Source organism: Pagrus major, chromosome 10 (genome assembly GCF_040436345.1).
Source record: "Pagrus major chromosome 10, Pma_NU_1.0".
Lineage (NCBI taxonomy): Eukaryota > Metazoa > Chordata > Actinopteri > Spariformes > Sparidae > Pagrus > Pagrus major.
Window position 1 is genome coordinate 14,745,244 of NC_133224.1, and position 125,773 is coordinate 14,871,016.

Here is a 125,773-nt window from a genome sequence, read left to right on the forward strand (position 1 = left end):
ATTATCAGTAAATCGTAATCATTTTGTCGATAAAATGTCAAGAAAAATGACCATCATTATTCCAAAGGCTGGTTCTGTCCAGTCAACAGTCCAAAACCCTGACATTTACAAAGCTTTGCACTATCTACTGTGGCATTGTCGCTTGAAATGTGACTTGAACGATTAACCAACTTGCGGTTTAATTTTCTCAATCAAGAATCTATTGATTGACTGATTGATTAATCAACTAATCGTTTCAGCCCTTCATTAATCAATAGCCTAATGGAAATAATCATTGTTAGTTGCAGCTCTAATTCGACAAACAACCTGCCAGCACCCAAACCATGACATCTTCTGAAGTGTTTGGAAATAGCACAGATAGCTGCAGACTCTGTCCTCATCACCTGCCACTGAGCTGTTTCTATTATTGTTCACACTTACAGACACACACTACACACCCTGTGACATATCCCACATACACAACAAACAAAGCCTGAACATTACACACTTTTAAAAGTAGCATGTTAAATGATTTAAGCATATATCCTATGTATTTTGACTTTTTTTATATAAATTTGAAGTGTAATCGTTTTTTTTCATGCTCTCATCCTTCATCATGTTGTACTACAGGCACTGCTGAGCACACAGGATGGAGGATTGGACGAAACTTTGACCACAATGACCTTAACGCCATGTTAATGTTGAGCAGTGTGTTCAGGCTCTGTCTCATGGACAGTGTGTTCAGGCGCTGTCTCGTGGACAGTGTGGACAGGCTGTGATGCTCTCAGATCTGCTGGAGGTTCAGCAGCGTCGTCATTAGTGACACACCGCGGTGAGCGAGCAGGAAGATGAAAAAGAGCCCAAATAATCCCACAAGGTCAGTATCCTGTCATTACTGAGAAGCCTACAACACATTTTAAGCATATTACATAATACCAATGGAGATTAAAGTCAAGCAATATCATAAAATCCGATACGTCACAATGAACCCAGCGGGCCTGCTAAGCACCACTGAGCACCGACAGTATAGAGGATGTTATAGCTGGTAATTTTCCCTCAGACAACCTGACAGCACTGAGCCATCCATTATCTCCATCCGGCGGTCTGCCGGTCTTACCGCGGATGATGGCCGGCGGTGGTATCCTTGGTGTCGCTGGTCGGAGGAGACAGGATGGGAGACGGTATCACGGCTGATGCGCGAGCTGCACAGTTCCGGTGATGAATGAAAGACAGACGGACCGGCTCTGACGATAACCCACTGGAGACTCCACACGGTCCACAAGCACAAGCCCCTCCCCTCCCAGTCCTCTACGTCAGGCCTCCGTACTGGACTCACTGGAGCGGCTCAGCATCACTGCAGCCCTCCCCCTCGGCTATCTCTCTCTCTGTGTGTGTGTGTGTGTGTGTGTGTGTGTGTGTGTGTGTGTGTGTGTGTGTGTGTGTGTGTGTGTGTCAGTATCAAAGGAACGTGCTGAGACTTCCAAGAAGCACGAGCAGTCGGGTAGTACACTTCATTTCTGCCTTTTTCTGTAATTTTGCATGATTGGCATGCAATCATGCAATCAATTTTGCATGATTTTTGTGAAAATGCCATTACATCTTCTAAAATAAAGTAAAGGATAACACATTAATGACCATGTATGAATAAGATTAGTATGACTTAAAACACAAATGGCCCCTTTCTGAACTAAATAACAAAAAATGCTGACTTAGTGTATTTATAGACTTCAAAGAGGGATACAGTCACTTCAAAGATAGTGAATAAAGGATGTTATTCTCAGATATTTTGTAAGCTATATTTGACGGTAGCATTTTGTAGCAGTTACAGGTCATGTCACATAGATCCAAGCTTCTTCAAAAAGTGCCGCAGGGATCATGATCCTTTGCTTTTTATATATACAGTGGGGTCCAATAGTCTGAGCCACATTGAAAAACCTCACGTAAACCTGGAAATAATCAAAAAGTTTGAGGTGTAAATGAAGAGTCTGAAGTCAAATTGATATTCGGAGCAAAGTGGGGCTTTCTTAGCTTCACATCATGGCTAGACTCAAGGTTTCAGTGCATGGAACTCTACAGAAACTGGATCAGTTGTATTCAAAGCATGATCAGGCAGACCCAAGTGACCACACCATCAGAAGATCAGTACATCAAGCAGAGTTCCCTGACAGATAGAGAAGCAAAGGTCCTATTTACTGATGAAACTAGTACCCCTTTTCCATTGGTCAAAAGTGCAACGGGAAAAACTGTGACCCGGGTGTAAACTTGCATTTACACCCGGGTCAATTAACTCTGCAGCAGACACAGGTTTGTATCAACTTGGCTCTGCTCGGCTTTGAAACGTAAGACCCGAGTGAACACGCTAAATTCCACCGCGCGAAGTAATGGCGTGTTATCAACATCCGGTGGTTTCGAGTAAATGAGGAAGGAATTTGGGATGTGGTCTGTTAAGGAGGTTTTATTACTGGACTCAGTGTTGGAGACAGAGACCCGTTCAGTCCTATGAAAGCTGCTCAGTGGAGTTTTGAAGCCAAAAAGCTCGACGTCCTGGCTATGAAATACCTGGATCACAGACCAAGCCGGCTAACTTCCTGTTTAGCGCCCAGCTAACTTGAATGGGGATAAAATAATTTAATCGTGCGGCTCTTCTTGACTTTGCAAATGTTATTGGACCAAATAAAATGAGAAAAAAAATAATAATAATTTATCCACCGTTTTACAGACACCGTAAACACTGTTTTTCACAATGGGTCTATTGTTGTTTTCTCTTCTGTTCCAACTGTTTCTTTGGTTTGTGATGTCAAAAGTGATGTCAGTGACATACACAAAACGCTTCCGATAAAATTCACAAATGGGCTGCCTTGCCTGCAGGAAGTGGGAATGAGGTCAATAGGCACTTTTTAGCGGGTGTACCCTTGTTTAAAAAACCTGTGTAGATCCACTAATTTTGGTGGAAAAGTGGTACAAGTTAGAGATTTATGGCAGTAACAGAAGTGTGTCTGTGAGAAGACAAGCACGAGAAAGAATGATACCAAACCCACAGTGAAACATGGTGGTGGGAAGATTCAAGTATTGGGCAGGTTTCCTCCTCTGGACTTGGACACCTGCACAGAATTGACTCCCCCCTCACCAAGAGGAAGTATCACTCCATTGTTCAGAGACATGCTCCAGCCTCTGGTTTGATCTTTGTGGAGAAGGATTCACACTGCAGCAGGATAATGAGCCCAAACACCTCAAAGCTTTATAAGAACTGCCTGAAGACCAAAGAGTCCTGACTGTCATGGACTTTCCTCCACAGTCACCTGACCTCAACCCATTCAACATTTATGGGGGCACTTGAAGAGTGAGAAAGTCAAACATTCAGTGACATCACAAGAAGCTTTGTGGAACATTGTCAAATCATGCTGGAATAACATGAGCCATCAGGTTAGCACAAACTTGTGGAGTCCATGCCAGCTCAGTTCATGCTGTCATTATCGGAAAAGTGGGAGATACCAAATACTAAAATGTTGTGAAATTCACGGAGATGTTTTTTTTTTTGTTTAACTGATATTATCATTGTTTCTGGTTGACTATACTATGTCATCAATCCTAGTGAAGAGCATCAACTTTGAAGTTGCTGCACTCAAAAGTGTATATAATTGTGTATGTGTAATGTAGTAGGTTCAGTTCAGACTGACTTTTTATAATGAACTGGGGATGTGTAGAAAGCATAAACTTAAAAACAAGTAACCAGTATGAAGTTTGTCACTGGATATACTGTAGTTATGTCGGGTGATCATGACTAGTTAATAAATTGTTTGTTTTTTTGAAATTATAGTTTGATTATTTAAATTGAATTTAAAGTGAGTGATTTGTTATTTGTTATTGCTAAATGATAATAATGAAAAAAGAGGCAAACCCAATTTGCCAACAGGTAATCATATTTTCTTATTCTGTTTTTAAATAGCTAAAAAATAACAGACCAGCTGTTGACCTCTGACCCTGCCTGCCTGCCACCTGTTCCTGCTCACAAAAGGAAGCGACAGCAGGCCAATCAGAGGTCCTGTTTCTGCTTTGTGGGTCAGACCTCATTTAATTGTTGGTAGAACACTTCAAACATGTCTTGAAATAAAACACAGAAGAAATTGAAACTGAAAATGTTAAAACCTGATGAACGGCATGCTTCTACACAATATACCTTCATTTGGTGTAATGGTGATGAAGGTCAAGAATACTGTCCAAAACTCACTCCAAATCTTCCAAGGTTCGAGGTTCATTTAACTGTCATTCTACAACACCAGGCTGTACAACAAAATATAAGTTGTGGTCCCTTTATGCTACACATGAACATTTTTATGCTGGAGTGTGGAGGATGAGTTCAGGAGGGAAGGAAGGAAGCTGCTTTCATAGTGTGGTGGTATGGCGGCAGATACTACTGCATCTTTTGCCAGACAGCAGCAGGGTGATTTCACTTTAGTTGGGTTGAGGTAACATTCACATAATTTTCATACTCACAAAACAATTTCTGTTCCCATGACATGTATGGAAGCATTTGACTATGTTTTTTCTACTCCATTGAGCAGAATTTTCTCTTGTTATCACGTATTATTATGTGTTTTATTCATTTGCACTGTCCCCTCTTAACTAAACTAAACTAAACTAATTTGACCCCTGCAATTTAATCCTTCAGAAAACAATTGAAATAAAAAAATAGAAAAACTATTTCAAGGATAGTTACATGTATTATGTTCAGAGTCAATTGACATTTTCTAATATTTAGAAGGATTACATTTGTATAACAGATCATCGACATCACTTAAGTAAGAAACTCACAACTCTTCTTTATTTACTAAAAACATCAATAAAAAGTACATTTTAGCTTCATGTCGGGGACTCCTCTATGCTACTGTTAAGTGCTCTGTATGCAAATATGCTTAGCATGTGTGAGACATTAAAAGTTACATCATATAATCTATCCTGTCGTTAATGTTTGGAGAGGGAGCACATTAACTTCCTGTGTTCTCACTGAGAGAGCCAAATCTGCAGGTGGTTAAGAGACAACCCCAAGGGCTTCATTCTCGTCATTGGAGGATGCCTCCTGATCAGGGTCCTTCTCATTATTACCCTAAATAACATGCACATTCTCCTCTATTTCATTTTCAGTGTCAAAGATCTAGGACAAAACCTCATTACTGCAAACCTTTGTTTAGGTCATTTTCAATTGAGAGAGAGGGAGCATAAAGAGAGAGCACAAAGAGTACCAAGAGTAATTGTCTAGAGCCTGGGTCTTCAATAGGGGCTCCGCAGCCAGTATGGGGTCCTGAGAGTTACTGCAGGGGGGCCAGCAAAATATTTCTAAGTGTTTTTTTGTTTTTTTAATTGAGATGTGTGAAAATACACATTAACATGAATCCACTTAAAAATAACCACTTAATTTACAAAACATTGAAGATAGTCTACCCATGATTCCTCGTGCAATCATTGCTGATAACAGCGAACTAGTAAGCTAACTACATATTATTGAAACAAATTGTTCAGCCCTCTGTAATATTATCCCAGGTGTACGAGCATTCTTCTGAGCCACAGTGGATCATCTTGTAACTTAACCTGATGGGAACTTCACACACAAAGGCCCTGCCCTGGATTTGGAACTTTCTCAGTGTAAAGTGATGGTGCTAACCACTGAGTCACTGTGCTGTTGCCACTGGGCCACATGCTAAAGCACAATCCCATGATGACCTGTTTCCCTGTAGACAAACTGCTGTTCGTCCAGCAGGGGGCCTGTGACGTCCTTCAGGTGGGCCACACCAGTCTTCCAAAAGAGGCAGATTCAGGTGTGGGATGACAGTGTTGAGACTTTGAAAGGGTGCTTTGAATGCACATTATGACATGCTTTTGAGGATTCTTCTGATGATATGACATGTTTTTGTGGACTATTCTGATGATTTCTGCTATATAGAGATCTGTGTGGGTGCAGTTTTTCCATCAAAGACAAGCGGAGTGTATCCTGACAAGGCCATGGGTGACTAAAGGGTTAAAGACAGTACTAAATGAAAGAAGAGGATCTGTGCTTCTGGATATCTGCAAGACAAAAAGGACTTACAGCGGAAGGTAAACAAGGAGATCTATAAGGCCATATGCCTGTAATGGGACAAAGTTGAGGGCAATGCTAGGGCTACATGGGCTGGCATAAAGACCAGGCCAAATGTCCCCTTTAAGGGAGGGAAAAAATTGGACCCCTGTCCAGATGAGAGGGTGTGCCTCTCTTCATCCAACAAACTGAATGAGTTATTCACCCGCTTCAAGACAGGGGGAGGTGACAACATTCTTGCTTGGAGAGAGACAGACAATGCTGAGATGGAGAACACACACAACACACTCACCATCAGGGAGGAGGTGGAGCTCTAACACTAGGAAGAGCTCAGGGCCTGACAACCTCAGTGGCAGGCTGCTGTTCAGCCCAACTTGATTTTGATGATAAGCTGAGTTGGTCAATTCTGAGTACCACTGGTCTTGAGTATTTAAACTTGATGGCTGCTTTAGAGAACAGCAGCAATGGTCCTGTGTGTGAGTGGTGCTGAAATTGCACGAGTTTACATATGGTAAATTTCGTGAAATACTATTGTCCAAGGGAATAACCAAAGATTTGGTGTCGCCGATATTAGGGCCTTTCCATCTCAAAGTATCGGGCTGAATTTCTGCCCCAGTACATCCCTGAATCAGCAGATTATGTTTGGGGCATGCTGGGTGGGGGTGCCAATAAGGTCGGTTAGGAACCGAAAGGCTCAAATGAACTTCAATACAATAGACCTATATTAGATATAGTAAAAAAACAAATTATCTGTATGATATAGCCTACAATAATTTTTACACTCTAGCTTGTTAGACTCCTTCGCATGTAATTCTCTCTGGAGCCCACCTGATGGTGCAATAGGGATACCAGTGTGCATTTAGACCTGTAGTGAAACAGTTCCAATCTGGTTAAGAATTGAATGTTTTTAAAATGTAAGATGATCTTTCATTTTAAAATCTTCATAGGTTAATATGGGTTGATCTCTGGCCTCCTTTGTCAGGACATCACCATTTTTTCACAGATTTAGGCTAGGATTTATTGCTAATGTTTGCAATATTTTTCAATTAGTGTAAATTAATGTAATGGGACTGAGTTTGTCACAACCTTGTTTGAATGAGGGTACCAAAAGCTTCTTTTTTGGTTTGTTTGATGAAATACAATCTGCTTAAACTGTTGACAAACATGCTGAAAATACCAGTAATATAAATAAAAGTAACATTGCCATATTCTGTGTTAAGTGTTGCAAGATGACAATAACCTAGTTTTTAATCTTTACTATTTGAATGGCCTATATGCTCATAATGAGCTTTTTTAAAAAAAATAAAAAATAAAAAATAAAAAATATTTGGGATATTCAGCAGAGAGCTGTAAAGGACTGCAGACAGACACTTCTTTTTCCAGAAAAGATGAAAGTGCCTATAGTGCTGATAAGACACACTGTTTCCATTTATTAATTAAGGGTTAATTATGGTGCAGTAGGAGGTTTGCAGGTTTGTCAGCAATCGGCAAGAGAATTTAAAATTGCCATATTGTTGAATGGAGTCTGGTGCAGATGTCCCTTTCTAAAGGTATCTTTAGGAGTCTAAGATTTAGCTTTCAGACTCTTAGCAGGACAAACTGGGATTAGATATCAGTGGTTGAAAGTAGCTAAGTTAATTTACTCAAGTACAGAACTGAAGTACGGTTTCAAGCTACTTGAATATTTGTAGGCTATTTACTGCTGCTTTATACTTCTTCTCCACTACAATTCAGAGGCAGATATTTTACTTTTTACCACATTTATTTGACAGTTTTAGTTACTAGTTAGGCTACCTTGCAGGTTTTGCAAAATAATACAAAATGTATCAAATTTACAAATAATTATGATGTAATATTGTAGGTTTGTCAATCAGCAAGAGAGTTTAAAATTGGCGTATTGTTGAATGAAGTCTGGTGGAAATTTCATTCTCTAAAAGTGATCTGTAGGCCTGTAAACTGTAGCTTCCAGACTCTTAGCAGGACAAATTCAGATTACTGTAGATATCAGTGGTGAGTACATTTACTCAAGTACAGTACTTAAGGGCAGTTTTGAGGTACTTGGATATTTTATTTACTGCTACTTATACTTCTTATCCACTACAATTCAGAGTCAGATATTTTAATTTTTACTCAATGTCATTTATTTGACAGCTTTGGTGACTAGTTAGGCTATTTTGCATGTTTAGTATAATTATAAAAAATTATAATCAACAAATAAATTGTGATGTGATATTGAAGATTAAGATAAAAATGTAGTGATCCCTGGGAAGAAATTCACAGGCTACTCAGCAGGTTAATTATATAAAGTGGTTAAATTAAAGTCATGAGCACATTAATGCATCAATAGTTATAATCCAATAATAAAATCTATGTATATATTTTCTGAAATATGCCATTCTGCATAATTAGTACTATCTAAAATATGTTTTGATGCTAATACTTTTTTACTTTTACTCAAGTAGAAATTGACTGCATTACCTTTTGTACATTGCTAGTATTTCTACACTGTAGAAATGCTATTTTTCTTTTTCCAATTCTGTCAGAAATAACATAGGCTAATGTACTTAATAATGTCATGTTGTGTTTTTATGAATTCAGCTATTTTGAGGCATAAGTTGGTATTCACAGCCACTCGTGCCAATATATACATTATATTACGACTGGACATATGTCCATCTTACACCTTATACACTCTTATCCTTCACAGGCTCATTTCCTATTAATAAAAAAATTTATTATGGTTAATTCTGATTACTTATTTTATAAGGGATAAGTCAGGTCATTGATAAAACTAGGCTGATTGCAATTATTTATTTCAGATGTAATCATAATTATTTTCATCATATAAGTTGACAGTATTCTGTACAGCTTTATATGTGCTGATTCATGGGTGTGTCATTGGCTTGATGTTGTGTTGGTCTTCGTTGGTCAGATGAATCAGCGTTACGTGTGGACAGCTGTCCTCATCCAGGACCCCATCCAGCCCAGCAGCCCACAGCTCGTATGCTGCAGCTCTGCTTCTAGCTCTTCCTCTCGCTCTTCCTCTTGCTCTTCCTCTCGCTCTTCCTCTAGCTCTTCCTCTCGCTCTTCCTCTAGCTCTTCCTTTCGCTCTTCCTCTCACTCTTCCTCTCGCTCTTCCTCTAGCTCTTCCTCTAGCTCTTCCTCTCACTCCTCCCCCGCTCTTCCTCTCACTCCTCCTCTCACTCTTCCTCTGGCTCTTCCTCTCACTCCTCCTCTTGCTCTTCCTCTCACTCTTCCTCTCACTCCTCCTCTCACTCTTCCTCTCACTCCTCCTCTTGCTCTTCCTCTCGCTCTTCCTCTAGCTCTTCCTCTCACTCCTCCTCTCACTCTTCCTCTCACTCCTCCTCCTCTCACTCCTCCTCTTGCTCTTCCTCTCGCTCTTCCTCTCACTCTTCCTCTCACTCCTCCTCCTCTCACTCCTCCTCTTGCTCTTCCTCTCGCTCTTCCTCTCACTCCTCCTCTCGCTCTTCCTCTAGCTCTTCCTCTCATTCCTCCCCCGCTCTTCCTCTCACTCTTCCTCTCACTCCTCCTCCTCTCACTCCTCCTCTTGCTCTTCCTCTCACTCCTCCTCTCACTCTTCCTCTAGCTCTTCCTCTCACTCCTCCTCTTGCTCTTCCTCTCGCTCTTCCTCTCACTCCTCCTCTCACTCTTCCTCTCACTCCTCCTCTTGCTCTTGCTCTTCCTCTCGCTCTTCCTCTCACTCCTCCTCTCACTCTTCCTCTCACTCCTCCTCTCACTCTTCCTCTCACTCCTCCTCTTGCTCTTCCTCTCGCTCTTCCTCTAGCTCTTCCTCTCACTCCTCCTCTCACTCTTCCTCTCACTCCTCCTCCTCTCACTCCTCCTCTTGCTCTTCCTCTCGCTCTTCCTCTCACTCTTCCTCTCACTCCTCCTCCTCTCACTCCTCCTCTTGCTCTTCCTCTCGCTCTTCCTCTCACTCCTCCTCTCACTCTTCCTCTCACTCCTCCTCTTGCTCTTGCTCTTCCTCTCGCTCTTCCTCTCACTCCTCCTCTCACTCTTCCTCTCACTCCTCCTCTCACTCTTCCTCTCACTCCTCCTCTTGCTCTTCCTCTCGCTCTTCCTCTAGCTCTTCCTCTCACTCCTCCTCTCACTCTTCCTCTCACTCCTCCTCCTCTCACTCCTCCTCTTGCTCTTCCTCTCGCTCTTCCTCTCACTCTTCCTCTCACTCCTCCTCCTCTCACTCCTCCTCTTGCTCTTCCTCTCGCTCTTCCTCTCACTCCTCCTCTCGCTCTTCCTCTAGCTCTTCCTCTCACTCCTCCCCCGCTCTTCCTCTCACTCCTCCTCTCACTCTTCCTCTAGCTCTTCCTCTCACTCCTCCTCTTGCTCTTCCTCTCGCTCTTCCTCTCACTCCTCCTCTCACTCTTCCTCTCACTCTTCCTCTTGCTCTTGCTCTTCCTCTCGCTCTTCCTCTCACTCCTCCTCTCACTCTTCCTCTCACTCTTCCTCTTGCTCTTGCTCTTCCTCTCGCTCTTCCTCTCACTCCTCCTCTCACTCTTCCTCTCACTCTTCCTCTCGCTCTTCCTCTCACTCCTCCCCCGCTCTTCCTCTCACTCCTCCTCTCGCTCTTCCTCTCACTCTTCCTCTCACTCTTCCTCTTGCTCTTCTTCTAGCTCCTCCTCTTGCTCTTCTTCCTCCCTGCCTGGCACTTCCTCAGCCTCTTTACTGTGGACCTGTGTGGTGTCAATAGGCCGACCACAATCACCTTAAGAAAGCTGCAGACGGCGATCTCCTCTTTTTTTTACCCCAGGCACTGTGTAAGTCTCGGCAGCCATGCAGCGGCCCTGAGCCAAAGTGGGTGAAGAACCTGAGGCTTCTGATGACCCTCAAAGAAAGCATCAGAGCCTGAAGTTAAGCCTCCAGGCACTTCCTCAGGCTCTTTCCCCCAGAGCTCTCCCCCTAGTTTTCCCACCCCAAATAATTCTACAAGGAATTCACCTCAAGGAAGCTGTGGATAGCAAGCTCCTCTGTCCAACCTCAGGCACCAGATGGAATATCAAGGATTAGAAGAAATGGTAAAATGAGAGGAGTGATCTAATTTAAGAGGTAAATATCCATTTCTTTAATGTTAGGGTTAGAAATCAGAATAATACACATTGATAATTTATCAGTTCTAATCATCTGTTTTGACCATAACTCTGCTTGTCTTTTGTTTTCCAGATAGAGGAGAGGAAAGGAGGTGTATGAGGCAAGTGTGAAATCTTCAATTTCACAGGTAGGGAGAGTGGGGTAATTTGTGCCAAGGGGCAAGTAGTGCCACCCCAGTTATCTAGAAAACCATAGAAGAAGTTGGTCATGTGACCACATATTTTTGAAGAGGCATCCATTTCACTGCAAAAAAGGGAGACACGTGGCTTGAGAGGTAAGCACATTTAAGTTCAAAAAACAATTGTTTGCCCTCCAAAGTAAAATTTCTATGATCAAGGTTTTTTGATTGCTGTGTTTGAACAATTATAGACAACTTTTAAAACAGCTCACACATGTTTTAGTGCTTTAGTAAGCTACACCATGAGTCTATACAGTTAACATGATGCTAGCTCAAAACATGTTGTGCCAGTGCACAACTTACCCCAACTTATGATTATTTACTATATATAACTTTATTGTATTTTATTGTTATTGTACATTGTATTCTTACATTTGATCACTAAAACTATGTGACATTAATTAATTAATTAATTTTAGACCAAAATCCATCAAGACAAAACTGTCATGATGGTGGTACAGCCAGAAGGGAGCATAAGTTCACATTCCCCTGCAGCATTGACAAGTGGGATGTTCAGTAGTAGGCCGAATCTGTGAAGAGATTCAGATGCAGATGATTTGCAGATGATTAGGTGCTCATTTTGGAATTTTTATTTTGTTCTGAGTATGTGTTCATGTGACACTAGGCCTTCATTAAGCAAATTGGCCTTTGATGTCGTAAACTATCTTTAAGTAAACCACCCACACCACAAAACTTGGTGGTACAGCCAGAAGGGAGCAGAAGTTCATATTTCCCTGCAGCATTGACAAGTAGGATGTTAAGTTGTAGGCCTGGATCTGTGAAGAGTAAGAGTCAATTAGGTGTTCATGTGATGGTATAGGCCTTGTTATAGAAAAGTGGCCTTTGATGTTGTGAAAACTTTAAATAAACGTTAAATAAGTAATTTTGCATTGAATTTGTCTTGCTTTTATATAGAATTATCGTTTGTGAGATTAAAATGATCTGTTTTACTTCAACTATCAATGGCACAATTTACCCCAGTGTATTCTCTCTAATGGCACAACTTACCCCGCACCGGGGGCAAGTTGTGCCACAAAACCACTTTTTTTTCTAAAGCTATATTTCTCAAACAGTTTATTTAAGATCCAAAGTGATTGTTCCCAGGGATGCACAACATCCTAAACTATATGTACATATTTTAGTTGGAGGCATTACTGTAATCCCCTTGCTTTAAAGGCACTTTAAGTAAAAATCTCCCCTACTAATCTCCCCACTCTCCCCTAAATATCAATACAAAACATATGCAATTTATCAGTTCCAAGTATTACTTTTGACCATAACTCCCCTTGACTGCCATTTGTCTTTCAGAGAGAGGAGAGGAGAGGAGAGGAGAGGAGAGGAGAGACGAGGAGAGGAGAGACGAGGAGAGGAGAGGAGAGGAGAGGAGAGGAGAGGAGAGGAGAGGAGAGGAGAGGAGAGGAGAGGAGAGGAGAGGAGAGGAGAGACGAGGAGAGGAGAGGAGAGGAGAGGAGAGGAGAGGAGAGACCAAATCGACACCAACAACACAGAGAGAGTTTCATATATGTATATCTAACTCCCCATCCTCCCCCACAGAGCACAAAACCTCCCCAACAGCCCATATATGTTTGAAAGCCTGCAAAGTGTCCATCATTTTATAATAGGCATGTTCCACCCTGCCCACAGTTTGAGCTAGATTTCTGCGGGTCAGCCAGATGGCCAACTTTGCAGAACCAGATATAAAGTTCAACAGTGTGTGGACACACTTCTTCTTGACACAGTATTTTGGGCCAGAAATAAACAAATCAAAAGAAAAAACCTCCCCAAGACCCAGAAACCAGGTTTTTAACAACTCAAACAAAATGTCCAGGCGGGGACACTGAACAAATAAATGTGCCAAAGTCCCAGCCTGTGAACAAAAAATACATCCCTCCCCCAGCTCAGGATCAAGGTGCTATATGTATATATATATATATATATATATATATATATACATATATATATATATATAATATTTTTCTTTCTTTCTTTTTCCTGATTTTGTCAGCCTACAGTCTTCTACGCACCTGTCGACCCTAAGGTGTGCAAAAGCTGCACTTTATATATATATTTATAAAAATTCTGGTAAATTTGTCCATTCTTCATGAACAATGTGCCCTATTTAGCATCATCAGAGCTCAACATCAACCAGTGGACCCTTGTGTGAGGTAATGTATTGACATGGATATGTTCCCATCTGTGTCATGTCTCGCTGCTGATTGGACTAAAGTCACATTGATTAAAAAAGTAATTTACTTAATTAGTGCTCTCCCAGTTCCCATCACAGGATGACTCTGACCCCCTGGGTCAGTTATACTGTTCCACATCATACTGACATCATGGCTTGCTGAACAGTGTACTTCTTTTAGGCATGAACATTGAACACAGCTGAACATTCCTCGTTGCAGTTATATAGTATACGAATGTCTTAACCAGTAGGCAGCTCTTTCCAATTCACGTTTATCTGAGACCACTGGAAAAAACTTCTCTTTTGCATTTGTTTTTAATTGAACTACTTTTCATTACACATGATAATGCTCTGCTCTGCTCTGAGCGTCCACAGGCAACACGACAAATATGGTGGACATCTCCACAGGCATCATGAAGAGGTAGACTGAATGGAGAAAACCACAGCGTTAACACAGCCAACTCTTCAGTCCTCAGAGCTAAACTTCCACAAAATTCAACTCAGCTAAAGCAATAACTAGTGCTCTAGAGGATCTATTCAGTGGTGGAAACCCCGGTTTTAATAATTTCATCAGCGTACTGGAACCACACTACGAAATGCCAGGTAGGTCCCATCTTACCACAAAGGTGTTGCCCTCCATGTGTGATAATATAAAGGAAAAAGTTACTGGAGTGCAGATTTTGTGGCTTTAACAACAGATTGCTGAACCTCCAGAGTGACACAGAACTACATGACCATCACAGCGCACTACATTAATGATAATTGGGAAATCCGTCAAACTCGCTCCATCTATGAAGCTCACAGAAGAGAAGAGCAGAGGGAACTAGTAGTAGAGTGCACACTGCAGTTACAACAAAGAGTCACTAGAGGGGCAGGTACCCTCTGTGACTTCTCTTCTTTTTGATTACAGTTAGTTTCCAATTGACTGGTGAAACAAGTTATTATTACATATATAATGTTAATAAATTATTTAAATTTGACAATAAGGCCTTAGTGTGGTACATTGCAAACGATTAATGGGTTTTGCATCACTCACAACACCATGTAGACCATCTTTTGAAATAAGAATTACAAAATTAAATGAGTTATCATGGCATAAAACCAATGATCCTAGACTAGACTAGTCTAAAAATGGCATAGCCATTTGTACTAAAAGAAAAAAACAATAAAAAGAATGAGAATCGAATCGTGACCTTAAAATCAAATCGAGGATTTTGAGAACACAAACTCATGACACCCCAAAATATATATGTATATATGTATATCATGGCTTTCTGCAGTTCCAATGATTTCTACAACTCTCATTTTTCTGTGATGGAACAACATAAATATTCATGAAGTTTGGTTCAATAATTAATTTACTATAGGTCTTCTGAAAATGTAACCAAATCTGCTGGGTGGAGAGAAGGAATACCAGTAATGATCATTGATGTCTAGATAAGTGAGATGTAACTTAATAAAGGGTTTTCTTTAAATCTAAATAAAAAGTTGACCTTTAATGGAGCCAACAATTCTTATTAATAAAATCATCTTTGTTTCGCATTAGGCTATTTGAGACCTTAATGGGTCATATTATGGTCAAAATGTCCAAAATATATAAAGTCACTGAATTGATGACTTCAGTTCAGTTAACTTTCCTTTCACTCATACTGTTACGGTGGGGGTTTTTGTTAGGACCCAAATGCAGAGAACGGAGACAGGACGTTAGTGAGTAAGATTGGTACAACCTAGTTCTCCTTGAGGGAAACGTAGAGGAGAAGACCGGGCTTGCAGACAGACTGGCAGGAAGGCAGGCAGGAAGGCAGACAGACAGACAGACGGGCAGGCAGGCAGGCAGGAAGGCAGACAGACAGGCAGGCAAGGTTGGCTGGAGCCGGCATGGAGGAACACAGGAGAGCAAAGCAGAACAGCACTGGAGGCTTATGCAGGAGGCAGCAAAGATAAGGGCATTAACGCAAAGGTAAAAACACTGAAAACACAAAATACTCTGAGCTTATAGAAAACACTAAATAGCGACACTCTGAAGTCACCATATGGGATGTAATAATCTAGCGCCCAAGTGGTGGAGAGACTAGGGTAATGAAGCCAGAGGGTGAAGGGTTGATCTGAGACAGGTGTGCCACTCTGTTGCTGCTGCTGCCACGCCCACAGACACGCCCACACAGGGAAAGGAGCAGGTGAGGGAGAAAAGGAGGGGGGAAAGCAGACAGTGAGAACAGAACACAGAAAAACAACCAGATTACCACAGTAGCACTGTGACACATACGTTTACATTTTATATGTCATAAAGATAGCATATTGACAAACAAAAAACACAAAACAGGTGATTGGTTTGCAGACACGACATTCAACTCTTCATACAAAAAACTATCATGTTAATGAAAAAATATTTGAGCACATAGAATACCACAAATATAAAATAGATGATACAAATGTTGATATATTTTAAAGTACTAAAGGTTTACAATTGAGTCAATAAACATTAAGATATGCAAAATACCAAATGGTAGAGGAAACCAGAAACTACAAACAAATGTACCTCAGAGTGCCAGACGTTAACAACTCAGGGAATGTGCTTCTTTTAACCTGCTCACATTTAAACATCCTCACTGAGAGGGAAGATTTGTTCAAAGAGCGAAGCTGCTGGCCGAGAGGAGAGAGGGGCCAGTAAAGTATTACGGTAAATACTTAATACTTATGTTACGACCAGGGCCTCGGGGAAACCCTGGTGCAACATGAAAATGAGACTCCCCTCTTCCCATCCCTCAAGCACCAACAGCAGCAAAGCATTTTTAAAGGTTTTATTTAAAAAAAAACACATTTAGCACACAAACAAACATGCTGCTAGTCTGGCTGAGAGAGGCGAGCCCACTGGAACTGGGAAGAGCCAGCCTTTAAACTCCTGGCTTCGAGGCAGGAACCAATCAGCTCCCTGGACAACCTACAATCACTCAAACACACCTGCAACCAATCACACACACACACACACACACACACACACACACACACACACACACACACACACACACACACACACTCACTCAGGTAACAGAGGGTTATTTAAGCAGAGACAATAGAAACATTTATATGACCTCTGGGGTCGTAACAACTTAATAAAGAGTTTATGACATGGTATGCACAAGTGTTTGAGGTATCCCTTTATTCTTTGATTTAGAGTTACATAACTGTATTAAGGCTGCACCACAATTCAAAAGCCATGTGTGCTCTAATGTCCTCTACTGTTCCAAGTGAGAACTGCAGTTGGAGTGTGAAGGCATCATGGCTCCTCTGATCCTTCTGAAGCTGCCATGCTATAATGTTATTGAAAAGCATACAAACATTTCCCCCAAAAAATGCTAAGGTTGGGGGGAGATTGCCCCTAAAATTTGAATTCACCTTACTTTATATGTGAGGAAAATTTTAATGACATTTTTTGTGTATAGTATTTTTTTAAATTTTTCCAAAGAAGATAACACAATTTTTGGAGGCATTTGTGGGAATGGTGTCTAAGCTTTAAACTTCTTCTGGGTCTTTGCCAGTGTTTGACTGATATCTGCAGTAGTGTAAGCAAGAGAAGCACACTAAACGTATGCTACTGACATGATACACTACAAACATTGATACAATACATTTCTCTTTCTCCTTTCAATAAGCCCACACAGCATCCACTGTCAACCATTGATTAAAGGTTTCACTCCATTTAAAACCTGGGGCACAACAGGGGGTCTGTGACCCTTAGGATATAATTAGCAAAGATAAGTTTGCAAAAAATAATAATTTACACAACATTGATGTTGATTTACCCATGATTCCTTGTGTAATCATGTGAGCAAGCTAACTGAACCATAAGCTAAATCACTGTGCGGCACCTATCCATAACGGGGATCTAACTATGTATTACTGAAACATATTGACCAGTCATCTGTAGGATTATCCCATGTGTACGGACATTCTTCTGAGTCAAAGTGGATTGTTTTGTAACTCATCGAGCAACAGATTTTTCTTTTTTCTTTTCTTTTTAGTAGCCTAGGAGGTCTCTGCTCCATCTCTATCAGTTAAGGTGTCCTTGGCCTGAAAATGGTGAAGACAGTGCTCATAGTATTTCAACAGCTGCAGAGTCATCAGAAGCTTTCACACACTCAGTGATGTATTCACTATAGAAACGATAATTTTAAATAATTTTAGTGTGTCAGCACAGTAGCTGTCCATATATGCAATTACAGTAGAGTTACTTGGTCAGTCAGAGCCAAAAATGCAAGCTCTCTGGAGAACGCTTATGTACAGGACGTTGTCAGTGCAAAGTATGAAATGATGAAATTAGATTTTTGGGGGGGGTGGGGTAATTGCAATTTTAGTCAAATAAGTGATTTCATGTAAAATGGCACAGTTTTTTTGCAAAATTGCCTGTATTAGTTTTTCACTTCAACTAAAGCCTGGTTTTCCTAAAATCTAATTGTAGACTGAAAATAATATATATCTGCGGAAACTCCATTTACTGTAATATAATTTGAGGGGGCCACTTACTTTAGCCTTAAAAAAAATAACCATACATGTGAGCAAACTATACACAATATTTGTTCTGATATTTCTGCTGCTAAGTACAAACTGAATCTATTTGGCTGATTCATAGAATTCAGTAGTCATAGTCTACTGAACTGCTACAATGAATCAGGAGTCAACATAGTGGGAAATAGATAGTAGACTGTATAAAGTGATTTAAAAAATAATTGACTTAACAGTTGGAATATATTGTTGCCAGCAGGCTTGAGATAAAATTGAATTCCTCTGAAGGTAATGAAGGAGCTTGGTGGATCTGGAGGTGAACTTGAGAGAGGACATAGCTTATGTTGGTCTGTAGATGCAAGAGCAGCAGCAGGTTGAGACAGAGAAGCAAGTTGAAATCTTGGAGGAGTGCCCAGCTCTGATTGAAGCTGTCCTGTCAGGGTTGCTGACAGTTTCATAGGTTCATCCAGGTCAGGGTGAAAGTCCAGCATGAAAGCTTTATACTGGAGTATTTTATATACAGTACATTATGATGTACTTAATGTAAAATGAAACCTTTCACCTTATTGTTCATACAATATTTGTCTCCTGCCCTTTTCAAGGTCTACAACAATGTAACTGACGATAAACTTCATGGAATAGAATAGATTAATACATAGATGTATTAAACAGAAGAGAATTTATTGTTATCCATCTGTATACAGTGCAATACAGTACATAGAGGAATACATATGGGTGCCTTGCCATTTTTTATAATGTCAGCCTTTACAAAGACTTTAATTAAGTATTAATTAGTGACTTTATTGGTTGAAAGACAAAAGAGATCAGTTGACAGACAAGAAAACATTTTCTTTTGGGTTGAGAAAAAAATCTCTGAATTATGGATTTCAGAGACTATTTGTATATCATTATATAGTCAAAGATATTGTAGTCTATCATCAATTTGTTTTATTAAAATAGAGAAACCGTGAATGGATAACACAAACCCAACATGAAAACCGTGACAGGTGGTTGAATGCTAGAGAGAAAGCTTGTAAGCTGACCCTGAGTTAATATTTTATTCCCATTATCTTTGTTTTCACTAAATGTTTCCCTGTAAGTGAGTAAGTAGGCTAAGTAATCCCTCCATATACAGTGCATGTCAACATACTGCTGTAAATAAAAGCTCAAGAAGCTGGGAACTCAACATCAAATACAATTCTCTATTTGCATGATGGCCATGGTTTACATGCCATTCTGTAAAACGATGGGATCACTAAAATATACTATAAACAATATTGTATTAAAAAATATACAGAACAAGAACAGAACAATGCTTTCTCCTGCAAAACATGGTCCGTATGCATGGAAACAAACAGACACAAATGTCACTCAAAACAAAAAGTGATTCATAAAGAGGCATACGTCAGCTCATGTGAAAACTACCTTTCCCTATATTCCTTGCAAGCTCCAATTTGACAACCAGCCAATCCGCGCCATGACAGCCCGGCACGTGACGTAGAGTAAGTTCCTGCTGTGGCTTGAGGGAAACAGATCGACATTCAGCCACGGGAGAATCGCGTTTTGCGGGTAAGTTAAGACATTTGGCCACAACTAGGCTACCTGAGTCCATATCAGGTGTGCTTCGGAGGTGTTTGCCTCAGGTTTCTATGTACTGTGGGTCAGAAATAGCCTGAATGTCGGGTGGAACAAGCTGTCGTACCGTCTAGGCCTCCGCTATTTCCTGGTGCAACTCCACAGCTGGAGCCTATTGGAATGGCCAAGTTGGAAAAGTTCAGTTTCGGGGTTTTTTAGGGGAGCTTTGTGCCTCTCGACACCTCTTGGCACTGCTCTGTACGCTCAACTTTTGCCATGAACATTACCCGAGTCTGATGCCGACTGCATTCTCGAAAGCAACCCCTTGGCTGTGTAACGTTATTCATACACTGGAGCTGAGTGTTCACACCGCCAACTGCTCCTTAGCTGTCAGGTTTTGTTGGTCTGTGGAAAACGCTAGCTAACCGTACCACCCTGAACCAAACGGTACCTCTGAACTGCTTCCACTAAAAACAAGTCTATTCTACTTTAATTTACCCGCAATGGTCATTTTTATGTCTTTGTGCTTCCTGATAAAATCAAGTATTTGAACATGTAGTCCGTGTTATTGGAGTGAGACGGTTTCTGCTTTGTTGTAATGTGTGTAATGTTTGTGTATCATCACTAATCTCCCTGATACTGATGTGTAGTTACAGGTCACTAAGTCAGCAGCATCTCCAGTGCTAAAGTTGATCAAACAAAACTAGTATGGGATTAACAGCCGTGTGCGCTTTTTTCATTGCAGTTATAGAGCAAATATGCCTGTGAACCCATCACTGCCACTGTGAGCCTGTGCAGACTGTACAGCCGGCTTGGCTTACTGCACCAGCGTCCCTATACCGGAGCCAGATCAATACATCAGCACGGCCAATATTATTGACCATTGTAGTTTCCCACATGTGTATCAGTACTGATCTATTATAGCTACTGTTGCACTGCAGAACCGTGTCAATTTTTGGCTCCTGGCAGTTTTAATGGGTGTTAGACACCCTAAGTTATTTTTCTAACTAATATTTTATTGTCATTTTTGTGATGTATTTTTTATTTTTATGTCATTCTGAAGTAGTGTTGTCATACTACTATATTTATACATTATCTTGACAAATATTGATATTCAATACCATGTTCGATACCACGCAGGAAAATTGAGCACATAAAAAGTTTAAAACATAAATATAACAATGCTATAACATGACAATGAGGTATGACTTTCCTTTACTTGGTTAGTAGCAGGGAACACAGTGATTCTAGTAAGCATTAAATATCCCACTTTTCAGAAACACAAACATTGATATTTAAAAAGTATTGCAGAAAATGTGTATTGAAATAGTTTAAAATATTCCGAATCGATATGTATTGGTAATTCAATGTTTTAGAGAGCACTACTCTGAGGCTACATCTGTCACCATCTTTGATGTGTAGTTACCATGGTTGCAGGTATTGTTCTTTTCTTTTGTAAGGCAATTTGAAAAGAGGCTGTTTACTGAAGTACCAGTCACCTTCCTGACTAAATCTAGCCCCTTACTCTCATTATTGCAGCTACCTGAGCTCTCCACTGCAGAGCAGCTGTTAATTCAGAAATTGGATACACTCACCTGCTCACTAAAATACTGCTCACTGTCTGGGTTTAGCTTGAGAGGAGCTGCTCAAAGATGCAACAACATAAATGCTAAAATATTTAGCAAACATGCCATCTCTGGAGAGAGATGGGTGACAGTCAGCATTAATCCTGCACTCATTCCCAGAGAGAAACATGAAATAAATGATAAAATAAACTGAAAGTAATGTTCACATTTCCATGATAATGCTATCAGGGAGACCCCACCTTGCACACAAAGGAGTGCTGCTGTCAACACCCTGGTACCAGACACCACAGGACACCCCCAGAGATCCACTTGGATCCCTCCATGGATCCAGCACCTCCCACGGATGCTCAATCTGATTGGGATCTGGGGAATTTGGTTGATGCCTTAAGCTCTTTGTCATGTAACTCGGGTCATTCCTGTGCGATTTTTGTGGCGTTGCAGGTTGCGTTGTCCTGCTGGCGTGTCACTGTCATTGGGGAGTGTCGTTGCCATGAGGGGGTGTACTTGGTTGGTTACGGTCTTTGGGTGGGTGGTGCATGTCAAGCGCCATATGAATGCCAGGAGAAATAAAAAAGTCCCTGTTCATGCCTTTCTTCAATGGCGTCCTGCTGCATCCTGAGGGTCATGTATGAGTCCTGCCTCACCTGTTATTGAGCTTTCTTGATCATGGGAGTTTGTGCATTTCTGCTGCTGAAGATAGCCAGAGCAAACAAGGATGACGTGGCATTTTAACGTGCACTCAGTTCAGTCTCTCCTGATAATTTCTACTGTGCATCAAAACCCAATGTCCACCCTATGTCTGTCAGTCAAAAACATCATACTGTTCCTAACCACCAAACAGCCTCTAGTTTAATAATCTGATATTAATTGTTCCCTGTTATTACTGATGAGTTTTTGGTTTTCTGTTGTAATTTCTATTTCTATTGACTGCAAAAGTTAAGTAAAATCTTAATTACATCACATGATTTCAAAATAAAGTTACAGTTTCACTTCTTTCACACTTTCTCACTTTCCATATAACTCTTGCCCTCATTCTGGCTCACCCACAAGTGCATTTTTTCAGTTTCTCTCCCTCTGTCTTTCTTTCCTTCCTCTCAGAAAGCACTTGTTTTCCGACAGTTTCATTATGAGAAGTGTGGCTTTAAGCGCTATCTCCAAGCAGACCAGAAGTGAGCTCACTTTTGAGCTTGAATTGAATGTGTGAACTTCAGTGGATGACCATGCTGAAAACCATCCGATTCCAGTCACTGGCTGATAAATCAGTGAAAAGATGTGTGTGTTTACCAGGCAGGGATGAAAAGATACCATTAACTTGCATTATGGGAAATGCAGGATTCCAGCCTGAAGACCTTTTCGTCTCATTATGGCTGTTACTGTTTTGTACTATTCCTTCCAAGTCCTTGAACTGATCTACTGACCAAATAGCACAAAATATGTGAAGTTTTGTGACTGTATCTTTCATGGTTGTGATGCTATCACCATGACAAAATCTGTCCACAGACAGACAGACAGACGTGTAAACACCTGTCAAAACTGTATACTCAAAACTGTGTCCGTGGTGGTTCTTGCTACAATAGGTGTCTTCGGGACCACCTATCGATGGCACATGATGACACACACAGACTCACAAGGTGAAAACAAAACCCCAGCCATGCTGTCACTGCTGTTAATGACTACTGAATACTCACGGGTTCGAACATCAACATGTTGACAGGTGTCATGGCTTGTGTGATCCCATCAGAAAATGGTCTCCAGTTACATTGAATTATAGCTCAGTGACAACTGAACTCCAGTGTAATGTGGACATGTGCCGTTACTGTCCCTAGTGCCCTAAACACCTAATACTCACCTTACTCTTACCTAATGATTGCGTGTACTGTTGAATGTGGTAATTCAATATGGGAAGAGGTCTGTTTAGTTAATTATTGATGATACAAACTAATGCATTAAGTGGGGTGAGTGGTGCTTAAGAGTTTAACTTGGTGACATTCGCCATGTTTCCATAAAGCATTTTTATTCACATTTTGAAGAATATTGCATTAGGAATATTATGGAAACGGCAAATTTCGGGAAAAAAAAGTTTGTACGCTCGCTTGAGGTGGTTTTTGTCTTTTGCATAGCAGAGTTAATGTGCAAAATGTTTGGAAACATATTTGCCGAATAAACTCTGACATAGCGAACTTTCAGCTCACATGATTCAGCTGTTTTGTTGTCTGCTGCGTGCATTATAATCATTGCATTTCTTTGTCGTCTCCGGGCAGCAATGCTAGCTGACATGCAAGAATAATTAAAACTTGCCCAATGGAAAGTAATTCCTGAAGACCTCTCTCCATTTTGTCTCCTTGTTTGTTTACCTCTAGCCTCTGTTTACTTCCACATCCATGCGTGACATAGTCACGTAGCCTACACCACATCATCCTCTGACGAAATTATGCTTTATGTAGCCCAGTTAATTCACTCAAAACTGTTTATGGAAACGCACCAGATTCATTTTATTTTTTTGGAAACTTTCAAAAGTTTGCTTAAAATTCGCTTGATATTTTATGGAAACACGGCTATTGAGAGCTAATCTAAATTATCTACCACTAGATGCACTTTGGTTTTGGTTTTAGAATGAGCCTACATGGAGATAAAGGCAACTTCAAATTGTGGCTGTTAAACAACATTGTTTTAATCCCTTAAACACATTAAAATGTTTATATAATTTTACATTAGGGCTGCACAGTTAATCAAAATATTTGAGAAAATTATAAGACAAAATGATCATTCCCACTCATCATGAATCATTGCAACGGTGTTATCTGAAAAAATAATCGCTATGATTTTATTTTTTATTTTTTTACAAAACTTTGCAGCCGTTGCGTGTCCTCATTACTAATTTGGAAGAAATCGTAAGTAATAGCCCTTTTCCACTGGTCAGAAATCCCACTTTAAACCGCTAAGATCGGGCTTTTATGTGCAACGGGAATGTGTAAACTTGCATTTTTGATCTAAACGTAAGACCCGAGTGAACACGCTAAATTCCACCGCGCGAAGTAATGACGTGTTATCAACATCCGGTGGTGGCGAGTAAATGGGGAAGGAATTTGGGATGTGGTCTGTTAAGGAGGTTTTATTACTGGACTCAGTGATGGAGACCCGTTCAGTCCTATGAAAGCGGCTCAGTGGAGTTTTGAAGCCAAAAAGCTCGACGTCCTGGCTATGAAATACCTGGATCACAGACCAAGCCGGCTAACTTCCTGTTTAGCGCCCAGCTAACTTGAATGGGGATAAAATAATTTAATCGTGCGGCTCTTCTTGACTTTGCAAATGTTATTGGACTGAATGGCTCAAATTATGATAGTGAAACGAGTCATTTCGCGGGAGTTGTGATGCTCAAAATAATGTATCCATCGTTATACAGACGCTTCTTTCACAATGGGTCTATTGTTGTTTTCTCTTCTGTTGTTCTGTCTCTTCAGACTGTTTCCGGCGCATTCGTGACGCCAAATGTGACGTCAGTGACGTACAACGTAACGCCTCAGATAAAAATCACTGCTTGCCTGCGGGAAGTGAGAATGGGGTCAATTGTCGATTTTTAGCGGGTCGACCCGCGTTTAATAAACCCATGTAGACCCACTAATTTGGGTGGAAAAGCGGTATAACTGATTTATTACTTTGTGTGCATAAATTGCTTTTTCCTTAATGACACCCCATAACCTCACTTGAGCTCCACTGAACATTGTATAATTCTACCTTATATTTGTACAGTGTGTCAATGTGTGTTCCAAAAGCTCAAAAGCTGAGGTTTGGGTCTGCTTTGAAAACATTCTGGTACATGATCTGTAGAAGCCTATGGATGAGAGGTGAAACATCTTCAAGAAACTGAAACAAGTCCAGTCGCCTACGATACAGCACTTAGAATTACCATGACCTGGATGACTGAGAACCTTCATTATCATTCTGGTATATGTAATAATTTCTTCTGATGAAGATGTACTTATAGTCTGGCATCAAACTGACAGAAAAATAAGAGCGGAGCTTGAGAATTGGACCCTGCTGCTTGGAGACTTTTGCGTGACACAGCTAACAGTCTGTTTCTCTCTTTCTCAGCCTGTGGAAGCCCACTCCCTGAGCAATGGCCTCACCAGTCTCAGTCTTCAACTCCAACGCCTTGGACACACACATCTCCAGTGTAAGTGGATTTATTTGTGTCTGTTGATATTGAAATGTTTAAATCTCAAATGAGATGCAGGTTGCACTGGAAGTTCATAAATTGTGGAAGCCAGTGAGAAATCAAATCATAGTCTCTGCACTAGCCACACCTACTGTATGGTTAGAAGGGTCAGGACGAGAAAAAAAAGTGGCTGAAAATAGTGCTAAAAGTGACTGGCAATTTATCTTCATCTACTTCAAAAATTTTCCTGGAGATTCTTCCTATCATTTTTAATTTAAGTATATTAAATCCACAATGTCTTAAATTATATGTATGTACAGTGTGTGACACTGTTTATCATCACATTGTAAAAAGACAATGATTATGACACTTTAAAAGTGAAAACCTGCTAATAATCGCCAGTTAACTCTGTTCACATTACTAGTGGACGAGTTTGCCTTTCCAATTTTTTTTCCCCTTGTGTGACCCATTCTTCATCACGAACGCGCCGAAAAGACCGGAAAGCAGCAGATCATATTCCTCATCAGACTACATCCAGAAGATTTTAAACTTAGACACAACGCTTTTTCTGGAGCTGATAGTCGTGAGTCACCTTGCTTCTTTCTGATCTCTGATGAGTTGCACGTGTGCAGTACCAATGAGGCAGCTGACTAGGCTCAGACTGCATGGAAGCCACAAACAGCGGGTACTTTTTTAATATCTTTAACTTCAGTCTCTATTTAAAACTCATCACTGACTGACAATGTTCAAGCCCTGCTTGACAGAGACAGATGGAAAGACATAAACAAGCCAACGGCCTTAACTTCAACACACATCACAGCATCGCACCTGAAAAGTAAAGTAAAATTTGCATGTTCACCGGGATGTTGTGTTCGCATCACAGCTGAACCGAGCCGAAGGTGTTAAAAACCTGTAACTACTGTAGGGTGATTTGACCCAGGAGTAAATCCCGATAATTTGTATTCACATTGCACACAAAAGTCTGTGGTGCCCCAAAAATTGACTCAATCTATAAGTTGATCTATTTTCATGAACAAAGTCAATAATTAGAGATTTGGATTTACTGAGCAAGTAAAGAAAGTTTAGCCATGGTTCAGACAGGCGCTTCCTAAAGTAATGCATATGTAGTCTTTTTCTCTCTAGCTATTTTTTTTTTCTTGCTAAACAACAGTTTTTATATTTTAAATCAGTATCATGTAGAGTAGTTGAAGGGTTTCCCCAGTTTTAATGAAGCAGCTGGATGGGTATATTTGTGAGGTGTTTGTAACAAGGTGGTTTTCTCAAGTCATTCATATTAAGTAAGACTGCAAACTCTAATTCCAGACGTACAATATAAACTGTCTGCTCTTTGTTATTTAAATTGAATTTATAGATATTTTTTGAAAGCCCAGTGTTTCACTGAATTGAACGATACAGAACAAAAACAATACTAATAGCAATGCTCTGAACTATAGTGAAATTAAAATTCCAAATAAGGATGAAGCGCAGCAGTGTCAAATTTACCTGGTAAGCTCCTTGAATCCTCCTGGTCACAGTTTAGCCTCTTCAAAAGGAAAAGTATCTTGTCGATGGTGTCTCACCTCACTGTGTCCACCACAATTCAACGGGTTAAAGGCAAAACCTGTTTGTTCTTTCCCCTTTTCCCTTTGTTTCCTCCCTTTTGGTAACAAGCAACTTCTACTACTGAAAATAAAAAGCACAAAATAATGCATAAAATTGTCCCTATTTTACACAGCCTCACCAATCGTTTAAATGAATACCTGTGTTGTTATTTTGTTTTTAAACCTTGCTGTGTTTTGTATGTGTATCTTTAGACCTCCAGAGAGTCTCTGAAGATGGAGTTGTTAGCTGATGTGACTCTGCTGCCAGGGGAAGAAAGAATTATTGGTGAGTTTATGGAGCTCAATCCATCACATTTTAATAATTTCTTCACTGTTGAAACAGATGTTCTTGCTCCTCCATTGGTAGTCCTGTAATCATTAGTTTTACTGAGGCACATCGCTGTCAAGTTCTTGTGTAGCTTTGAGAAAGGTTTTCCTGTATATCAGGATCTGAGATCTGAACCAGTCTGAGAGCAAACACTTGTGGCTCGGTGTAGAGGATCATGTGGGCTTTTTCATACAAATACGCTGGCTTGACTTGACTCGGTTCGACTCGGCACGTCAGCCCAGCGCTGCAGGGATTTGCATTTTTATTACAACAGGGCTGTTTGCTTGAAGGACTGATGATGCGCTTGATCTTGACTAGTGGTCAAGGGAGCAGCATGCTCTTTCTCCCAACAGTATTATCAAAGTATAGCTGCTAACAACGCTCTGCTAACTCAGTGTTAAACATGTTTTCATCTCCTATGACTTCTTCCCAAACATTGCAAGTTTATTATGAAGCAGCAAAATCAGGAAATGTTGGGTTTTCAGCAGTAACTTCAAACAAGTCCTGAAACAGCTGATAACAATACTGAAACACCACACTTAAACCGATATCTGAAAGTACAAACAAGAGAGAAACAAAATTTTAATCCACAGACAAAATTACTGAGAGCTGAACACACAGAGACTTTTAAAAAACATCTTTCTCTCAGGTTTCCTGCACAGACATGAGTTGAGTATCACAATATGCTTGTTTGAGATGGAGGAGAGGTGTCATCATAGGTGTCAGCCACTCCTTGGCCCCACCCTGGAGATCAAAGTGGTGTCATCTCAGGCGAGGCGCAGCACAACTTGGCGCACTTAAACTGGTTATGGAAATGCAAATCAGCACAGCACAGTTTGACCCAGTGTGGCAAAAAGTGCCCATGGAAAAGACCCACTGAAGTTCTTAGAAGTATTTGCTATGAGCCCCACATAGTTCCTTCTATTCTCACTATTTGAACTCAGACATACACCAGTTGTTTTCTGTCCAACCCAAGTGCTTGTATTCTCCACTAGAGGAGAGTCGTAGAGAGGTGATGAGTGAATGAAAACTGTGACCTCACAGTTAGACGACAGAAAGTTGCAGATGCTCATACTGTCTACCTAGCATAGGTTAACAAGTACTAAATTTGGCATCAAATGCTTGATCAGATATTAATAGATTAAAATAAAAAAGGTGTGTTTTTTCATCTTGTCAATGTTCTTGTATGATTTTTATTCATAGTGTAATCCATATTCATTACAACTTCTTATTTTCTATAGTTTTGGCCACCATTGCTATCACTTACACATCGTCTACACCAGCCACAGCACACAATTACAGTGGTTAGGCACTAACACAGCAGACAGTAGAACTTTAAGTGTAAAAATGTGCTCTATGTCACAGTAATATGCATCATATCATCATTTTCCTGGCGGTGTAGACATCTGAATTGAAGCATGCCTGTCCCGTCGAACATACTTGAAAAAGCCAGCTAAAAAACACAGCCAACAGGCAATTAGGTAGCGTAACTATGTCTTGACAAGCACAAGTTAATCCATCTGCTCAGCACCTCTTTCCATCATCTCTGCAGTGACCTCCCAGAGTCTTATCTTGCCAGCACATTTGTTTGCCAATAATAAGTGGAAATAATTCCAGCATCTAATTCCCTGTAAAACCAAAAATTATGATTTTTACATTTCTGTTCATGCACAGATTGCACAAACAATAAACCACGTTAATCAGTGAGCTTAGAGGTGTCAGGCTAGCCGTTTCTTCCTGCTTCCAGTCTTGTTGTACCAGAATTGTCATGAGACATGATTAAACACAGCTACATTTAAGACATTGGGCAGCAAAATGTGTACAGTGTGACCCATCTATGTTGACAGATATGTTGTCATTGGTTAGGTTTATTTATGAAAAAATAAAGTCAGTCAATATTCTCTGATTCTGAGAGCTGATTTAGATATCAGTTACTGTTGAGTCTGTCTGTCCTTATTAGACTCTTGTTAAACACTCAGAGTAGGTGGTATTTTTAGCCTACCTTTGTTGCACAGCTCTCTTCCCTTTTCTGCTTCCTATTCTCTGCATTTATGGTGATTTCTTCCCTTACAGTACCCCCTGCTTATCAGTAACAAAATGATGTCTGAATCAGAATACTAACATGAAAAAGGGAACCTATTCTGAGCCTATAAGGTCTGTGTAGGAACAGACATGAGACAAGTTAGCAATTCAAATCAATAAACAATGTTTTTTATTCATCTGTTTTCAGATAAAGACATCATCTACATCTGTCCATTCAGTGGAGCTGTGAAAGGCAAAGTGTTGATAACCAACTACAGACTCTGCTTTAAGAGCTCAGATGCTGTAAGTCATTACACTCATGTGGGGCCAGCCGGGAGCTCAAGTGTGTGTCTGTGTTTCTGTGTTTCTGTGTGTCTGTGTGTATACCAGGAACGAGATTAAATAATGAATCTAGCAACATTTGTGTAACACATCTTTAGGTGAACTTTTTGTGCTGTTAAAACATGGCGCACTATATTGGTATGTTGTTACAGATTCAAGCCCCAGTCAGATATTATTCATTTTACAGAAACATCTTGTGTAAATTAGCAATCAGATTTTAGATTTTCTTTTCTTTATTAGTTTAGTTCCTTGAAAGTAAATCTCTTCAATCGTTGATAGTTGTTCTGATCGCCATTCAGCATAAGCCTACTGCATTGTAATGAAATTAGAATTGTAACATCCAAAGACTTATAAGTTAGGAATGCAGTGCAAAGAAAACCTTTTTTATGAATACTCAAAGAGTAGAGAATGCTTTGAATGTGTGTCATTCTCTATAAGTAAATGTAACAACATGCTGGCTCTGTTTCCTGTAGGATGTGGCAGTAATGCTGGACGTTCCTCTGGGAGCAATTTGTCGGGTGGAGAAGATGGGTGGGGCGTCAAGCAGAGGAGAAAACTCCTATGGCCTGGATATCACCTGCAAGGTAGGTGTGTGTGTGTGTGTGTGTCTGTGTGTCTGTGTGTCTGTGTGTCTGTGTGCGCGTGTCTGTTGTACTAAAGTTGTTGATCTTCTCTGTCCTTCAGGACATGAGGAACTTGAGGTTTGCCTTGAAGCAGGAGGGTCACAGCAGAAGAGATATCTTTGAGCTCCTCTTCAGACATGCCTTCCCCCTCTCACATGGTCTGGTAAGACAGCTTCTAACTTCTCCTGCCATCTCCTGACTGACTGATGTTTTTTTTTTTTGTTTTAAAGGAGACCTAAACTGTTGCTTAGCCAGTGAGTGAATTAATTTAAAATATGATACAGATGTAGCCCCATTTTCTCACACAGTGGACTATATGTACATACAGAGATCACTTTATTAATGACATCACAAAATGCTACAATGCCTTTATTATGAATATTAGTCAAGCCTTGAACCCTGAGTGTATTTGTAGCAGCAAACAATTTAAATCCACCAGCACTGGCTAAGAAAGGACATCTTTCTGCTTAGAGTCATCCTCGATTTGCTTCAATGCCCAGTATTCATGCAAATGCTGAAATGCAGAGATGTAGCCCCCTCATATGCTGTGACACACAGCTACCCACCCACACTACAACTGCATCTGCTTGGCTAATACTTGTGCAAGCTAAAATTTGTGTCAGAGCAAGCCTTACCAGGGCTTCTTTCATTTGTCTGCTAATAGCCAGTGGAGACAATGTCTTACATGTGTTGCACATAGAATACTGGAGTGGTAGAGTTATTTCAGTTGTTCCCTCTACTAAAGGGGTTTGAAGGACCCTGGCTAAATAATCATTATAAAAGATGAATAACTGTTTAAGTAAATATCTGGTTATTTGATTTAAATTCAAAGCTACAAGCCTGTGGTAAAAAAATGTAACGACAGAGGCCAACCTAGACTCCCAAAGGAGCATTTCAGAAAGCAATCACAAAGCTTAAAATGTTGTTGCATGGTCTACTTACAGTAACCAGAAGCTAAATAATTTGTTTGTTTAAAAAGCCTGATAAAGCATTCAGTAGATTCAGGATCTGAACCTGAACCTGAACCTGAACCTGCGGAATGTTTACATGTTTATTTGTGCTTGAACAACTGGTTATTTAATAAATTAGTCAGTCAACAAAACACACAATATTAACAACAATAATTTTACTAATAAAATAATTGTTAGTCATTTCTCAACTTCCAGTTTGTATAATATGATGAATTGCTGCTTTTGTTAAATGGAATATCTTTGGGTTTTTCACTCTTGGTCAAACACAAGACATTTGACATCTTCAAATGTCTTGTGTTTTCAGACATAATAAAATATGTAATAATAACAAATGATTAAAACTAGAATGTCACTCAGTAGAGTGCATACCTCCGCTAAGGCCCAACAGTCCCCTTTAATTCAGTCAAGCCTAATGTAATATAAAACTGGATAGACCTGTGTCACTCTAAATTATAAACCACCATTTAAACCCACCTAAGTAGGCTAGATTTTTTCATCAAGATCCATGTATTATACCCTGAAAATGTCCATCTCCCAATGTTAAAGAAAGTAAGAAGAACATTTCTGGATCTGTCTCTTTATCAGAATCCACACCAAAAATGAATTGGGCTCTTCTGGTTCGAAACCCATCCTCCAGCCAAATTTCATGGAAATAGGTTCAGTAGTTTTTGTGCAATCCTGCCAACAAACCAAACCAAACGACAAACAAATGAACATGGGTAAAAGATAATCTCCTGAGCAGAAGTAAAACTTGTAGTCGCAGGCTAAGTATTCTGCACAATCCACCACACCAAAAATGTGAAATAAATAAATCTGATGGATTGAATTGTTTCCTTATTTAGGTGACTCTTTTGTTTCTATTTTAAGGAACATTGAGGGATTATTACATGAATACTCTAAAATGGGAAATTATAATGAAGTGCATACTTTTTCAACCAGCAGCTTCTTCCCTGATTGGACCAAAAATGACTTGTGGTTATGTTGATGAAGGTTCTCAGTCATCTAGGTCATGGTAATTCTAAGTGCTGTATTGTAGGCAACTGGACTTGTTTCAGTTTCTTGAAGATGTTTCACCTCTCATCCAAGAGGCTTCTTCACTTCTAACTAACTGGAGGAGCAGCAGACTTTTATACTCTGTGTGGGAGTGTCCTTACAGAGTAGTTAAGGATACGTGTGAGCTCTGAGTTTCAGAGTCGTTAGGGCCACTTGTGGGTCATTGACTCGACCAGCCTTCATGTGGGTTGCTAGGGCTAGGTGAGCCCAGGTGTGAATGGTTGTTAAGCTGTCTGGGGAGGAAACTCAGTACAGCATTGTAGGTGGGTGACTTGTGGTTAGTTACGTCACTGTTCTCCCCCAGCAGCGGTCCTGGAGCACTTATACTGACACACACACCCATTGTATCTGAGCAGTACTTTCAGGAGAAAGAACCTCTGCAGTTGAAGTATAGTCTGTAAATGAAAATACTTCTCTCCTCTCCACCCAGCCACTGTTTGCATATGTGACCCAGGAGAAGTACGAGGAGAGCGGTTGGAGCGTCTACAAACCCATTGAGGAGTTCAGACGGCAGGTAAGGATGAATAGTAGAGTGCAGCATTAGGACTTTACCATGACATTGCTGCTATTTCTTTTTGATACCAATACAGTATGAATCAATATTCTCACTGCTACTACTGTAAATAATTTCAGAGGTAAATAATCTCTCTCTTATATTTCCAGACTAAGATTTCAGATGCATGTTAAGCAATATAAAAGCAACTTAACATTTCTTAAAACTAGGGCTGCAACGGTTCACAGAAGTCATGGTACGTACCTTGGTACTGGGGTCACTGTTCAGTATGAGTTTGGTACAACGGGAACAAAGTAACAAAAAAATCCGAATTGCATAAGGCTAGGTTTCTTTCAAGTTACAGCAGTGCACTTGCAGTTGTTCCCACATAGTTCCATCTGAGAAAGTTTTGATACATTAAAACTAAGACAGAACTTTTTTTAAAATTGCATTTAAAAGACAGTTAAACAAAGCAACAGTAAGCAACTACATACTTTGATATCAATTAAATTACCCTTTAAAGAAGCAAAAGCAAGCAAATCAATAATTACAGATTATAAAGAGGCTGTGTGTCTCATTTATTGGATGCCACAGTAAACAGTAATGTTTTAAGCCCTGATTTAAATGTGCTGACAGTTTTAGCAGACCCCAGGTCTTCAGGAAGCTTGTTCCACAGGTGGAGAGAATAGAAACTAAAAGCTGCTCCACCTTGCATAGTTGTGCATTAAGCAGTTAACAGTATAAACTTTCACATAGGTCATATTTTAATGCAGGGCTGATTTAAAAAAACAAAAAACAAATGCTTGCAAAATGCCTTAGAAATATCTTTGCTCCTGTCTGCTTTCATATCTAGAGGCTGCTTAAAGGGGGACAATTAGTTGCACTCCTGTTGTATTTTGTTTGCAGTGAGGATCAGAAGGGTTATACCCGCGCCCACTGATAAATGGTCTCAGATGTATTTGGCCTATGACTGCATGAACCGGACCAAGACAGTTCTGGACAAATACATGTATTGCTGCATCCTTACTTGAAACGTATTTTTTTCTATCCATTTTGGTCTTTTGTACACACGTAAACAGTGTTTTTAGGTTGCTGAGAAAGGACCTTCCAGGGTGAAGATATTCAGAAACTCAGAAACAGACATTTTTGAAAATGAGAAAACAGACACACTCATCTATCAGTGTTTGTAGCATCATTGGCAGTAATGAACTCAGAGTATGTGTTATGATATTAGAATATTTGAGTTTATACAGTGATGGAATGGATGCTAGCCTAGCATTGCTAGGCTATTTTCTGTAACCTTTTATTTAGAAGCAGACATTGATAATACAATGATGGAAAAGAGACAAAAATGTCTGCTTACAATGTTTTGCTGACAAGTTATCCAAGAAAACTCTGTGAAGAGCAGTCATGTTTCTCTGCCTCATTCCTTATGTGGAATTCGTTACCTGCTGAACTCAAACTGGATCCTGACCGGGAACATTTTCTATTCAAACTGAAACAGTTTTTGAAGAGGGATCAGTCATGTAGTCATGAATGATCTGATGCTTCTTGTTTAACCGTGTTTAATTGTATAGTATCACAGTTTGTGTCTGATATTTTTCTGTCTGTAGTTTCTTGTGCATATTTTTTGCTGAGTTCCTGTTTGTACTATTTTTTATGTATTGTTGAGTTATATGTACATTATTTTAAATACCTATCCTGGGAGGGGCATAGCAAATGAAGATAATTTTGTAGTGTAGACATGTTGAATAGAACTAAAGAATAAAGTAGGTGGGAGATGGTGTGAACCTTCCCAGTGAAGTGTAAACAGGTGAGAAATGTACGGAGGAGTCAAAGCATTCAGTGTTTGAAATTATTTAGTAAAACTGAATATGAGTTCAAAGTATAATTTGAAAAATGCAAAAAAGAGCATTCCCATGTCTCTGTAAGTAACTGATGATGATCATTGTCTTTTGTAGGGCCTACCTAATAACAAGTGGCGTATTACATTCATCAATAAGAACTATGAGCTGTGTGACACCTACCCCACTGTGCTGGCTGTACCCTTTAAAAGTAAAGAGGAGGACCTCAGAAGAGTGTCTGCTTTCAGGTCCAGAGGACGCATACCGGTATGTGCCAAACTGATCTGTACAAAACTGAACCGTATTATTCTCGAGTAAAGTATTTTTGAGTCTGACAAAAAAAAAGACTCAATGTCAACTTGTTAGTAGGATCAATTCAAAATATAGTTTTATGCATAGGCCTTCTTTCTCCTTTCTTGTGAATTATATTAGATTATATTGCATAACTTATATTTATGTTTCATATATATTTTATAATGTATTTGATATTTTTGATATTATTTTTTACTATTTTATACTAATAATTATTAATCAAAAACATAAATTAACACCAGAATTATTCTTCAAGTTGGATGTATTCAATGGCAGACATCACAGAAGTAATAAAATATTAAAATTAATGTATATGAAAATAGCCAGTGCAGAGGAGTAAAGTAAAACTGAGAAAGAATATGTTTGATGCAGTTTGGTTTGCCTGCCTTGGAAACAGTTGTTGTAATTGTACAGTGTTTGAAATCAAGTTGTGTGACATTCCCTAATTTTTTGGCATTACTGGACCATCGTAGAACTGTAGTTACTATCTTTATGTAATCATTACATATGTGTGTGTTAGGTGAGTTAGACCGGTAAGCTGCCTTCCTTTAGTTTTGTGTTTTTGTTCAACTTTCTATGACTGTCAACCAAGTTTTTGTTGCAATTACAAGCTACCTGACAGCGATTCCATTTTCTACAGTACAGACTGTATCTGTACTGTATCTGTAAAGGTTTTAACTCTCTTTGTGTCTTAGGTTCTATCATGGATCCACAGGGAGAACCAGGCAGTGATTGTCCGCTGCAGTCAGCCTCTGGTTGGTATGTCTGGTAAGAGAAACAAGGACGATGAGCGATACCTGGACCTGATCAGGGAGGCAAATGACACCATCAAGCTCACCATCTATGATGCTCGGCCCAGCGTCAATGCTGTGGCCAACAAGGTCAGAAGGGGAAGGAAGTACTCTCAGGGGTTAAAGGGTTGGTGCATACATCAGGTTACTATCTCATCTGCAACACTTTTCATTCATCAGCTTTCTGAAATAGGAATCAACAGTAATGAGAGGAAAATGGAAAAGTAAGTGATGGAGAAAGTGATCCGAATGTTGAATGTTAACTTCTGAGAAAGCTTTCAGTCACTTGAAGTGCAGAAGACATTGTGATTAGTAGTTCTGATATGTTATAGACGTGGCATGATGGCTTCTCTTTTAAAAGTTTGAGAGTTTGTGCTACAAATAATTATAATTTTCATTGTTTAATTTATCTGTCCATTGTATTTATAGTTAATCAGTTAATCATTTAGTGTTGAAAAAAATGAAATGCATGTTCCAATAATAAAGACAAAAAGTAGCATTAAAAGAAGAAGCTAAATTTGGGGGGGCTATGTGCTACTACATCTGCATGCACTGCTTTTACCAACTGAAGTTAGCTGGCGGTCTTATGTGAAGAAGATCAGACAAGAGACCGTTACTTTAGTCCACCCTGCTGGAAATATAGGCATGATTGACTTTCTCTAAATCCTGTCTGGACATAAGACTTCTTATTTTTGCCATACATTTCTGATTTAGTTACTGCCTTAATGTGGCTGCTGATGCTGAGAACCCAGTCTATTAAATACCAAGATTCTAACTAAGCTCAGGAATCAAGCTGAGCATAGACTTTCATAATTTCCTCCTTGCTGCCAAATATAATGATTTCTGTCATACATTTTTTTAATTACAGGAAGTTTAATTGTATTCAGTCCGTACCTGCCAGAAGCATTGATAGTTGAAGGGACCATCGTCACTCAGTGAAAGAGCTAATTAAATCTGAGTGTCATCTGCATAGCTATGATTAGCATCGTTATTCTCCTGTATGATTTGACCTAGAGGGAGCATGTACCGGTGAAATATTAGCGGCCCAAGAATCGAACCCTGGGGGACTTCACATGTCATGGTGATCCACTCAGATTTATGACCATCGTTGGCAGCAACATAGCCTCTTTTGAGATATGATCTGAACCAACTGAGGACTCGATAATTCCATCCACTTTTTTAGTCACTGGAGAAGTATTATATGGTCCACAGTATCAAACACTGCACTTGGATCAAGCAGCACCAAAACTGATGTTTTACCACTCAGATGAATATCATTATCAGAGATGGGTCTGTAATTGTTGAATACTGAAGGATCCAGGGTGTCTTTCTTGAGAAGGGTTTAACAACTGCAGTTTTCAGTGATTTTGGAAAAATGCCTGGTACAAGTGAGTCATTGACAGTTTTCAGCACATCCATTTCCAAGCAACTAAAAACATTTTTAAAAAGCTGGTTGGCAGGGGAACAAAACAGCAGGTGGATGAATTAAGATGCTTCACTACATCCTACAGAGGTTTAGTATTCAGTCAATCAATCAATCAATCTTCAATTAATCTTTATTTGTATAGCACCAATTCACAACAAAAGTTATCTCATGACACTTTCTAATTGGAGCAGGTCTAGACCATATTCTATAATTAGTTTATTTTCAGAGACCCAACATTTCCCCCATGATCATGAGTATTGATACCATTCAATGTTGACAGTCTAGCCAAATTGTTTCTGTGCAGGTTGTAGCAGTGTTCTTATTCCATTGTTTGACATGGAGGAATTTATGGCCACTCTAAAGACAAGGAGAAACTTGACTACAAACACATTACGCTTAAATCTCGTCAGTCTCGCCTTGTTTATTTTGGACATTGTAAATAGGAAGTCTCTCTTTAAAGATGTTGTAGTGAATTTATTAGTTTGCGCTGACAGAAACTGATCTGGTTTGGTATTGGAGCAACCGACATAACAAAGAAAACATGGAGATGAATACTATTAGTCTTAATTCCACTTACTCTAAAAACATGTCTGCTGTCCATACAGCTCAAACAGTCACATTCCTTTACTGTACATTAGCCATCAGCTAATGTTAGTGAGCAACAGCACACACCAAGGGTTTGTGTGTCTGTGTCTGAATTCTTGCCTAATCCTTAGTGAATTCAGCAGAACTCACTGGAGACTCCTGTTCTCCCACTACTTTTCCCCTCTCCTCTCTGTAATGTCTTCACTACATGAACTGGGAAAAGTACTGAATTCTGGGTTCATTGACATGGAATGAGCTTTGCCTCATTTTTTATCTTAATGTCTTTGCTATCCCAAGGCCACAGGAGGAGGCTATGAGGGTGATGAGTACCAGAACGCAGAGCTCATCTTCCTGGACATTCAGAATATCCATGTCATGAGGGAATCACTGAAGAAACTCAAAGATATCGTCTACCCTAATGTGGAGGAATCGCATTGGCTGTCCAGCCTAGAGTCTACACACTGGCTCGAACATGTTAAGGTGAGAAAAAGAATTTCAGTGTCTATGCAGACATGAATATCATTATTGCATCTGGGCAGAGGCTTTCATTTTTATTTGGATGTATTGAGCCTTTTAAGGGTTGTCAGTCATTTTCTAAGTCCAAAACCTAGTCTAAATTGTGTCCTTTTGTGTGTAGCTGGTGTTATCCGGAGCCATCCAAGTGGCAGACAAGGTGTCCAGTGGGAATTCAGTGTTGGTTCACTGTAGTGACGGCTGGGACAGAACTGCTCAGCTCACCTCTCTGGCTATGCTGATGCTGGACAGTCACTACCGCACTCTCAGAGGGTTCCAGGTCAGTAAATGCTGTAATGAGATTATAACGGGAAGCTGCTCATATATACCAAAGAAAACGATTAGGAGTACTATGAAAAGCTTTCATTTCACTCATGCAGTGTTTTTACTGTACTCCTAAAGCAATAGAATGTCACTTTTTTAAACAATTTTTTAGAAAAAGCTTCTTCTTGCAATGAGTGGACAAAAAGTAAAACTTAAAGTATCTGATATTAAATGTACTTAAGTATCAAAAGTACAAGCAAAAGAAAACTTTATAAGTATGCCACTTTGGCTTTGATGCAGTATGCAGTTATTCTGATTGATTGTGGATTAATAATAAAAAATAAAAATTCAGGTCAAAAATTATTGTTTTGTTTCTGTCTATGTAAGAATTCTGATGGTTGGTTCCAGTATCTAATAGTATAACACTGTTGGCATCACATGGTAGCTGTGTTCATCAGTGATCAAGAGACTTGGTAACTGCCAGTTTGTGAAAAAATATGTAAAAATGGGTGAGTGTACGGTAAGCGCCCAGCTTCTCTCCGTTACGGATCCCAAGTGCTCTGCAACAAAAGGAGGAGCACATTGGTTCAGCTAATTCTCTTTGGAGTCAGCTGAAAGAGTTTTAAGGGCTGAAACATCATGGCGAGGTAGCCACTTTCATGCTGCAGAATATGGGAATTGTGTGACGTGAAGAAAAGTAACATAAAGATAAAGCTAATGTATAGTTATGAAATGAATTATTCTACCACTAGAGGTTCATCCCTTAACATGACTCAGTTTGAGTCTAACTCCACTCAACAATGAAATATGCAGTAGTGCAACAAACTTGAGGGGGAAGATGATTCAAACAACTGTTGAGACGTGAATGTAATGGAAGGGGGAGATGGGATGCCACATTTAGTAGCTGAATGTTATCAGTAACACCTTTTAAGGACGGAACTTGAGTAAATGTACTTACATTCCATCACTGCCATTATCCTGATGTAATGAATCCTTTTTGTGTTCTTTTAGGTGCTAATTGAGAAGGAATGGATCAGCTTTGGCCACAAGTTTGCCTCAGTAAGTAACATTTTTAGAACTCCTTACATTAGTTGTGTGTTTTGATATGAATTCATATTTAATGCTGTCAGATATTTTTACAGAAACAGATGTTTATACAAGAAATTGCTCAAGTGACTAATAAAAATAGTTTGCCTTCCTGATAATAATTTAATTTGTGTTTGTGTGTGTAGAGGATAGGTCAGGGTGACAAGAACCATGCAGACCAGGACAGATCACCAATCTTTGTTCAGTTCATCGACTGTGTATGGCAGATGACTAAACAGGTAAGTGTAACACATCTGAATCATCAAGCTCAATCATACAGGAAGGTAACCTCAAAGGCATTTACATCATTTGTCAGCTTTAAGAACTGTAGGCCAAGGTTAGGCCGGGATTTTTTTCCTAATGTATTGTTGGACCTAGCTAGCAGTTTGGGTTTAATATATTCAAAAACTGTCACAAATAAGCACTCTGAAAAGACTCTGTGGCCCTATTTTAATTGTGTAAGCATTAAAATGATACGAAGCAGTAGGTCTCAGGTGCACGGACTGTGCAGGCATCTTCAGCTGCTATTTTGGTTTATGTCTGTGTAGCAGCTTGAAGTGCAAAAGGGCTGGGTGAAGGAGATATACTGTAGATGAGATGGAATTGTATGCTTCAGCTTTAGACATGATTTTTCTGATATGCTCACTGAAGTTGTCACTGAACTGTAATTGTGGTTTTCTCCTCTCCTCTCCTCTCCTCTCCTCTCCTCTCCTCTCCTCTCCTCTCCTCTCCTCTCCTCTCCTCTCCTCTCCTCGTCTCTCCTCTCCTCTCCTCTCCTCTCCTCTCCTCTCCTCTCCTCTCCTCGTCTATCCTCTCCTCTCCTCTCCTCGTCTCTCCTCTCCTCTCCTCTCCTCTCCTCTCCTCTCCTCTCCTCTCCTCTCCTCTCCTCTCCTCTCTTTAGTTTCCAACAGCTTTTGAGTTTAATGAGCGCCTCCTGCTGACAATCATGGATCATCTCTACAGCTGTCGCTTCGGGACTTTCCTCTACAACTGTGAGAGTGCACGAGACCAGCACGTAAGACTGGACTTAAAACACTGCCTGCTCTGAGTTTCCCTACAATATGCATGCAAGCATGCTTTGACTTTACAGTTCATTCAAGCTTTAAATGCCTCACAATTACACTCTTTCTGTTGTGCAGGAGTTGAGATCGAAAACAGTGTCCCTGTGGTCTCTGGTCAATAGTAAGATGGACATTTATTTAAATCCCTTCTACACCCCGGAGTCCGGTAGGGTCCTCTACCCCGTCGCCAGCATGCGCCACCTAGAGCTGTGGGTAACATACTACATCCGCTGGAACCCACGCATTCGACAACAGGTAGGACTGTGACCTGGGCTGGATTACTATGGGGGGTGTTTGTTTTCCATGCACATGTGCTGTCTGGGCTTGACTTGGTTTGACTCGTAATGGATTTGCATTTACAATAGGGCTACCTGCTTCAAGGTGTGTCTTTAACTGATGACGTGCTTGCCTTGTGTATTGGTCAAAGTAGCTGATGTAAATACTATCTATATCTGAGAACCCTAACCCTCTAAACCACTGAGATTCAGTCTGAAGCTACAAAATTACTGAGAGCTTTAAGACACAGAGACTAGTTTGGTTTAGTTACTGGATGTGTCTGGACCTGTGTATTTGTTAGTAATGTCTTTGTGTGTGTGTTGTGTATTACAGCAGCAGAGTCCGGTGGAGCAGCGCTACAAGGAGCTGTTGGCCCTGAGAGACGAGTACTTGAAGAAGCTGGAGGAGCTCCAGCGGTCTGACTCCTCCCCTTCCTCCCACATGGCTAACAGCCCCTCCCCCAACACCTCCTCCACCTCCTCCACACCGTCACAGCAATACACACACCTACAAACTCCCCTCTGAGGGCTGGTGACACACACGCACACTCAGATATACCTGTTGACTTGCACTTACGTCGTCTTCACTCTGTTTTCTGTCAGTCTCTCACGCAGGGAATTAATTAGTGTTGTCCAGTCCTAACTGTGGATAACAGAGAATGCTAATACGATTTAGATTTGATGGTTAATTCTAACACCGTAGTGGTGATGATGGTGATTTATGCAATATGTCACAGTACAGCCTTGTCACAAAACTTTTTTACACAGACACTCATCATTCAGTGAAGCCTTAGACATTCAGTGGCTTTCAGTCCAAGGGCTTGAACACACAGGACAAGCAGTGGATGTGTAAAAGTGTACAGGCAGCAGAGCAGAGCCAGAATTATTTGTCTTCTCTGTTTGTTTTACTCTGATTTAACAGAAAACCCACAAGGATAACTTGCTGTTGGTTATTATTTAATCAGATAACTACAGAACCATACATATACTATAGAATCAATGATGAACTCAGTACCAATGATTAAACTGTTGTTTAGTGCAAATACTCTTTATCTTGGGAGTAGTGGTTTGACAAAATAATCTCAACTCAAGGTCTGTTTACTCCGAATATGCAGTTGAAAGCTCCACATAAAGCTGGTACATCAGCCTGAAGTTACAGTCATTTTGTCAAATGTAGTGTTGTTGTCCATTTAAGGAACACCGGTTGATCTCGTGCTTCCAGTACAAAGACATGTCTGGAACGTAGCTGAGCCTATGCTAGCTGCTGTCTCACTTAAACTACGACTGTATGCACAGGGAACTATTAGCCTAGCCCAACTCAACTGCACTCATCACACATACTTGCCAAGCAGCACATATAAATGGCATTAGTTCTAGTGTCTCTATACAGTATCATTTTATTAATAATGTGTAATCAAAACATGCTGGCATATATAAAGACAGTGAAAACCAATACCAAACCTAGAACCACACCTTTACAGGTACTTATAAGTTGAAGTTCAAGGACGCTCCAGGTTCCAGGTTGGTAGGTTTCTGTGGAAAAGTGGATAAGTGCTATTAGACACAGGTAGAGGAATACCAGTATTTGCCTTTAAGACTTGTTGGACTCATTGAAACAAAATCCACTAACACTCAGCACTGAAGTAGTATGTCATGTGACATGTCCCTGGCAATTCATCACGTCAAATTTGAACACATGAGAAAAAAACAACAAAAAGGCAAACTTGTCTCCTGGTAATGGATAAGGAGTCAATCCCATTTTGAGCAGGTGTACCCATGTTTCAAAACCTGCATATACACGCTGATTTTGGTGTAAAATGATATTAGATCTGTCTTTGACAGCCCAGGTTTGACCTGTGTCCTTCTACACAACTGTGCTGTCCTGTGTGTACTCAAGATGTTCTACAATTCTCATTTTTCACACTTCCTACTTGCTGCAGTGCTACTGAGTGTTGCTCTGTCCTTTTGGAGAATTGATTTAGAACTGCTGCAGAGCTAATGCAGCAGGGTTAGAGGCTGGGAGCTTCTACAGTGGATTTCACTGTACATTTCCAGCCAAGTGTATATATCAAGTGTGTCAGATTTGGATGGATTGATGTGGGATTTGTTGCTCATTTAGCTGAGGATGAAAGCTAGAGCTGTCCCTGTCACATATTTTTTTGCCACTGCTATCCGCTGTGCTCACCTAAGCAGTATTTTCCAGCACTGAGAGCAAATGCAGTTCTAGCCAAGAAGCAGAGTTTGGTCAGAATGAATCAGTAATATAGTTTTTATGAATGCAGCTTTGATACAGTTTGTAATATTTCAGGTGCTCAAGATAGTGTAGGGAAATGAAGTGGTGCTGGCCTCTGATCCTGAATCACTTCTTTGACTTTCATGCTCTCACTAAAGACAGACCCCAGATGGAGATATCACCCAGGTCCATGATAGCCATACCATGCCAAGATGTTTGTAACCAGCACACGGATTTAAGGACAGTGAGCAGAAATAAACCACTTCCTTCTCACTCCCACTTCAACACACTGTCACAGTTTGATGTCAGGACTCTGCTAGGTGACACTTAGGTCTGTCTTAAATCAGACTGTTTCTAGATATTCTATCCACCAACACTGGAAAGTCCTATGTGCCTTTTGTACAGGTGTTGGCTTTGTGTACAACTGTTTTTTTCCCCACACTTCAAAACGTTTTTACATCAGAAAGGAACATTTTAGTCAATGTGTTTTTTTTATTTTCTATTTACATTTGCCAGTTATCTAATTGGATTAGATAGTCCAACTTGTTTACAACAGCTTGTTTGGTTTTCCGATGGCTCATATTTCCACACTGTTGGACACCACATTAAAGATTTGTGTTACAAATTGTTTCCCCAGATGTAGGCACTGAAATCTGTGCAAAGATAAGGAAGATAATTAGGGCAACTGTAAAAAGAAACGTCAGAATTTTGATAAGTCAGAAAAAAAGATTTGTTTCCAGTGGCCCTGATCTCCTTTTTTTACAAACATGCTGTCATCTAGCAGGAATGATATTAACAAAGTTGTATAATTAAGGGAAATTTACACGGAAAATTAATTGTTGACAGTCATTTTCACATAGTAAAGCAACAGAAGATATTTTTTGCAAAAAACAGATGAAATGCCATTGGAATGGAAACATTGATAATATGTCAAAATTATACTGTACCAGGTTCAGTTTATGACTATTAGTTATGTGATTAGCTTAGTAACTAGAAGATTTTGGCGTATCTCATGATTTTGATTCACTAATATGACCTAGTATCTCATAATTTGGGCTTTAATAAGTATACATTTAGACTTTCAAGATTTTTTTAAAATTTTAAAATAAAATAAGTGGCCAAGATTGAGAAAATGGTGACCTACCTCATAATTATGACTTCATATTTATTAATTCTGATTCACCATGAGTGTTTTACTATTTACATACACTGAACAAACATATAAATGCAACACTTTTGTTTTTGCTCCCATTTTTCATGAGCTGAACTCAAAGATCTAGATCTAGATCTCAAAGATTGCGTTTATATTTTTGTTCAGTGTATATCATTATACTTTTTCTTTAATAGACTTCATAAAGTTCCCCCAAGAACACATGAAAGCCAACCTGTCCAAAAGGCACATGCTTAATTTATTAGTTGTCTCTTAGGTTTTGGGGTGCTGTCATGGAGCTGATGTCTACAGAGCAGGTTCGCAAAGTCAAACTCAGGACATCGCATGGACAACTGCGTGTGTGTGTGTGTGTGTGGGGAAGAAGCGCTTTGAGGAATTTTTTGAGGAATAGCCTGATATAAGGATTTCGCTGCTAACACAAAAAGGCGCCCATTTTGGTTAGTTTGAAAACAGTTGACACAAACTCAAACAGAAAAATAATGGCCAGCATGCTGCTAAAATATCTCTCACAGATGTATGTACTGTATCATTCAGTCTCTCAACATCTTGACAGGACTGTTTATTACAATCACTCTAAAGTTGAGGGTCTTTGCCACCGCATTTGTTCCGTCAGCATAATTCTTCATTTCCACTGTACGGTAAAGCTCAGCTCAACTCACTTGAGACCGTTCCATTTCGGTTTTCCATTGCCAAAAGTTGTGCATAGTACGTGGTACTTTTTTTAGGCATCACCTCGGTAAAGGTTCCAGGCAAACTGTGTTTTTATTCATCACTGTTTTGTCTTGCTGCCTTCAGCTTCTCGGAACAAATTTGTTACTCCTTGCTGTATATGGAAATATGGATTTTTTTCCCGGGTAATGTCTATAACTGTTCATTACCTGTTTCCCCTGGCCAGTACCAATAAGAGCCTATCATGTCACATTTTTTTATTTTAAAAAGACATTTTCTAGCCGGTAGTTTATGCACACTTGATGGTAAGAAAAGCTAAGATCTAGTGAGCAAAGATGGATGATTTAATATTGTTTTTTCCATAACTCTTGTAACCTTGTAGAAATTGTGTTTTCTTCATTTTCTTCTTGTTTTGCTTTTCTTCTTCTTCTGTGTTTAATGGCAGATTACAAATCACCTTTAAAGGTGCATACCGCCACCTATTGGAGTGTGTATATGCTATTATTGGCTCTATTATCACCTATAATTTCTCAGATACCAATAAATAGCCAATAATATACATTTCCCAATATCTGGCCTGTCATTTATCAGGTTGATATACTGTATATTGTCCTGCCTACATTGAGTGGGTACTCTGCAGTGGGAAACGAAATTGAGAAAAGTACCTTTGAAGTGAGTTGAGTGGAGTCGTACCATGCAGTGGAAACGGGGCATAATGAGTAATGTCTGGTAGTTCTCAGTCTCTGGCGCTTTTTCCCAACCTTGGCCACCTGATGAATAAGTGGCTCTTGATAGCTGGAGTAAATTCAGCTTTCAGTGCGATATTAGCACCACATCAGGCAGCACATCATAATGTGTCAGAGAGAAATTGTCAAAATGTCAAATGCTGTGCAAGGCAGTGCCAGCTATGTGGTCCATCACTGAAAACAGTATAAAACTAACGGATAACTATAAAAAAGCTCCTGGCCTGCTTTAACACTGCAACAGTGCTGTGCTCTGGCTCCAATGGAAACTGCTCAGATTCTTTTGCTCAAACTAATTGTGGGTAGATACATTTGGATCACCACTATGGATCATGCCCACCTGGCACTATATTTGTAACATTTTATAAAAAACCTTCACAAATGAATATTTTGTTATTTTGCCTTTCCAACTGGAGCATTTCCATTGCCAGTGGATTGATAGATACCAAAAATCTTCTTAGCATTGGAATTTTTCTACAATTACAGAAGCATTTTCAATATAGAAAATTTGCGACTCTAGGCAAATCATTTAAAGGTGCACCCTGTGAGGAACTGCCGGTTCCAGATGGATTTTCCCCAATGTATAGCTGTACCTACCTGACCTTCCTTACTACACAAAAGCACTGCAATACCCATGCAGCCTTTCCTATAGGAGATGATGTTGAGAGAGCAGTTCCCTTACCTTAGTGAATTTATAGATACAGGAAAATTGTTCTCAAGTTTATTGTGATGACCTAATATCACTGTTTTGCAACATATACCCCCATATACCTACACAGTGATGCATCAGCAGTCTGTTTGATTGGCATGTCAGCCAGCCCTTCTACTGACCTGGGCTGAACTCAGATTGGACACTGTCCTGCTTTGGTGAACTTTAAACTGCACGTCTGAAAGGCAAAACCCCTCATTTTAAGCTTCTATTATCAGTGCAGGCAACAAAGAATAAGCTCGTGATTGGATGTTTCTTACCAAAACTCTTTATAGGATGTCCACAGGACACAGAATAGGACTTTACATCTGGAACCATTGATTTCCAAAATATCTCCTCATTTTGCTGCTCTACAGCATCCCTGAATTCCTAATTAAGCAGCCTTCCTGGTAGAAGAGAAATTTGAGTCTGGAAGGCTCAGAAAAGCCAGCTCCATCTCCAACAAAGTTTCCCTCACGGTGTGGTCAACTCATTGGGTTTTCTGCAAGTTGGAAGCAACGATTCATTGAGATCATGCATTGTATGTACAGTGTGACAGCTTCAATTGTGAACTGTGAGGTGCAATAAGTCATTTAGCAAAGTGTGTCAGGTCATGTCCGAATTTGTGCCTTGATTCTTGTGAGAATCACCTTCACCTCTTCAGAGAGACTTACCCTAGCTGTCCAAGGTCATGTTTGAGATTGACTGCTCTTCCTGTTGTCTCCATACGTGTTCACAGGATGTGTTGTTTCTATGCTTCCCATACATTGTCTATGTATCAGCCATGCAATGCATTTTGGTAGTGCTACATTGCGTTTCAAGAGACGGAGTAGTGCTCATTCGCATAAAGTTGAGGTCTAGGCATATTTATGGCATCCAGCGTGACTCTGGAAACTCCTGAAAAACTATAAAACCAAACGGTGTGTTAAAATGAAGACTGATTCAGCAACTGCAGAGCTTATTTCTCGCCTAAAATGTTTTCAGAAACACATTTCAGTGAACTATTTTTGTAATATAGGTTTCCAAATGAAATCCTCGAGCAGATAGCCCACAAGCGTTTGCGTGGTTGTCGGAGGGTGAAGCTTATGTTGGTCAAACATACAAAGCTGGGAAACCCTTGCTTCAAAAAATGCCCCTGTGGACACATAGCATTAAAACAAATTTAAATCTCCTGGTTCTTTGTGACAGCCGGCTTGTCACTCTGCCTTCCAGGGTGGACTTTTAGAACTGCTATATACTCTGATTTCTGACAAGGTTGAGCATTGCAGCATTATGGACTTTTTGAGTATAACCCAACCCTTAATTCTTCTAACCCTTCCATAAATAATGTAATTCCAAGGATTGGCCAGATGTTGCTGAAGCTTTGTTTCAACAAAAATATCTGCTAGTCAGTGTAACCACAGCAGACAGTCAAAATGAAGTCTTGGAGTTTAAAGAGAGAATAGGACTTGGCCTACCTGCACGTATGTCAAATCTCAAACATGACTTATTTCTTATTCTTATTTCTGGGTGGGTCTGAGTGGGCAAACTAGAGAATGCAACCTGATTCCTATGTTAACAGAGGTGAATTACCATAGGCTCTACCAAGTGGACTCTTGACAAGTGTTTGACAGCCTTGATGAAAGGGTTGATCTCATTGAGGAGGTTGGTGGGTAAAACAACAGAGACAGAAGTGACAGCAAGAAAAAAAAGTGTGCATCAGTTGGGTGGTTGTGTTTTTAGGGAAAAACAGATGAAAATCTATTTTTTTTTTTATTTTTTACTTTGTACAAGCACCATGATGTAATTACCTCAATCAAAACCTATTTTACTGCCTAAAGTTCTATTGTTGTAAAATACAATTATTTTATGTAGTGTAAAATCTTACAGTTTTATAAAAAGGAGAGTAATGTTGGTTCAGAAGTTGTTGGTATAAATTGTGGATTTCTGCTCCATTGGTTAAATTTGTGTTGTTTTATTTTTGAGGGCATTTTTTGGGTTTGTATGTGCTAACCCGGGATGAAAAGACAGAAGCCTCTGGATTCTGTTCACATCTTCCTCTCAGTTCTCTGATGGATCTTTAGCTTTTAGATGTTGGCTCTGTGGTGATGAAGCTGAGAATTACTCTGTCAATGTTCATTTCAGTTTGACTTTTTCATTTATGTAGGGGATTGTAGTTTGAGGGGTTTTGTGTCATATAGCCTGCTTTTTGATAAATACACATAAAATGTGTTTAAGGATTTTTTGGGCATCAACAAGGGAAGGTGAAATCAGAATACATTTCAAATATATTTCTTTTAATCATGTTATATCTTCTCCACAGTTTGTTGGATGGCTCCTGTTATGTAAATATTACTGATTAAATTAATTTAAGGATTTCTGACTGACTTGCATGTGTTATTCTTGTGTTCATTCTGATTTTTAAGGTTGTCCTTTCTTATTGCATCAACCAAAACTTTGGATGCATGCGAGCATTTTTGGTGAGACGTGTCAATGAAATGAGCATGAACAAAACGTTCCTTGTTTACAACAAAGTTTTGCTGATGATCTCATATTCCTGTCAGCCCTTGGGCCTCATTTATAAAAATGTTCTTAGATTTATACTTGAATTTGGTGTTAAGATAATTTATTTACATCATAAAAGATGTTTAGAACTTAAACAGGTTCTAAGAATCCCATTTGTTACTATAAATCTTACAGTACATGTCTTTCCCCTTACATAATTACGGCACAAATGAAGCTTTAGTCAGAAATAGCCGTGGACTGAAAGAAAAGCAGGCTCAAATAATGACTGCAAGGCTGCTAATTCCTTGCACCTTTAATTGATTATTCCTATCGCAGTTCATTAAGCTCATGTAAAGTTTCCCACAAGCTTATACGCATACGAGTCCCAATCTGCAGTTACTCCAACATAACCTGTAGGACCATCACTTCTTGTCTAGACTAGATTTTGCATAAGAACATTTCCACGTCAAAGTAAGGCTCATACTTGTAAATGTCATGAATAGTAGTTAAACTATACGTAACAATAATTTAGGCCAACACTTGTTATCAGGCTTAAATATTCCTGTGTATTCTCATCCAGCTCATTTGGTTCTTTGAAAGCAATTTGAGGACTGGTTTATCCTATTGTGGGGTCCAAAAGTCTGAGGCCACATTGAAAATAAAGCTGGAAATAACCAGAAAGTTTGCGGATTCAGAAAGTGTCAGAAATCAAACTTTCTCAGCATCAAATCATGCCTAGACTCAAGGTTTCTACACAGACACTTCATGGAACTCTTTACAGAAACTGGATCAGTTGTATTCAAAGCACAAACAAGCACACCCAAAGTGACCATGCCATCAGAAGATCAGTACATCAAGCTGAGTTCCCTGACAGATAGAAAATCAACTATTTATCAAGAATTTGATAAATAGACAAACACAAGACTCCAATCAGCAAAAGTCCTGTCAGAAGAAGGCGTCTTATAATGGTCTGAGAGGACAAGTAGCAGTTTCCAAACCTCTTCTCAGGTAACCAGGGCAAAATGCTTGAGGTAGGCTAAGAAATACCAGAATTCCACAGTGGGTGGCTGAAAATAATCCTATTTAGTGATGAATCCAAGTTAGAGATTTATGGTGTTGGTGTCTGTGAGGAGACGAGCAGGAGAGAGAATGATACAACAGTGTTTCAAACCCACAGTGAAACATGGTGGTGGGAAGATTCAAGTATTGGGCAGGTTTCCTCCTCTGGACTTGGACACCTGCACAGAATTAACTCCACCCTGACCAAGAGGAAGTATCACTCCATTGTTCAGAGACATGCTCCAGCCTCTGGTTTGATCTTTGTGGAGAAGGATTCACACTGCAGCAGGATAATGAGCCCAAACACCTCAAAGCTTTGTAAGAACTACCTGAAGACCAAAGAGTCCTGACTGTCATGGACTTTTTCCTCCACAGTCACCTGACCTCAACCCATTCAACATTTATGGGGGCACTTGAAGAGTGAGAAAGTCAAACATTCAGTGACATCACAAGAAGCTTTGTGGAACATTGTCAAATCATGCTGGGATAACATGAGCCATCAGGTTAGCACAAACTTGTGGAGTCCATGCCAGCTCAGTACATGCTGTCATTATTGGAAAAGTGGGAAATGCTTAATACCAAGATATTCTGAAAGATTTGACTTTTCACTCAAAATGTTGATATTGATATTGAACTGATATTACCAATTGTAATGAAAAAAGAGTATTGTATTACATTTGAAAGGAATTTAAAATAGATTTATCTTGAATAATAGTCTCAGACTATGCAAATAAAGCCTGTATGATGTAAGATGTTTCATATGCAGACAGGCTATAATACCATGCAGTAAGCTGCAGGAGCTGTGTAGCAGCAGTATGGCTGCAGTGTAGCAGCAGTATGGCTGCAGTGTGGCAGCAGTGTGTAGCAGTGTAGCAGCAGTGTAGCAGCAGTATGGCTGCAGTGTAGCAGCAGTGTGTAGCAGTATGGCTGCAGTGTAGCAGCAGTATGGCTGCAGTGTGGCAGCAGTGTAGCACCAGTTTGGCTGCAGTGTAGCAGCAGTGTGGCAACAGTGTAGCAGCAGTGTAGCAGCAGTGTGTAGCAGTATGGCTGCAGTGTGGCAGCAGTGTAGCAGCAGTGTGTAGCAGTATGGCTGCAGTGTAGCAGCAGTATGGCTGCAGTGTAGCAGCAGTGTGTAGCAGCATGGCTGCAGTGTAGCAGCAGTATGGCTGCATTGTGGCAGCAGTGTGTAGCAGTATGGCTGCAGTGTAGCATCAGTATGGCTGCAGTGTGGCAGCAGTGTAGCAGCAGTATGGCTGCAGTGTAGCACCAGTTTGGCTGCAGTGTAGCAGCAGTGTGTAGCAGTATGGCTGCAGTGTAGCAGCAGTATGGCTGCAGTGTGTAGCAGTATGGCTGCAGTGTGGCAGCAGTGTAGCAGCAGTATGGCTGCAGTGTAGCAGCAGTGTAGCAGCAGTGTGTAGCAGTATGGCTGCAGTGTGGCAGCAGTGTAGCATCAGTATGGCTGCAGTGTAGCAGCAGTGTGTAGCAGTATGGCAGCATGTAGCAGCAGTATGGCTGCAGTGTGGCTGCAGTGTAGCAGCAGTATGGCTGCAGTGTGGCTGCAGTGTAGTAGCAGTGTGTAGCAGTATGGCTGCAGTGTGGCTGCAGTGTAGCAGCAGTATGGCTGCAGTGTAGTAGCAATGTAGCAGCAGTATGGCTGCAGTGTAGCAGCAGTGTAGCAGCAGTATGGCTGCAGTGTGGCAGCAGTATGGCTGCAGTGTAGCAGCAGTGTAGCAGCAGTATGGCTGCAGTGTGGCAGCAGTATGGCTGCAGTGTAGCAGCAGTGTAGCAGCAGTATGGCTGCAGTGTAGCAGCAGTATGGCTGCAGTGTGGCAGCAGTGTGTAGCAGTGTAGCAGCAGTATGGCTGCAGTGTAGCAGCAGTGTGTAGCAGTATGGCTGCAGTGTAGCAGCAGTATGGCTGCAGTGTGGCAGCAGTGTAGCACCAGTTTGGCTGCAGTGTAGCAGCAGTGTGGCAACAGTGTAGCAGCAGTGTAGCAGCAGTGTGTAGCAGTATGGCTGCAGTGTGGCAGCAGTATGGCTGCAGTGTGTAGCAGTATGGCAGCAGTGTGTAGCAGTATGGCTGCAGTGTAGCAGCAGTATGGCTGCAGTGTAGCAGCAGTGTGTAGCAGCATGGCTGCAGTGTAGCAGCAGTATGGCTGCATTGTGGCAGCAGTGTAGCTGCAGTGTGGCAGCAGTGTGTAGCAGTATGGCTGCAGTGTAGCAGCAGTATGGCTGCAGTGTGGCAGCAGTGTAGCAGCAGTATGGCTGCAGTGTAGCACCAGTTTGGCTGCAGTGTAGCAGCAGTGTGTAGCAGTATGGCTGCAGTGTAGCAGCAGTATGGCTGCAGTGTAGCAGCAGTGTGTAGCAGCATGGCTGCAGTGTAGCAGCAGTATGGCAGCAGTGTAGCAGCAGTATGGCTGCAGTGTAGCAGCAGTATGGCTGCAGTGTGGCAGCAGTGTAGCAGCATGGCTGCAGTGTAGCAGCAGTATGGCTGCAGTGTGGCAGCAGTGTAGCAGCAGTATGGCTGCAGTGTAGCACCAGTTTGGCTGCAGTGTAGCAGCAGTGTGTAGCAGTATGGCTGCAGTGTAGCAGCAGTGTGTAGCAGCATGGCTGCAGTGTAGCAGCAGTATGGCTGCAGTGTGGCAGCAGTATGGCTGCAGTATAGCACCAGTTTGGCTGCAGTGTAGCAGCAGTGTGTGGCAGTATGGCTGCAGTGTAGCAGCAGTATGGCTGCAGTGTGGCAGCAGTGTAGCAGCAGTATGGCTGCAGTGTAGCAGCAGTGTGTAGCAGTATGGCTGCAGTGTGGCAGCAGTGTAGCAGCAGTATGGCTGCAGTGTAGCAGCAGTGTAGCAGCAGTGTGTAGCAGTATGGCTGCAGTGTGGCAGCAGTATGGCTGCAGTGTGGCAGCAGTGTAGCAGCAGTATGGCTGCAGTGTAGCAGCAGTATGGCTGCAGTGTGGCAGCAGTGTAGCATCAGTATGGCTGCAGTGTAGCAGCAGTGTGTAGCAGTATGGCAGCAGTGTAGCAGCAGTATGGCTGCAGTGTGGCAGCAGTGTAGCAGCAGTATGCCTGCAGTGTAGCAGCAGTATGGCTGCAGTGTGGCTGCAGTGTAGCAGCAGTATGGCTGCAGTGTGGCTGCAGTGTAGCAGCAGTATGGCTGCAGTGTAGTAGCAGTGTGTAGCAGTATGGCTGCAGTGTGGCTGCAGTGTAGCAGCAGTATGGCTGCAGTGTAGTAGCAATGTAGCAGCAGTATGGCTGCAGTGTAGCAGCAGTGTAGCAGCAGTATGGCTGCAGTGTAGCAGCAGTATGGCTGCAGTGTGGCAGCAGTATGGCTGCAGTGTAGCAGCAGTGTAGCAGCAGTATGGCTGCAGTGTAGCAGCAGTATGGCTGCAGTGTGGCTGCCTCCTGCTCTCATCCTGCATCTCTGCTGTGCTGTAAGTGGGCGGAGCTACAGAGCGAGATGCTAGTGACAGACCGAGCCTGTCAGGAGGAAGCACAACACCAGATGAGAGGAAACCACAGTCCGCTTCATAGCACCTACACATATTTTACAGACAGCACCAGAGAGCCCAATAGAACAGTTAGGCTCGCTCGCAGAGGAGCTGAACAAAGGTTTCATTTGATCCGTGTTCTCATATCAGAGGAACCCGTCCTCCCGCCCACCGACCCACAGAGTAAACACTTCTCTGGCAGATGGAGAAACAGGCCGGAGCTGGCGGGGCTGCGGATGGAGCAGGCCCGAACAGAAAGCCCTGGGGTTCACCGACCAGCGGGCCAGCAGCCGGAGAATCCCTGGACAGGTGAGTGGGCGCGTTATTACAAGAATATGCCAAACTGCGATGTGAAATATCGTCCTTTTACGGTTGTCCTAATATTCCGCAATATGTCATTTCGTATCAAATATTACACACGATATTTCCTGAATCAAGAGGATCATCCTTAATTCGGCCGAGATCCGAGACATTCAGCAGGCCGTATGCCACCAAAATGTCAACTTTTCAAATTGTTCAAGAGTATTTCCGATGAGCTGAGGACACAAGGTATCTGGCAGCTTTTAGACTGGAGTTTGGTCTGGCGGTACAGTACAGTACAGTACAGTAGCTACGATACAACAGCTAACAGGCTCCATCTTATCTAAACCACCATGCTGTATGAAACACAGAAGACAGCCCATCTTGTTTCACGAACCAATACCAACACCATGGATCTATCAATGACCAATACGGTCCAGCAGTGAGGTAAAGCTTACAGCTAGCGTTAGCGTAGCTTAGCAAAACAGACCTAGCTTAGTATGCCATTAAATGTGGGCTGAGAGTTCTCACTGAACTGAGTCTCACTGTGGGAAAGAGACTGGACAATAAAGAAAAGAGCTCAGACAGCCATCAACCTGAACACAAGCTCACACCACACCAACATCTGGACACAAGCTCACATCACACCAACATCTGAACACAAGCTCACATCACACCAACATCTGAACACAAGCTCACATCACACCAACATCTGGACACGAGCTCACGTCACACTAACATCTGAACACAAGCTCACATCACACCAACATCTGAACACAAGCTCACATCACACCAACATCTGAACACAAGCTCACATCACACCAACATCTGAACACAAGCTCACATCACACTAACGTCTGGACACAAGCTCACATCACACTAACGTCTGGACACAAGCTCACATCACACTAATGTCTGGACACAAGCTCACATCACACCAACATCTGGACACGAGCTCACATCACACTAACGTCTGGACACGAGCTCACATCACACTAACGTCTGGACACGAGCTCACATCACACTAACGTCTGGACACGAGCTCACATCACACTAACATCTGGACACGAGCTCACATCACACTAACATCTGGACACAAGCTCACATCACACCAACATCTGAACACAAGCTCACATCACACCAACATCTGAACACAAGCTCACATCACACCAACATCTGGACACGAGCTCACGTCACACTAACGTCTGGACACGAGCTCACATCACACTAACGTCTGGACACGAGCTCACATCACACTTACATCTGGACACAAGCTCACATCACACTAACATCTGGACACAAGCTCACATCACACTAACGTCTGGACACAAGCTCACATCACACCAACATCTGGACACAAGCTCACATCACACCAACATCTGAACACAAGATCACATCACACCAACATCTGAACACAAGCTCACATCACACCAACATTTGGACAGGAGCTCACATCACACTAACATCTGAACACGAGCTCACATCACACCAACATCTGGACAGAAGCTCACATCACACCAACATCTGGAGAGTCATCTCACAGCTGACACCAGGGCCTGGTCCAGCCCATGTAGGGTCCTCGGGTTAGTCAAGGCCCCCTATAGTAGTTTTGTTACATGATTAAATTTAGATTTATTCAAGAATATGTACAATGTAAACCAGCATAATATCAACTGTAATAGCACTGATACAGTATTAAAGGCCCACACAGGTGTTCCCACTTATTAGCCTAAATAAATCTTTTTTTAGGACAGTGGAGGTGTGTACAAAATGTGCTTGATTGTAAAGATGGGATGATTTAGACTTACCATTCCTAATGGTATGTTAGATTGATGGACCCATGTTATATCCAGCGTAGCTCCACCCAACTTCACCCTGAGAAAATGTCCAATAAGTCGGGTAATAAACACCTGTCTATTTTGCATTGTCAAATTATAAAGGCTTCTTTTCTCATTTTAAGAACATTGCTTCTGTATAGAGCTAATCACAATGTTTGTTTACAGTAACCTTCAATTAGATAAACCCTGCATTATGCACTAGCTTACATACAAATGAATTGTTTTTTTTCATATTGTTATCTCGTTAATGACAACACTTTATCTGTTGGGCCACAGACTAAAGCCCAAATGATACTGGATTTTTGGGGCCAATGCTGACACCGCTATTATGACGTAAAAGATTTCTATATTGATGTATTGGCTTCAATGTGGTTATTAAACACTTGTGACAAAAATACAGTATGTAAGGGATGCAGGATATTTTACAGTTTTAACAAAATGACATCAGTGCAATGAAACAGTAAACTTACTTGGAATATAATATAATATAATATAAGTATAAATTATCCCTAACATCTTTGTCGCATTATAATCTAAAAAAAAAGGTTTTACGTTTACGTGATATAATAATATAAATATTGTTATATATAAATATATTGTTCAGGCTCTACCACAGACAAGGGGGAAAACAAGACAGCTACCCCTAACATGCAGTTAGTCTGAAATGTCAATGTTGGGTTGATATCAAAGATGCTAGTGCAGCAATACAGTACATAAAATCAACCGCCAGTTGTCTACCTGGAAGTGACTGTTAGGGCGATGTCTCAGCGATCTATCTATGTGACACAGGCACAGATGTTCAACGATGAGATGTGTTCTTTGAGAAGCTGCTGGTTATCAGTACGTTTGTTAGCAGTTACTTTAGCAACAAGTAAAGCTATCTGTCCAGAGAGGGCAGCAGAGGGAAAAACCTATTGGGCCTGATACTGGAGTGTACAGTAGGTGAGACATGGTGCAAGCCATCAGTGAAAATATGGGAACTTTAAGATAAGTGGCAATAACTCAAATACAATAATTACATTGATACTCCATTCAAAATAACTGCTGCTTCTTCAGAGTGTAAGAGAAAGGAGGGTAAACAGAGGCAAAGTCAGCTTGTAATCACTTTTACATTGGGTAAAGAAGAAAGCAAAATGTCTCCAAAAACTACTCATGCTGTCTATTGAAATACATTTTGGCCTCAATATGGCTACGATAAATCCTCACATAGAAGCCACATCACAAGTAATGGTCAAATCTCAGGATCTGCACCAACAAATAAACATTGGTTGCTTATTTACCAGTACAACAGCAGATCATTTTCATAGTCACCGCTCTGCTGCTCTCACTTTGTCTTTCAAACACCTTTTCTTACTCGGTATGTCTAATCACTTAATGAAACTCAACACTTCCTGCAGGTTTTTCACAACGAAAGCAAACCGAAAAAGGGAGGGATATGCCCTGTCAGCCCCTGAAACAGGCTTTTAATGTGAAACATCAATACAGGAAGTGTTCATTTTTACATATCTTAAGCCATTTTAAAAAAAGGAAGTTAATGGAATTGGGAAAAAGTAACTTGTTTTAGTTGTTAATGGATATCAGTGTTTTAACTGTCTCTTTGTGTTCAGTCCGACAGGGTCACATGTAGAGTGGTGTAAACAACTAATAGCCGCCACCATCTCCAGTCAGATCTCAGGATCAGTCCCACCTGACATTGGTAACAGGGACAACAAGGTAGCTAACAGACACACACAATCACACACTCATACACACACTCACGCTGACAGTAGTTCTCATCAGTTTGTGTTTTGTAACTGATAGGCTGGGAGAAGACCAGATTTCATGGTAAGACTGTCAGAAATGGCAACATGTATGTCTATATCCGTCAGCGTGCGGGTGAAGCTTTGTGTGTGTTGTGTCATTGTTTAGAGAAGCCACTGTTAAGCTGCTGGAGAGTTTCTCCTCTGCTTCTGTTTGTCAGCAGCTTGCTTCCTACAGCCAGGACCGTCCTCAGACAAAGCACATGTTTGGTTTATTGAAAATCAAACTCTGTCCTCCAACCAGTAAACTGTTTTTTCTCTCCAACCAGTCAACTGGTTGGAGAGAAAAAACATATCTGCATCCAAAATTTAGTTGAGATAGGGGTAACGTTATGTGTATTCATCCAGAGCTCACATTCATTACAGTACACAATGTTGAATTTGCTGTATGAAGCATGTGTTTCTCACATATACACATTTTGTACCACCTGCACAGCTTTGACAGTGGAACAGTTATTCTCTGTTGACTAAACCATTTAGCCTCTGGGTTTGTAGCTGCAAATAAGAAACCAAAGTTTGTTGATGTCATTTAAATGTACAGTATACTGTATGCAAGGGTCATGGTTTTCCAGTTAGTTACAGCAACACTGGACACAAAGTGGAATGGAAAAAACTGTGTGCCAACAAGTTGGGTTGGGTGATGTTATTTCTCTGCAAACACATATAATCAAACATGGTAAACTATTTGTTATAGTAAACTATAGCCTCACTATAATGTTCCTTCACATGTTCAATGTTTCGGCAGTGTATGCAACAAAATGAAGTGAAACTCACCTGAAACCAGATACTTTTTGTGACCTGTTGGGTTGATTATAATATATAATATATAATTAATAATTATAATGATCACTTCATTTGTAGCCATTAGCAAATTCATCTTTTCATTCTAATTAGTCACTTTTTACACACAGGTCTGTGCACACACTGAAATCTATACACATGCAATTGTTACAGACAGATGTCAGCGCTATGGTTACCACAGCACAGCCAGATAACAAAATTTACCAAGACGCCCTCATCCAACCCACATACTGCGAGGAATGATGCCACTTGGGCAGCCTGCTCAGCTAAGGGCGAACCAAATAAACCAAAACTGGCCCAAATCTGGGCCAGATCCAGCCCACCAGAATAGAATGAGCTGTGGCCCACGTTTAGGCCAAGTCAAGTTCCTATGGATCCTCCATCTCTGAATCCTAATAACTGACATAAACTGGTCAAAAGTATTTTTACCAGTAAGTTAACATCAATAGATACTCATTTACATTATGCAGTAAGTAGATTAGAAATCTCAATATCATGGAAGGACAGAAAGAAAGCTCATGGGTCATTTCATACCACCTCACCTTGGCCCTCCCGATCATGTCATGGATTTTCTTGAAGAAAAAAAAAAAAAATTAAAAATCCTTTAGCTGGGCTCTAAATACTTTGTAAGTTATGAATGTTCTAAGTTTTTCTCAGAATTGTTTTAATTCTTTGTATGTGTATTCTAAACCTCACCTATCGCTTATTTTTCACTTGATTGGGTTGAAATGTGTCCTGAACATCCAGGACACCTTAAGGATAACTTACAACATGTATTCACTTAAATAGTTATTGCAGAATATCTTCAGTAATCAAATTCATAACTTTATGAGTGTGTATAGTATTAATGTAGTTTTATCACATCTAAAAGTGATTTGGTCCTGCATTAAAAAATGAGTGCCACAGGTTAAATATAACTTGGGAGCTGAAAACCCCACCTTTTAAAATATTTTGACTGAAGGATTATTTTAATTTCCTTGAAAGCAGTAGTTATCACACAGATAGATCACCTTGAAGTGAACACAGTACAAATATCTCTAATAAAAAAGCTGTAGGATTTTGCAAGGGTCTCATTTTGAGGTTTTGATTTAATTAAAAAAAAAAAATGTCAAGAAAATCCATGTCATGAACCAGGAAAAGTTCTGAATTCCTGGTGAGTTGACATGGAATGACCCACATAATTTTGCTGAGTGGTATCTTTCCGTTTAGATAGATTTTGTTGTATGTCTCTAGGTGTGGAGATCTGAGATTTCTGCCTCCACCCAATACTAGATGTTCTTTTCAGAAACAGTGTCCCAGATGTACACAGAACAATCCACACACCATTGTCAACAGTTTTCTGTGGTCAGAAGTGGTTCCAATGAAAGCTGTTGAACTCTTTGCATTATTCACAGTAAGAGGTACACTGTCTGTGGAATAACACATACAGTAGCTAATGAATGAATGAACGACTGAATGAACAGTGTGATGAGTGCTGCAGAGTGCGGCGGATAATCTGGGTGCAAAGTGAGTGGAATTCAGACTCTGAATTAGTCATGGGTGTGTTTTGGGCGGAACATAAATCAAACCAATCCGAGTGTAGTCTCCTATTCCCTGTAAGAGCCAGGAGCACCAGGACATGACACATATTAAACAGTGGTACTCGTCTTCGTTGAGGGAAAGGGACGTGATCCTCGGCTGCTGGACCCTCTGCCCCTCTGTTTCACAATCACCTGTCCCATCAACAACTCTGTTTGACTGCATATGAAAAAATACACTGATATTTAACTGAGGAGGAGGAGGAAGAGGAGGAGGAGGAGGAGCGCTGCTGCCTCCCTCTGTGTGTGCAGCTCTCAGTCATGAAAAGTATCATCCTGATCAATGACAGATGGGATGAGGGGGTGAAATACAGGCGCAGGTGGGTGCTGGATGTGAAAATGACAACTGCGTCGATCTGAAACTAGCAGTGACACTTGCGCTGCGCTGTGCGCCTCTGTGCCGAGCATAATAGAGCCCAATGTCTGCTTAGCTGTTCTGCAGCTCTCTTCTTATATTGGAGCAGGTTTCAGATGTGTTTGCTTGGATATTTGTATCAGAATTATGCTTGAAGTTGCAGTGCATTTTTCTTGTTGCAGTTGCTTTGGGCTGTTGTGTGTTTGCATCCATTTACTATTTTAAATTGTCAGTATACCTACATTACAGATACATTTTTTCAAGAATAAGAAAACTGTGCAAGTAACCTTCAGTTGGATATCAGACAATGAATATAGTTGATTCCATTTCATGTGTGTGTGTGTGTGTGTGTGTGTGTGTGTGTGTGGATGTGTGTGTGTGTGTGTGTGTGTGTGTGTGGGTGTCCTGTTTACTCTGTGTGTTTAACCTCCAGGTGTCCAAGAGGCTGATTCCCAGGGTAAGAGTTGTAGTCTCATCAGCTTGTCTTGTCTGATAACTATTGGACATTCAAGACACACAGATAAACACAAGTCTGTCTATTGGCTAATCCAGCAAATTAAATAGCACCTGACAAAGGAGTGTGCTTTACTGCACTGATTCAAAGATCATATTAAGATCCATAGTAAGCTGTAAAGCATGCGATGAATAGGTGAAAGTAAATGTTGTTACAGTGTCTTTGGTTTTGACTTGGCTTAAACATTATTAGAATGAGCACAGGCTGTTTCCTCTAAACCAAATGGGATGTGATAGTGTGTTGAAGGCGTATGAAAGTGACTATAGATGTACTTCCTCCATCAGACCCACTGCAGACAGAACAGAGTTAGTCTTCATGCATGCTTCCTTCTTTCTCTTTTCTTTGACTGTACCTTTCTGCGGGCCGTTTCTTTGGTTCTTTGACTTGATAAAGCTTGTTAGGCTGCAGAAATAAACTAGAGCAGCGCTCAGATTCCATAGCCACACCGTAGTTTGATTTCTTTTAAAAAAGCTTTGGAGCAATAGTGGGCATGTTGGAATTGGACCACTTCTCCCATGAAGCCACTGTCCCCTAGTTCTCCATCATGACTGCTTTCTGTATGAAAGTTGAGCAGCCGGCTACACCAGAGGATTACTGGTACCTGTGAATGTGGATTGTGATATGGAGTCATCGTATTTCTACAATTAGCTATGGTTTGTCACTGTTGAACTTAACTACCATTTAATAGATGTTGTGTTAACAAAGGTGAAAAATCCCAAAAAAAGCCCAATAACTCAAGTATTTGTCAGGTCCTCACTGTATTATCAGTGCAGATAATGATCTTAATATACAGATTGAGTATTGGACATGAATACAGTTTCTTTGTCATTGTTACATGATTTTTTATTTGCACTATATGTTCCATTTATTAAGTCAAAGTGCTCCTTGGTGGACAAACTTTATCCATCTTTGTTGACAGTGTTTCTGAATAAGTTCTAATATATATTTAGCATTTCTGTACTATATTTCCTGTTACTAATTGGCCAAAAGATATGCCTATACTGATATCTGGGATAAGCTAACATTGCCCTGCTCATATATGTATCAGTCTAGCTTTAATTAGTATGTATTGTGATTGTGTATATTTACTGTATGTTCCTGGTTTACGTCTAAAATATCAGATGAGACTGTCTGCTTTCTGCAGATCTAATGATCATAGTATACAAATAAATAAATAAATCGTCGTTGCCCCAGGCAGTTAGGTGCTCAAGAGCAAATGGCAGTGCTGAGGAGGTGAACTGGCAAATCTCCAGCCACCAGTCCAAAAATCACAAACAAATCCAGTATTATCACTAATCAGTCCTGCTCAGTTAGCAGGACTGATTAATCCATTCATGGATGTAACAGGAGTGATTGCATTGATCAGGAGGACTTGGAAACCATTTTTGACATGGTCATCTAAAATAAAGGGCTCGATAAACCCAGTCATACTCATGGACTTCATCTAACTCACATGAAATACATTATCATGTGAATGCAAAATGTTAACAGTGTTGGGTGGAGGCACCTTGTCACTCCCTAGAAGGACACACCAAGCGAGTGGGGAGTGACAATATTAACCGTATCTTACATATAGAATAATGTGTATTTATGTACAGCCTATTGTCTCTTTCTCTCCCTGTTTTTCTGTCTCTCACTTTCTCCATGCTGGCTCTCTCCTGCAGCAAGATTCACAAGATGAAAGGCATTGTTACCACGGAGACAGTGATTCTGAGCATCCTTCCAATGCTTTGGCAAGTCTCCCTCTGTCTGTCCTTTCACCTGTTTACTTCCTGTTCACTCTGTCCTCATCTGCATGCCTCATTCCCATCATCCTCCCCTTCTGCCTCAGCTTCCTTCAGTGCAGTCCTCGCAAGGAATAACAGCAAGTAACACATGAAATATACAAGTTTGAAAACTCACGAAACACGTGCTCACCAGGCAGGGGGGGGTCTAATGAAAGATTTTGTTGATTTGCATTATAGGATCCAGGATATCTTAGTCTGTTCTATCAGTGACCATTCTTTTTTAATCTGTCTCTCATGACTCTCTCTCATTTATTGTTTTATGAAGATGTAAGATTTCTTATTTATTTATTTCTTTTTGCAGATTTTCTATTTAGTATTTTCCTTCTGTAAAGGAAGTTAACTTAACCAGTGACTTTACAAAGAGCTTAAAGCAACAGAAGTTGGCTTTCTGTGCAATTTGGCACAGTTTAGTATAACACTTTGAGTATATTCCGGCTCAGGCTATGTGTCAGTCTGGGCACTGCTGAGGGGCCCTTGAGGTGCGTCTATTGGAGAGCAGGCAGAAATAGTCGAGTGGCTGTTTCCCAAGGCGAAATTTGAATGAGCTGATTGGTTGTCTTGAAGTTCTGTTACATCTCCAGTGTTTGAGTCAATATGTATGACTCCAAATTATCGTCTCATCAGACCCATGGATCTAATAAGGGAGATCTGGATACAGTGTCGCAGGTGGAGCCCTGTTAATTCCTACGAAAGCTGCTCAGTGGATCATGAAGCCATTACGTTTAACATTGTGGGTGTAAAATGAGCCAGACATTCCGCATGGTTCCACTGGTCGAGCTGGATAACCTTTTTAAATCTCTGGCTAACTTGAATGGGGATAAATTATTTAAGTCTTTTTGGGCCCCAGTTCATCATGTGACATTGTAATAACACAGTTTGGCCGCTGTGTCAAATTGGTTTCAAAGCCTAGTGCTCATCCTAGGGGCTTGATCAGACCTGAAAGGCCATGGTTATTTTTTTTGTCTTTGACTGGTGCCTGCTACTCTAAAGCATCGCTAGTGTTTGTTCAGTTTGCAGCAGCGGCCACCTTAATGCTATTCAAGAAAGAAAAAGCCCAGAACAAAAACCTGTGGAAGCTTCAGGGAAATGTCCAATTTGACAGCCATTTATTTCTCTTGCAGTGATGGTTGCTATGTACGTCTTATCATCAGAATGTTCAGTGATACTTTGTTAGGTGTCAGTGGTGCAGTTCAAGCAGGGTGTTGTGGACCCTCTGACTGAACTGTGTTCTGTACAGAACCTTCCAGCTCTGAGATATGGAGCGCAGGTCAGAATGGCCCAGAACCAGGTTCCTCTGCTACCAGGAGAAACCATCCAGACTACAGGCAAGTTCACTTTTTCTATCCCTGTGTATGATGTAGTAGACAATATCAGTCATTTCTTAAACTTGATATTTTATTTAAAACATTACAGTGAATGTATGTACCAGTTGTACTTATTCTTATTTGCCTATTTATCAATACCTTATCCTTGTGTGCATGCTTGCAGTCGAGGATGTGATGTACATCTGTCCATTCAGTGGTCTGGTTAATGGAACCCTGACCATCACAGACTACAAGCTGTACTTCACCAGTGTGGAAAGGGTATTGCAGATCTCATGAATTCACCATCAGAGCTCTGTTGTTTCTCTCAGTATGTGTCTGTGCAGCTGTGTGCTAATGTTAGTCTGTGTGCACCAGGAGTCTCCATTCATTCTTGATGTGAACCTGGGAGTTATCAGCAGGCTGGAGACCATCAGTGTGTCCAACCAGGGAGAGAACACTAAAGGATTGGAGCTGGTCTGCAAGGTAACACACACACACACACACACACACACACACACACACATACCGAATAAGAGATAATCTGATACATTTTACATTCCAGTATCAGATCAACAAAGATGCTCAGTTTACAATAAAAACAAAATCAGCAAACCCTCAAACTGGAGATGGTGGAACCAGAGAATGAACTAAGCCATAAATCACCTAATCATTTCAGAAACTGATGAGTCTGCCATTTCTGTAACACTGATCTTTCCTTTCTTTTCCACCTTGCCAGGACATGAGGAGTCCCAGGTTTGCTTATAAGACAGAGAAAAGCCACCTGGATGTGGTGGAGGTGCTGGCCAAACATGCCTTCCCCCTCTCCCACAGCCTGGTCAGTCATTCAAATGTGTTCATTAATACTGACTAGATATGACGTGTTTGTGAGCTTTATGTTCTTCTGCAAGATCTCCATATATTTTGTCACTGGGACCAAAGTGACTAGAACGGTATGAAGTCTACACAAAGTGTTACGGTGACAGTATAAGCTTGTTGTTTCAATTGAAATGTCACAATGTGCACTTACACAACTGACTCTGCAAAAAGGGGGTACAGGCTTTTTTTGAAAATGAGAGGACTGCTAGAATAACCCAATTTATAGAGTTGTAGGATCCAGTATAGCAACATTTCACAACTGTAGTGTAGCAGACAAAAAAGGACACACCCGCCACTACAGAGACCCCAGGAAAGTTTGGTTGTCACTCCACAACAAAACATAATTGTCTGTATCCACTGGTTGGAAGCTGGTGGGGAATCATGTCATTGTCACTGTTATCACATTTATTCTTTGATCAGAAAAATAACCAGTTTGAAGGTATCAGATCTGGATCTTAGATGGGATTACATAGGAAACAATTGATCGATTATTTGAAATAAATAATCACTTATTTACCTGATGATGAAACAAATCATCAGAAAAAAGGAGTGGCCTCTACAAGACAATGTCTTCCAACTTGTTTTAAAGTCCTCCTGAAATTGTATCAGCAGTGTAAATATAATGTATTTAGAGACTATCTTCTATAATGCACTTGTTTCCACTTCCATAAAGTCAACTACAGCTTGTTAAGTGCATGGAAGTGCTTTTAAGTTTGATCGTGACTGAATTGTTCTGTGACGTCCTCTGGCAGCCACTGTTTGCCTTCCTGTACAAGGAGCAGTTTCCTGTGGATGGCTGGAAGGTGTACGACCCAGCAGCAGAGTACAGACGTCAGGTAACTGCACACCAACTTTAACACTGACAGAGTCTGCAGGAGGCAGTGGCTTGAAGGGAAACGTTTTCAAACTTTGTATCACTGTAATGTAGGTAGTATGCAAAAGAGCAATGTCAAACTCCCCTCCATTTTGCCTGATCCCTGCTCACTTGTGTCACCCAACAGCCCTGGGGCTGTTGTTCCAACTACAGATTGTATTTCTGCATTTTTTCGTATCCCTGCTACAGACACATGTAGTATAGAAGTTTGGTCAAGAGAATTTAGATCAACTGTAAAACTGCAGTGCGGATCAATTGCATTCTGAATACCACTGCCCCTTTTCTCTGTTTTCTCTGTTAATGCAGCACCAATTTCAACAGTATTTGTGTCTTTCTACTGCATAGACAGCACAGATTTATGAAATACTTCTTTAACAGTAACTGGAAATAATCAGTGAATGAGAACAGTATTTTTGTAAGAGAAGAGCAACTCAAAGCAGCAGAGCTTAAGTAGTATAAATGTATCAAGACACCTGTAAACAGGTAAATCAAATCAAATCAAGTGGAGGTAAATAAAGGCTCTTGCTCATATCTGAGAATTTCCAGTATGTAAGTAAAACAAGTGAAAAATTTGCTGAGGTACATGCACGTTGATAGCGCAGTTTTCTATGTAACTGTTATATATTGCATATAGAGCAGATCACTGTATTTTCCACAGTCTTATAATGGTTTCTTGCATGTTTTTGTCAGGGCCTCCCTAATGAGAGCTGGACCATCAGTAAGATAAACAGCACCTATGAGCTGTGTGATACCTACCCCTCCATCCTGGTCATCCCCACCAACATAACAGATGAAGACATCAAACGAGTGGCTGTGTTCAGAGCCAAGCACCGCATACCGGTCAGTCTGAGCAGAGACACATGACACTGACAGACGGCTCACAGTTTAATCTTGACCTTGGAAACAGCAGTTAATAAAACAGTCTCTCAGACCTTTGAGAGACGGACTCGTCAACAGTCTTGATGCTGTCTGGCAGGATTGTTATGGAACTGACAGAAAGTTTTTTTACTGAAGGTTTGAAGTTCACCAGCTTCACTTGTCAAACTGACCAAATGACATTCAAAAGATTTAAAGGTGCTCTCTGTAGTTCTTTTAATCACAAAATTAAGATCTTCATTGACTGATTTTTTTTTTTATAATACCTAAACAAACTAGTCAAAATTAACTAACAGTGTGTGTGTTCATGGTAATGACAGAGCATGTCACCCAGTGCAACAATCTGGGACACGGATGTGTCTTCTAGCAGTCCTCCTGGTCCTGAACTGGTCCTGCTCTTCCTGCAGGTCTTGTCCTGGATTCACCCAGAGTCTCAGGCCACCATCGTACGCTGCAGCCAGCCATTAGTTGGACCTTCAGACCGTCGCTGTAAAGAGGATGAACGCTTCCTCCAAATCATCATGGATGCCAATGCACAGTCCCACAAGCTCACCATCTTTGATGCCCGGCAGAGTAGTGTAGCAGTCACCAACAAGGTACAACAATCACACCTGAACAAAAAGATGCACCTGTTTTCTCTCTATCTTCTCTTTTCAATTCCTCCACTCTCACCTCCGACCACTTCTGATGCCTCCCACACATGCAGGCAAAGGATGGAGGGTTTGAAAGTGAGAGTTTCTACCCAAACGTTGAGCTGAACTTCCTGGAAATCCCCAACATCCATGTGATGAGGGAGTCTCTGAGGAAGATGAAGGATGTGGTTTATCCCACCATAGATGAAGCCCACTGGCACTCGGCTATTGACCTGACACATTGGCTGGAGTACATACGGGTAAATCACGTGCACAAGAACACACAATGAAGAATACATGCTGTTTTATTTTTATCACCATAGAAAACTCCAGGGGTTGTTTGATCGCCTCATGTGTCATCAGGAATATATTGTACTGGCAATACAGTTACATGTGTACATGCTGTGTGTAGCTGTTGTTGGCAGGAGCAGCAAAGATAGCTGATAAGCTGGAGTCTGGGAAGACGTCAGTGGTGGTTCACTGCAGTGACGGCTGGGACAGAACTGCTCAGCTCACCTCTCTGGCCATGCTGATGCTGGACAGTCACTACCGCACTCTCAGAGGGTTCCAGGTCACACACTGCATCACAGTATCAACTATATACTGTAGTTTTCATCAGTCCAACAGAATAATGAACTGTATGTTTGTGTGTCTGTGTGTGTTTGCAGGTTCTGGTGGAGAAGGAGTGGATTAGTTTTGGTCATAAGTTTGCTGCTGTAAGGAACGCAGGAGTTTTTCTGATGATAATCTTGATGCTAATTAACTTGTTTGTTTACAAACTAAATCACTGTAACAGTGCACTTATATTATTATAATGATAAAAATTAAATCCACTTAAACTAATATAATTATTGTTATTGTCAAAATAAAACTAGTGGAGATAAAAGATTTAGAAAATGAATACATGTTGTTAATTATACTTAGTGTTTCTTGGATATTCAGGAAGAATGCAACCCAGTATACGAAAAATAAACAATTGGTGGGGTTTGGAGGTACACATACAAAGAATTATACAAATTATTACGTTTAGTCCTGACGGCCAGACTTCAAAAATTCATAATACAAAAGTATTCGGAGTACAGCTTCAGGAATTTATTAGATTCCATGAATTTAATAAAAGAAAACATGATTGTTTTCAAGAACATCCATGACATGAACTGGAGGGGCCTGGGTGAGCTGATATGAAATGACCCCATAACCATGACATATTACAGCCACTCTGCTTTGAGTTGTCTTGTTTGTGTGTTGCAGCGCGTAGGTCACGGTGATGAGAACCATGCTAACTCTGAGCGCTCGCCTCTCTTCGTCCAGTTCATCGACTGTGTCTGGCAGATGACTCGACAGGTCAGTCTCCATTCTCAGGTTTGATCGAACTTGAACTTCAGGAGGCTTTGAAACCTCAACTAATGACCCAAGCCTGGTCATGATAAGGCCTGAGTATACTTAGGTGTGATTACAGATTTTCATGAAGAAGCACACTAAAAATACACATGCATACACTTGCTCAGCCAATCCAGATGAGCTAGTTCATGTGTGCATGGGCTCAATTGTAACCGTTTGAAAGCTGCCACTCTCATCTCATTATCACTTCTGCTCCTCTCTGCAGTTCCCAGCAGCCTTTGAGTTCAATGAGCTTTTCCTTATCACAGTGCTGGACCACCTGTACAGCTGTCTGTTTGGTACATTCCTCTATAACAGTGAACAGGAGAGGACAGCCAAGGTTTGTGCCATTCCTACTTTAATAACGGTAATGAGTCTGTAAGAGAAAGATCATTAAACTCTTGTGTTCTGTCCTGTGTAGGAGGTGCAGACCAAGACCATGTCCCTGTGGTCCTACATTAACAGGTAAGATACTTTGGAAGAGTCAGTCGAAGAATTGACTGGAGTGATTCTCTAACAGTTCAATGTTTTCTCCTACCAGCCAGCCTGAGGACTTTACCAACCCCTTCTATGTGGACTACGAGCACCATGTTCTATATCCACTGGTTTCCTCCAGACATCTGGAGCTGTGGAGCAGCTACTACGCCCGCTGGAACCCACGTATGAGGCCACAGGTACGCTCCCTCTGTGATAGGTGATGGTGTGTGGTGTAGAGGTTTGGTGCAGTCGTGCTTTGTCCACACTGGCTGTTTGTGTGCTGCGTGACGACTGCGTTGCAGAGCTGCTGTGACTCACTTGCGTGTGCATCCACACGCACAGCGTTGCTGCTGCAGCTCGGCTCCTGCCTGCCCTATCTGTTTACATAGAGCTTGCCTTTGATAATTATCAATAAATATGATGAAGTGATTTTCCTTTACCCCCCCTGAAGGAGCGAGAAAGCGGGAAGGGGAAAAAGAGGGAGAGAAAGAGTACACAGGAGAAATCTGCCCTTCACCTGTTGTGTGTATTCTCTTCATGTCTGTGACATATTCTACAGATACAGACATTAAAACTGTAGTGAAACGCTGGCATGATGTCGATTGACCGTCTACAGGTCGCTTTCAGGTCTATTTTTGCTGAGAACCGTGTGTGTCGTGGCAAAAATTGGTGAGACTCTGTATCTGTAGATGAAGAGCTGCTGCAGCCTCGTGTGTGTGGCTGCTCTTACCTGTTAACATGGAGGCTGAAATGAAAAGCAAGACGTTACGCCACACACGCTGCTCACAAAGTCAGTGTGTCCAGCCTGTTAGTCTTAGCAGCAGACCTTCCCAGTCTGAACAAGAACCAATCTGACCATTTAAAGCAACACCCATTATCTGACTGTCTGCATGTACATTTGAGTCAGTCTCATCAGTGAAGCTGTAGATTCAGCCTCAGAGAGAAAAATGCAAACCAGGTAGCTGCTGCAATTCAGTTCCATGTAAATGTCACCAACAGAGTCATTTGAGCTACGCTAACATTTTGTATCTTGACTTAAGATAAGCTACAGTTTAAGAGTTCATCACAAAGCAATGACTAATATCACCTACAAATATTATTATTATTATTATTGTTATTGTCAATAAATTGATGGAAAAATCTCAGTATGATTTTATTCTTGTAAAATTGCAACTTTGATTGTAAAATAACTTTTTCTTACCATTTTTTTTCCATTTTTGTTAAATGTTTGTCAGTATGACTTCAGTCATATTATGCCTTTATGTGGAACAAAAACATCTCTGACTTTAATCTTAAATGTCAGAAATCTGACTTTAAAGTCTGACTTTTCTCTTAGAATTCTGAGAAAAAAGTCAGAACTCAAATGACACAAACAGTGGGCCTTAATCTCTTCTCCAGAAATGTGTCAATGTTTGTATCCTTCAGTTACAACAAACTTTTTTTTTTATTTTCAATTTGAATGTTTATTTGTATGGAGTGCTGCAGGGATGACGTGTTTTTGTAGGCAAACCCAGAAGTTCACCCTGGTTTCCTCTGCAAGAAGCCGATGGGATTGTTGAATTGGATTTAGGATTATTGCAGAAAATAAACTCTGTAGTCTCATTTAGACACTTGTTAACAGCTGCTTTTTGAAGACATGTAAACACTTTATAGTTCACATGTGGGGTATTAACTGACGTATTTTATGGCAAAGAACAAAACATGAACATTTCTTAAGTCTTTGTTAACCACAGCCCTTATTTCAGGTGTTTAACCAAAAACCTATTCAAAAAAACCCCACTGACTTTGAGACGAGGGCACCTGAAGTGTGAAAACTGATTTTCTGGATTGAAGGACTGCCACAAACCACAGCACTGATAGCCTAACCTCGTTTATAGTTCCCTTCCCTTGAAATACTTTGTTTAAATAACGTTGCACTTTTTTCCCTCATCTTCAATCTCAACAAGTGGCCCTGCCACAGTGATAGAAAGCCAGCACACAGTTTACTTTGTGTTGTTTATGTAGGGCCAGTTCAGAGCAGGATGTTGGTTTGTCATTGTAGAGGAGAAGGAAATTACACGTCTCTGGATCTATTTTTGAGAGAGGCATGCGAAGGAAAGCTTTAGTTACTGACGCTGTCGATGTGTGATCGTGTTTCAGGTGCCGGTGCACCAGACCCTGAAGGAGCTACTGATTCTTAGAGCCGAGCTACAGAGGAGGGTGGAGGAGCTGCAGAGAGAGGCCTCCTCCCACTCCCTGTCGTCCTCCTCTGAACACTCCCCCTCCCCCTCACACACCACTGGAACTCCACTGCACTCTGCTGTCTGAGGCCGTATTCAGATCAAATCAGGCGTCGCTGCGATTAGCACAGGGTTGTGTTGGGGTGTAGGAGGACACAACTGGAAGAGAATCATCGTTTGGTCTATGAACTCTGCAAAAATAGCGCCCGGTTTCCAACTTCTGGCTTGGGAGCAACAACTCTTCCAAAGAGGCTTTGTGCATTACAACAAGTTTGTATTTCTCCTCCTCCAGCATGATGTTGTTTGACGCATTAAGCAACGCAATAGAAACTCTGAGTAATTTGGCAGACCTCTGAATGTTTGTGCATGTGTCCTTTTATGACCTATATGACAGAATCTCTTTCATGTCAGCCACCATGAAAAACTTTCATTATACGTTTTATACTAGTCGGCTATGTTTGTGTGCCATTTAATACATTTGAATAACAACACTGTTAACCGGCCGGTCTGATTGCAGGCATTTGATTGGCCACCACAGCGTGATGTTGTGTTTTCCAAAAGGTGTTTCTGTTTTAACTATTCACCGTGGGGCTGCTCAAGTTTTTTTTCGGCCACCCTTGCAGTCTGCAGCCTGAGCGCACTACCCACACTCAAGAAAATGAAAGGACTGGCGTTATCCCTGCAACACCTGATGTTGTTTAAGTGAGGCCTGACACACCCACACAAACACACACACACACAGTTTAATGCATGTTTTACCCCACTACTGAAGATAACAGTGTTTCAAATATGACGGAGGCTTCAAAAGAGATTCATTATTTTAGATTAACATTCCTAAATACATTTTGAGCAAAGAAAAAACAAAAAATTGCTCAAGAAGTTTGTAAAGTTTAAGAAAATGTCCATAGAGAGTATGAAAAACTGCCCAAAACAATGTTCAGTGCCCTAACTTATTTGTATTATCTATACAGCCTGGAGTGTGTGGATCTCATGATTGAGTCTCCGAGGTCATGAGCTCACTTAGACTTGACTCTCAGTTCCATAAAGTTGCTACCAGTTTTGTCTGCCATCTTTTTATTGTTGTATGAAGAATTGCTACTCTTTGTCTCAGGGCTGTGTTATTCACATGACTGCAGAAGCTTCCAGTGACGTGTTTCAGAAGTTACCTGCAGTGTGTGCTACTGCATGCTTCCTCAGAGTTTCTTTTTATGCCTCCGCACTGGTGTCAGCTGTGGCCAGAGGCTTTATGTTTTCAGGTTGTCCATCCGGAGGGCCCATTTCACATTCCTGTTTCCTCAATTAGGTACAAATGTTCATTTGGAGTCAAGGTCAATGTCATTGTGACCTCATTGTGCCACCTTGACTGGTGCGTGGAGGCATATAACTGTGATGGTCCTCTTCATCAAGATTAGAAACGTTGTTGTGAGCTGTACCATAGTTCTCTCCAAACCGTTGAACTTTTAGAAACTTTAACATTATTACATTCAGAAAAAACAAAAAGAATGCATGCATGCAAATCATTACCTGAACACTGCCTTACCCTACATATGTTCCTTTATTTGTATACAAAATAGTTTCTTTCATTTTGTTGTCCAATTAATGTTTCTCACAAATTAACCAAAGTCTGTGTATGTAGCAGCGGTCCAAACTGTTAACTAACGAGTGTCTGACTATTGATTCAGTGACTGAAAGGTCACTTTAAAACAGTGTTCAAACAACATGCTTTTTTCCATCATGGTGTGATGGATGTGATTTTAGAGCCATTTTAGAGGAGTACATGAAAAATATTGACAGGTCATAAAGATATTTAAGTCACAAGAAACCAGGAGACTTCTTTGGTGAAGTGACACTTTCACTGACCTCAGTTTAAATTTGCCATAAAAATCTACAGTATACAATGAAATCTCATCATCAAATGTAATGTGCTTTACTCTGGCAGGTTTCACTGCACTAGTAAGAATGCGTCCTCTGGCTTTAAGTAAGTACTGCTGTGAAAATGATGTCTGTAAGAGAAGTGCCATGCCAGCCACTTATGATACAATCACATGATCAGCACTCAGCCATAATGTGAGACCACATGATTATTGTTTTGACTCTCCTCATGTTACCTTCATTTACTTATTCACAAAAGGATTAGGGCCACTGAGATTATGACTTTAATCTCAGAATTCTGATTTTAAATTCAGAATTTTGATTTTTTTTATCAGAGCTTTAAGGAAAAAAATCTGAATTTTTCAAAAAAAAAAAATCTATTTTTTCAAAGTTTAAACTCCAAATTCCATTTTTTTATTTTCTGCCAGAGCTTAAAATTCTGACTTTTTTTTTTTTTTTTTCTTTTCAAATAAAGCTCATAAATTCTGAGCTTTCTAAGAAAAAAAGAGTTTAACCTCAGAAACCTGACAATATTGATTTAAAAAAAAAAGTCAGAACTCAGATAACTGACTTTTGGGGGCTTTTTTTCCTTCTTTTTTTAACCAATGGCCTTAATCCTCTTCCATAAGGATAAATACATTTTATGGTCAACCAAAATTAGCTGAATAATGAACTAGTTAAGCTTGTGAACATAATGTCAGCCACATCAGTGTTTTTACAGTGGAATAACATATTTTTTATTCTTATAAAACTTAATTTACACCATCTACCTGTGGCGTGTGATCATGTAAATCCTGTCTTTTGTATGTAAGTTATTTGTCTGTCTCATTATGTGAAAAACCCTAATGAGCCATAATCACTTCTGACATTCCATTTAAAAAATTAAAAAATAAAAAACTCAAACTTCCAGTTTTCTTTCTTGTTTCTTTTATTGGTTCATATTAGTAACAATTGCCTATAACATATTGCTAGAGAGTTATCATGGTGGAATAAGAATGGAAATAGGTAGAGCTCACTATTACACTTTAAGCAATGAAGACTGTCCAACATTCAGTTGTCAGAAAGACACAGAGTTCAACACTCATAAGCTACAAGTAATTCTGTATACAGTATGTAGAGAAAAGCATGCATCAACGTGTGTATATGTATGAGAACAGTATACTGGATAGGTGTGTATGTGTTGTATGTGACAGGTAGCCTTGCAAAGCCAGCCCTCAAATATCAAAACATGAATATCTGCTGGGCTGTCATTAGTTCTTCTTGAACAGGGAATAAGATGCAAGTCTTTCACCACAATCTGGTTCTGAATCAAAAAGTGAGGTTGGAGGATTTTGGCTGGCTTTGCATGACACAGTGACAGGCACTAGAGTGTAGTGCAGAAAGAGGACCTAGAGGAAGCCGGGCGCAGTTGTCATATAATACAGAGCAGATAGCATACAGAGTTTGGAGACCAGGGAGACACTGCCAGCTAGGTCTACTTGGTAACACCGTGTGGTGTTGTTCAAAGATCATAATTAATGTTGCTCCAGGACCATCATTTCAACTTTCGTAAGAGCAACGAAGTCAGCGCGCTGAATGCATTGTGGACTCTGACTCAGTAGCCTAGGGTTCATATCCTGTTTGGAACATTATTATACAACAAAAGAGTTGGTTAGGTTTAGGGAACAAAAGTACTTGATCAGGTTTAGAAAAACTAGGTTTGGCTTTAACATTTTGTTGGAGAAGATAAGTAAGTGCGTATTTTTCTCCATTTGCTCAGCTATGACATGACAAACACGTGATTGATCAGTTGCAGTGATGGTCCTGGAGCAACACTAACATGGTGATATCAGATTGTGCAATTATTATCAATTAGCCTCATTTAGATTATACTGACATTAATCATATAATGTCCACCACACAGTCTGGTAACCAACTCCAAACAGCAGTATATTATAAGATAACTGTCCACACTGAATCTTAAAGCAGTATCAACATCCACAGTGCCAATAATATCTGAGTCATTCAGACATTGTGTACTTAAGTAAGCATTGTACAGTTTCACTGTCACACTTTCAGGTGCATTAGTACTGTCTTTTCATAGATGTATAAAACGTTCTCGCACACTACTCTTCATTCTAATCTGCCAGGTCTTCATCTATCTATCAAACCAATTCAAAACGTCACACTTGAGACGGTGAAGACATTCAGATTTAAGGCCTGATTCAATCCTTTCCCCTCATCATTATTTCAAAACCTTTTTCTTACAAACAGATAATTCAGTCCCAATACATAAAGGCAAAGTCAATCTCAATCAATGCTACATCTTTGGTGAATTTGCATTTTTGCTACATACCAAAGGTTTTTGCTCAATATTCAATACATTCAATAAACAGAAAGGTTTGTTAGTTTGTGTTTGGTTTGTGTGAAGTTCAGCTGTCGGCAGTCTGAGCTCGAGACACCCACACCTTTCTGTCCTCTGTGCTGTAACCATCCCACTCTTCCAAGGTAACCAAGCAAAGAGTCTGAAAGCTGTGTGTCGCTCTTACTCAGGTGCAGCTACGGGGTGTCAGATGAATAGTGTGGCGTGTCCCTGTGGGACAGTGCAGGGTGTAAGGCAAAGAGAGAAGCACCATTTGAATTACAGTGGACAGGGCAGAGAGGTTATCCACGCATGACTCTTACAATGTGAGCAGATCAGTTAAACAGGTTGTTACTCCAACCACTCACCAGTCCGGAACACTCAAGTTCAAAAAGCAGCTTTAAACCTCATTAAGGAAATGTAAAAGTGCCCAAAACACTGAGACTCCTTTGACTTTAGTGATGAACTGGAGCTGGTTCATCAGTCTCTTTTATCAGTTACGTGCAGACGTTTCAGCTTTGACAACTGTTCTCTCAAGGTGTGGTTGCACAAAGATTTGTCAGACTGTGTACTGAGTTAGGCCTGTCTATGTGTTGCTTTCCAAAACTCCAAAAAGGCCAAAAATCCAGTTGTGTAAATACTACATTACTACATCTCACTTCCATCTCATCTCTATTCAGAGGTGGACATGCACAGCAGCTTACAAATCAGGCAGGAAGAACGGATTAGGTAGTGACAGGCTGCAAGTTTCCAGTGAACATGGCAGAACACGACACTTGGACTGAACCCAGCCTCCAACTAAAGGAGGCTGGTTTGACGGCAGGACATTACAGCAGTTTCTCGCCAGATTTGGCTCCTGGCACTGTGGGGCTGAGTCAGACAGGAGCGCTAGCTCCAATGCTAGCAAAGCTAACAGCACATTGCTACAGTTGGCAGCATTTAGTGGTCACCTTACTTTTGCAACAAGTAAACTACCTACTTCACCTTGGTACTTATTCCATGTCATCCAAATGTCCTTAAAACATTTAATGACATCACTATGATGAGTCCAAATTGTACTGCTTTAGTTGAAGAAAACTATTTATTATTAATGCAGTTCTGCTGTTGTAAGACTTTCTTCATTTTTCTTATCCAAGAAATTCCTGTGGAGGCTGATAATAGTGTTAGGAGTATTAACTCCATAAAGTAGCTAACCTAGATGTTCATGAATGAATGATACACTGTACTAATCATCCTAAGTCCTGTATGTGTCCTGCTTCAGACTGCTGTGTCCAGCTTAGAGCCACTGAGGAACACAGTGTCTACCTGTAGTTTATTTGCCATTGTCAAGAGTCTATCTTTGTGCAACCAGCCTCTGATCACAGTGGTGTACTAAGAAGACTGACTAACAGAGGGATTGTGGGTAGAAGCGGCTGCTTTACCAAGGCAACGTGGAGGAGACCAGGGTGGTGTATTTACGTAGGACTGTGCTGCATCATGTCCGATATGTAACACACTGGTTTAATAGGCCACCAACACTATTAATAGCTCATACAACACATACTCCCTTAGTATCTGAAATGATATGATGCAACAAGAGAGTTCAAACTCATTCAGGGCAAGAGCCAAAATCCAAAATCAGTCACACACGCCCCTCTGTGTAGATACAGACTAGTCTATCAGACACTGCTCAGGTCAGTGACAATGTATGATGGTAGGTTACCAATCAGTGCTTATTCCATGATCATGTGTGTTATTTGCTTCTCATCTTATCTTAAAAAAATGTTCTGGTTGGCAGTGTGCTTTTAAAGGTGGTTGAGGAGTAACTAATTGGCTTAGTGCAACAAGCCAATCATAAACAAGGAACTATGCACATTTCAATAGGCATGTGTTGGTCTAAGCACAAGCTCAAAACACATATTTTTGGAGAATTTCAGATGTAAGGACCTGCACAAGAACCATGCAAAGGGCCCAGGTCAATTGCAAACATACAGGTGGCTGTAAAAGCAAACTAATAAATATACCTCACGTCAGCCAAAGTCATTCAAGGTAAACACATTGCTATATGCACACACAGTACAATCATACAATTATCTTTTATTGTCTGATTAACATCTTTCTCATCACTACCTCCCATCACACACAGATCATTTAAGTCCACTACATAGGGTTCAGTTCAGTCAGCCTCACTTTGAGCAGTGCTATAAAATGACTAAATATCAGACAGAGAACATGGTGAATGATTTCAGATGCAGCCCAAGTCTCCCAAATAAAAGCTCTCTCATTCAGAAACATACGAGACACCAGGAGTCATTAGAAAAACAACTATCTGTTGGCAACACTAAACAAGCTCACTCACCAAGAAGCAATCACTATCTACAAAAAGTTCAGCTACGTTTTTAGGAAAAGTCAAGTCGGGTACAAAGTGTAAAAAGAGCAGGTGAAGAGTGTAAACGCACACACACACACACACACACACACACACACACACACACACATACACACACACACACACACAAACACACACACACACACACACACACACACACAAACACACACACACAAACACACACACACACACATACACACACACACACACACACACACTAAAGAGTATAGCATATAGTATATATGAAGCATAATTATGCTCTTACACACTGCTGATAGTACAAACACAGAACTGCTCACAGTAATATGTACAACATCACAACTTTCCAGAAGCACTCATTATGACGCTATTCAAAATCCTAAAGTCAACTACTGCTGCTAACATCTTCTACACAGCTAAAGCAGAGTGCTAGGTTGTTTTTTTAAATGTCTTTGTGGTGGTGCCAACTGATTCAGACAACCTTTTCAACTTTCACAATTACCTGACCTTTCAACTCTTATCTTTTTCTATTGCTGGCCATTTTGAAAATTACCAAAGGCTAAGCTACATGGGTGTAGAACAGCAAAGTGAACGACACAAAGGAACACACATTCTGCCTACACTGTTCATCTAACAGGGTATTATCATGGATTTTACTAATGAATATTAAATTACTGAGGGCAAGTTTTTACATTGAATATCATATTAACACATAATTATATCACATCGTTAATATACTATGTTACCTGGTACAGCAGACCTATATAACTGGCGGCCCGTGGGCCGAATGCGGCCCTGTAACAATCTCAATCTGGCCCTTTGATTCTTTTGCTAGAAGGCCAATTGGTCCATTCATTAGTTGTGTCGCCAAGCACAAAAATACTTATATCACTAAAAGCAGGGAGAATTTAGGAGAGCCAAACTGGCAATCTACCTGTAAGATTAAAAAGGTGCATTGTTTTTTTTCCTGCACTTTTGTAATACATAACGATTGTTTTCAAAGAATAAAAATGCATTGTTTGAACATATTTAAATCCCTGTCTTTCCAGGACAGACATTTGGAAGGTAAGTGTCCAGCACCTCGGCACTTCTTTTAAAATCTGGTGCTTCTAAAAAGTTGAATAGGCTGGTGGTACAGTTTAATTCCTATTGTTAGGACTTATCATATTAGAGGTTACTTAGTGGAGACAGTTTCATGCTTTTCCACTGATTGACAGTTGGTGAAGTAATGCACCAAAAAATTCAACATGCCAGCATAGCTAACAAACACAGTGAACAGCTACTGGGAAACAATGATCATGTTTGTCAGGCCTCAGAAAACACAGAAGACACAATACCTTTAAATTGTTGTCTCTCTTTATCAATTTATGCTTGGAGCTTCAACAAATGCTTGGGCCAATAGCTGTCTGGTCTACAGTATCTAAAATCTGTTTGGCATAAGTATAAAAATATCATTATGTCAAAACACAAGCTCATTTTTCCAGTAGTTTTTCTCAAAATAAAATCATGATATTTTTAGGTGATTTTTCAGAATCTCCTCAAAAGCCCTTTAGGACTTGGTGACAAAATCAAATATCACAATTTTTTGACCAAATACCTCAATATCAACATGACAACAATATTTTAAGGTGATGATTTGTACTTTTTCGTAATATTAACACAATAAGATTTTTTATAAATAGTCATCAGTAATGTGTGGGTAAAGGCAAGTATTGATATATTGATATATTGTATAGCCCTACAATAATGTAAATTCAAGATGGCCACCAAAGACTACAGATAAAACCAGAGTTCTCCTACACACTGGCACCTCAATGCTAACACAATAGTACAAACAATATTAGCTCATATGAAGCAAAAGCATCTTCAACAAAAGTCACAGTTCACACATTTTCTGCCTGTCCACGAGCCTCGTCACAGCTTGCTTTTTCCACAAGTGCTGAGGTTTCCTCTTTTTCAGACAGCTCACCACTGAAGAGGATCTTCTCAGATGAAAACAGAGAGACACACTGTGCATTTTAAACTGACTGCTGTGGAACTGATTTAACTGGCATCAGTTTCATACTACATCAAATGTGGTGGTGTTACATTCCCTGAAGTCTAAGCATTACAGGGCCAAAGTTTGATCTAAGTTTTCTTTTTAACTTTATTTAACACCTCTTCTCATTACAATTATTTCATACATCACCACTGTGGAAAACCAAGCTTCTTCAAGCTTCCTTCATTAGGCATTATCATTAAAGGCTAGTGGAAAAAACCAAATCTATTCTTTTTTGTCTTCTCAATATTAGGCTATTTACACTATAAAAAGTCACAGGTTGTAAGTAGACAGAAATGTTTAGACGCCTTATTGTTCCCCATTGTAAAAAGATCCAAATCTGAATAAGGCAACTTTGTACATTAGGATAGACAACATGAGGAGGGTGGAGCAGCATGTAGCAATTAACGATAAACTGCAACTGTCACATGACGAAATAGTAGTTACTTGCAGTAACTCTAGTTCTATGAATATGTACCTTGCCTATTATAGGGCAATACATGCAAAAAGTGGGTCAAAATCTAATTAAACCTGTTGGGAAACTTCATGACCCCTGATCATAATTGTAACAAATACATTGTTAAATACACTAAATTATTATATCCATCACTGGTTGTGACCTCATCATGATAATATAGTAAACAGTAAATGTAATAAATTAAATTAAAATGTCACATTTTATAGGAATAAGAGAAATTCATATTGTTTGTCAACATCATTGAGACATGATGTAGCTTCAGTTCTATGAGCACATGCTTTGCCCTTCATTTAACATGTTACCTTCCTTATAATGAAGCATTTACTGGCTACAGTGATCATGAATGATTATCATTATTCAGTTCTGACCATTTATGCTTTTATCACCACACTTCACACATGAATACATAATCAGTTGCTACAAGGCTTTAAAAAGAAATGTGTGGAATATTGTTAAATGTCACTCTCTACACATCTGTGGAGAGCAATGACAGAACATGGATTTGTTCAGTGGTGTTCCAGTTTACATTTGATTTCCATCATTGTGCATTAACAATCGTAACATCTATGATTTCCAACAAATAATCAGTTATGTGCCAAAAGGGGGAAACAGAACTGCTACACTCTATTCTAAGTTAGGGACTGAGATAGAGTGAGACTTTGATTCATGTAAAAAAGGGGTAAAAAACACAGGGAATGTCTCAAAGCACTCATTTTTTCACTTGAAGTTCTGCTCCAGAAAGAAATCCCAAATTCTCTGTATAGAGCAATGAGCAATCTATAGCAATCTAGAGCAATCTTTGCCATTTTGCTACAAGTCACTGCCTCATCAATCAATCAGTGAACTAATCCATCTGACATCAAGCTGACTGACTTCCTGTGAACTCAAAGCAGTTTGACACACACCCATAGATGCCCAGGAGTTCTTTTTTGCAACATATATTACAGTTAACTGCTTTTTGTATATTTTTCCAGTATTCCAACATCACTGTGTGTCTGGAGGTGCTACAACTAAGACCCCAGCTCACTACAGAGTATTAGCAGGCTACATGCTGAAGGCTGGATAACTGTGAACCAACATTGTTAGTGGTGTTCAAAGAGTAAACAATAAATTACAATATACACATACATTTGGCAAGGTTCGATATGCTGTCGATCATGTTTACAGCAGAGAATTAAAGAAATCTGTGTTCACATTCAGCATAAAAGGACTACAAATCCCAACCCCTGCAGCACAGAGCTGCAGGATCAACAAAGACATGCTACACAATAGACAGTCTATCCTGTAGCATGGCTGTGTGGTGTGTGTCTGTGTGTGTGTGTGTGTGTGTGTGTGTACGAGTGCCCATATGTGTGTGCATATGTGTGTGTGTGTTACACAGCATTCTCTTCGGTGGGAGGTTCAGCATTGGGTGGCTCCAGGAGAGTTTGTTGGACTGTAGAGGCAAAACAAAACAAAGAACATCCGGTGGTTCATACACTTAACACAGCATCAGGGGGCGTGGGGGAAGGGCAACGTTTTCATTTCAATCTTTTTTATCTATAATCCACATTTCTGTAAATGTGTCAGTGTTAGCAACTGGCTATTTTTCAATAGTAGTCCTTTGATCCAATTATGAACATTGGATCTGATAATAGTATTGTTTATACTATATACTGTACATACATGAACATATTGGGGCAGCTATAACTCAGGAGGTAGAGCGGGTCGTCTAATAATCGGAACGTCACTGGCTCGAATCCCCGACCCCCCCAGCTGAACGTTGAAGTGTCCTTGAGCAAGATACTGAACCCCAAATTACTCCTGATGAGCAGGTGACACCTTGCATGGCAGCCTCTGCCATCAGTGTGTGTGAATGTGACAAGTGTTGTAAAGCACTTTGAGTGTTTAGTAGACTGGAAAAGTGCTGTAGAAATGGAAATCCATTCCATATACGTTTAATTTACTTTATTTGATACTTGATTAAGGGACTTAGGACTTTTACTCAATTACTATTTGTATGGATGGCTTTCACTTTTACCAGCGTGCTATTTAACCCGATATTTAACCCGAGTTTTGCTACAACCATTCACACAACCACTCACACACCGATGGATCAGTCATTGGGAGCAATTTGGGGGTTTGGCCCATGGTCACTGTCACTGCGATGTGCAGCCGGGGATCTGCCTTCTGATTAGTGGATGACCCACTCTACCTCCTGAGCCACAGGAAAATTTGGCCAAGCGCAAGTATCTGTCCCTGACTGACTGATTGAGTGACTGATGAACTTACACCATTAATCACTTGAGTCTTGGATATTCCCCATTGGCCATTGCTCTTTCAAAATGAATAGATGTGACAGTTAGTTATTTACTATAACTCTATGAGTATAGGCTTGTAGGGGTTCATCCCTTTTTCCTGCCAGACTTAAGATTTTTAGTCTATACCCTCTCACTACATGGGACCCACCTCAGTCTCACCTTGTGTATAAACTGAGCTGAAGCCATAAACAGATTTATCTCCAGCTAGCTAAAAGGTAACTTCTGTATTTTTCAAACTGAACCCTATTTTCCCATGTTTTTTTGTTGAAGGGAGTAATGGGGATGGCAGTTTTTGAAGTTAGTCCAGTACTGAATGCTGCAGCCAGCAGCTGTGAAGGGGCTGCAACATAACCCCTGCAGAGTGTTTGTGCACCACCAAAGTACTGTGCGTCCACAGAGTACTGAGTACTGGCTCAGATTATTTTTCTAAGTGTCTGATAACATTAAAGAAAGGACCCAAATGAGAGAGACCTTTTTGTTAAAGAACAAAATCCTTTTTGGTTAACCAGAAACAGCCACTCACCAGACTCTGTTTGCAGAAACAGTCATTTATTGGCATAAAGAACACTTTCATCCAACCAAACGTGTGGAACAGTGGAAAGATGAAGATGGTTCTGGTGAGTTTTATTTTGTTTTTCTGTCAAATGTCAACCCTAATACTCTATAATGAAGTATGTTTTAGGATGATACAGTTATTCTGCTAATGAATCTGGTGGCTTTGGGGAGAGCAATAGGTGATGTCTCTGGTTAAACAAAAAGGAACTTACTCTTTGACAGATACTTAGAAAAACAATCTGAGCCTGTCGGTGGCAAAAACAAGAACTTTAAGTGGACACACTTTAACGGTGCACAACTGCATTAAACACTGCAGCCCACTTTGTGGCGGGCCGCTGTAGTGCTCGTCACTGGACCAATTTCAAAAATTGTTAGTCACTTAGACACAAAAACATGGGAAAATAGGACCCGGCTGAAAAACATCTAAGTACAATGCAGTAATATTGTAATGTAACTTATTACTATTAAATGAAAGTAACTAGTAATATTTTAATATTTAATACATTACATTTTGGAAGTAACTTGCTCAACACTGATAGTAGATGTGAGATGTGTTTACCTTGTGGTTCTGTAGCCACCACAGCCTCAGGGTTCTCAGCCTTCACCATGTCAGTATTCAGGCTCTCTGTCACAACGCAACAACACAGTTACATAGCATCAACAAACACAAATACTACTGTTTTCTTACTGCTACTGCTTTTACTCAATTAAAATATTGTATCCAGCCTATTGATAAAAACAATACTTTACTACAAGTAGGCCTACTAACTGATGAAGAAGTGTCTAGGATCGGGCTTGCATGAGCTACATATACATTCATCACTAAACTTGAATATTATTTTTTATTCTTAGTAAGTAGTTTCATAATAGTGATCTTCTGAATCAGGTTGCACCATTAGAACATAAGAAACGTCTTCCAATAATTTCCAAATTTGTTGCTAGGAAACCGTTTAATCAAGAGGAATCAGCTATATAGACAGGTAGTCACTGTAGCATCACAAGCTAGCAAAACTTCCACGAATTATAGTTTTAGAGGCTCAAAAGATCAATCTTTTGTAAACGTAGGTATTTACTTGTGTTATTTTTACAAAATGTAATTAAAAAAATGTTTCTCTTCACTCTAAAAAGGTCATACATTAGCAAGCTGATGTTGGCTTTGTCATTAGGTTCAGTTAGCTACACAGCAGTTACACTTACAGTTAGTGGGTATAAATATTTAGGAATAAACTAGCCTCTACATATATATATATATATAAACAATTGTTAGCATTTTGCAGGTCATTTTAACCCGCTGTGCACCCAGTTCCTCGATCTACCATCATTGTCCAGCTCCAGAAGAACAGCATAATGAGGCCCTTAAGTATGTTAGAATTTGAGTTAAAATAAAACAAAACAAAACAAAACAATTTAATTATCCACAGAATGTGAAGAAATAAGAGTTTTGATGTCATGTCAAAGACATCTACGTATTGTGTTGAAGAGATATGGACAGAAGTTAGAATGCTAACCAGCCTAGCCTGTCCTTTCTTGTAATACCACTTTGGCTAACTGAGCTACCCAGCTAACGGCATTTACCATTTGCAGCAGTTAGTAGTTACTCGGGTGATTTGTTGCCCCCCATTTTTTGTATTTAAGAGGTGGCCAATTCTTACAAATTGTGAAGTGTGTAATGCTTCCTCTGCCACAAGTCACTCTATATCAAAGGTGACCAACTAAGCTAAGCTGATGGCCAGAATGAACCATCAATCCTTAAATCACATTTAAGTGTATTTACTGTACAAACTCTGTTGGGAATGTTAAGGGCTATAGTTCCATTATCTAAAGAAGACATTACCACTGCAAATACACTAATCGCCAGATAGTGGCTAGTCATTCTGTTGTTGGGAGTAAATCAATGTCTGAGTGCTGTGTTGTGGTTTTAAATGGATTTGTTAACTGCTGCCACCTTACACTGTAGGTTGTGTAGTCGGACATTTCCCTTTCACTTTAAACTACAAGAACACTCCAACATATTTAACAAGATGCATATTTCTCCATGTTTGCAAGTCATACCTACATTTAGTAAGGATTACAGTACAGGTAGTAAGGATAAGTTTAATATATCTTTGCCCCTTAAATTTATTTGGAAGTTTTTGCCTTCGCCAATGAGGTTATGTTTTCATCTGCGTCTATTTGTTGGCTGGTTGTCAGCAGGATTCCACAAAAAGTACTGAACAGATTTCCACAAAACTTGGATGGGGGTTGGTCTCGGCCCAGGATTGACCCCATTAACTTTTGGTGCTAATGCGGATAAACGGACGGATCCAGAATTTTTTTCTCACTTTCTTTAGCAGTGTGAGCATTTTTCGACAGTTTTGTTAATTTCTCAGGGAATGACGCATGATGAAAAAAATCAGGAGTATTAAGGCAGCTGGTATCTATGAGTGAGTACAAATTGATGCAGATCCTTAATCTGGTGAGCTCAAATTATGGTTGAGCAGTTATAGGAGGTTTTTAAATTTAGATTTGAGTTTGCTACTGGATTAGGCTTGATTTAAAGGGGATTGTTGGGCTTTGGCAAAGGTAGGGGCTTTACTGAGTGCCATTCTAGTGTTGCAGCAGGTGATGCTATAAGGGAGTTCCTGATTATGTTGTTGCTTTTTATTGGATGATGCTACAGATGTTTAGTAACTGATTTAAACATTACTATAATGTCCTTACCTACTTGGACATTTATTTAACACTGCATTCAAATGTAGAGCTACAGTACATTGAATGTTTGGCCACTCTGGTGGAACAGAACAGGTTTAAGTTTTTACATTGATTGTCTTAGCGAACAGTTAGATATGTATACATACAGCAGACACAGAGCACAATTAGCATAGATTTTGTCTCCACTTAGGCAGTAGTTTTAGTATTTTCATTTTACAATGTCCTGAATCCTGATGGACGGACTGTAATGTAAAAGCCTTACGTTGTATACCGAAGCACAGCTTCTTCTTCTGGTAGGAGATGTAGCTGCTGATTGCACCCACAAGCGCCATGGCAACCGCACTAGCAATCCCTGCAATGGTGCCCACCTCTGCTGTTGTGTCTGGAAACACACACACACACACACACACACACACACACACACACACACACACACACACACACACACACACACACACACACACACATCCATATACACACACAGTAAACTAACTGAGCCAAACAGACAGACACGCATTTATGAACACACTGGAGACAGGGAAAACCCACCACTTTTGTCGTCATACTGGTTAATCCGGTCTTTGTCACCACTTGGTCCACCTGTGGAAGCACAGAAAACCAACCCATGTTCTCACATCTGTTTGAAATGTTAGAATGAAGTGTTGGCTTCTTATATAACAACCAGAGTTATACATGGATTGTTTTTTATAAAAGGTCCAGACGTTACCTTTGCCTTTGTCAGGTTTGTATGTATCATCTTTACCAACATCTATCAGATCACTGTCAGAAAATTCACCTGAAAGAAGAGAAATAGATAATCACCACACTGTTGGTGAAGAATGAAGTGACTTAATGATAAAGTGTAACTGCTTAAAGGTACAAGAAACTCTAAATTATAAATTAGTACATTGCTTTAATTGTCATCTGTGGGGTTGTTTAAGTAACTTGGCATACGAGTTGCAGATGCTGGTCTCATTCCTCATGTCAACTGATACTCAATCAGTGTGCTTTCAGTCCAGATTGCCCAAATCCATATCCATGATTCCATGAGACTTCACTAAATGCTTTGCACAGACATCAAATGTTTACCTGTATATACTAACATAGTTCTAAATCAAGTTTCCTGACGGTGTAATTTGTAGAATATGCTCAGAATTCAAAAGTAGCTACAAAAATATAGGGGGAAGCAGAGTAACAGACAACTGCTCCTCTTTGCTAGATATTCTTGGTGATCCAGCAAGCCTGACTCCACTGACATGAACACACATGACATCACCGCAGTACGGCATGCACATAGTGAACAATTACTTTTTACCTCTTCATCACTTTTTACTTTATATGGCGTTTGTTTTGTGAAACGTGCAGTGGAACTTTGTAGTTGTCACTTTCATGCAGTTGATCTGTGCTCAATAGACTCTCAAGTCTTTGAGAGTGCCATTTCCTGTTAAATCAGCTGCTGTGGTTTTTTGTGAAATGGCATACAGTGGGAGAGGAGCCAATCGGATGTCAGCAGCAGACAAAAACAGCATGTAGAGCAACACATCACATTTTAATCTGTCAATTGAGGATCGACTGTTTTAGTGAGTTTTGATTTGTTTATGCCATTAAGTGTGCTTAATGAGTTAACAAGGCAATTAAGCTCATCTTCATTTGGAAAAAGAGAGAAACTTTAATTCAGACATTTACTGTTTAGTAGGGAAAGAGTATTTCATTTTTGAATTTTTAAATTTATTATGTGAGTTTATTATGCTAAGAAGCTTGTGAAACGTAAAATTAGCTAACACAAGGACATCCAGCTGAAACTACGCGGCTATCAGACTATCAACTCTTGTGGTACACAGTGGCATTATGAAACATGACGGGCCAGCGCTAGCTAGTTAGAATGCTATCTGCGGTATCATTGCAACAAATTACATAAACATCTTTGACATAACTTCAACACTGTTGTTTCTTTACACTCTGTTAAAAATGCTAATTATCATTTTTTTAAACGTTTTAAACTAAATTTCTGGCCATACCTTACAAATTGTTTCTTGAAGTATTACTTTTTGCCTACAATGCAGAATTTAATCTATAGCCCAGCAGATACTGGATTTATGAGACAGATGCGAATATTGATATTTTGCACTTTTAAAAAATCAATAATGAATATGTTTTATTGTTTTATGTTTTTTGACAAGATAATATTACCTATGAAAAATATTTTACAGTGAAAGTAAAACTAACTTTGCTGTTCACGGACATTTACACTAAAACCAATATACTGTATCTATAATAAACTGATACTGGTGGATATATCAGTCCAGCTCCAACACTCAGTATACATTACAGTTTTTATTAACTAACTCAAATAACATTAAAGGTTAATCACTGGTAGTCTTATAGCTTATTATATAATTGTACATCAGAGTACATATGGGAATGGACTTTGAAACTGTATTTTGTTCTTTGTTCTTCATGTGAAGCAGAAGACAGTGTCGCTGTGTCATGAAGTGGGAGGGGATGATGAGTAACGGAAGAAAACAATGAGCTCCTTCTCTTGAAGAGAGTGTTCTTCAGTGGCACTAAACAAAAGAGCACTTATTCAAACATAGTTTGAACACAGCTCAAATGTTCTTGTAATGAGCTGTATGCACTCATTAAAACTTCCAAACTTCTATGGAAGTTTTACAGGAATATCAGAACATATGAAGAGAATTTTACATCTACTGCACAAGTCCTTCATTCAGAGTTTTTCACTGCACATTGTGACTGTATGCCTGATACATTACATGCATGAAAACAACAACAAGTTGCTTTTGTTGAAACAAGGAAACCAGTGAGCTGTGATGAACAGAAAATCACCAATCAGCAAAGACACCAAACACCCTGGGTTCAGTGTGTGTAAGCATGTTGGTTTCAGCACCAATGATGAGAAGTTTTCATTCATTCATATCTATAAATGCTTATCGTTTGCAGGTTGCAGGGGCCTGGTACTGATCCCAACAGACTTGCACGTCTCTGGACTGAGGGAGGAACCAGAGAGAACCCACATAGACACAGGGAGAACATGCAAACTCCACACAGAAACACCCCAGCCAGCAGGTTCAAACCCAGAACCTTCTTGCTGTGAGGCAACAGTACTAAAATGAATTTATACTGTTACTAATACTAATCCTTTGGGAGATAATCCCACCCACCTCCCTGCCCCTTGTTCTTATCCTTTCCACCAATGTCATTGTTGGGGTCCAAGGCATCAGCCAGGTCAAAGCCATCGCCAGCTGTAGAGGTCAGAAGGTCAGTGATCAATGTTATTGCAACATAAATGCAAACACAGCAGTTTAAAAAATCATGTGAGAGGGAACAAACAGAATCAAACACAAAGCAAACTGATCCAAAAGACTGATAGAGATACTGTGAGCTTTTGTCTTAAGCTATTTAATGAATTGGACTGTATGGATATCTGTGCCCAAATATACTGAGTATATAATGATATACCTTTGTATCTCTATAGAGGTGCAGCCTGTTGCACCAGCTGAACGTAAAGTGCGACTGAAAGTTAACAGTATGTGAAGTCAACAGTAACTGCTTCACTCTAACTGCTTATTTTGACACTAAAATCAACTTGTTCAGTTCCACAGTAGCCTCCACTAACTGTGGGCAAAATCAAGGTTTCATTGATTAAAAAAGGAAAAGTTTTACGCTGTCATATCTAAACTCTCTAATATGATAGAGAGTGAATTATTTATGAGAAAAATTCAATGATCATTTATTGATCACTTCTGCACATTGTTAATATTTTATATTATATTATATTATATTTTATTTTTGACATCATGTTACAGGCCAGATGGAGGGGGAGGGGGGGGGGCCGGGGGCCAGCAGTTTGAGACCCCTGCTGTAAACCAAAGAATTGGACAAATTTAAATTATGACCCAATGATGAGAAGTTGGAGGATCACTGAAGACATGAATATCTGAACCAAATTCTCTGAAATATGTGATCGTTTTAATAATCTGATCAATTCAGTGTGGACCAAAGTGGTGACACTGACATCCAAAAAAAGGTTTTATCAGCAGAATGGTGAGTATTACCGGACTCTGTTATTGTTCTAATGGAATTAGTGCTGTGGAAATGTACATTATACTGACTGTATTAAGACTACCCATAAACACGTGTGCAGTGTTGAATTTGGATTAGCAAATTAAAACAGAGGAGGATCTGAAAACAGGCTTATAAAATATAAAGCAGGTCAAAGGAGAGATAAAGGGGAGTTTGCAGTAAAGACCAGGTGCTCTCTGCAGCGGAGTTCCACGTTTTAGGAGGAAATCTGACTATAAACACAGAGGTGTGTTCTCTCACCTGGCTTGGGTTTGGGCTTGGCTGGGGCCTTTGTGCCTGTGGGGACTTTAGGCACAACCTTGGGGGGGCTTTTGGTGGTAGTGGTGGTGGTGCCATCGACTTTAAAGTAATCCTCCAGATCCAACTCTGCAGAGAACATTGACAGCACTGTATCTGAATATAATCAAATACATTTACAGATGAATCTGGTAACTGATTTGTGTGTTCTGCCATCTAGCAGCGGCAACATTATTTCGTTGGCAACTCAGTATCTGCTGCGACAGCAGCATGGGTAGGTAGATTAAAGACATGTGACAGTGGCCCCAAGTGGCTGATAAAGGTACCTTATATGGATAGTGATCGTAATGTTATTTACATTTTACATATTAGACATTGGTTACAAGAACAGTCCATAATCAATCAAGATCTTTGTTCAGTCATTACAGACCAAAAACATTGGTAAAACATTTAAAATATGAATGTAATTCAAGATTATTTCATTATCGCCTGGTGATGAGCAACAAAATGCAAACTACAGGTCACTCATAGAGGGTCAAAGTTACTATAACAACTAATTAATCAATGAATTAATTAATGAATTAATAATAGTATCAATTATAGTATATAGTATACTGTATATCATGCATCCCTAATGTAAGACAGTGTCAGAAAGTCAAATCTAAACCAAGAATACAGTAAACAGCCATGCTAACTGATATTAACAAACAGGTGAGTATCTCCAAACTAGTGTTGAAAAGCAGCAAGATGCTGTACAGACAGCTTTAGCTGGTTCTTACCTCCTCCTGCACCTCCTGCACCTCCTGCACCTCCTGCTCCTCCTGCTCCTCCTGCCGGTGCTGTTGGCTTTTGTGAAGGGGTCGCTATTGTGAAAGTGAAAGATTAATTATATATCGTATTTATTTAGATATTATACTTATATTGGATATTCTACAATATATATATATTTTTGTCTATATGTATTTATTTTAAACTGTATATATGTTCTATGTTTGTGTAGCATGAAGGAGTGACAAACTTTAATTTAGTTATGTAACCCTGTGTTGTATAATGACAAATAAATCAACTTAAACCATGAACTGTGAGCAGATCTCTAATCATCTAATATAATGAAATCACCAGGACCTTAACACTTAAATCAGTGACTGGTGCCATATTTTACTTACATGGTTTACTGTCATCAACATCAAGAGCATCAGACAGGTCAAAGCCATCCTGAGACAGGACTACAGTATGGAGAGTACAGAGGGATGGACAGAGGAAGCAGACACGTTACACTGACTGACACATAAAACAAACAGGGTTCAGTGCATGCTGTATCAAACCGTTCCCTTTGATTTAAGCTTCTCATATTTTAATATTCGCTTTTCCAGGCCCTGCTGGTGTTACTGTGTCACATACAAAACCCTGGTCCTGGTGCCAAACTGAGCCCACAGTGCACTAATCCTCTCTGTTGTCTGGGCTGCAGAGCTCAGATCAGTTACTAAAAAAGAAACAAAAGCAGAGACAACAAAAGCAGACAGTGTGTGTGTGTGTGTGTGTGTGTGTGTGTGTGTGTGTGTGTGTGTGTGTGTGTGTGTCAGTGTGAGTGTGAGTGTGTGTATGTGTAGTGTGTTATCTGTAGAGGATGAGACTAACATTCAGATTGTGCAACATTGTGAACATTTTTATCCTCACCTCCGCCTACAAATTAATATATACAACAGTATTTACGGACCTTTCTTATCTTTGTAATCCTAATCCACTCCATCAGTGAATATAAAAGGAATTGATAATGCTATGAAATTTTACTTTGACTTAATAATGGCTATATTTTTCTAGTCTATTTGTCTGTGTAGACAACTTTGGTACTGCAACTTAGAAACTCCTCTGGATCCCAAAAAGCATTGTTCACCATAAAAAAGAGACGTCTGTAGAAGTGTTGACTGATGCCTCCCACCGCAAACAAGGTTAATTATCAAACCAGGAAGATTCAATTATCATTTGTTTATATTTCCCCAAGCCAAAAAGTGACATCATGTGAGTATTAAATCTATATCTAGAGTATGAAAGAAGTGAAGAAAGAAATTTTGGTGAAGAACCAAAATGAGAAGTTTATTTTGCCTTTTGTATTTTATTGGAACTACAACACATTATTTACAAGATTTAGCAAGAACTATTAAGTTTGACCACATGATGCAGTGTTTAGAGTGGACAGTATATACATTTTTTACATACATTTTTCCTTTTACAGGAACTGCTTTATAGCAGTATTAATATTATGATTTATTGTATGGTTTCTTCTACAGACCGTTTTACCGTCTCCTCATCCCAAAATCATGCTGTAGTAGCAATTTCTGTATTTGTTCCTTCACTCAGCTCTATCCTTCCTTGTCTATTTTTTGTATCTGGTTTTTTCTTGATGTGCTGTAACACCATTTTATCTGGGGATCAATAAACTCCTATTAAACTAAACTCTGCTTTAGCTTCCTATCCATGCCAGGGCAGATTTTAAACTGCTCCTTTTAATGATTATGGCATTTCTATTACAGACAGACAGGAAACGTTGGGACAGAGCAAGAGCTTAACAGTGTAACATGTTAACTTTAACGTGTAACAGAGGTTCCAAGCTAGAATCGAACATGCAATTATTGATCCTCAGTTACAAGGACGCCTAATGTAAAATACCACATGGATTAGCTCCAACAAAGCTTTTCACATTACTAAAGCCTATCCTTTTAAATGAGCCTATCTGGTAGGGCTGGGTGAAATGGGCTTAAAATAATATCATCACACTTTATCGCTATATTGCCCTAAACACAACATATATCTCGATATTTGAAATCTCCTCTAAAGCTCTTCGTAAATGCAAGGACTGGGCAACACAATGTTTTATCACTTTCATTTTTTTTTACCAAATACCTCGACATAAATATTGTGACAATATTGTTGAGATGGTTATTATAGTATACTATACTACTATTATATTTTGGTAGTATGATATATTTTGACACAATATTAACACAATGGGATTTTTTTAATAAATAATCATCAGTAGTATGGATATAATGACTTAGTGGGTAAAGGCAAGTACTAAAACAAGTACAACAGTGTGTTAAGTTCCCTTTACTGTAATGCAGCCAATAAACCAGGAAAAGACAACACTTATGACTTATCACTGTATGACCTTATGCAAAATCTAAGACCAAATGTAATCTCATACTTAACTAATATCAATATACTGCCCAGCCCCACAAAAGATACGCTTCATTCCTCATTCGTGTGAACAGCAGTGGTATGTGTTGCTGTGAGTTGGGGCTATACAAATATAATTGACTTGTTGCAGTCTAAAGCGAGAGGGGAGAGGGGGACTGTGAAAGCACTTTAATGTGATTGTTTATGACCGACCACGTCACCACTGCTGCATCTTTAAAGTTGCCAAAGATTTTAGTGTTGTGATGGCTTTCATTTCTGGCAGGAGAGCGTTATTTTACCAAAGAGGATTGAGGCCATGGTAACAACTAGAACCATCTATAACATTCAGATGGGTGCATCCCTGCAGCAGTAAGATGGAAGTCCTGCCTACAATATAATACCACACCATGTCTTAACCTAACCCCAACTAACTCTTATATCAGAAATAAAATATTTATGTAAAGTACCTGACAAAAGCATGTTAAATCATATGCCTAAACCCAAAAGCGAGCCAAAATTAATTCACATAATTTGCATTTCATTTGTATGCAGCATTGCAGTTACTAGCCAACCACTGAATAGATAAATAATGTTTTCAGTTTCTGCAGCTTTTCCGTCAGTCCATGCCTTAAATCGACGAGTTATTGTGCTGACCTTTGGAAGAAAGAAACACCCCTCATCAAATACATTAAAAATGTCAGGGGGTGTCTCTGCAGCTGGGGGTCTGGATGGTGGTAATATGAGGTCGAGATCATACGGGTTTGAAGACATGTGCTACAGTAATATAGAATGAAATCATTTGCTTTTAAATTATTCACCTATAAGTGACTAACTTTCTATATTCATGATCACTGGAAGTGACATCATTTTCAGCATGGCACATGCGGCTGTAATCCAGACAGACGGAGGCTGCTGTGGGTGGTGCCACATCACTCTGATCTCTGATACATGTCATTATTCGATAGAACCGGACCCTTTAGAATCGTTTATATTGTGTATTACCGAACCTATGCCAGCTGGTTAACATCAGCATCAGTAATATATGGACCAAGAGCAAAGGGAGGCACTATTACTGAATCTTCAATAATCAAAAATCAACATGTAAATCTGTAATAACTGGAAGTGAACGCATTATTATTCTGAGTGGGTATTTAATAAATGGATCTGTGCTCTCAGTCCAATGAGCGTCTGCTTCCAGGCCGGTGTTCCGTTATTCGGCCTCAAATCAAAGTGCGGCACAAAAGGCAGAACATGTGGATGTGCTGAGGTGTGCGGGACAAAGCCTTACCTTCCAGCGGCAGCAGCAGCGCCAGCAGCACACAGAGCGACCACACAGAGCGGCTAGCCATGACTCCAGTCCCCACAGACAACAACACCGGTACAAAGTGACAATGGAGCGTTTAAATAACGGGCCCGTCGCAAATTCGTCTGTCTAGCGTCCAGCTCCGTCCCACTAGAAAGCCGCATTCAAGGCGTTCACTATGGCAGTCTGTGACACTCCCACACAGCGCCACTTCCTGCCACACCCTTCACAATAAAAGTCTGTACTCACAAAAAGGAAGCGCTGTAGCTGTTTAGTCCTGCCAACAATAGAGAGGACAAAAGACAAGCAGCAATGGCCCTGAACTGTTATATAATAGTGCAGAGCTAATAGGCTAATAAACAGGAAGTTTCAAGCATGTCGTGCAAGAAAAAAGAAGTCAGTGTATGTTAGGCAGACAGGACATTCTGTGAGTGTGACTGGCTTCTATCAGTGACTGGCATACAATTGGATGACAGAGGTCACCATCAGTTCCTCTGAATTGTGTTTGACTGCATTTCAGTGACATGTTTAAGTGACATGTTTAAGTAAGCTTTAGCAAGATTTCTAAATGTAAAATATAAACTTTGGTTTGAACATGTTTTCAACTTAACAGCTCTGTGTACAATGTAGGGCAAGTTACTTGTCAAAATGCAATATATTACATATTACTAGTGACCTTCATTTTAAAGTAATATATTACGTCACAATTACTGTCTGCGTAGAGTAATAAATTACTCATTACACTACTTTTTAGTTACTTTAAACAAAATGCCCAAATAACCTCTATACAACAATTAAATAGCCTAGATCTTTTTAAATGAACTAATAGCCTTGGACACAGGGATGAGCAGGCAGACAAAGGATCACAGTCTGATATATTATGAGATAGGAATAAACATTTTTCATTGTAGGCTCAGTCATATTAAACACAATAGACCTATACCTTCTATAATGTAGCCTATAATGACATGACAAGACAAACATCTTTTACTATGCCTTTTTATTTTAGTCCACAAAACAAGGAATGCATGGACACAATTAAAGTGTGCTCGGAGGACTAGGCTTCATCATTAGGCTACAAAATACAACTTAAATATTTCAGTCACACAGAGACTGAACAAAGAACTTATAGGCTCGGATACATTAAACACACAGAGCCTATATTAATATGGTCATGTCGGTGTGGATCTTAAAAAAACAACAATAAACGCTTCACTTCAGTCAGTAACGTGGATTGTGACGTAGTGATGCAACTGTAGTAATATATTACTGAAATACTATTAGTAAGACTTGAAGACTGAAAGTGAAAATCTAATAAATAAAGAAACAAAAACAAAATAACGAGTCTAATTTTGTTCTTCATTTTTATTAATTGGCTCTAAGCAGACCCAACACTATGAGCCGAAGGAGTTGAGGTGTTATAAGGGGAAAGTACAGCTAGCAATCTGCTCACCACCGCCAGCAACACAGACACACATGTATAAATACTCACTACGTGCTGGCCACATATATATGTTATAGCATCGGCTTTGCAAAGAGCCAATAAAAACCACCGTTATGCAGACAGCACCCAACTGTTCCTCTCTTTTCCCCCATCCTCCGACACCCACGTTGCAATGCACATCTCGGAATGTCTGGCAGACATCTCCGCTTGGACAACTGTGCACCACCTCAAGCTCAACCTTCATAAAACTCCTCTTCATCCCAGGCAGTGCTTGGCCCTGACCAATTTGGTGCACTAGGCAAGAATTTAGCTGGTGCCCCCTTGCATCACAGTCAATATAGCCTATGAATGATATGGGAAAGCTAAGGTATGGAGTATTAACAGTAATATACTTTAACTGCACTTTAACACTGATGTAAACTTTAACAAACATAAACTGTGACACAATAAACCAAAGGCTTACAACTACCCTATTACTTATAAAGGGGATGGAAAACTAATAGCATTTTAACTGACATACAAGCAGGAAAACAGAGCCAACAGTTTAAATTAACACCTGAACAGGCCTGACATTAACTTTCCAAATGTCCCTGATGAATTTAAGGTGGAGTAACATTAGAGATGGAATTCATGGCTCTTTGAGGGGAGCCGGATCTTGGTGAGCCGTTCCTTTCAAAGAGCCGTTCAAAAAACTGGCTTATTTGACTGATTTTTATATTTATTAAGTTTTAAAAACCAGCCTGGTGGTAACTAATTTTATCTTGGAAATAATCACTGGGAGGTATGATGGGGTGAGATTTGGAACAAAATAATACAAAATTAGATATCCCACCAATATCTGAGTTTGAATTATTCTGAAATATTGATTATAACATCATTTAACATGTGTGGACTAGGTTTTAAAGTCTGATCTGGATTCATTGTAAATATTCCACAAGGTTGCGCCATATCACTGTCTTCCACAAGAGAAAAGTGCATCCAAATGCTGCTCCCTTTCCTTTGGCTCATTTTGTCCAAACAACGACGTCACGACACACGACAGACTGACTGTCCTCCTCCTAATTAAGACTGCTGCAGCTGCTCTGCTCTCCGAGGCAGGGGCAGTCACGTGTGTCTGTTTTTTGTTTTTTTTCTTGTTTTTTTTTTTTTACGCAAAGGCAGCGTGCACAACTCAGGTGGCGTCATGCTACATTTGCATATCTAATAAGCATCTGCACTCCTTCCCATGTAACTTTTTTTCCCCTCCTGTTCTCTGTCCCACTCAGGGGAGGAGCAAAGGAGGAGCTTTTGTGTGCACCTGCGTGAAACACACAGTGTTATAAAAAAAAAAAAAAAAAGAACTGTTCCCAGCTGCGACTCGGTTCCCATCGTTCATGTTAACGAGCCGTTCAAAAGAATCGGTTCGTTCGTGAACGTCACAACACTAAGTAACATTAACTTAAGCTCTTAACTGATTATTAAACAATGCTACTATCGTCTGAAGTAAGCTAGCAAGTTAACACTGTGCTCCAACAATGGTAACTACGATGCATTAAACTATTAATTTCATTCACTTCATCACATTGATGTTACTGTACCTCTTTCTTTTTCATGTTTTGCTTCCTCTTCTTTCCTTCTTTTCCTTCCCTGGGCGCCGGATGGTTTCAGCCTTTTGGACATTGTGGTTCTGCTATGCTGGTTGCTGGCCGGCAAGTTTTTTAGGTCTTGGAAGTGAACTTCTTTTGATTCTTTGTGGTCTACCATTCCAGATGAACGATGATATGCTCTTCTCCAGTGAATAGAAGAATGTTTTTTTAACTAAAATGGGGATGTTTTGGAAAAGGTATAGGAATTTTGGTAGCACAATCAGTTTTACCAGATTAATTCGTCCGACAAAAGACAGTGGGAAGCTCATCCATCTGGCCATATCTTTCTTACATTTTTCAAACAGAATTGTAAAGTTCTTAGTGAAAAGTGATGAGAAAGTGGGTGTGATCTCAACTCCAAGATATTTAAAGCCCTTACTGACAATCCTAAATGGAAAACATGAAGCAGGGATTAGAGCGGCTTTCTGGTTCAGAGGAAACATTTCACTTTTTCCAAATTCGACAAGGGTATTGAGAATGGAAGGAACAGATTTTACTGGGTCTGAAACATATAAAATAACATCATCTGCGTATAAGGATAATTTGTGTGTTAGGCCCCCTCATTCTATGCCCAGAAAGTCGTTGAATTGTCTTAGAGCAGTAGCGAGAGGTTTGACTGCAATGGCGAAGCGAAGAGGGGATAAGTACCTCTGCCAAGAGAGAAATATTCAGATCGCTGTCCATTTGTAATTACTGCTGTTAGAGGTCGAGAATAGAGGAGTTTTATCCTAGGGAGATGGAAGGTTCATCAAAACCGAATTTCTTTAGGGCCAGAAACAAATACTGCCATTCGACTCGATCGAACGCTTTTTCAGCGTCAAGTGATATAACCATTTCAGGGGATCAAGTTGAGGAGGAGTAGACAATATTAAAGAGTCGCCTAAGGTTAGAACTAGAGTGTCGATTTAAAATGAAACCTGTTTGGTCTGGCGAAAAGTGTTATCACTGCTTGACGTAAGGTGGGTGGGAGATGTCCAGATAAAAGAGATTCATTAAACATGGCTTAGAGCAGGGGGCAAAGCTTAAGTGCATATTTTTTATAAAATTCAGAGGTATATCCATCCAGGCCAGGTGTTTTGTTGCATTTTAAAGATTTATTAGCTGTCAGTATCTCTGCATTGGGGATCTCACCTCCAAGTAAAGAGTTTTGTTCAGCCGAAACAGAAGGTAGAGTGAGGTTGTCAAAGAAGCAGTTAAGCTGTGAAAGGTTATCGACACATTCTGAGCTGTATACATTACTGTAATACTGTTTGAAAGTGTTGATTTCTATATGATCTGTATCTATTTCACCTGTTTCAGTATCATAAATCTTAGGAATTAGACGAGAGGATTGGGCTAGGCTGGCTTGCTGCGCTAGTAACTTGCTGGCCTTATCACCTGAGTCATAAACGTTGAATTGAGCTTTTGTGAGTAAGTATGTGGCTTTATCGGTGGAGGCTAAGTTGTATTCAGTCTGTAGTCCCAGTCTTTCTATAAAAAGTGCTGGGGTGGGAGAGGATGAATAGTGACTGTCAATCTCTGCAATCGATCATGAGATGTTGGTAAGTTTGGAGTCTCGTGCTTTTTTAGCCCTGGAGAAGTATTCAATTATATGCCCACGGAGATAGGCTTTCAGGGTCTCCCATAATGTTGAGTAGGAAAATTCTGGGAAAGCATTGGTTTCCATAAAGAAATTAATTTGAGAAGAAACATGCTTCACAAATTCTCAGCTAGGAGAAGATGGTTAAAGTCTCCAGTTGCGAGACGGCCTAACGCAGTTGGGTAACGTTACATGAAATGAGACAGCTCCATGATCTGATATAGTGATACTGTGATAAGAGCAAGAGCTAACATTTCCCAGTAACCTGTTATCTAGAAGAAAATAATCGATGCAGGTGTATGTATGGTGGACAGTGGAAAAAAAGGAGAATGCTTTCTTATTGTTAAATTTAAATCTCCAGATAGAGATAGAGACAGATAGAGACCTGAAACAATAACAAACCTCCCATTTGTATCAGCAATCACGTCCTTAGCTTGAAATGGAATGTCTTTGTATGTATGAGAATTGCTGTCTCTCTGGCTTTAGCATGAAATAAATAAATATAGGCTATGGGAAAACAGAATAGCGATGGCGAAATAAAGACTACCAATAAAGGAAAGAAGACTATCTGAATGGGGACTGGGGACTTGAACAGTGCTCTCAACTACCAGCGTTAAGAGCACTTGAACTCAGTTTTCACAAGGAAACAAAACCATACTGAATTTAGCATGAAACTGTATAAAAGACACTGGCATTGGCAAATGGAATCACAATGGGGACAGTACTTAATAAACTTACATTAATAACAGAAGCCTATAACAAAATAATATAGCAAAACAGAAATATACATAAAAGTAATCAGGGAGCATAGGTGAATACCTTTAGACCTAAATGTGGCCGCGCTTGGACTCAAGTGATTGACCGACAACCAGTTCATTATGAGGGAGACAGACAGAGTGAGAGGCGAGCCTGCCTGGCCGCTCTGCAGAAATGAAGGAAAACTTCCCTGGATGAAAAAAACACCATGCTGTCCGTGCTTGTCGGCAGTGTTGGGGAGACTTAAGCTACATGTAGTTGAACTACATAGCTTAACTACAATTTGCTGTAACTTGCTGGTAGTTAAACTACATTCATATTTTGTGCTGCGTCAAGTATTTCAACTACTTTTTAGGTCATTTTTTGTAGTTTAACTACTCAATTTACAAACTACAATTTTGGCCAATAACATGAAATATTTTTTTTTTTATTAAAAAAAGACCTATATAATATACATTTTATTTTATTTTTCTTTGAAAAAAGGCATGAAACATGTCATGACATGCTTAGCCAACGCTGCCTCTGATTGGCTTGCCCTGGCAGCACTCAAATGCTTCACAGAGTGGGTGGGTCTTTGTGCCAAGGAAGGCATTGCTCATATGGCACAAGCACGTCATGGACAACTCTCCCGCTACCCCCGATGTGCCCCCGAACGCGCCAGCCCAACCATGGCCAAATTTGAGCATGTACATGTTGGATATAGATGCATCTAAAAACTTTAAGAGACTGCTCATGTGTCGTGTCAACAAGCGATTCTGCCCTGGCATCTAGTTCTAGGGCCTAAGTGTTAGTGCCTCTTAAGTTCCTGTGATGTTGACCAAAAATGTCAGCTTTTGTTCTTTAAAAAATAAAACTTGAGTTGAGAGGCATATTTCTGCTGGCATGTGAATTTTTTGTAGGCTATTATATTTTGTTTCATATACACCATATGTTGATTTATTTAACGCTGAGTTAAATGAGTATAATGAGTATAGGTAGTTGCTAAAGCTACTTTTTTAAGCAGTAGTTTTACAAACTACTGCCAGGCTGAACTACATGTAGTTTTACAAGCTACACTTGCAAAGTAGCTTCCCCAACACTGCTTGTCGGTGACTTGGAGTTTAGCAGGAAAAAGCATCCTTTACATGAAACCGGCGCTTCTCAACTCTGACTTGACCGTGGAGTATGCCACTCTTTTCTTGGAGACCTCAACGCTGTAGTTGGGAAAGATGTGTACTACTTATGCGGATGTTGTTGCATCTCGATCTGTTTTCCAAGTCGTCCATCTTGAGTTTGAGGGGATTGTTTTCTTTGGACAGGGCTATGCAGGTGGACTCAAGGGTTGCCAGTCTCATTTCCATATTGTTAAATGACGTCTCCATGTGTTGAATTGTCTTGCCGTGGCTTTGATAGTTGCTCGGTCAGCAGAAAGCTGGTCAGAAAGTTTGGCTGTGATGCTGTCCGCAATTGACTTGAGAAGTTTCTGCATGTTAGCCAGGGTTAGCAGCGTGTTGCTAATAGCATGCTGTTTGTTTTGGCTAGCTTCTGTACCGCCACTGGATTATTTTCCGAAGGTTGCTCTTCTGTATGTTTGTTTGGCTTTTTCGAAGGTTTTCCCATGTTACAGTTTTTCTTGATTGCTTTGATTCAGCAGTCAACTCAAACTCCACATTTTCAAAACAGTTAACACACAGGCCGAAACAGTGGCACTCATGGTCAAAATGATACATTTTGTTTGCAAAAGGCTCAAACCGTGCCAAAACATTTAAAATATGCAACAAAAGCAAATTTTGCCTTCAAACAACACAACTTGCAAACAAGTGTATGAGCTCTTCCAATCAACCATTACACAGTGGACAACAAAATACAAAATACAGCACTCAGTGCGAATCAGTGCACCATTGCTTGTCATTGTAGCCTATTACTGTCATAGCTTTCATGCCAGTGCCATTTGTTGTCAAATTTGCCTTCTTGCAAAGAACTGGATCCAGAATCAGAAATGCTTTGATGCAAATTTTATTGATTCCATTGATTCTTTTTTTCAAACTGTGGCTGAAAACTGAAATACTGTAAATATTACACAAAATACATGTAAACCAAAATAAAATCTATTAGAGTATAAGAAATTAAGAAAATAAAAATAAAATCTATTACAGTAAAGTATAAGAAATAGCCACTATTGATACTCAGTCTCTTCTGTCTTGACGATGGGGCCACATGGCCTCATCCACATCACATTCAATATCCTCTCTTGCAATGCACCGAGGGAAAAATCTTCTTCCATGCCTTATTCAACCTTGACATTCCTCTGCACCTATTTCTTGGGCAGCAGCAGTCATTGCATTCAGCAAGGGCATCTGCTCATAGGGACGGTGATCATAAACCTTCCACCTCCAAGCACTGAAGAACTCCTCTATGGGATTCAAAAATGGGGAATATGCTGGAGGGAACTGCATCATCATTCGAGGATGTACTGCAAACCACTCATTGACAAGGTGAGAGTGGTGGAACACCACATTGTCCCAGATAATGACGAAGAGTGGCATGCCAGGCCTCAACAGCCCTCTCTCCTCAGGTGGGATCAGCCTGTCATGAAGTGCATTCAGGAATGTTATGAGGCACTCGGTGTTGTATGGGCCAATAGTGGGGATATGGCATAGGACACCATCATTGGAAATGGCAGCACACATGGTTATGTTGGCGCCCCTCTGTCCTGGAACTGTGATAGTGGCCCTGTACCCAATGAGGTTCCTTCCACGTCTCAGCACTTTACAGAGATTGAAGCCGGCTTCATCAACATAAATGAAGACATGTGCCCCCTCAGCTTCAAGCTCCATCATTCTCTAAGTAAAAAAAGGCAAAATGACAATGAAAAGTGTCTGCAGTTGACTCTAACTGCATGATATGACAAGGCATTACAGTATACTGTAGTAATGTTTCCTTACCTCCACATATTGGCATCTGGCCTCCTTCACAACATCAGAGTTCCTTTGAAATGGAACTGTATAGCGCTGCTTCATGGCCAAATGGTTCCTTCTTAGGATGCGGTCAATGGTGGTCACGCTCACGTTGTTGATGTTCCTAAACATGCCCTGATCTGCGATCACTGCTGCCCTGATTTCACGCAGCGTTATGGCATTGTTTGCCACAACCATGTTTACAACGGCTGCCTCCTGCTCAGCACTAAAAATTCTTCCTCTACCACCAGAGAATGGTAGCCTTTGGATTCTATAAAGAATACATGTAATGGGAGTGAGGAAACAATTACATTAAGTATATCACTGAGGATATTTCTGTATATATTGTACAGCGACATTACCTGTTTTCCTGTCGAAAAATTCTGACAATGGATGCAACAGTGTTTCTGTTTAGAACAGGTTGGACTCTTTGTCTAGCCTCTCTAAGTGAAAGGCCATGATTGATAACGTGATCAATAACAGTTGCCCGAATTTCATCAGAAACCTGAGCCCTTCCAACTATACCTCCACCTCACACTCGGACTCCTCTTCCTCGGACCCCTCTACCTCTTACTCTCACTCTCATCTGCCTTAGACCTCTTCCATCCATGTTGGCAAAGAACAACACAGACGCTGCACCTTTTAAGGCCTGCAGACTGATTGCTAATTGAAGATTTGTGTGAAGGAGTGTCAAACAGACGGTGATGATGAAAACCGAGCGGATCCCAGTTTCTTTACAGTTTTTGCTGAATGCTTACACACATGTAGCAGACTTTGGCTCACTGTGTCATAACTTAACACACAGGTTGCGTAAGACACAGCACATGAAGACAAACTCCTAACTTATACGGCAAAATGAAACTCTTGAAACAAAACCTATAAAAATCCCATTTCAAAACTGTTTTTAGCATCAAAACGTTAAACACATGCACCTTTGAATTACTCTTTCCTAGCAGCAACAACACACAGATGTGCTTTATGCAAAACACAGCTGTATTCAGTACTTTGGATGGTTTTTGACTTTAAAAGACTCATACAGGTTTGTTTTTGTGAAAGATTGATCCACTACAGTTGATCTAGACACATGAAAACAAAATGGAAACGCTTCAGATTTTTTTTTTTTTTGTTTTTCAGGTTTTTGCAAAAGTAAGGTCTTTGACTCTGGCACTGTTCCTCTCGAATGGAACTCTATACAGCTGCTTCAGTGAAATGTTGTGCATTTTAAGGATGCGGGAGAGTGTAGATATGCTGATTGTGTTGATGTCAGCGAAGATGATTTGATCTGCGATGATCTGCTCTCTCAATTCACAAAGCCGGATTTCGTTATTTGCCAAATCAATGTTAACTATGGCCACCTCCTGTTCATCACTGAACATAATCTGCCTTCCACCCTGTGCAGGTCGTCTGGTAGTTCTGTAGAAAATGAACCATCATGCATTTTGTACTTTAAACCCATAGACCTTCAGTAATACAGCAATGTATTGTACTGTGCGTTTGAACAATGTGCAATACTGTAATTTCTTTGGTACAGTTTAGTGTGGAAACTTCAAAACATACCTGTTTTCCAGTCTGAAAGTTCTAATAATTGAGGCAACTGAGTAGCGACTTAGATTTGGCTGGACTCTCTGCCCCGCCTCCCTCATTGTAAGACCATGATTTATTACATGGTCCACCAAAGTGGCCCTCGTGTCATCAGATATTTGTCTCCTTCTGTTGCCTGTTCCCCTTCTTCGTCCTCTTCCTCTTCCTGCTACTGCTCTTACTCTCCCTCTTCCTCTTTCTGCCTCCATGTTTCCAAAGTTGGCACAAAGGAGCTGAGCTCACAACAGGTGTATTTGTAGTGCTATGGCTTAGACTGATTGGTCTACAATTAGATTTTAAATGTTTTCATGTGTGTGAGTCTGTGTGCTTTTCCAATTGTAGTTGTGTTTTGTTTTTTAAATAGATGTGTTTTCCCAATGATTGTATGAGATTTCCTTTTTGAACAATGTGTCTTATGTAAAAAACAGTGTGTAGTGTTTTGCAAGAAGTGTGTTGGAGAATTTCAAACACAGTGCAAAGCATATATATTGTGTTTGCAGGGTTGGTGCTTTTGTTTAGGGCATGGTCACCAAAGTTAGAGGTTGTGATGCTTTGGGCATAGCAACCACTTTTAGTGTTTGAGCATTAGGCAAAAACTGTAAGCAGGTCAAAGCAATCAAGAAAAACTGTAACTGGTCCTTCATACAAGTTTGCCTGAGGTAATGCACTAATAAATCCCATATGGTTCGGACTTAGACAGTATTTCAACAGAGCTCTCCCGGTGTGCAACCTACTCCGTCATTGATGATGGAGTAGGTCGACTCCGTCATTAGTCAATGACGGAGTCAAACCGGAAGCCTCGACTTGTAATCTTTTTTATGGACCTTTCTGTAATGTTGTGTTTTCTGTAATGTTGATGTGTTTTCTGTAATGTTGATGTGTTTTCTGTAATGTTGTGTTTTCTGTAATGTTGATGTGTTTTCTGTAATGTTGTGTTTTCTGTAATGTTGTGTTTTCTGTAATGTTGATGTGTTTTCTGTAATGTTGATGTGTTTTCTGTAATGTTGTGTTTTCTGTAATGTTGTGTTTTCTGTAATGTTGATGTGTTTTCTGTAATGTTGATGTGTTTTCTGTAATGTTGTGTTTTCTGTAATGTTGATGTGTTTTCTGTAATGTTGTGTTTTCTGTAATGTTGATGCGTTTTCTGTAATGTTGTGTTTTCTGTAATGTTGATGTGTTTTCTGTAATGTTGTGTTTTCTGTAATGTTGATGTGTTTTCTGTAATGTTGTGTTTTCTGTATTTTTGTGTTTTCTGTAATGTTGATGTGTTTTCTGTAATGTTGTGTTTTCTGTATTTTTGTGTTTTCTGTAATGTTGATGTGTTTTCTGTAATGTTGTGTTTTCTGTAATGTTGATGTGTTTTCTGTAATGTTGTGTTTTCTGTATTTTTGTGTTTTCTGTAATGTTGATGTGTTTTCTGTAATGTGTAAGATTAGCTATTTCTGTGTAATTATTATAGTTACTCTTAATGCCTGTCACTGGGTTGAATTCCAACGTATCTGGGTTGGATAAGTAATAAAACTAAAACTATTTTTATTGAGAAGTGCTGAGGATGAACTGAGCAGTATAACAGCCTGAGGAAAGAAGCTGCTTTGGAGTCTGGCGGTAAGGCACGTCCCTAAAAGAAAGTTTATTTTGTTTCACCATGATGATATAAGCTTACAGTTATTAATCTTATATAGCCACAAATAGAAAGAAAGAAAACTTGTATTAAAAGTATGTCACATTTTTTTCCCTTTCAAAACAAATGCATGCACTAGCCAGATCAAGATGTTAACACTGAGGGGGAGGAAACACTTCTGCTGTTGTCCACAGGGGCCACCAGAATTAACACCAAATGAAAGTTTGTAGGTGCTTTCATTATCTCACAACCCCTCAGATTCATGTGGTGGCCCTCTGAATGGGCCCCGTCGAGAATAATCACTGCATTTAAAGTTGTTTAAACTGGTTTAGATTCCAGCAGCTGCAACGGGTAAATGCAAATGAATGCATAATAATGTCATAGATAATAGTCACAGGGGACATTATTGGACAACCACTACTTTTTCTGCTGGTGACATGAAGCTTAAGTACTTTTTAGGGAATAGTTTTACAATGTGTTATCGGTGCTTTTACTTAAGTAATGGTTCTGAGTCCTTCTTTCAACACTGGGTGCCAGTACAAGTAGATGCTGTAACATGCAGTGAACCTTGTGATTTGTAGGTCTGCTCATGTTGTTTGGATGGTTGTGGTGTCCAGCAGGCTATAATGCGGAGGCGTGGTTTTTGTCCCTAAACTGCGGAAAAGGGTTGAATGATCCCAAAAGCTTGGGGCAACAGGAGCACCAGAGGACACTGCGTAATACTGCGGAGCAGCACAGACAACAGACCTGCATATATTAGCAACGCTGTTTCCACAGGACTGAAGACATGGGGGACAAAGCGGGGACCAGGTAAGAGAATCAGTCTGCTGTTTCATATGTGCTGTCAGAAAAGGGGAAAAGAAGACGGAGCCGAGGTCCCGTTAATTCGTGAGGAGAAAAAGATAACAGTCCAAGACTATTTGAACCCGTATTATTTAAAAATCTGTTTGACTAAACACATAAAATAGACCTTCTACACCTATTAAACACCGTTTAACAAGATTCACATGACTGTCGCTCTCCTCGGCGGAGTTTGAAGACTGGAAGTGTAAGTTTTCAGTTGATAGAAGACTTTACCGAATTAAAGAGGGAATGCCAAAAATAATGACAAGTTTAAAGTGTTGTGTTGCGATGTAGGCGATGAGCAGGCAGCGACACTGTCAACTTCTCGAAAGAGAAACGGAACTTCCTCATGTGAGACGGAGGCTGGTGGGGGTTTCACAAGAGCCCAGAGAGCAGCCACAGTCCGCACCGCTGTGTGTGTCTGACGTGGAGGATATTCAAGTTACATATTCAAGTTCAACTTTGTCAGACTCTGCAGGTGTTTGACACGTTGTCGCTCTTTTAAGAAATCCCGAAATTGCAGCAAATACTGTGCCGGTGTAGCTGCTTTTACTCAGTTTCACTGGGCTCCATGTAACATTCAGAATGAGGAGACAGGTTCCTCTTCTCCTGCAGCTCATTCAGCTCATTCAGTTTGTAGAGGCTGACTTATTTTTGAGGAAGACAGACATACATCTTGTATAAAAGTAGTGATGCAAAAGTCTCAAGTAGGCTATAAGAACAATGGCAAAAAGTAATGGTAGTTGATTATTTACAGGTTTTTGGAGGTGTCTTCCTATAAAGTGCCACAAGGGGGCGCCAAAGAGATAAATATTAAAATCCCAGGGCTTTAAAGAGTCGTTTCACCGAAACAACGGTCAGCGAGCAGCAACAATTTAATGAGCGTGCTACCTGAATGTTATATGTACATTGCTGGTAATGATAATGAATGATAATTAGCGTCATAGCTAAGCAAAGTTTTAGCTAAAATGCCGGTGACTGAACCCGAGTCAAATTATTTTTCAAATTCACACACTTTTACTTTTCACTTGTCCATGTTTTCATGTCCAGATAAAAGATAGGACTGCAACTAAAGCTTATTTCATTGTCAGTTAACCTGCCAATCATTTTCTTCAGGTAACACTTGTTGACTTCTTGCTTCGTCACAGAATTTGTCAGTATTATGAGAACGTGATGAGCATAAATGCATAAAAGCTTCTGTGCATGCTCATGCTCAACAATGGAAGTGAGCGTGTATACTATAGCATCAGTTCTATCAGAATCGGAGAGTATTTCTTTATTAAAAAAAGAGCAAAGAATGGAACTGAAGGCTTTTCTCATTGGAAAACACGTTTTCACTGTTTTCACTGAGTATAAGAGTTTGATTTACCACCGGGCTCCACTGGTAGCAGTCTTCTAATGTTAATCTGGTTGGTTAAAGTTAGCGTGATAGACAGTGATAGATGGTTCGATTACCTCCTAATTATTATTTTCAAAATGCCTTCCCTTTTCCAAACAGTTTCCAATTCCCAGATGGCTCTGCAACAAACACACTGGCACATCGGGTTACTTCAACACTACCAGCCATCCAAGTTAGACAAATCAAGGAGATATCTTGTAAAGTTAGTCTGTTTTGTACATAATTCCCCTTTTTGTGACTTACTCTGCGGACAAGATGCATACGATGATGTTTGTAGATGTTGTCCTCCATCACTTACATTGAAAGTGCGAGGGATCTTTTAATCACCAGTATGAACAGGTGTAATAACTACAGCAGGCACAACCTGATTCAATGTTTATATGGGTACCTGACTATTGTTTAAGTTGTTTTTAAAGCAGACAACATAAATCACACATAAATTACATGGAAATCTTGAGCACATTGATAATAGTTGATTTGTATTGAGGATTGCACTAGATGAATACTCAATGCTTCTCATTCTTGCCATTAGAAATAAAGTCCAGGGATTATGTTTTGTCTGAAGATCCAAGTTCAGAAATGGACTTGTTAAGGTTGGCAGAAAAAATTTTTGTAAATGCAACATTGGTTTCAACTCCACGTGGTCAAAGTTGTCATCTTCACAGCCAGGGGCTTCCTAATGCTATACAAATTAACTACTAGGACTTAGAGAAGAATAATGATACTTGGAAATACATTGCATGGAAAATGAACTGCCCAATCAGAACTGTTTATGTAAATTACTGTCTGAACATTAAACTTGCTTGCAAAAGTCTTGAATTCCAACTGTGACTGGAGCAGCACTCTACAGCTGTTAGTTTTGTGAAACTGTACTGTGAAATAATTTTACACTGTAACGTTTTATGAAGATTAGATGTTTTTTTGCCCTTAATGGATATGGGATTGACAGGAAGGGGTTCACATGTCCTGTGTTAAGGAAGTAAAAGGACATTTTTGTTGATAATCAGGATGTGAGTTCTGTTCTTTGGCCATGTTTTCTTTCCTCAGAATGTAAAAGACAGCACATTCCTGCACAGGGACATGCTAAGGTTCCTAAAACTGCTGTGGTGTGCATAAACTTGGTAAAGCTGACTTGACAGCATCTCTGCTTGTAGACCAGTGCATTTCCAACAACCTTTCTCTACAATGAAGTTGTGTGCTGTTGTGGTCACACACACAGAATCCGAAGGTTAGCAGATTGATCACAATGGCAACAGAATAATTCCTGGCGTACACATTACTGGAATGCACTGGCCACATTTCCTGGAATACACTTCAGCCTCTTCCTGTTTAGCTTCGGTGACTCTGTTCTTCTCTTGCTGCTTTGCTTATGACCAACTTTTAGTCTCAGTCGTACCCCGATTATTAGCAGTTCTCCATAATAACCAAATTATAGAGATTGTAATTGATTGTAGTTAATTAAGCTATTAATGCTCACTGTGTGTGAGACAAGAGCAAAGAATATTTCTAAGTCCACACCACCCATCTCCCATGGTGTGTTAGCTGAATGGAAAGAAACTTGACAAGATCTAATTGGATTTTCTCTGTAAAGTAAATTCTCTGTAAAATGTAAAGCTAAACCTTAGTGCAATACTAATTATAAGAGTAAAACTACTACTCCAGTGCTTGCTCATTGGGGAATGTCGAGTCTCTGTAAATAAATGAATGAATAAATAAATAAATAAAAACCTTGAGTATGGACCTGCTCCAATTGAAAAGTGTCACGAGATAACCTTTTTTGTTATTTGGCACTTTATGAATAAAATTGACTTGACTTGACAATAGTAGACAAGATTTATAGACTTCAACTGCTAACATACTTGATTTTAAGAACGTGTAGTCCTGATTTGAGTGACATTGTTCACATACTCATCTGTGTATTTTGTGTGTACCTCAAGGATCAAAAACTTCAAATTTTCCAAGATTTAGACACTGGAGGAAGTTACTATATTGTTAAAGGGGTTTAACCTTTTCTGGAAATACGCGTATTCACTTGCTTTTTGAGCGAGAGGCCCAGTCCCAATGCCCACACATTCAGACTCACAGACTTTGAGGCAGTTCCTGATATGTCCACAAGGGCACTGTCAACTCATGAGGGCCGCCTCACAGACTTTGAGCCCTTTATGCCCACTATCTGTAAATCCGCATTTCTGCAGACTTTGCCAGAGGGAAATACCTCCAGGTCATAGTGTTGTAACGTTAAATCTGGGGTTACCATGGGTTATAAGGAAAACATAAAAAACAATGATAATCCAGATGATAGCACTCTTGAATATCTGATTAATTTAATTATTTTAAATATATACATTTTGTTTGTATTAATCAAAGTTTTCTTAATCAAAACCTAAGATCTGGCGTTTTTTCTAAAAGAACTGTTTCTCTACTTAAACCACTCAGTCTATCAATCAACAAAAAAGTAATAAACTTTTGAAACATTATGGATTTGTTTCTGAAACCTCTGAATGAATATGATTCTATTTGTGTTTATGTGTACTCCTATTTTTTGCTTTTATCATATATTTTAAAATGTAAACTAAAAGGTCCCAAACCCCACAAGGCAAAGTGGAATGTTCCAAATATGACATCAGAGATGCTTTCATCACACATTCTGCTGCTGCTGCTGCTGGATATCAGTTTGATATGATGTAGCTCCACTTTTGATGCCTTCCTTAAACTGTACCTCTTAGGCATTCACTTCCTCTGTTGCTAAGGATGCACTTCAAGCTATTGATTGCAGAAACCAACCGGCAAAGATAAACTAGACCCATATATCTTTTAAAGCACTGTGCCCCGTGTATTGCTGAACAAATTACATATCCATTTAATCTCTCCATTTCTACTGGAGTTATCCATCAGGTCTGGAAATCTGCACATTTTACATCTTACTGCAGAAAGGTGGCGATTAAAATGACCAACTATTGGCCAAACTGCCCTGTCCACTGAAGACTTTGGCTGGAAGCTAGAAAGAGCAGGATGTCCAAGGCATGGAAGCAGGGCTGAGAGACTGCAGGCTAGGCAGACACAGGGTCACGACAGTACCGCAAACATGTGTTTTCTTTTTACTAATTGGTAAACATATATGCAGATATTGATGGCAGATTCTATGATAAGTTGATATAAGCTTCCACTCAAAGATGGAAAATGGATGAATAGATAAATGCTTGCAATTATATAAATAAGTCACAGGCTGGGCTCATTAATGTAATGTCAATGTAGACGACAAGCCGAGCTTACAAAGGGGAAATCTTTAAAGTGGTGTTACAGCCCCCCTGGTGACAAGAGACTAATGTGAGATCTGAAAGACCAAACAAGCTGGAATCAAAGCTGGAATCCTGTTGTTGCATGCTACAGTACATTGCTCAGACCTTCTATTTTTTAAACTACAGGTGTTGCTTACATTGCTTGAATAATATTGGGGAACATTTTTTTATTTTTTATTTTACTCTTTTACCGTAATACTGCATTGAATTTGTGTAGCTAAGAGTACATTTCCGATCTAACAGGTCGTGAACTGCCAGATTTCAGTAGCCTGCTTCAGCTGGGGTCAATAATACGATGGCAATAATGAAAGAATCCCAGTTTCACATACACTCTCTGTTAACAAGAGATGCTCTCTCCCTCTTTCACAGAGTCTTTAAGAAGTCCAGCCCCAACTGCAAGGTAGGATATGTGCTTGTGTGTGTGTGTGTGTGTGTGTGTGTGTGTGTGTGTGTGTGTGTGTGTATGTGTGTGTGTGTGTGTGTGTGTGTGTGTGTGTGTGTGTAAGGAGGGGTTTATATCATTATTCCTTCCTCCACCCAGGTCTCCTGTTGTGGATTAGCATAGTCACTCCATTATACATCCATTCTTTCTGCCTGTCTCCTTTCAACAGCTCACAGTTTATCTGGGGAAGCGAGACTTTGTTGATCACTTAAACTATGTAGATCCAGTAGGTAAGTATAAACACAAACACATCTGCGCACGCACAAACACACACACACAAACACACACACAAAATTCAGTGCAGTGTTTCAGTCCTAGAGTTTTAGAAGGACTGAGGTCATGAGTCCCATATTGTATTTATTCAGTTAACTCTGAAACATGGATTTCTAAATGCTGTTTACTGTAACAGACCTTTCCACACTAAACATCTATAATAACATTTTGGTGGTGGAATACTGATTTTTTTTAACTTGTAGTCACATTTAAATATATTGAGTTTAAAATACTGAATGCAGCATATACAATTCACATGATGCATTATTATGATTATTATTATGATTATGATTATTGTTATTATTATTATTATTTAATTTGGATTACTTTAAGAAGTTTCTTCCAGATTGCTAAATGACCCAATTTCCCAGAAAAAAGACATATGACATGACCTCAGTGAGCTCAAACCTGAACCAGATAGATATCTGTTATGTCCTCTGCTACATTTTCACAATCTTTTTAAACTCCTTTAATCACTTCCCCTTTGTATTTGTACAGAAGAGGATCAGGGCCACTGTAAAAACTCAAAAGACTTTAAACGCAGAACTTATTTTTTAAAGTGGCCGTTATCCTATTCTGTACATGTGATGCATTTGTAGGGATATTTTATCTTAAATATTTTATATTTGAAGTTTTTTTTGCAGTATCAGTAGGTATTTCCTGTTCTAACTGTCAAGGTGACTTAAAGTGAAGTTTTGAAATGTAATCTAAATTAGGCACCAATCATTTGGGCTGAATGTCATGCACCAATTACAGTACAAATGGAAAGATCTATCTTACAAACCTACATTCACATCAAACTAGCATAAAGTCTACAACACTTCAGTGTAACCCAGCTTATGGCTTTACCACATGAGAAATACACAAGGCCAAGTGAAGCAGAACAAGACAGGTAATGCAGATAGTGGGCATAACAGTAGTATTGAACAAGAACAAGAGTAAAAGGCATTGACAGAAAGGTGAGATAGAAATAAACAATGCTGTTGAGTCCAAAAAACAAAACCCTGATATATTGTAAAGATGGAATCCTCAGAAAACAAAAGAGGAGTGTATGAGATCAACATAAAGACAAGAGACTCTACAGTTAACCATCATCATTAAGAATACTTGCTACACAAATCGGAGTTAGAAGCCCTTTAAAGATGCTTGAATCGTTGAGGAGCATGAATGTTTAATCCAGACAGCGATTGACAACAGTGGCATGACCTTTACAATGCACTTGTTACAACCAGGGCCAAGGGGGGAACCCCGGCACAACATATTTTAAAGGTTTTGTGTAAAAACACATCTAAACACAAACAGACATGCTGGCAGTCTGGCTTCGAGGCAGGAACCAATCAGCTCCCTCAGACAACCTACTCACATGGCAAGACAGAGGGACTACATCAGAGGAAATTAAAGAACGTACATAAAAATGTTCATATGGCCTCCGGGGTCAGAACACAATCATAAAATGAATCGCACTGTTGGTCCAAACCCAGGCTCTGTCAGCTCCTCAGTGATGTGTTTGGTTTAGAAATGCAGCCTCTTAACTGTGCAAGTATTATACACATAGCAGAAAATCTGTGTGTGTGTGTGTGTGCGTGTGTGTGTGTTCTCTAGATGGAGTGCTTCTTGTAGACCCAGAGTATCTGAAAGATCGAAAAGGTAAAAAAAACCTTGTGGTTATAAAGTAAGTAGATGAACTACAGTAACAGTCTGTCATATTTGATGACTGAACTATCAATTGACAATCTAATCAATGTTTTCTTCCATCCGCAGTGTTTGTAACTCTTACTTGTGCATTTTATTACGGTCGGGAGGACCTGGATGTATTGGGCCTTTCCTTCCGTAAGGATCTGTACGTCAGCACCGTCCAGGTCTTCCCTCCTCTGCAGGAAGAAAAGAAGCCTCTTACTCATCTGCAGGAGAGGCTGCTGAAGAAGCTGGGTCAGCATGCCTACCCCATCAACTTCACTGTAAGACCTTAGTAACCTTAGACCAGCAGACCTCGCCCTTTATGTCATCATGACCATTAAAACTAATCTACTGTAAACTGATGTTACAGCCAATTAGACTTATTCAGGAAGACATGGTGTTGCTCTGGTTAGAGTTTGCACAGATGACAAAAAAAAGTGAATTGTGAATGGTCGTTTGTATTGTGGCCAATGATGGTGGTGTCATCTGCATACTTCACAATAGAGTTCTCTCCATGTCTGGGATTGCAGTCGTGGGTGTACAGTCTGAACAGGAGGGGGTTGGGCACACAGCGCTGGGGGGCTCCGGTGTTCAACACTGTGGAGTGGAGGAGGTTTGACTGCCAATCTGACCTCTCTGGGGTCTGTTTGTGAGGAAGTCCATTATGTAATTGCAGAGTGTTGTACTTAAGTTCATAGTGTCAAGTTGTCCAATTAGTTTCATGGGGGAGATTGTGATAAAGCCTGAGCTGGATTCAACAAACAGCATCCTGATGTAGCTGTTGTTATTATCAAGGTGTGTGAAGACTGACTGGTGGGCAGTGGATATGGCATCCTCTGTGTATCTTGGTTCTGAATGGACACTGGTGAGAGTCCAGGCTGGCAGGAATGGTGCCTTTGATGTGCTGGAGAACTACTTTCTCAAAGCACACAGAATGGCAGTGAGTGCCACAGGAGGTAGTCATGTAAGCCCTTTTCACACAGAGACTCTGCATTATTGCTGCAGCGAAGGCTCGCCTTTTCTCTGCCCTTGTTTGTTCACACTAAACCAAGGAGCGCCGGTGTGACGGTGCACATCATGACTGTTTGTGATCATATGGATGCTGTTATAATGTGTCGTGATTGAGATCCTGACCCACCATGCATCCTGGAAAGTGTCAAAGTTATGTTTTTCACTCTAAATGACATAATTACATAATTACATAACCACCATCCGTAAACAGCAGATGCTGTCTGGCTTTCACTCGCGGGGAAGGATGCTGTTGTCTGGGGGAAAGTTCACTGAAGCCTCGGTCAGGAGGGCTGACCGTCGCAAGAATTTTTTTTCGATACAAGTTCCCAGAGACAGTTACTACAACAACACACAAAGACATGTGAGTTAAAGTTATTTGCTCTGAATTGCATAACATAATCATGGCCATTCAACTGTGGGAGCCATCTGGCTCTGCTGCCGGGGCAGAAATGTGACGAAGAGTCAGTAGGACAGACAGGATGACAGACACTTTTCCAGGTATAACTGCGGTATTTTTTTCCTCATATGAGTTGCCAAAGACACTACCCGTTACCACATTACTGTTGTTTGGTCCTGTAACGTTGCTTTGTGGGACATTTCTCTTTTATTTGATGAGTGAAGGATCTGTTTAGCTGTCAGACTGTGAACACAATCAGACCGCACACCCCTGATCTGCGCCTCCGGATTGAATTTCCTGCCACATATTTTTAGTGCTGATGGTGTTGAGGCCTCTCTCCAGTCTCTGCTGATGTTTCGTCTGTGCTTCCATGATACCAGCTTTCAGTCCTGCTCTCATGGTTTTGTATGCTTCCTTGTCACCTGAACAAAAGGCAGCTTTTTTGGCTCTGGATAGAGCCCTCACATCTCCTTCATTTCATTCAGTCCATGGATGATGCAGACCATTCAGCTCTGGTCCAGCCAATCACTCAGCCCTCTGGCAGTACTTTAGCACTATGGCACCACGTATGTGTTTCAGGAATAACATTAGCATTGGCTGCATCTTGCTGAGATAAAGTCTACATCTCTCCCAGATGACTGAACACATTCACCTTCTTCTTCTGCATGATTTGAGAACAACTTACCAGCTGACAAGGTGGAAAAGGCCCAGGAAAGCTGCCCATGAGTAATATTCAGGGCTGACTTGTGCATATTTCTCAAAAGGATTCATTTGAGAAATGAATCCTTTTGAGAAATGTGTTTTTCATATTTTTAAGAGCACTGTTTCAAGATCTCACAGTTTAACTGCCAACCACTGCTTTGCCTGTAATTGTTGTGTAAATGACAATTAAGACCTTAGATTCTACTTTGTTTTTATGTTTGGGTGCGTTAGATTCCCCAGAATCTGCCTTGTTCAGTGACCCTTCAGCCAGGCGCAGAGGACACTGGGAAGGCATGTGGTGTGGACTATGAGCTTCAAGCATTCTGTGCCAAGACTGTGGAGGAGAAGATCCACCAAAGGTTCAACACATGCAAACACCTTCAGACTTCAACTCAACTCATGCTCCTAGATATACAGTGTGGTTTTCTTAAAAACTAGACTAGACATATTCTTTTAAACCAGTTAATATGTTGTATACCAGTTTAGAATACACAGTTCTCTCTGTACTGCAGTCACTGTCACTGGTAACTGTTTTGTTGGCTTGTGGAAGGTGTAGATATGTTATTTCCATAAATGTACATTTATATGAACCTAACCTGCTGTGTATGTAGGAACTCTGTGCATCTGGTGATCAGGAAGGTTCAGTATGCCCCAGAGAAGCAAGGTCCACAGCCAATGGTGGAAACCAGCCGCAGTTTCCTGATGTCTGACAGATCTCTGCACCTAGAGGCCTCACTGGATAAGGAGGTAACAGTCACACACTTTGATATGCTATCTATATATATGATGACTGGGATCTACATGCTGCTAAGTCACTGTCTCTCTCTAGCTATACTACCATGGTGAGCCCATAAGTGTCAATGTCCAGGTCACCAACAACTCCACCAAGACTGTCAAGAGGGTGAAGATATCTGGTAACTGCGCCTGTCCTTACAGATTAACCACTTTTACACAGCCTGTTCAAGGGAGGAATGCTGCACTGTTATTCCACTGTGCCTTTCTATGTAAAATGTATGAACATGGAATGGAGGAAATGGATTAGAATGTTGTTCTGCCATTAAACTGGCAGTGGAGGTAGAGACAGAGCCACAGAGACATCCGTGTTAAAAGGGTTGGGCAGGAGATGGCAGGACAGGGTACACGTTGTTACACAAGCTGTAGTCGTCAAACCTCTTTTGCTTCCAGGAACCTCTTTTTTTTTTGTGAACTCATAAGAGCCAATTAAGAGTCAATTGAATTAGAATACAGCAATGGCTTTCACACAGTTAAATTGTGTCATATTCTGATGCATGTCTATTCATGTAGTTATGGTATGGGTGATTGGAGCAGCCAAAACTTTCAGCAATGTATTTCAGCAATTATTTCCTACATTTTCTATACCATATTGCCCATGCTAGGTTTACTGAGAAGCACCAGCAGTTTTTCCAATGCCAGTGTGACTTTTTCACATATAAATGTTTCCTTTTTCAGTTCAGGTTTTTTTCAATGCCAAATGTTATTTACAGCCACTGTTCTTACCTCAGAGATTCAGAGCTGACCTAAAGGAATAACTCATGTGATTCTCCACTCCTTCTCTCAGTTCGTCAGTATGCTGATATCTGTCTGTTCTCCACGGCTCAGTATAAGTGTCCGGTTGCCCAGGTTGAAGCAGAGTAAGTTCCTCTTCTGTAATTGTATCCTCCTTTTCACTTATGCTTCATTCAAGGTATCAAGTTGTAGCACTTTCATGCTACACACATAGAACATATCATTCTAGAGTAGGATAAAATATAAGATAATTTATATACAGTACATACATCTATAAACATGTTTAGACCTAGGAAATAATTCTGTATGCATGTTTTTATATGCATCTGGGGGAATGTGAAAGAACAGATGGATCACTCTTTAACTTCCTCATTTTCTCTTCCTGTTTTGATCCTCTCTCCCTGACCTCTACCTCCACCCCCAACCTCAGTGACCACGTTTCTCCCAGCTCCACCTCCTGCCATGTCTACACTCTGACCCCAGTTCTGGGCACCAACAGGGAAAAGAGAGGTCTGGCCCTGGATGGAAGGCTAAAGCATGAAGACACCAATCTGGCCTCCAGCACCATGTACACACATTATATACATCTGTCAGAAAAGGACTTACTGTTTATGCGAACAAGCGCACACACTCCTGGATATGTACACTGATGAACTTCTCTCATACCTGTTTGCATATGACCTGTGTGTATTGCAGAGTAAAAGAAGGAACCAACAAGGAGATGATGGGCATCCTGGTTTCCTACAGAGTCAAAGTCAAACTGGTGGTGTCTCTTGGAGGGTAGGGGAACATACTCCAGCTTTTCACAGCAACAGTTTTTTACTCTCTCTTTCTATGTAAAGATATAATAAAAGATGTATTCCAAAGAAGTCACCATCTGCAGAAACATGGGGGGCTGAGGTTTATCAGGGACCAGATGCATAAACTCTGAACTGTGATTTTATGAAGAACCATTTCTGTCTGAATTTATGAATGCACCCATATTTATATATAGAGAGCAGGCTAATAGTTACTTTTAATCATGACCCATAATCGTGTGGTTAATTCCATAACATACCTGAGCTGGATGAGGAAACCAAACATGAATTATAAGTTGGCAGTCTGTGCATGCCTCCGGTTGTATGTATATAATGCACTCTCACTCGATGTTTGGAAAGATTGCTCGTGTTTCTGACTTTTGTGGCATTGAGCATTGTCCACATTGACTCACGTTAAGATTAACCAGACTGCAGAGCTCATTGTGATCAGGGCAGGGTCTCTGTCTTTGTCTGCATGCAGGCTGTGCGAACTGCCCCGCCACTCGCACATCACACATTGAGAGTAGCAAAATACATGAACATCAAAATATAGACAGCACCCACACCCCCAACTATTGCTCCTGGACCGGCTGAACCCCCTGTGTTTCCCTCCATTTCCCCCACTGACCGTGATATATTTTTAAACGACATCGTAAAATCGCACATTATGTACATGTACATGAGGGCCTTAAATCTTTCAAATCCTCCTCTGTGACCAATATAAGGCACCTATTTTAAAGGAGTTAAACCTACATAATTAAAAATGAGCTCCTGTAACACACTTTGACGTGCAAAATCAAAAGAGTTTGGGGGTACTACTACATATGTGAATAAAACTGTATAAAGTTGTCTCCAGAGGGAGCTGTGTGCAGTCTGATAGATACCCTCAATTGTCGTCAGTTGAGTCAGTGTCAGTTGGGACTGAAGAATGCAGGCACCAGGTTTTGATGAGGAAGAGACATGTAGTGTAAAAAAGATGGTGATCAGTGGAGTTCTCTTTGTACTTTTTTTCTCTGTTTTTCTCTTAATATCTTAATAAGGATATTCAGATAGCCTAGTTAATTGCATATCTTTTGTGTGTGTGTGTGTGTGTGTGTTTGTGTGTGTGTAGGGATGTAGCAGTGGAACTTCCTTTTATCCTGATGCATCCCAAACCAACACACCAGCCCAGCTCCCAATCACAGTCAAGTAGGACACACACCTCAGAAAAGTTAGCAGTGGACCTGTGTGAGCTGCGAGTGTAATTTAATTACATGTTCTTGTTTTGTAGTTGCTCCAGAGACTGATGTTCCTGTGGCTGCAAACCTCATAGAGTTTGACATGAAGTAAGTATGTGTGTATCAGAATCAGAATCAGAATTGTCTTTATTGGCCAAGTGTGTGCACACATACAAGGAATTTGACTTGATTGATCTTATTTTGTTTTCAGTGTACTACTCTGAACAGACATACAGCTAGGGACATGGACAGCAACAAAAAAATTAAGAATGGTTAAAAAAGTAGAGTAGAAATTGTGAATGTTCAGAGTGCAACGTACCATAGCATGTTAAAAGAAAGTAGTTGTGTGTACAGTATCGTAAAAAACAAGACATTATAAGTCTGTATTCAAGTCAACCGTTCTATATGTTGTCAACAGTACAAGTAGTGGAAAGAAATGAAGGATAGTGTGAAAAGAAAGGTTATATTTCTCTAAGCCATTTATTTACCATATTTTTATTCCCAGACTCCTGGATGTGACTTGAGTCCTTTGATCATTCAGTAACGTAATTTAGTGACACAACAAAGGGTTTGGATTAGAGAAATGTCATATGTAACTGAATTAGAGATGGAGAGATGGAACCAGATAAGGCTATTTTTTTTATCAAAGGTTATGTTCTACAACGAGTTAAGCCAAATGTAAGTTGGAACTACCAACATAAATCTTCTTTTTCAGTGAGCTCCATCCAATTGACATGTATAAATTACAGTGACGAGTAACCCAGTATTCAAAATGAAACACAGAGATGAATAATAGATAGCATGTATGGATATATAAGGTTTGAGCCTAAGCTAATACAGATGTGTTCTTGTTGCAAAGGGAAAATATTTCTTGAATCAAAAATAAAATGTAAAATGTATTTGGGGCAATGTTTTCATGCTCCTGCTTTGTTTGGATCCCACAACAAATCTGCACTGACACAAGCATGTGGGCAATGTGATGTACCAGTGGTTTCATGCTATATTCATTCAAGAAGCAAAATCAGGGAAGAGGACTGCATGCCAGAAAACATGACTGTGAATGTTGCAGTGTTTAAAATATTTTAAGAATTAGCTTTGCAAGTGTTTTATGAGAAAGAACATTTATTCAATATGTTTCTCAGACCTAAAGAATCATATAATGTGTCTTGGTAAGTGACACTCAATGTAAGTTTGTCTACAAAAAAACTTCACAAGGTACCTTTAATTTCTCATTCAGACATTACTCCAGAGTTACAGTGTAAACAGTTACTAACGGTTTACCAGTTCAAATACGCACCACTATATACAATATGTAGATATTGGGGAACAAGATGTTAAGTTGTGGATCAAGAGGGTTCCAATTCGAGAAATTGAATTCACCATACTATGGACACTTAGTATGGTGCTTGGTATGGACACTCGGTATGGTGCTTGGCATGGACACTCGGTATGGTGCTTGGCATGGACACTTAGTATGGTGCTTGGTATGGACACTCGGTATGGTGCTTGGTATGGACACTTTGCCATTGCCAGACAGATTTCGACCACCCCGGATTACAATTTCTTGTGTAACCTCATGTAACCTTGTTACATCCGTATAACTGGCCTTGCTCTGTCCTCTTGCCCACGTTTTACATTCCACATTTGTTGATAACACAAACTATCTTTGAAATTAAGTACTTGCAAAATATGAATTAATTAATTCCCTGGATATTCTCTACCACAGCAACCAGAGCACTTCAGCCTCCAAAATGCTGTAAAGCACTCACATTAAATAGCTTTTCTAACTCGAGGAAAGTTATACCATTAAAGCATTTCTATGACTTAAGAAAACATAATAGAAAGTCATAATTGTCATAATTGAACTTGTCTGCAGTTACAGACTTTTATAATCGTGCACTCTGGGGAAAATGATTTTTGGGCTGCATGGTAATTTTTCACTGCAATACCACGAGTGTCCACTGGGCAAAATTGGAAGCAAGGCTGAGTGGCTCTGCCATATCCAGGACTATAATACATTCATGTTCTGACGATGTAATAAAAAACTGTTTGCTGAAACAACCTATGATGAGGTAATAGACAACAGATTTCGCCGATTTAGTTTGTAAGAGCAACAGCCAATTGAGAAACACTGCTGGCCGCACCAATCTTGTAACTTCATCATTCAGCTACTTAGTCACAGTCAGCTACAGTTGTAGCGCCGACCCTGGGCACCAGCCAAAAATAAAAATGGAAAAAGTGCTGATATAGAACTTTGTGTTACAGTTTTTGTAAACTGTGGGACCTTTTAACATAAACAGATCCTGCGTAGCACATCTTTACTGAAACCTATTTACCTTCACTTCTGTAGTGATACGTTGTTTTTTTTGTTTGTTATTTAAGTTTTTATTTATTTGTTTAAACATATAAACAGACAGTGTTCCTTTTAGTTCGGCCCATGGTAAATTTTCATATTTAAAACAACCAATATAAACATTCAACAATTATATTGACATCAATGCAGTCAGTCAAATCATCAGTGTCATAACAGCATTACAAGTGAGAAAGCGGTCCCATGACCTCCTGAAGTTATCCACATCATCATTGATTCTAGCTAACGTGTTCATATGATACAGCCTCCAACATTAATTCCATCCATTTTTTAAGATGTGGAAAGGATGTACTTTTCCAAACCCTGAGAATTATTAGGGCAGCTGTAACAACCCCTATCTTTATCAATGCAAGGTCATACTTTGATATACTGGGCAATTCTGTTTGATCCCCTGGATGGGTTAATACATTTACATTCCAAAATAGCACATTCCAAAATAGCATGTATGAATGTTCCTGTCTCTTCCTGACATTTCCAGCATAAGTTATTAGCCAACAAGCCCATTCTGTGAAGTTTAGATGGGGTAAAATAAAACCTATGTATTAATCTGTACTGAGTAAATTTCCCTTTAGCCTCCTTTATATATTTCCCAGTATTTGCTAATATTCTTAGCCAGATTTCATCGTTCAGCTCACATCCTAGGCCTTTCTGCCAGACAAATCTCAGATTTTTACATATATTTTTCTGTAACCCATTAAAGATCTTGTAAAACACAGCTGCCCTGCGTGCTATACCAGGTAGTTCCAGAAATTCCATCACTGGATTATTGTCTTGAATGAATTGACCCTTAGTTATACTGTCCCGGATTGGTAAGAACTTCCAAAAATTACCTTTACTTTCCAAATCATATTCTTTCTTAAGTTCAGAAAAGGAAATAAACGCTCCATCAGAATATAGATCATTTATGTTACATATACCTTTCATAAGCCATTGATTCCAGTAAACAGTCTTCTTCCCAATCTGTATGGCAGGGTTGTGCCATATAGAGGCATATGATTGTCTTAAGTGTGACACACCACACATCCTGTGTACTTCTCTCCATACGGCCTTAGAATGAGCCAATACTGGGTTTGAAGAATAATCATGTCCATTAGTAGTTGAACCATGTGAGAGAACATCCAAAGGTTTGTAGGGGCTTACCAGTTCCCGCGCAATTTTGATCCAGCTCAGCTCCGGGTCAGTTCCCTCCCAATGCTTAGTCAATCTGGACATTTCAAACCATAGATTATATAGTCTAACATTGGGTAGAGCCATTCCTCCTATGTCCCTTGGTGACCACATTTTCTTGATATTAGTCCTTGGTCTCTTCTTGTCCCATAAAAAGTATTTCATAATTCTGTCAAATTGCTTAAAGAGCTGTGGTGTGATACGTTGATTTTAATCCAGGTAGCTGATGAAATTCTTTCTCTCTCTCAGTACTCCCTCCCAGGTTGATGACTTTGTGTTTGAAGACTTTGCTCGCCTGCGGTTAACAGGGATGAAGGATGACAAGGATGAGTGTGATCCCTTCTGTTAGCTCCTCCTCCTTCGCCAGCAGGGTTACTTGTCTGAGTGGGAGGTTACAGGCAACTCAACCCCAGAGCCCAAGAAGAAGATGAAGAGAAAGCCAGACTTATGAAAACAGCCTCCTGAGTCTTGCCACATGCTTTTAATTGTACCGTGTGGGCTTTAAGTGATTGTGTCTCTTGTTAAAGAAGCAGTCTGCAAACAGCAGATGGTAAGTGGATCAGGCCACTTTAGAGTTTAGCTAAGTGAGCTTACTGTAAGTTGTTTTTGGTGATTTTTTTATTCTGCTGATATCAGTATTATACATGCTGCTGTGATTCAGAATTTATACTTCTAGCAAGGAATAAAAAAGATATTTTTATATTGACAATAAATCAGTTGTTATCTTCAGGTATCAGTGAAACAGTGAAGAGCAATAACACACAAACATTGATTTCCACTTATGGGTCATTCCATGCCAACTCACCCAAAATCCAGAACTTTTCCGAGTTCATGTCATGGATTTTCCTTGAAAAAAATCATGTTGAAACTTCTATTAAATTCATAGCACCTTGTAAATCCTTTTAGCTGTACTCCAAATAGCCTGCTTTGTAGGTTCCTAATTTTTGAAGTGTGGTCCTCAACATTTTAGTGATTCTTTGTATGTGTATTCTAAAACCTCAGCAATCACTTATTTTTCACTGGTTCGGGTTGAAATTTGTCCTGAACATCCAAGAGACCCTAAGGAAACTTGGCAACATGTATTTATTTAAATAGTTGTTGCTGAATGGTTACAGTAATCAAATTAATAACCAATCTATTACAAGCTGTAACTTGCAAATTTCCAGAACCCAATGAAAAACTGGCTCAATAGGTATTAGACAGATAGAAAACCTTGAAGTCGACACAGTACAAATGCCTACTGATGATATAAAACCGCTGGATGTAATATTACAGCCAATGAAAATGACAAAAATTAGCTAATTTCAGAAAATCATAAACGATGAAGGAGTGTTGAAGTCAGAATTCTGACTTTTTTTCTCAAAATGTTGATAATTTCATCATTAAATTTCATATGATTGAAAATGAACCCATTAGCTGATTGATGTCACTTGCTGCAAGTGCCGAGGGTAGGCCTATGTCAACAAGGAGCATGTTAAAGACTAATCAAACACAGCTAAGCTGTCTCCTACAGTCTACTTGTGTATGTGTACTGGAGGCTTCAAGTTTCTGCATCACACTATTGTGCAAACTATTTGTGATGTCACAAATCATGCTTGTAGGCCCGCCTCTTAAAATCAGATTTTCGATGAGCACAGAGAAAATGTGCTCTTTCAGCATGGGAATGGCCTTCTAGTGTTGAACTCTGCGCAAACATCAGTCTACACAGTTAAGCACAAACAGAAGAAGAAAAATGGAGTTTGACTAGATTTTAAATTTCCAAATGTGGTGTAAATGGGTATTGTACATTGTTGACAGAAGTCCATTTCAATAATACAATCTTGCTTTAAAAAAAATGCTCTAGGATGCTGATTGGTCCACTGCTTTGTTCCAGAGTCAACTGTCTATATAGCCTGACCAACACTGGATTTTTCAAGGCAATGACTATATTTAAGAGTAAAAATAATCAGATATTGACCTATGATGTTAATTTTTTAACAAACATTTTTCAACAACCTCTTTTTCTCTAATTCTTGCATAGTATGAATTGGAGCACAGTCTAGAGCCATAGTATATATACAACACAGGTTAGCTGGAGAACCACAGCCTTTGGTACATGGATTATTCTGTCTACACTGTGATGTCATTGTCAAATATCAACCATATATTCACTGGATTTCACCACCCTTCTAATTTGACATGTCAGTTCCAACTACAGAAGGCAATTTCTGATAAAAAAGTGGAGTGAATTCTGGATACTGAACAGCTGATGCTGAACTGCATTGCTTGCTTTAAAATTTGAATAATAGTAATAATATATGAAAGATGGGGAATATTTTTAAGGTTTGTTGAAGCTGATGCAAAACTGAATTGCTGGCTTTAATCTTTTTGAAGTAGCATATGATGGAGTATGAAAAGGCATAAAAGTGAGGTGAGGTTAAGGGATTTAAAATGTGCTCTAGGCTGGGAGCTAAACTGCATTGCTGGTTTAAATTTGTATATAGAAGCATCTAATGGAGTATGAAGAAACAGAAACAGTGGGAAAGAGTTAAGAGTCACTTTCCCTCTGCTCACCAAGTCTTTCCTGTGTCACAGTCTGAGTT

The 125,773-nt window shown here is 40.0% G+C and overlaps 4 protein-coding genes across 6 annotated transcripts; 3 read left to right on the forward strand and 1 right to left on the reverse strand.

The window, feature by feature from the left end:
* Positions 1 to 19,551: 19,551 nt before the first annotated feature.
* Positions 19,552 to 48,816, forward strand: mtm1 (myotubularin 1). Its single transcript, XM_073474597.1, has 16 exons — positions 19,552 to 19,608; positions 25,293 to 25,374; positions 27,171 to 27,243; positions 29,516 to 29,610; positions 30,123 to 30,233; positions 30,334 to 30,435; positions 32,727 to 32,810; positions 34,751 to 34,900; positions 35,641 to 35,826; positions 38,045 to 38,227; positions 38,385 to 38,540; positions 39,536 to 39,583; positions 39,757 to 39,849; positions 40,512 to 40,625; positions 40,750 to 40,926; positions 41,281 to 48,816. Exons 2-16 carry the CDS (start codon positions 25,318 to 25,320, stop codon positions 41,470 to 41,472), a joined length of 1,821 nt encoding a protein of 606 aa, XP_073330698.1. The 5' UTR covers positions 19,552 to 19,608; positions 25,293 to 25,317; the 3' UTR covers positions 41,473 to 48,816.
* Positions 48,817 to 53,493: 4,677 nt separating this feature from the next.
* Positions 53,494 to 73,316, forward strand: mtmr1a (myotubularin related protein 1a). Of its 3 annotated transcripts, XM_073474581.1 has the most exons (20): positions 53,494 to 53,790; positions 57,227 to 57,332; positions 57,420 to 57,443; positions 60,585 to 60,608; positions 62,330 to 62,398; positions 63,690 to 63,777; positions 63,941 to 64,035; positions 64,132 to 64,239; positions 64,493 to 64,591; positions 65,385 to 65,468; positions 66,197 to 66,346; positions 66,790 to 66,978; positions 67,089 to 67,274; positions 67,427 to 67,585; positions 67,683 to 67,730; positions 68,266 to 68,358; positions 68,621 to 68,734; positions 68,816 to 68,859; positions 68,936 to 69,068; positions 71,011 to 73,316. In XM_073474581.1, the coding sequence occupies exons 1-20, from the start codon at positions 53,684 to 53,686 to the stop codon at positions 71,176 to 71,178; spliced, it is 2,088 nt and encodes a 695-aa protein (XP_073330682.1). In that variant the 5' UTR covers positions 53,494 to 53,683; the 3' UTR covers positions 71,179 to 73,316. The 3 variants fall into 3 exon arrangements, with proteins under 3 accessions (XP_073330682.1, XP_073330680.1, XP_073330681.1); XM_073474579.1 differs by lacking the exon at positions 62,330 to 62,398; XM_073474580.1 differs by lacking the exons at positions 57,420 to 57,443; positions 60,585 to 60,608; positions 62,330 to 62,398 and having other exon boundaries at positions 53,513 to 53,790.
* Positions 73,317 to 73,882: 566 nt separating this feature from the next.
* On the reverse strand, positions 73,883 to 94,664 carry cd99l2 (CD99 molecule-like 2). The gene is made up of 10 exons (XM_073474582.1): positions 94,513 to 94,664; positions 91,217 to 91,276; positions 90,830 to 90,913; positions 90,054 to 90,179; positions 88,892 to 88,972; positions 86,440 to 86,508; positions 86,262 to 86,312; positions 85,975 to 86,094; positions 83,581 to 83,646; positions 73,883 to 81,601 (listed from the first exon to the last, which is right to left on the reverse strand). Exons 1-10 carry the CDS (start codon positions 94,571 to 94,573, stop codon positions 81,540 to 81,542), a joined length of 780 nt encoding a protein of 259 aa, XP_073330683.1. The 5' UTR covers positions 94,574 to 94,664; the 3' UTR covers positions 73,883 to 81,539.
* Positions 94,665 to 106,764: 12,100 nt separating this feature from the next.
* On the forward strand, positions 106,765 to 123,904 carry arrb2b (arrestin, beta 2b). Its single transcript, XM_073475305.1, has 14 exons — positions 106,765 to 106,879; positions 111,980 to 112,010; positions 112,222 to 112,282; positions 113,928 to 113,972; positions 114,087 to 114,283; positions 116,344 to 116,471; positions 116,724 to 116,859; positions 116,942 to 117,026; positions 117,692 to 117,764; positions 118,070 to 118,207; positions 118,336 to 118,419; positions 119,548 to 119,624; positions 119,707 to 119,761; positions 123,441 to 123,904. Exons 1-14 carry the CDS (start codon positions 106,857 to 106,859, stop codon positions 123,538 to 123,540), a joined length of 1,233 nt encoding a protein of 410 aa, XP_073331406.1. The 5' UTR covers positions 106,765 to 106,856; the 3' UTR covers positions 123,541 to 123,904.
* The last annotated feature ends 1,869 nt before the right edge of the window (positions 123,905 to 125,773 follow it).

Coding starts and splice junctions, on each gene's coding strand:
- mtm1 (XM_073474597.1), top strand. CDS start 25,318: ATGGCCTCACCAGTCTCAGTCTTCAACTCCAACGCCTTGGACACACAC. Junction 32,811..34,750: donor TTGAGGAGTTCAGACGGCAG/GTAAGGATGAAT, acceptor TGTCTTTTGTAG/GGCCTACCTAATAACAAGTG. Junction 38,228..38,384: donor ACTGGCTCGAACATGTTAAG/GTGAGAAAAAGA, acceptor TTTTGTGTGTAG/CTGGTGTTATCCGGAGCCAT.
- arrb2b (XM_073475305.1), top strand. CDS start 106,857: ATGGGGGACAAAGCGGGGACCAG. Junction 119,625..119,706: donor CAGCTCCCAATCACAGTCAA/GTAGGACACACA, acceptor CTTGTTTTGTAG/TTGCTCCAGAGACTGATGTT. Junction 119,762..123,440: donor CTCATAGAGTTTGACATGAA/GTAAGTATGTGT, acceptor TCTCTCTCTCAG/TACTCCCTCCCAGGTTGATG.
- mtmr1a (XM_073474581.1), top strand. CDS start 53,684: ATGGAGAAACAGGCCGGAGCTGGCGGGGCTGCGGATGGAGCAGGCCCG. Junction 63,778..63,940: donor AGAAACCATCCAGACTACAG/GCAAGTTCACTT, acceptor GCATGCTTGCAG/TCGAGGATGTGATGTACATC. Junction 69,069..71,010: donor ACCCACGTATGAGGCCACAG/GTACGCTCCCTC, acceptor ATCGTGTTTCAG/GTGCCGGTGCACCAGACCCT.
- cd99l2 (XM_073474582.1), bottom strand. CDS start 94,573: ATGGCTAGCCGCTCTGTGTGGTCGCTCTGTGTGCTGCTGGCGCTGCTG. Junction 86,095..86,261: donor CCAGTATGACGACAAAAGTG/GTGGGTTTTCCC, acceptor GTGTGTTTCCAG/ACACAACAGCAGAGGTGGGC. Junction 83,647..85,974: donor GCTGTGCTTCGGTATACAAC/GTAAGGCTTTTA, acceptor GCGTTGTGACAG/AGAGCCTGAATACTGACATG.